Source organism: Nyctibius grandis, chromosome 24 (genome assembly GCF_013368605.1).
Source record: "Nyctibius grandis isolate bNycGra1 chromosome 24, bNycGra1.pri, whole genome shotgun sequence".
Classification (NCBI taxonomy): Eukaryota; Metazoa; Chordata; class Aves; order Nyctibiiformes; family Nyctibiidae; genus Nyctibius; species Nyctibius grandis.
In genome coordinates, this window is record NC_090681.1 from 7,459,062 (window position 1) to 7,580,957 (window position 121,896).

At 47.0% G+C, this 121,896-nt stretch overlaps 3 protein-coding genes and 1 long non-coding RNA gene across 4 annotated transcripts; 2 read left to right on the forward strand and 2 right to left on the reverse strand.

Annotated features, from left to right (window-relative positions):
* Positions 1 to 47,912: 47,912 nt before the first annotated feature.
* On the reverse strand, positions 47,913 to 48,980 carry LOC137673344 (basic proline-rich protein-like). The gene has a single exon (XM_068418092.1). It carries the CDS (start codon positions 48,978 to 48,980, stop codon positions 47,913 to 47,915), a length of 1,068 nt encoding a protein of 355 aa, XP_068274193.1.
* Positions 48,981 to 65,094: 16,114 nt separating this feature from the next.
* Positions 65,095 to 66,231, forward strand: HTR1D (5-hydroxytryptamine receptor 1D). The gene has a single exon (XM_068417981.1). The coding sequence runs from the start codon at positions 65,095 to 65,097 to the stop codon at positions 66,229 to 66,231; it is 1,137 nt and encodes a 378-aa protein (XP_068274082.1).
* A 3,793-nt stretch (positions 66,232 to 70,024) lies between these two features.
* Positions 70,025 to 75,370, reverse strand: LOC137673238 (uncharacterized). Its single transcript, XR_011049705.1, has 2 exons — positions 75,293 to 75,370; positions 70,025 to 71,553 (listed from the first exon to the last, which is right to left on the reverse strand). It is a non-coding gene; the product is annotated as an uncharacterized lncRNA (long non-coding RNA).
* Positions 75,371 to 75,448: 78 nt separating this feature from the next.
* LUZP1 (leucine zipper protein 1) lies at positions 75,449 to 119,819 on the forward strand. Its single transcript, XM_068417937.1, has 4 exons — positions 75,449 to 75,545; positions 106,156 to 109,433; positions 113,113 to 113,277; positions 114,845 to 119,819. The coding sequence occupies exons 2-4, from the start codon at positions 106,275 to 106,277 to the stop codon at positions 114,881 to 114,883; spliced, it is 3,363 nt and encodes a 1,120-aa protein (XP_068274038.1). The 5' UTR covers positions 75,449 to 75,545; positions 106,156 to 106,274; the 3' UTR covers positions 114,884 to 119,819.
* Positions 119,820 to 121,896: the final 2,077 nt, after the last annotated feature.

The window sequence follows — 121,896 nt, forward strand, 5'->3', positions numbered from 1 at the left end:
AGCTCACACAGATGGCAACAAGGGAAACTGTGATGGTGCATCAGAAAAAATGATTGTTAACCAAGAGGACATCAGCCACTGGAGGAGGTGCCCAGAGCTGGCAGAGTCTCTGTCCTTGGAGATTTCCAAAACTTGACTGGGAAAACCCTGCTAGATCTGCTCTAGTTTTGAAGTTAGCCCTGCTTGGAGCAGAAGGTTGTAGGAGGTGACCTCCAGAGATCCCTGCCAGCCTAAGACTTTCTGTGATTCTATTATGAGATCCAAATGCTGCAAGCATGGGGAATCCAGGTGTACAACTGGTCCTTTATTAAATAAAAAAATCATTTGGATATATATGGCATCAGTCTTTCCATTCTGCCATGATGGCAGGTGATGGCAAGAGTGAAAACAAGGCGTAGGAAGGAGCATAGCATAATTCAGTTTGGCAGGGATCAGAAGTCCTGAATTTGAGTAACGTGATTTTTCATGCACTCTTTGTGTTTTTAACCCTCTGGAGGACAGAGTTGAAGCTCTGTGAGATGCAGTTGCACCACTCAAAGATGAGGCTGAAATAGCTATTCACTCAGCCCTATGAACCTCCTTGATAGTTCTGCATAAATATGGGATAAATATGGGCCTTGCGGAGATGTACTCTGTGCAAGACAAAAAAGACTAGCCAAGACACCTACCCACGTGGCATCTAGTGCCCAAATTGGAGTGGATGAGACAGTTTGCAAAGGAGGACCCTTCATCAGTGCTGGCTTTGAATAGTGCAGTCCCTCTGACTTTAAAAGAAATGAGGGTTAGGAGGGACATTTAATATTCTCTCAAGGCAACACAGCCTCTACACTGCAGAAGGGGTATGGGCTGGAAAAGGATGCAATGGAACAAGACAGCACAATAAGGTGTTAACAGATGGGCAGAATGTATGTGCTAACGGGAACAGAAGAGTGAGCAATCCAGCTCATCTGACTGTGCTGCATACCTTACCTCCATTCTTTTCCTGTGGTACAACACGCACCATTTTCCATTATGTGCCCTGTACAGACCCATGTGTCTCAAGGTCTATTTTGATGCCTTTTCAAGGTGGAGTTTTGCTTGTATTTCAGATAGTCCCATTTAGGAGGAAGACGTTTCTCAAATGCACCTAGTATGCTGAAAAGCCAATGGCTAAATGTAGCTCACTAAGGCAGAGGCCATCAAAGTCCAGAATTTCCTGAGAACCCCCCTTGGCTCTCAGGCAGTGCCCCTAGCTGGCCCTCTCTGCAATGATCTTGGATTCCTCCTTTTCCAAGTCTTCCCATTCCCACCTTGGGCAGGCTCCACCCAGAAGAGCCCCTCCACAGTCTGTCCACTGGCAGACACTGAAGGGAAATGCTTCAGAGGAGCATATCAAAGGAGACAGTTGCCCACATTGGCCACTGAACACCTACACTAGGCATGTACCTCCAGCCTGTCACCTCCACTTCTACCTTCACTGAGTCCCTGTGGATGAGCTCCTTGCCCACTCTGCATTTCCTCTACAAACCCCCATCTTTCCCAGCTTTGTTATTAATTTTCGACTTTAACAAGAACTTTAGTGAAGTTCATACAGAGGATATTTACCATAAAATCAAATAGTTGATGTGTCAGGTTCAGCCAAAGGTTAATTTCCCTGAGATGCTCTCTCTGCCAAATGCAGATGTCAGCAGATGGGCAGCAGATGGGACCTGGTACGAGAAGGAGCAAAGAGGGGCCTTTATTCTGGGCTTTCTCCTGAAGTTACTGGAAGATGAAATGGAGCTTCTGGGGATTTCTACATGAATGGGGAGCACAGGAGATGGGATAGCACTGCCTGCTACCTGCTTCCTCTGGGGTTGGGGCTGCTGGCTACAACAGGAGTATCCACCACCAGTGTCGAGAGGGAGATGGATCCTAGCACAGTGTATCAACGTCATTTTCCTCACTGTACTGCAGGAACCACCCTTGTTATCCTGGTCACTGTCTCCTCTGCTGGCAGCCTCAAGTGTTCCCAGAACCTGTACTGGGCAGGATGTGGTGGGACCCAAGGACTCACATCTGCCCTGTCAACACTTTGTAGCAGAGCAGCCCACCTGCCTGCCAGGACAGCTGGGACCTCCCTGACTTTCACTCAACTGCACAGCAAAAGGCTTCAAGGAGGGGAAGGGAAAGCAGGGCCCCCTCCATCCGATCTTGGCCTTTGCTGTCCCTGTTTTTCCCTTCACCTTCTCTCTCCTCTGCCCTACAGAGGAGGCTCATTGTCTGCATCTTAAAAGGGGAGATACATTGGTCCTTATGGGTCCCTTCCAACTTGAGATATTCTATGGTTACACTGCCCTAGTCCCTCATGCAGTTCCTTTTCCTGTGGTCTGTCCCTCATTTCCCCTGAGTGCAATTATCTGTTCTTTCTCCTCAGCCCCCACCACCCTTCCATCACTGATGGCAGAGACAGAGGAGCAGTTTCACCCCTTTTTAACTTCCATCACACAGTTACAACCACACATCTGTGAATCTCTCTGTTATTTCATCCTTTTTGTCCTCCACAAGTTGCTCTTTCTTTGCAAAGTGCCAGTGCTGCCCTGGACACACATGATGCTGCCCAGTCGTGGGCAGAGAGAAAAGAAGAAGAGGGAAATTCCTTTTCAGAATCAGTCTCCCCCAACAGTTCCCCTTGTTGAAGTCAATCTCCAGAGACAGCTGAGCACCAAGCCCACTTAATACAAGTAGACCCAGGAAGGGACCTCACTGCCTGGACCTCAGGACCCATCATTGTCTCCTAAGGTGGCAGGAGGATGAAGGGAAAGAAGAGCAGGGACCACAGACAAAAACCACAGCTCACCACAGTGACTGTACATGCACTAACAGCCATGGGCCACTGCCCTTTCTCCTTGCTAGTCCAATCGGACAGAGGTTCCTGGCCAAGAGGCAGGGGAGGTGGGATTCCTGGGGATTTGTCTTCATCCTTTTCACATACCTGGAAAGCCTTGGTGGTCAGATGTCTCCGAGCTTTCTCTCCTCTTTCTTACCACCACTTCCCTTCTTCCTCCTGCATCCACACTCAGGAGTTTGGTGTCCCTACAGGGACCCCCACTTGCCATGTGGTCTCCCCCCACCTGCCATGGGATGTCTCCCCATGCCACCCATCAGGCTGTTGCCTTGGAGGAGTGGGCAGACTCCAAGGACACCCTGGGTGCATGCGCTGAGGCCTAAACCTCCCTCGACCTGGTATGGGGTCTTTAGCCCCTCCCCATCCCCAACCCCCCAATACCCTATACCACCACTCAGCAGACACCGAGAACCCCACCTCAACCCAGACCCCTGACCTCCATAAGTGCCTCCAAGATCATCGTTCTCCATCATTAGTGATCCTCTGGAAGTGTCTTTGTGTCCCCTTGGGCTGGGTGTTAGGTTGGCTCATGTCTGGAGTGATGCTGTGCCAGGGGTTTCCTCCTATTGTTAATGGGGTGGCAAAGCCCAACACAAAGGCCACAAGGTTATTTAGGAGAAGCAGCACCTTAAGATGGAATGGAGGGTCCTTGAGGCTCTGCACCATCATGTGAGTGAGATGTCCAGTCTTCTGACATATTTAGAGGACTTTCAAAGTTAGGGAGTTCACCAAGGGAGGGTGCTCTTCTGATTATCTTAACCACAGGCATGGGACAGAAAGAACAAGCCACCGTGTGTGGCACCTCCAGAGCCACCCAAACCATATTCCTGACAAATCCATGGCAGTGCTCAGAGAGCCAGAAGGGAGCCTTGACTCATCTAAGATGTCTCCTGGCACCAGCGCTGCAATATGCTCTGGATTTGGCTCCAAATGCCTCTCTGTTTTCTCAGCAGGGAGAACAAGAGATGGGCTCTCTTCACAGCACATCATGAGACTCGCCCACCTGTGAGAAGCATTTTGGACTCCTTGTACTCACGGCACTGTTTTTAGTATTTAATGAATGAGCCTTATAGGCCGTAAGACTGTTTGGCTCCATTTGAGGGCTCTAGTTTTCTTTTTTTTCCTGTCTTTCTTGAAATACTTTTCATCAGTGCAGCTCTAAAAGCTAACTGGGTTCACTGGAACTCCCAAAGCAAGAAAAAACAGGTCCTAAAAGTCTAAAGGAGGACAACGTTCCTTGAGATGTCTCCACTGCCAGGAGAAACAATGCAGGAACACACTCTATGTTGGAAACATTGCTTAGTGTTTCAAATGATTTAAAAATACAAATTTATATCACTGTATTGAAATTAGAGCCTAACAGATTTATGCTTTAGTCTGTTTATATTTTCTTTGGCAAAGCTGGAAGCTTTGAGGTGGCAGAAAGTCACCAAAGAAGTTAATCTAAAATGATTACAAAAATGTGGAATAGTGAAACGGACACTGGGCAGTCCAAAAAATATTCCAGTTGACCTGAAATAAAGTGTTTTCTTTTGAAGTATTTGTAACTAATTAAAAGCCAATGAAGGGCTGAGTTCCTACAAATGCTTAATGGCCCAGGTCGTAAGGAGGGGCTGTGGTCTCCATTTCTTCATGAGAGGATGTCAATTTTTTCCATCTCAGAAAAGACAGGGGCACTGCTTGTCTCCTAGCAGAAGTGATTTATTATATTTATTATTCTCATTTGAAACAGTAGTTTTCCATTTATTTTCCGCTAAGAGAAATTTTCCTGAGCTCCCAGAGCTTGTTGGTCAGCTACTTTTACAATCAGGATGTTCTTGCAGGGCATCCTTCTGTGAGTGCATTTCAGTAAGTACCTTTTGGGGAAGAAGGTAAGAAAACCTGTTGCTTTCTCACGGAAGAGAGGTAGGCTGTCCTTTTGGTACTGGCGTATTCAAGCTGATCTTTGCTGTAAGCCCTCTTCATAAATCAGATGTTTGTCTGGGAGCACTGAAGTTCTGTGCCTATGGATGACATCAGTATGTGGCAGGAGATACAGGTTGCTGTACATATATGCTGTCAAATACAAAATACTCTACATGAGGCACGCAAAGCCTCAGCCATGTACTAAAGCACATGAGGCTTTCCTTCCTGGCCCACCTTAGCAGAGTTTGATGACTGCTTCTCGCATAGGAAGGCAATGTAGCGATAGGATGAGGAGTAACGGTTTTAAACTGAAAGAGGGGAGATTTAGATTAGATATTAGGAAGAAATTCTTTGCTGTGAGGGTGGTGAGACCCTGGCCCAGGTTGCCCAGAGAAGCTGTGGCTGCCCCCTCCCTGGCAGTGTTGAAGGCCAGGTTGGATGGGGCTTGGAGCAACCTGGTCTAGTGGAAGGTGTCCCTGCCTGTGGCAGGGGGTTTAGAACTAGATGATCTTTAAGGTCCCTTCCAACCCAAACCATTCTGTGATTCTATGATTCTGTGATAGGAAGGTATGTTCTCAGGATGGCTGTTTTGGTTGCACCACGGTGAGCCCATCAGATGTGCTCCTCTTCTCCTTCTTGGCAGATTCAGCAGTCCAAAGCAAGTCAAAAGTTTTAATAGCTGGTGTGAGATCATCAGCATAGCTGCGCCAGCTTCCACTGGGCTCTACTCCACTCTCTTCTGCCTCGTGCTTGAGCTGTTGCTTCCAACAGGGCAGTGAGCAAAGGCTTAAATCCCCTCTTCCAGGCTTTACCTACTTGCGTTTCAGACTGTTTATCCTCTCTAAATCTGACCTGCTGGGCTCCCAGAGCACAGGACAGGCTTCGTAGGAAGAGTGGGCTTGCAGGAATGGAGTGAGACGTGTGCCACACGTGGTGGAGATTGCAGTTCTTATTTTTCAATTCAAAATCCAACAGATCGTGTGCCAGAGATGAGATAGAAGGGAAGTCTCATTTGTGGATTCTGTCAAGAACATGACATGAAAAAGGTGCTGCATTTCCATCATTGCAGGGCCTGGGCAAAGTCATATATGACTGGCAGTGGGCATATATGTGGTTAGAGTGGTGCAAACTCAGTTTGAGCACATGGAGCTCTGTCTGGGGATGGAGGAGGAGCTGACGGAAAGCTTATGGGTCAAGATTAAAGGGTGGGCAGGGATGGGAGACATTATAGCGGGCATCTGCTACAGGCCACCTGACCAGGATGGCCAAGCGGATGAGGCCCTCCACAGACAGATAGATGTAGCCTCACGTTCACAGGCCCTGGTCCTCATGGGGGACTTCAACCACCCTGACATCTGTTGGAAGGACAACACAGCTGGGCACAAGCAATCCTGGAATGCATGGATGACAACTTCCTTCTCCAAGTGATAGAGGAGCCAACGAGGAGTGGTGCCATGCTGGACCTTGTTCTCACCAACAAGGAGCAGCTGGTGGGGGACGTGAAGCTCAAGGGTAGCCTTGGCTGCAGCGACCATGAAATGGTGGAGTTCAAGACCCATAGGGCAGCAAGGAGGGTGCGCAGCCAGCTCACCACCCTGGATTTCAGGAGAGCAGACTTTGACCTCTTCGGGGACCTGCTTGGGAAAGTCCCTTGGGATAAAGCCCTGGAGGGAAGAGGGGCCCAAGAAAGCTGGTTAGTATTCAAGGACCACCTCCTCCAGGCTCAGGAGCAATGCATCCTGACAAAGAGAAAGGCAGGCAAAAACGGCAAGAGGCCTGCATGGATGAACAAGGAGCTTCTGGATAAACTCAGGCACAAGAAGGAAGCCTACAGAGGGTGGAAGCAAAGGTGGGTAGCCTGGGAGGAATACAGGGAAACTGTCCGAGAAGCCAGGGACCAGGTTAGGAAAGCTAAAGCCCTGATAGAATTAAACCTGGCCAGGGATGTCAAGGACAACAAGAAATGCTTCTATAGGCATGTCAGTGATAAAAGGAAGACTAGAGAAAATGTGGGCCCTCTCCGGAAGGAAACGGGAGACCTGGTTACCCAGGATATGGAGAAGGCTGAGGTACTCAACGACTTTTTTGCCTCACCAGTCTTCACCAGCAAGAGCAGAAGTTCACCACCCAAGTCGCAGAAGGCAGAGGCAGGGACTGGAAGGACGATGAACCACCCACTGTAGGAGAATCACAGAATCACAGAATCACAGAATCACAGAATGTTAGGGATTGGAAGGGACCTCGAAAGATCATCTAGTCCAATCCCCCTGCCGGAGCAGGATTACCTAGACCATATCACACATGAACGCATCCAGGCGGGTTTTGAAAGTCTCCAGAGAAGGAGACTCCACAACCTCTCTGGGCAGCCTGTTCCAGTGTTCGGTCACCCTCACCGTAAAGAAGTTTTTCCTCATATTTATGTGGAACCTCCTGTGTTCCAGCTTGCACCCATTGCCCCTTGTCCTGTCAAGGGATGTCACTGAGAAGAGCCTGGCTCCATCCTCATGACACTTGCCCTTTACATATTTATAAACATTAATGAGGTCACTCCTCAGTCTCCTCTTCTCTAAGCTAAAGAGACCCAGCTCCCTCAGCCTCTCCTCATAAAGGAGATGTTCCACTCCCTTAATCATCTTTGTGGCTCTGCGCTGGACTCTCTCTAGCAGTTCCCTGTCCTTCTTGAACTGAGGGGCCCAGAACTGGACACAATATTCCAGATGCGGCCTCACCAGGGCAGAGTAGAGGGGGAGGAGAACCTCTCTCGACCTGCTGACCACACCCCTTCTAATACACCCCAGGATGCCATTGGCCTTCTTGGCCACAAGGGCACACTGCTGGCTCATGGTCATCCTGCTGTCCACTAGGACCCCCAGGTCCCTTTCCCCTACGCTGCTCTCCAACAGGTCTGCCCCCAACTTGTATTGGTACATGGGGTTGTTCTTGCCCAGAAGATCAGGTTCGAGACCATCTAAGGAACCTGAAGGTGCACAAGTCCATGGGAACTGATGAGGTGCATCCACCAGTCCTGAGGGAACTGGTAGATGAAGTTGCTAAGCCGCTATCCATCATTTTTGAGAAGTCGTGGCAGTCTGGTGAAGTTGCCACTGACTGGAAAAGGGGAAACGTAACCCCCATCTTCAAGAAAGGGAAAAAGGAAGACCCAGGGAACTACAGGCCAGTCAGTCTCACCTCTGTGCCTGGCAAGATCATGGAGCATAGTTCCCTCTTGGGAACTATACTGAGGCAAACGGAAATCAAGGAGGTGATTGGTGACAGCCAACATGGCTTCACCAAGGGCAAATCATGCCTGACAAATTTGGTGGCCTTCTACAACAGGTTTACAGCACTGGTGGATAGGGAAAGAACAATTGATGTCATCTACCTGGACTTGTGCAAAGCATTTGACACTGTCCCGCACAACATCCTTGTCTCTAAATTGGAGATACATGGACTTGACGGATGGACCACTCGGTGGATAAAGAGTTGGCTGGATGGTGGCACTCAAAGAGTTACGGACAACAGCTCAATATCCAAGTGGACACCAGTGACGAGTGGCGTTCCTCAGGGGTCGGTATTGGGACCGGTCCTGTTTAACATCTTTGTCGGTGACATGGACAGTGGGATTGAGTGTGCCCTCAGCAAGTTTGCCGATGACACCAAGCTGTGCGGTGTGGTCGACACACTGGAGGGAAGGGATGCCATCCAGAGGGACCTTGACAGGCTGGAGAGCTGGGCCTGTGCAAACCACATGAAGTTCAACAAGGCCAAGTGCAAGGTCCTGCATGTGGGTCGGGGCAATCCCAAGCACAAATACAGGTTGGGTGGAGAATGGATTGAGAGCAGCCTGAGGAGAAGGACTTGGGGGTGACGGTTGACGAGAAGCTCAACATGAGCCAGCAGTGCGTGCTTGCAGCCCAGAAGGCCCACCGTATCCTGGGCTGCATCAAAAGAAGCGTGGCCAGCAGGTCAAGGGAGGTAATACTACCCCTTTACTCTGCTCTTGTGAGACTCCAGCTGGAGTACTGCATTCAGCTCTGGAGCCCCCAACATAAGAAGGACACGGAGCTGTTGGAGCGAGTCCAGAGGAGACCACGAAGATGCTCAGAGGGCTGGAGCACCTCTGCTATGGAGACAGGCTGAGAGAGTTGGGGCTGTTTAGCCTGGAGAAGAGAAGGCTCCGGGGAGACCTCATAGCAGCCTTCCAGTACCTGAAGGGGCTACAGGAAAGCTGGAGAGGGACTTTTTACAAGGACAAGTAGTGACAGGATGAGGGGGAAGGGTTTTAAACTGAAAGAGGGGAGATTTAGATGAGGTATTAGGAAGAAATTCTTTGCTGTGAGGGTGGTGAGACCCTGGCCCAGGTTGCCCAGAGAGATTGTGGCTGCCCCCTCCCTGGCAGTGTTTAAGGTCAGGTTGGATGGGACTTGGAGCAACCTGGTCTAGAGGAAAGGTGTCCCTGCCTGTGGCAGGGGGGTTGGAACTAGATGATCTTTAAGGTCCCTTCCAACCCAAACCATTCTATGATTCTATTCTATGAAACCTATAGGTTTGTGTGGTGATTTAGGGCATCTAAATGTTAAGAGCAATTTAGCACTAAATTAGCACTAAAAACACACCCTGGATCCAATGAACTACCATGAGGAAGGAAAAACAGTTTTCAAAGTCTTTTGGACCCTTTGCCCTGGAAGTTTTAGGACCCTCCTTATAGAAAAATTCAAGAGCTCTAGCAAGTGGTACAACCAAGGATCTCAGAGTATTTCATAAATTTCATTGAAGGCCAGTTCATTCAGGATGCTAAGAAGTTATTAGTAGGACCAAGAGAGTTCAGTTTCTGTGGATGGTCTGGAATTATGGCTGCTCCGTACTGTAGGAAATCAGGTCATACATCTAAGTACTTACATGCAGTTACTTTGAATCTTTACTAATTCTGAATCTTTACTGTATCTGAGTTCGACATGTTGGCCTCTTTTGTTCAAAAATAGCAAGGAAGACTAAAAGCCAGGAACTGCAAGTTGTGTGGGGCTTTTCTTCTCCATATTCAAGCTTCCAAGCTCAATTTCCAACTCTGAGCTGTCAACATAATATTGGTGGAAAATTCAAGTTACCTGCACTAGCAACTTTATTTTTCTTCTTCCATTTAAAGCTGGATATACCTCACATAATCCTACACACTGATCCTTTTCTGAAATGTTTTGGGCTCTATATGCCTTGCACAATCCCATTTATTCCAGGTGGTTCTCTATAGCTTGAATGTATTCCACATCAATTTCCAGCAATATAGGAAGGTACTTTTTTTTGGCAGTAAGTTCTCCCAATCTTTTCCTGGAAGAGCTCTGGCATCCCACACCTTGGTGAAGAGCCAGGAAGTTCAGTGAGGAAAAGTTTTGTATCATGCTGAGTGGTGGCTCTGGAGAGGTTTCATTGTCTCTGATCTACTTGAGCCTCCCACAGCTCCTTGCCTCACCAGGTAGTGTTTTCACACACTGGCTACTCTGGCTGAATAGCAGCCAAGAGGTAATGGGCACAAGTTGCAGAAAGGGAAAGCCTGAATGGACAGAACGGAAAATAGACTTTCCTTGGAGTGGCCAAACACAAGTGCAGAAGCCTACAGAAGCTGCAGGGTCTCCATCAATGGGGGTTTTTCAAAATTTGACTGCGTCCTTAGCAACCTGCTCTTTCTTCTAAGCTGGCCCTGCTTGAAGCATTCAACTCCTGGAAGGACAGTGGACCCATGGTGTAGTCTTCTTTCCAGCCCTGCCTCTGTCTCCGTCTCCATTTGTTCCTGACTGGACTCCAGGGATGGACCTCAGACCTTGTTCACCACTTGCCATGTCTGTCACAAAGGACCCAGTTACTGCTATCCAGCTCTGCCCACTGTGTTCAGACCCTGTGAGACTTCAACCAGTCAGTGAGGGGATGGCCTGTGCTGCGGTCACCCTCAGCTCCTGGCACACTGGCCCTCAGAAAGCAGCATCTTCTCCAAAACCTGTAGGCAAGCAGGTAACCATGAACTATGAAACCTGGTGAAGTGCCTATCTCGGATGTTGAAAACAGAAACAGAAAACTCCTGCTGTTGCCAAACTCTGTTAGCTCAAATGGCAGGTGTCCGTGTCAAGAAGACAAACCTCTGCAAATCACCATTTATTCTTTTTTTCTCAGGTTGTTTTTTTCAAATGTGTAGGAAATCATCTTCTAAAAAAACTAAATTGAAAGAATATCTGGATTTAGACACTTAAGTGGGTTTTCTCCAGAGACAGCAGAAAACCCTAGTATTTCAAATGCGAATAAATGAACTTTCTTCCCTCTAGACAGTTCCTGACGTCATGAGCACTCTGGAGATTATCTTTGGGTTCTTGCTTCCCTTGCACCACAGCAGAAAAAAAGCCTTTGTAAGCAAAAAAGCTACTGTACATGCTTTGTTCCAGTCCTTGCAATAACACTTCGTTTGATTCTGGCTCCCCAGGCAGTCAAGAATTTGAAGAGAAGTTTTCGATCATTTTTTGATCTGCGGGTCGTTCAGGTAGCTAAAGCTGCCCATCACTGGGCATGGGTTAACACTGGGTGCTGGATGCTCAGGTAGAGCAAATCAGTTTTTTCCCTGCAGTTAAAATGATTTGCATCAACTTAGAGATGTAGGAAGAAGGGTAATGCTTAAGTAGACTAGAACTATATTAAAAGAAATCAAGGCTTTAGTAGGGCTACTGGAAAAATTGCCTATCAGTTTTCTCAAATGTTTTTAACATGATTTGAACATATGAAACTGTTGCCCACTTCTAATCATTGAAACATAGGGATTCTGCCCATTCATCCAGACACTTTTGTCAAGTGTTATTCACTGGATTGGGGGTGGTATCTAGGATGGTACAGAGGAAATAGGACCCAAAATAAATTTCCAAAGCAGTGACTGCTGGTGGTGGTGTTGGGGTGGATCTTTTGATGGCAGTTTTCAAATCTGGTCTGTCACACTGCTCATCAAAAGAAGTGGTGTTGAAAGGGATCTCCAGGATCAGCCATTCAATCCCAGAGCTCACATGTGATGGTGTCACATCCTCCTTTTCATCAAACCCATTGACCCATCTGTGTTGTTTATTCCTGTCTACCCTGTGGTGAGGCGGTTCTGGGCATTCACTGATCTTGTAGCAGGGCACATTTGATTTCTAGTGTAAAGCTATTTATGAGCTACAAACACATAAGTTTTGAGCTTAAACCCATGAGCTCAAACCCATGAGTTTTAAGCCATCTTTGTCCTTTAAGTAAGGTAGCTCAGCCTTTCTCTGCTTACCCATCTGACGTACCCAAAAGAAGAACCATGATCCAGCTGTTGCTCTCTCCCTTTTTGGGGCACCATTATTGCCAGGGCTGTGATAGCTCTTTTGAAGGACAGGAGGAACTAAGCAGTGGCTGCTGTTTCCTAATTGCTGCACGACGTTCTTCCTGCTGGCACTGCTGCACAGGACATTCGTGGTTTCATCTCGTCTTCGATCTCGCTCATGGTCTGGCCTTCATCTTCCTGTCTCAAAATGTTCTCTTTCATTTCCTGTGGGAGGAAAAGACTAGTCCATTCCTGTATGTAGGAGAATCAGATACAAGTTTATTGAATCCTGTTTGCTTACAGATTGCCAGCAAGATGGATTTTAAGGAGATAGAAGTGCCCAGTGTTTCAGCCAAAAGCCTTGGCTCCATAAAAAAAAGGTAAGAGCCTGTTCTGGCACTTTTGTCAGATGAATTAAAAACCTCCAGTACCTGCTCCTAATGCACTCTCTGTGAGGCTGTCTGTTCATTTTGTACAATATAAGTACTTGTTCTGCTGCCAGACTGAAAGAAGGTAATGCATTATGACTAGCTGATAGTTTGTCTTTAGAACAACTTGAAGAGACTTGCCAAGACTGCCCTGTTATAATCACCTTTCTAGCATTTCCCAGCCTTCAGCCAACACCTCGCTCTTCCCCTTATACAGCACAGCAGGACATGGAAAATCAATTATGCATTTCTCAAAAAACCCACCTTGAGAGGCTGAGCCCTAAGAGCTAACTCTAATCAATGTCTCTGTAATTAACAGACTTCAAGACTAGAAAAAGATGGTGATCATTTATTTTCACTTGGCAGCAAAGTCAGCAAATGTCCTGTTGTCTCAGCTTGATCGTCTCTCTCTTGAGTAGACAGGGTCAAAGGGAAAACCAGTCATGGCTGAGGACCCATAGTTAGCATGGAGTTGTTCACTAGCTTTCAGTGCAAGAGAGTCTCTAGAGAGGAGGTTTCTAACTCAGCTGCCCAGACAGCCTCCTTGTACAGGGACTTTCTCAGAGCCCTGCAGACTGGAAACACATTTAACCATGAATTAATTTCCTCTTTCTTGCCAGACCTGGACCATGATTTGTGACCCAGGGTGGGCAGATGGACATGAGGCCCACAAGGTAAGTACCAACCAGATTCTGCTTATTTTCAGTTTTTCCTACTAGGAGTATCCTTCGGCAGTCCACATGGTGTTATTTGTCTGGGTTTGTCAACTCACAGGTCTGTGCAGCACCCTGCATGTAAGCACATGGCTCTTCACTGGGATCTGCCTCTGACTCCTTCACCAGCAAATGAGATTTCTCCATCACTCCTTTTTGTCTGCCTGGGTTGCTTTCTTGAACATGTCAGGAGTATTTTCTTGCAAGGGGGAGAGTTAGTACCTCCATCTTATCATGAGGGAGGAAAGCAGCAGGTTAAGGATGACAGCTGCTTTGGCGTATGAGAGTTGATGCCTCCCTGCTGGTTGGGATGCACAGAAGCACCCAAATTGGGTGTCCCATGTCTGGCTTCCACACAACCTTAATTCCAGTCCAGGAAGGAGTCAGGGGTTATTTTAGTGCCCAGAGAGGCCTAAACCAGCAAGGAGATGGAAGTGGCGTTAAGGACCACCAGCTAATAAGCTCTTGGGCAAAGGCAAGCATCGTTTATTTGGGGGAATAGTATAAGAAACATGGTACAGAGAGAGTAATCTCATCCCATCATTTCCAAGCTTCTGGAAGTCAGTGCTTTGAGAATACCCTGAACAAGGGATCAAATTCAGCTACAGAATTTATTTACATCTAATGGAAATTTTTTCTCTTGAAATTTAACATAAGTTTTTCAACTAAATTGACAGTGTCCCCTGTTTCTGGTTTTAAGGCCATTACCAAGTAACTTTACTTCAAGGCCTCTAGTCTTTGAATTGTGAGAAGGTAAGTAACTGTTTCCCTGTTGTCTTCTCTGCATTCGTGGTCTTCTACTCATGCTTCCAACCTGATGGCTCTTAGTCTGTTTAGTTCCCGCTCACTGCAAAACTATTCCCTGTTTTTTTGTCCTTCCTTTCACAGACCTTGTACCCATTTGAAATAGGAGAACCAGAACTCCATCCAGCATCAAAGGTGGGTGCACACAAGAGGTGGTGAGACATGTGTCATCACTTGTGTTTTGTTCTCTGTTCTTCTACTAGCAATTCCATAATTTGATTTTGAGCTATAGCTGAGCACAAAGCTCCTTTTTGCAGAAAACTGCCCCCACAAACTACATGTGAGTTGACAATTTCTCTCCATTGCAGGTCTTCAGAATTATCACTTCTGCATCCACGGCCAATTAAATTCAACTGCTGTTTTCGTCACCTGTCACTCGGTGTTGTGATGTGCTCTGGCAGTGCTTCTCAGCATGGCTCCCTGGGAATACCATCAGTTACTCTGCATCACCTGCAAGTTTTCTCACCTTGTCTGTGAGCCCTTCCTTTCTCCCAACATAAAATTTATGGGACCTATGACAAGATGCTGCTGGGGAAGAGGTCCAAGCAGTAGCAGAGTAACTTCTGAATTGTTTTACATGCTTGGGAAAATTATTAAATCTACCCTTTGAAGACAGGAGTAGTGTAATAAGAATGATGTAAGAGGCAAGCCAGGACTTTGGGCCACAAAGCTGGCTGAGCGCGTCAACTGAGTGGAGACTGAATGGGTCTTGGAGGCCTTGTGCTCCTACTCATGACTTGAGTGAGGGATTTATCAAGGGACCCGAGTGACAGATTTATGCCTTGCCATCAAAGTAGGCATGTAAATTAAGCAGTGCAGCTTGTGCCAAGAGTCTTCCCTTTACTTCGGCAAGCTCCTTATGTTGAACATAGAATGGTCAGCCACCATGCAACCATAGTGGCACATGTCCTGACCATTGAATGGTCACCCCAGTGTTGAGGAAGCCAGATCAAAGTTGGAAGGACGCTTATTTTGTCACCCAGAACCATACTGCACTGGGTGTCCCATGCTGCATGTATGCACTGCTTTGTGTTGTAATGCTGACATGCACTTGAGCTCAGCATGCTCTGCCACCTGAAATGCAGCAGGACTGAGCAGCAAGCTGTGGAAGACTGTCACACATGCCCTCAGATCAAATTTAGCTGCTTGATGAAACAAGGAAAACCACAGCAAAAAATGCATTTGAACCCCTCATGTCATCAGGGATTATGGCATTAGCACATGCACTAATTATTGACCATTAATCAGGGACAATAATACTAGGAGTCATATTAATTAACGGTAAAAACAGCATTTCCACACTCTGTCCTCTTCTTCTGACAAGTGACAACAGCTTCAGTGCTAATCAAGACAGTCTCCTAATGTGACTCAGGTATTGGTCAGACAGTGGTCCCCACAGTGACAGGCTCTCCTCTCCCACACCAGCAGTACATCTGGGGCAGCAGAGCTCACTCTCTCCCCATCATCTGCCAATATTTGGTTCAATTGGTTTCTCCTTTTCCTGACAATACCTGTTATTAGTAATGTAGCATTTCAGGAGGAAATAATTAGCAATGCAGTCTTTGTGGGAACATTTGACTGAAGGACAGGCGGAGGCTTAGAAGCACTGGGGTTCGGGATTCAGGATGTTATTCACCTCTCAACCTCCCAGTGAGAAATAGGGACCTCCTCTCCTTGCAGCCTACCTTGACATGGGACTTTGGACATGCTCTTAAACTTACAATGTCAGGAAATGTTCCAGCTGTTCCAGCAGCTGCATCACTCCAGGCACTCCTGAAGGCTACAGTGAAGGTACTGCTTAGTAGAGCTCTGCTATTCCCCCTCCCTCCTGCTGCTTCCCTGCTGAGCACTACTGCTCTTCCAATCCCTAGGGAGCCAGGGCAGGAAGCTGAACTGGCAGAGATGTAAGCCTATCCAAAAGAGTGAACTATTTTCTGCAAGCTGGGCTCCTGCCTTGTCTCATGGCAGGAGCAGACTGATACCTGTGTCGATGTAAAGAGAGAGGCAGCGTCTTTGGTGGTGGCATGAGGATTAGCTGGCCTGTCTGAAGCATCACATCACAACTGTAGTCCAAGGGACAGGACTGCCTCGAAGAGTGCTTCAAGCGTGAGAAATAAGAGCTCCAGAAATGCTGACTGGGTGCCACTGGTTCATTAGGGTGAAAAATGCTGTGTAAGACCAGTTCTGATCGCTAATTTACATGAAAACTCATATAAATCCTCAGTTGAGTTTATTCTCAGTTGAGCACTCGTGTTTTGCATTCCGTGTCCTTTTCCATTTTCTCCTTGTATGGTTTCAATGTTCCTGTTTTGCTGATGTAAATATCCACCAAAAGCACTTTAATGAGTACTTGGCTGCTGAAAATCCAGGATTGCATTTGAAACGCTAGCAAAACGTCTGTCAGTTTATTCCGCAAACTGTAAATGTTTGTTTAATAGATCATGGAATCACGGGATAATATAGGATGGAAGGAGCTGGAAGGGGTCAGCTGTAACAGTTTGCTTGGGACTTTTTCCAGTTGGGAGCTCTTGAGAGGTCAGTTCATCTATGTGGCCACTCACTCAAATGACAGAGGAAGCCTTTCATATATCCAAGCCAAAATCAGTGATTTTTGACCTATAACCTTCAGCCTAAATTTAAAAGTATATATTTAACTGTAACTACTATTATAAAAATGCTCCAGATGAGAAATCTTTCCTTAGAAAATCCACGATGTCGCTTATTGAAGTCGTTTGAGAACTCCTCTGAATATGGTTGTCAAGTCCCAAGAAAGACAAGAACAGGTCCACCAAGGACACCACCAGGCTTCCTAGCGTCCTATTTTCTGAGAGTCAAGTGCAATATATTGACTTAGTGAGGATATGAATAGGAAGATTTGCTTGCAAATAGGAGTAGGAGGATGTCTGTGCTACCAGGAAATATGACTATTTGATGATGGAGGCAGTGGGTGGCTGAACAGGACATCAGTTTTGCAAATAACCTTGGTTTTCCCAGAGCCCTGTGTATCAGATGAACAGTGCTTTGCAAAGGAAGGTAGTACCAATTCCTGCCTTTGGCAGCAGCTTGGATGTCATCTCCAGAATAACCACAACCGAGTTTCACCCAGTTCAAGTGGCAGATCAATCTCCAGCCAGGTCCAAAGAAAACCCATCAGTTAGCTGATAACTGCTCCCTGAGCTGTTCTGGGTAGAAGCACTCAAGAATGCCACAGTCTCCAGAACTGCAGTACTCCCTCCATCCAGTTCTTCTTTTCATATGATCCTCTTTTGCTTCTGCCTTCTTCAGCTGTTTTACTTTACTACACCAAGAAAACACATTTCTGGTCTTACAGAGCTGGCCTAGCAGTTTTACTAACTGGCAGCTCCACAGGACTGCTGAAAACAACTGGACTTTGCTCATTAGTCTGCAACCCTTTGGGCTTCCCTGAAGACAGACAGTGGAGCATATTAATTGTTCTGGGTCTACAGCCATCACTGCATGCAAATGGGCTTCAATCTGTAGATGCCTTAAGCATCTATAACATAAATGCCAACAGCTCAACAACAGCTACAGATAGATAGTACTCCAAGAGGAGATTATTTATGCCCTACCAGTGCCTCCATCTCTGCTCCGTGTTCAGGTACCCTAAACACCTGCCGTAGGCTGAGTGAAGGCTACCTGCTCTGTCTGCCTTTCCACAGCTTTCCTCATCTGGTGAGTTACAGCCCAGGCAATACATACTGCAACCATTTAAAATAACAAAACTACAGGAACATGCCTTGAAAAGCCTTTCCTTTACTGCTTTTCTAGCATCGATTATAGTTTTGTTATTTTCTTTTCTGAGGAAATCACTGACACCAACTCCGTTGTCCACAGAACAGTTCTTAATGTCAAGAAAAGTCCCCAGGTTCCCACTGAGGGGAACTGCAAAGCCAGGCACAGCAGGTTAGTGCTTGTACCTTCACAGTGGTTTTAACACAGATCTGAAAGGGCTCTCCATGTGTTTCCTACATGGTCAATGAAGGGAATGAGAATCAGAATGGGATTACCTTGACTCACTTGTTATTTTTTGAGCTATAAAACACAGGCTACATGCTGAAGCTTTAAAAGAGGCAGCTGTAAACAGAAGCGACAAGGGAACCCAGCAGATAGACAACAGTCTTGCTTTCCACTTACAGGAAGGCAAAACTTGCTGGAATGTACAAATAGTTGCTCCAGGACCAAGTGCTTATAAGTTGCTTGTCATCATACGCTAGAGACACATGATAAATGCTGACACAAAGGGTAAAGGCTGCTTTGAATCAAATAGCGAAACTCCTTTGAAGACCTACTGGCAACACCAGCAGTGGATCACAGCCCTTTCCAACCTGGCAAAGAGGCTTTTGCCCTTTGGTAATGAGTGAAGTGTAAAAGGACTAGCAAGACAACAAAAAAGTTCCATCTGGGCAGCTGTGAAATACATCCTGGTTTAGAGATTTGCAATAGAAATATTGAGCTTGATCTGAATTAATGGGAATATCTGTGTGTGAAAGCACCAGAAGAAAACCAGGGCAAGGGCTAAGCATACTAATAGCCAAGCAATCAAATTGGTTGGCCCTGGGAAAAGCGCCATTGGTATCGAAACGATGCAGGTCATGGATCACACACGCTCCAACAATGGGAGGATGGCAACAAGGTACCACACATCATATGTACCTTTCCTCTTCCTGTTCTGCTGACTGGAAGACAGATGGCTGCTGTAAGACACCAAGAACGAGGAAGCGCAAAGGCAAGGCAGCAACTTTGACTGAGATACATGGAAAGTGGAGTCAGCACAATAACTGTTTACTCTCAAAGGGTGTGAAAGAACTGTCTAAAACTTAGCTCACTGTTGCCCAACAAGGAGAAAGGAGAGACACAATAAGGATGTAATAGTGTCACTTGTCTCTCAGCTCAGGACGAGTGATCCTGTCCAGACCACCTTGAGAGACATGTCTTGATGCCTGTGAGTGTGGTTGTGAGAGTGAGAATATGCAAAGTCAACTTAGGAAAGCTAAACAAAATAAAAATCCCCGTCCTCAAAAAGAACTCAAACTGAGTTCTGTCACATCAGTCTCCAATACAAGAAAAGGGCCACTAAGATGCTCAGAGGGCTGGAGCACCTGTGCTATGGAGACAGGCTGAGAGGGTTGGGGCTGTTCAGCCTGGAGAAGAGAAGGCTCCGGGGAGACCTTCCAGCACCTTCCAGTACCTGAAGGGGCTACAGGAAAGCGGGAGAGGGACTTTTTACAAGGGCATGGAGTGACAGGACGAGGGGGAAGGGTTTTAAACTGAAAGAGGGGAGATTTAGGTTAGATATTAGGAAGAAATTCTTTGCTGTGAGGGTGGTGAGACACTGGCCCAGGTTGCCCAGAGAAGCTGTGGCTGCCCCCTCCCTGGCAGTGTTCAAGGCCAGGTTGGATGGGGCTTGGAGCAGCCTGGTCTAGTGGAAGGTGTCCCTGCCCGTGGCAGGGGGGTTGGAACTAGATGATCTTTAAGGTCCCTTCCACCACAAACCACTCTGTGATTCTATGAAAACCATATCACTCAGCAACAGGAAAATCAGAGCCAGTATAGCCAATGTCCTGCGTGGGAGCACTGTGTTGGTGGCATTGCATGGTAGGGCTGGGAAATAGCAGCAGTTTCTTGGCTACAGTAGAAAGATTATAATCTGAGAGAGCTGGAGATAATCTGGAGTCTGGGGGCTGCCCCTCCAGCCAAGCAGAAGAGATACCCTGCCCCACACTGGTGGCCCTGCAGAAGTTACTTTTGCTGGCTTCCTGAACATCTTCCCTGCACACCAAGAGCTCATTCATGAAATACCTCTTGTGCTGGTCTCTGTTACCGGGTGGGTAAGTCTCTACAGGTACAGGCCTTGTGCTTCTGACATCAGATTTTCTTGGCCCTCATGGATGGCACAGAGCAAATCTTGTGCTCTCTTGTTCTGTATGTAGAGGTGCTCCAAGGCACTCTGTTATGGGCAGTGGCATGAGGTGCACGACAAGGTCTTTCCTTTCCCAGTATAGTCGTTCAAGTTTGTGCTGTTTCCCTTGCATCAGGGCTCGAACTGGACACTTGAAATGGAAAATTAAGCAGCAAATTCTTACAGCTTCTGAAACAGAGATAAATGGTTCCCTTGGAACAGAGCCTCAGCATGACAAGTGATTTTTTTCTGACATTTTGAAACAGAAGCATTTCTTTTGACATTTTCAGAATGATGGCTTTTTTTCCCCATTTTTTGCATTCAAATGATACTTTTAATTAAAAATAAATCTAAGTGGAAGCAAATTGTGTCAACAAAAATGGGCAAATAAGCTCCCTCCCCACCTCCGCCTCTGCATCCTTTCTACCCCCACCGCTCCTGCAGAAGGCAAATACTGTATTTCAGATCAAACAATATTTTCTGTTGGTCTTAAAAGAAACATTTCTGGTTTTCCATGCTGCTGAAGCTAGAATATCTGCGTTCCCCCCTGTGCAGGAGCAGATGTTTCAGAGGAAGGTGCAGGAATCTATTTACAGCAGTGCTGCCCCAGCCCTACCAGATCAAACCACATGGCTTTGGGCTGAACCTTGAAAGTGAGAGGACCTCTAAAGAGGAACATGCAACTTACCCCTGTGGGCTGCACACAGCTGCATCTAGAGATCCCAAGAGGGTTTCAGTGCTTCAGAGCTTCTCTGTTTCTCCAAACTGGTCCTTCTCCCTACAGCCCTGTACATTGAGGTATGTTGCTCTTTAATCCACAGAAGGAGCGTGCACCACACACAACTGTTCGTATTTGCCTGCTGCAAAATTTGGATCTATATTTGTGCACAGATAGGAAAGTTCATCCACTCTATGTATAGAAAAACCTAAATGTGTCGTGCATGTCAGCTGCTTTTTCTGTGTGTGCTCGCATACCCGCTGTGACAAATATAGGCTGCGTCACAGAGTCATCCCTTCTCCTAGACATCCTAGACTCATGCTAATGTCTGGTCCCCACAGCGGCTGCTTCCCACAAGAGAGAAGAGCCAACACAATCATCCCCCAAAACGTGTCTACATCTAACCCTGTGTAACCCTCTATGAGTCACCATCACCTAGACCACATCACACAAAAATTCATTTTTGACTGCGTGGTCAATCCAAGCATCTGATAGAAAATTCAATCCATATAGAAGTCAAGCAGAAATTTTAAGGAGATTTAAACTTTTGAGTAAACCTGGTTTATTTTTCTCAACTCATAATAAATGTTCAGCTTTGTATTCTGGGGTTATTTAGCCCTTTCACTTTAATTACTTGCATTGAACATTGGGTCTATTTTTACACAAAGCTGGTTTTTCTAAGCAAATGTTGAATATTTTCCTGTATAAAATTTCCGCATCAAAAACTTTCCCAGTTTGTCTTCTTATGGCCTTAGGATTTATTGTGCATATTAAATGTAATTAATGAAATATTATGTAAAATATAAAATTTAATCACCCTAATTATAATTTTAAATAATACGCATATTTAATAAATAATATTTTAAAAGCCTAATTTCATAAGCACTCCAGTGGTCATCAAGTTTTAAGTAGCTTTTCCCTTTCAGCCATTCATGCAAATGATCACACTACCTTTTCTGAAATGCTGGTATAGTGCAGTCATGGAATAAGACTGAGGGAAGTCTTTATAGGTTATTTTTAATCTGGATTTGTGGTGCAACCAAGGGAGATGGTGGTTTGCTGCCAAACATGATGCTCCTGGAATGACACCTTAGTTGTATCATGTAGGTGCTTCAGACCTGCAGGGTCTGGCAGATGCAAGCCTATGACTGAGGCCTGAAAGAGAAGAGCAGTCTCTACCAGGAGCCCCCGTGAAAGAAACAGAAGGTATCTTCTCTTTATGGAGAGGTGGAAAATGAATGAATGGGACCAGTGGGAAGCCCCAAAATGTAAGAACATTGGAAACACCCTAATGGTCTATCTAGCCCAGCCCAGCGTGATGTCTCCAACAGCAACAGCAGATGCCTCTGGCAGTGATTGTGTGAGCCTGGCCACGCTCCACCACCCCCTGTATGCCCCTCCAGCAACCACAAGTGTGGGACCACAAAGGGGACATCCCTGCCTCATTCTCCAGCAACTAGTCATGGACCTGTTTCCCACAAATTTGTCCGTCCCTCTCTGAACTGGCTGTGGTCGGCAGCTCCCACAGCCTCCTCGGGCAGCTCACAGCCTGCCACATGAAGAACTTCTTGATTGTCTTACACCCATCTCCAACTAGTTTCCGAGTCCTTTCAGTCTTAGCACAGCAGGATTGGGTGAGCAGCTCCACTTTTGTGAACCTTGATCACACTACCTTCCTCAGCATTTCCCTCTTCAGAGTCCCAGCCTTTTTGGTCTTCCCTTGGAGGGCAACTGCTCCCTTTTCTAGACCATTTTGCCTTTCTCTCTTCCTGCTTGGCATGCAGAGACCTGAACTGCAAGGTGTGGCATTGACATAAGGGTGCAACAAGGCTTTATATGGGGCAGGGTGATGTCCTCTGTCCTATTCTCAATGCCCTTCTTGATGATGCTCCAGATGTCATTTTTTTTTTCACTGCCACTGCACACTGCATTGATGGTGTTAGTGATGTTCCCAGCATCACTTTCCTGAGTCATAACTATCTGTTCCTGGCTCTGCATTGTATAAACATTGTCTAGATTATTTTTCTCTAGATGAATTCCCTTATATTTATCTATGCTTCAGCTCATCTGCCACCTATTTGCCCAAGGTCAGTTTTGTGAGATCTTTCCAGAAGATCTCAGCATCCACCATTAGTGTAGCATTAGACTACTTAAAAGAGCTTAAAACCAATTATTTGCATTTTGTTTTGTGATATTTTGAGTCACATCTCTTAAAATAAAGGTGAGAAAGTTTTAAAGCTCTAATAATATGAAAGGACAAATCAGGCTTCTGAAATTGCTGAGGCAAGTAATCACCATGACTGGTGTTGAGATGCAAATCTCCCACCTGAAGAAGAGCAGGTTTTATTTCAGAATCATTCCTGAGGTAGCAAAGACTGAATGTGGTCCACTGCATTGAGAAAGTCAAACTAAAGAGTGGGCATTTGGACCATCCAGAATTTTACACTACAGGGTCAGAGCAGAGAGAAGGTGTTGCTATCTGGCACAGGCAGTCACACAGCTTGTCACCCATGATGAGAAGGGTAACTCTGCAGGATGTGGGGAGCAGCTATTTCTCCAAACAGTCTCATAATCAAAAGATCAAAAAAAAAAAAAAAAAAAGGCTTCAAGTGCTACAGCTATGTTTTGGAAGATGAGCTCATCACAGAGCACCTTGTTTATCTTCCTGTCGTCCTTGTCTCTAACACATTGCTTTGTTAAAATACTTGCATCAACACTCCCAAGCACATGTAGTTCACAGAGTTCCCAAACAGCTGAGTTGATTTTCTGGGTGTGGACTTGAGACAAGGCTTAGACTTGAAAATATCAGTTTATAACCAAAGAAACCCAGCATACACAAAACTGAGCTGGAGCTTTCTGAGGAAAAAGGATTATCAGTTCGGTCAGACCCAGAAAGAATCAACGTCATCCAAATATCTTAGTTCTATAAAAGATAAATGCTTGGAAAAACCCATCAAGGTTTATAAATAAAGCTCTCACGCCTGTACTGGGGAATCAGCACGCTTGGGTACCTCTCTGAAATGCCTCTACACTAATGCACGCAGCACAGGGATCAAAGAGGCGGAATCAGAAGTGTGTTGGCAGTTACAGAGCTATGATCTCTTGGGATCATGGAGATGTGGTGGGATGGCTCACATGACTGGAGTGCTGCAGTGGACAGATACAGGCTTTATAGGAAGGGTAGGTCAGAAAGGCAAGGAGGGGGTTGCCCTTTATGAGAGAGCAGCAGGAATGCAGGGAGCTCTGCATGGGGATGATTCAGGAGCCAGTTGAGAGCTTATGGGTCAGGTTTAGTGGGCCAACATGGGTGCTATTGTAGTGTATATCTGCTATAGACCTCCTGATCAAGATTAAGTAGATGAGGCCTTCTTCGAACAACCAGAAGAAGCCTCATTGTTCACAGACCATGGTGGTCAGACTTAAGGGTTCCTCTGCAATTGACTTTGCACTCCCATCTTCTGCCTGCACTTAAAGAAGACACCCACAATTCTCCCCATTTGTGATGAATATCTCTGATCCATGGTAGTAGAGCCTGCAGGAGTAAGGCATGGCATTGAAGGAAAAGAGGACAGGGAAGGGATGCATCTCCCAAAGGCTGCACTGAGTGAAGAGCTCAGTAGAAAGAGAGGCTGGGTGTCCAAATGTGAAATGAGCCATTGCACAATTGACCCCAGTGCTGAGCAGGGAACAGAGCCAACAGGCAGCAGGCAGGGATGGACAGAGAGGCCTGAGAAGACGTCGCATGGCAGGGGAGACCCTGTGACACACTGCCACCAGCCTCCTCATCCTCTCAGCCAACCTTGGCAGGTACTGCCCACCTCTCCCTGCTGGCTGGTGGACTGGGAATTGCTCTGGACCTTGTGCAAATACTGCAGCTGGGCCAACGTGGATGTGGCATGGTCTCGTGGCTCCCCCAAAGGAGATACTATCCCAGGAGACAGGCTGGCACCACCGGCTGCAGGAAAGCCTGGTGCAGAGCCTGCTTCAACTCCCAGCTCACTGCTCCTCTCCCTGGAAACCTCAGTCAACCATATCCTGTGGGAGCCAACCTGGGCTTTCATTCCTTGCACATGGATAGACCTACGCACCCCAGAGTCTGCAAACATGATTTCAGAGTGACTGGATCTGCCTAAGCCACAAAGTGCCTGTCTGCTCCTATACTGCTAGACAGATGGGCCTCTCTCACTGGGTGTGAAGCATTCAGTGCCACTAAGGGTAACATACCAGAATCTGACTCTATCTGGTCATCTGGGATGTTCTCTGCCACAGCAGAGCTGTGATAAAGCTGGATCTCATATCAAAGATGTCTTATCTTGCATACAAATATGCTCACAGGCAGATAGGATAAATTAAAGAAGTGAAGCAGCTAGCTATGAGAGCTCCCCCAGCCCCTTCCAGTGAGTGAGTCAGAGCACATGGACTCAAGACTGTATCAGGCATCTTCAGAGAACACAGCAAGAAGTGCAGGCAAATGTGTTCTGCCCAAGACAACTCGCTCTGGTAACTTGGATGCCTGCCACCTGGTTTGTACTGAAAAAAACCTCCAAAACATGAGAAAAACGGGCTGTTTGTTTGATTAGGATTTTCACAGGCTTTAAAGGAGCAGGAGACTTTGATCTCATTAACTATTTCAAGTGCCTTGCAAACTTTTCAGCCCTGTAACACAGCCAATAGGCTGGAACTTGCCTGCTCAGACCATTAGAGGGATATGAATGATTATCTCCAGGTTTCTAAATACCAAATGTTTCCACACTGAGGGGGGGTCAAGTGCTGGAATAGGAGCCCAGTGACGTTGTGGAGGCTCCATTCTTGAAGATATTCAATGTGCAAGGCCCTCAGTAACCTGATTTAATTCCAAAATTAATCCAACCTCAAAGCTGGCCCTGCTTAGTGAAGTCGGTTGGACCAGATGGCCCCCAGAAATCCCTTACAACCTATATTATTCTGTAATTCTGTAATTCATAAACAAATAACAAAGAAAACGATAGTGAATTCAGGTTTGAACTGAAGTCCCAAGGGTTTGCACTGGGAGAAATACAAGGCAGTGATGGACAATGCTTTGTATGTTTTTCTTCCCCCCGGTAGTTCTTGTCAAAAAACATTGCCATCTCTCATTGCTTTTTCACCAGAGCCCTCTCCACGTGGGCCCATCCTCAAACAGCATCCTCAGTTACAGGTATACGCAGCTCCCTCCTCATGAAGTTCAGCATATTTGACAAAACATTGGCTTGCACTTCTCCCACTGACAAAAAGAAAAAAAAAAAGCAGTTAGAACTGCCTTTTAAAAATGAGTTTTTCTGGCGTAGTGAAGAGTGATTAAAATATGACATTTCTGTAAATTGGTCATTGTATAATTAGAAGCTTAAGGTCAATGTATTTTTAATATAACAGATGCAGTCATCTTCATCTTTCCATTTAACTGTAGGAAGAAGACTGCACAACTACAGGGGAAGAAAAAAATGGGTTCTCAAGAATATTCAGTGAATTTGATGTTGCAATAATCCCCCTGCGTTAAAGCAGTAAAAATTCCCCGCCAAGTCACCAACAACTCTTGGGATAAAACAAGGACAGTTCCACATCTACCAGCTGCACATTTCTACTCGCATCTGTGTTTCACAAAGAGGTGAAAATCCCACTTTTCCTCTCAGACATCTTCTGGTGAACTCTAAGGAGCAATTTTAAGTCAGGTGGAGCATGGTTCTCTAAAGCAATGGATCCTGCATGTCGCCAGGTTGTCTCTGGCCATATAAATGCCAAGCATGTCTTCTTTTAGTTCATAATAATCCTACACCCTGACATCTTTTGCAAACAAAGTCTCTCACATTGAGATTTTTGAGTCTACTGCATCCTCTTATGCTTCAGTTTTTCCATATTTAAGGCAGGTAATTGAAATTTCTATTTTAACCTTTGGGCTTGGACTCACTGGTACCTCAGCCAGAGCAGCTTAAAATGGGAATTTCCAGGACATACTGACACCACCGACTAGGTCTGCGTCATCTAACCAGTAACTATACAAGGACCTCAAATGACTTTTACTCTGACAATTCCCTTGTAAAGGTCTAAAGTGAAATGAGCCCACTTGGTACTTGAAGCCCAGATTTCACGGTGCTGACGGCCACGGCAGACTTACCAGCACTGACCCTATAGGACATGGGTTGGTGTTGATGCAGTGAAACCAGTTTCTTTCTGAGCTTCCCTGTCACTCCTGGGCCAGGCAGGACCTGCCACCCTGGGCATCCTTCATAGCCAGGGAGAGAAACATGCACAGTTAGGATGTGATTCACATCTCATACCTCAGCTGTCTGTTTCTGTAGGACTCATTCTCCAGATCCAGTGACCAGATTTCCACTGGTGGCAAAGGAAGCATAGCGTGGGTCTAGACGAGGCAAAGATCCTCCCTTGTAGATATTTAGGCAGGATTAAATGACCTCCCTTCTGTGGGAGGAAATCCCTGCTGAAAGGTGGGTGGGATATTAGCACAGCAGGGCATGTGGTACCAATAGGGTGGGCTTCATGTGACTGCAGAAGGGGCCCTGATAGTGTGCAACACGGGCAGTACTGGTGGGACACAGCCAGGGTCCCCACAGGTGCATACTTTGCTGAGCAGTGGGACTATGGAGATGAAGATCCAGGATGGTGTGCTATCACAGGGGTAGATATCAGGAATGTCCGAAAAAGCTGTGGTGACACAGCCTTTGAAAAACATCAGTGTGTACTATTATTGGTACTTTACATGTTTTCCTCTGGAAAAGAGCTGATGCATATTGCTTGCCTGGTGCGAACCATGGCTGTCTCCAGGGGGAGCAGACTGAGTGGCAGGGCTCCTTCCACCACAAGCTCTTGCCTTGAGCCTTTATTTGTTCACCTCTTGTTGCTGCAGTGAGACCTCCCCTTCTGTACCAAGAACTGCACCTCTTATTTGTCATTACATAATAGCACTAACTAGATCAAGATGTGGCCTTTGGACGCCCCATAGCTATTGATGGACTACAGTATTGATCTTGTCCAACCCCCCTGCTCAAGCAGTGTCAGCTAGTACAAGTTGCCCAGGACTTTGTCAAGTCATGTTTTGAATATCTCCAAGGATGGACCACCCTCATAGTAAAGAAGGTCCCTCTGAGCAGCAGCCATGCTCTACAAGGTGTTGACCAACCCCTGCCCCATCAGTCATCCATGAGCTTGCTGAGAGTGTACTCTGTCCCATCATCTAGGTTGTAAATAAAGAGACTAAACAGTGTTGGTCCCTGTGTCCTTCCATGAGGTCCATCACTAGCAGCTGGCTGCCAGCTGGACATAGTTCAGCTGATCACAACCCTTGGGGTCTCACAATCCAGCCAGTATTCCATCTGCTTTACCACCCACTATCTCACCAATCTGACTGTGAGGCAACAACAGGACACCATAGAAACACAGAATTACAGAATGGTTTGTGTTGGAAGGGACCTTCAAAGATCATCTAGTCCAACCCCCTTCCCACAGGCAGGGCCATCTTCCAGTAGATTAGGTTGCTCCAAGTCCCACCCAACCCGACCTTCCATGGATGAGGCACCCACAACTCCTCTGGGCAACCTATTCTATTGCCTCACTGCCTTCACACTACAGAATTTATTTCTTATACCTAATCTAAATCTACCCTCTTTTAGTTTAAAATGGTTACCCCTTGTCCTGTCACTACAGGCCCTGGTAAAAAGTCTCTTTCCGTCTTTCTTATAAGCCTCCTTTATGTATCAAAAAGTCTCCCTGGAGCTTTCTCTTTGCCAGGCTGAACAATCCCAACTCTCTCAGCCTGTCTTCATAGGAAAGATGTTCCAGCCCTCTGATCATTTTCATGGCCCTCCTCTGGACCTGCTCTAACAGGTTCATGTTAAAGGCCTTGCTAGCGTTAAGGTGTAAAACATCCATGGCTTCCTCCTATGACAACACAGGTAGTCTTGCCACAGAAAACAATCAATCAGGTTAGTTTGGCACAATTTTCCCTTGGTAAATCCCTGCTTGTCTTTCACATGTGTGGACGGGAGGATTGCTCCATTACCTTCACAGGGACTGGCATGAAGTTCCCTGGTTTTCCCTTCTTGAAGATGGGTGCAACACTTGCCTTCAAGAATCTCCTCCAAATGACTTTTCAATGATGGTGGCCTCACAATGACATCAGCCAGCTATCTATCTCAGCACTCTTGGAGACATCCATCCCATCAGACTCCATGGACGTGCACATGTCCAATTGGCTTGGATGCTCCCTAGCTCAAGCTTCCTCTGCTGCGAGACACACTTCACTACCACATGCTGTGAGAAGGGTCAAGGACATGGGAAGCCTGAGGGCAAACGTTTCTAGTGAAAACTGAGGCAAAGAAGGTACAGAGTACCTCAACAGTTTCCATGTCCTTTGTCATCAGGTCCTCTGTCTGATTAAGCGAGGGGTCTCCATGTCTTTAGCCTCTCTTTTGCTGCCAATGTACTTAGAGAAGTCCACCCTGTTATTCTGCACGTGCCTTGCTAGTTCCAGCTCCAGCCATGAGGGCTCTGATGAAGTTTTGCCAGACCAGTGATTTTACAAGTCAATGTTAAAGGTATTGCCCTGGACCATGTTGTGAGGTTGTGTCAGGGTGCCAGGGGATAAAAGAGAAAAGCACTGGAGGATCATGTGAGGTGTAGGGAGCCAAAAATGTTTGGCTTTTCTTTTGGTACCTACTTCCCAGTTTCCAGGAACAGCTTAATCAGACCTTAAGAGACTGCCTAAGTGGAAAACGTGACTGTTTGAGTGACACAGCTCCTGAAAAAAATTGGCATACTGTTGAGGGACTGCATGTTAAGGACACTCTACTGAAACTAATTAGCTACCAATGGCTATACAAAATGTGCAATGGAAAAGCAATAGCTCTCCTCCTTCCCTGGCTCTAGGGATTTACTGACTGCTAATTCCTTTCAAAATCTAACCGAAGCCAGCTAAGACACAGATGGCAAAAAGACAGCCTGCAAAGCCCCCCCAGAGACCTCACTGCAGAAACTGTTTGCCCCAGTAGGAGGTTAAAAATAATGAGAGAATATTTGTGCTTGGCCGAATGGTCCATTTCAAACAGACCCATTCAGTCAGAGCAATACTCCTCTATGCAGATTTTAGACACCTATGTCTTGCCATTCTGAGCTCCTTTTCCAGACACAAATGGCTTTGGCCAGTGGGGTGCAGCATGGTTGTTAGGGTCTGTGGCATCATTCATCAGCCTTGGGGACATCTGCCTGAGGATGAAATGAGCTCTAGGTCCTGGATCCTTCTCAGAATAGGGGAGTAGACGTTGCTAATTGACTGTATTACTCACAGGAGAACTTAACGTGGCTGCAGAGCTACCATCTTCATCTATAACAATGAACCTCTCCTCAGAGTACCCAGATTGTTCCACACTGCCCAGTGCTGACCAATGCAGTCGGTCCCAGTCCCACCATCAGAGCACAAGCTCCTTCTCCTGGGCGTCCCTGCAGTTCCTCAGCACAAAGGCACCTGACCACTCATGGCTATGTGCATGGCCGACATGCTCACTCGTGACTACGTGGCTACAGGCAGACAATTCATAGCCCTGGCTTCTTCCCAGAACTACAGAGCTGGCCAAACCTTTGCTGGCAGCTGAGGAGGAAATGGTGCTTCCACATCACTGAAAGTCCCATAGAACAACATTCAACAAAAATAAGGGGCATCAGCCCTCTTCTTCCAGGTCATGCTGCAAGATACAGCTGTGGGCTATCTGTGCACATGCTTAGAAATGTGTCCATAATTAGAATATTTTTTAAAAATCCCCTCCATCAAAAGCAAAATAAAGGGAAAACACAGGGCCATATGCCCAGCCACAGTGGGACCAACGTTTGGCAGCAGCAACTGTCGCTCCGGAGCCACAGCAGTAGCCTCCAGGAATGACATTACCACGTAGCAGCCGGCCTCTCACTCCACTGGGAAACTGTACTGGGGCTGTCAGGCAACCAGAGCCCTTGCACCCAGAGGTAGGCAGAGCTTTGTTTAGTTCACTGGACAAAGAGACAGTCAAAGCAATCCGGTTGTTTTTATTGTGAGGTGAATGTTGACATAAGGACAACAGGCTACTTACCAAGCTTCTGTGTTATATTTGTATCATACGTTAGATAATATCTGAGTCTGGGCTGCTTTCTATTGTTCATGGATGTTAGTAAGATTTTTTTTCTTTTACTAGCTCCCTTTTTATAACCGTGGAGCTACTTTCATTTTAATATTGTATTTAAATTCTGTGCTTTCAAAATAATTGCTTCAGTATCTGGCGTTGTCATTAAAGTAAGGTATTTTGGACGTTTCCCCTGGGTCTCATACAATTTTTTCCTGAGAACTTTAACAAGCGCCCCCAACCATGCTGAGGCAGTTCACAATGGAGCTTTAGTGCCTAAGGAATTCAGTAATTTACTTCTTTTAAAATTCTAGCAGACAGCTAGAGTAGATAAATGCTTTGCTCGTGAAGTTCAACAGATAAAGACATTGTTCATTTTCACAGCACTGGATTAAAATACCTCAGAAACCTTTAAGCACGGCAAAAAAAAAAGAGCTAAGCATTAAAATAACATTTAAATGTCAAATAAAGAAGCAGATACTGTTTATTTTGCCTTAGGAATAAAGCTGTTTGGCCCACAGCTCCTCAGACAGGGCGGTGATGCCCTATGATGGTAGCAGCTGGCTCTGTACAGCCCTTGAAGAGGAGCAGCCAGGCAGGGCAAAGGGCTGCTCCTTTTTTAGAATCCAAAGACACTGGAGACAAATCTGCTGGAGACAAAGTTGGCCCAAAAAAGCAGATCCAAAACCAGACCAATTCCAAACCCAGAGCTCTCCGTCTGTGCTTCTTAGTTCCCAGCCAGGAGATAAACTGCAATTGGGCAGGCAGAACTAACCTGAGGGTGGGCTCTGCTCAAAAAAGGTGGGACCAGCACAGAGATGGGGCGAGCACCAGCACTGATCTGTGGAGCAGGTATTTTTCCTCTCCGTTCAAGTCACATGCGTGAAGGCAAGGACTGTCTTATATTACATGTCTTAGGGATTAAGCACAAGGGGACCGTGATCCAGAATGAGGTCTCCAGCTGCCCCTCTCAGAGAACTGCAACTGCTGAGCTGAACCTGGCCCAACAGTTCCCCTGATCACTTATATGTGATTACTGCCCAGGAGCAAGGTGAAATCCACAAAGCAAATCAGGGCGGATAGCATGTAGACCATTGCCAGGTAAATGTCTAAGGGTTATTTTCTAATTATTACTTCCTTCTTGTATTGGTTGTGCCTGCCCTAACACTTGCGTGCACAGCAGGTGCCTTACCAACAGCAAAATCTGCTGGAGAAGTGGGTGAGTGGCAATGGCGCTGCGGCTGCCTGGGGGACTCAAATACTCACCCATCACTCCCTCTTTGTGGGAATACTGAGGCTGCAGTCATGCATATTCAATGTCAGTGGGCTTTATGCTATATTCCTAGAAAATGTTGACTTTGAAAACGCTTCACATCTTCTGTGATGCAGGAAAGCTCCTTAGTGGTTATCCGGCAGTCTGTAGACACTTCTGTTCTCACAATGGAAGGATCATGGCTCTTGGCAGGGCTTTCTCTCACAGCAAGTCTCCTTACAAGTTGCACAAAGTAAAGAAAATAAGAGAAGTGCTCCATTTCCCTCTTTTGATTTCTGCTTCTAGCTAGGAACAGGGCTTACAATCAGTCTCCCTTTTAAAACGAGCACTGGCACGTTGCTAGTTACTGCTCTGTGTAGAGCACCACTCTCCCTGCTGAGATTCTAATTCATCGTCCTTGCTGTGGGTGAAGTCACACCCTCTTTGCTTGCTTATCTTCACTTGTTCTGCTCTCTCTTTTTTTAGCTTTTCTCATGAAGCAGGATTCACATCACTTGCTTTAAGCCTCTATGTTGCAGCCATCTGAATGAGTCATCTAAACACCTTGGAAGGTCAGCGAGAAGTAGACTCTCCCAGGAAGTGACTCATCTGATCTAGGTCCTCCTTGGGTTCAAGTAACTGCACCTTCCAGTGAGTTCACTGCTAAAGGGTGCTCTGGACCAGACAAAAACACGAGTTTCATCCACCACTTCCACAGCGCAACTGGGGCACCCTCCAGTGTGCCTCTGTCCCCAGCATCTCCCTTGCAGAAGAGCAGAAAACCCAACAGCCACCTTCCTTTGGAGGTCTGCATTTGAACCACTGCTTTAATGTGCCAGCTGGGAACCATGTCCCAGGGAGGGGATGCCCCCAAGGACCCCGGCCCATCAACCATCCTTTGCATCACAGGAAGGGAGGATTGAGCCAGGATTGCTACCTCGAATGGGCTTCTGCCAATGTTTCTGATCCAGATCTACCAGCAAACACTGGCCACAGGAAAATGCTGTAAGGCAGCAAGGCTCAGTCCAGTGAGGAGGTTCAAGTACAGATGGCCAATATGCTGCTGAGCCTGGAGCATGGGTGGGCGTTTGTGTGGGAAGTTGTCCCTCAGCTTCCTTTACTAGACTCTTATTACATGGCACAAAAAGCCCAGTCACTCCCTTCTCCATTGTTCTCTCCTGCTCATGGTGAGAGGAGCCACAGTCATGGTCTCCTCAGACATCGCCTCTCTGCTGGTCTTTCCATGGGAAGCAGGAGGCTCCTCGTGGAAGTTTCTCTTGGGTGGGGTGAAGCTGTGGCCAGCAAAGCAAATGGTGTGTGCGAAGAACAGAGATGGACCATAGCTCTCACTGAGCTAGAAGCTCTGTGATGCCTGTAGACATGAGCTCTTTCCTGATGTCACAGTAACGCTGTGATTCCACCTATATGTGACACAAACACCACAGTGATTGTTGTTGATGCTTTCACATTATCTGCCATACCAGTCACCTTCTCTGCTTTACGCTTCCCTGCAGAGTCGCCACTAAACATGTGACCCTGCTTCACCCATGCCGTCTCCCAGGACAGGGACAATGAGTGCTGTCACACTGTGTCTCAGCTGGCATTGGGTCTAGAAGCAGACTGGGCTTTTCCTCACCTCCTCTGCTGTCCCAAACTAAACATGCTTCTTTCAGTTCCCAGAAAAGTTCATGGGAAGAGGAGAGTAGAGAGCAGGAGGGCAAGGAAGAGTGCATCAGATTTTGCTTGGACAGAAGTTCCAGTACCTCCTGAGTGCAGGAGTCTCAGAGCTACCCTGGCTCCATTGTGGAGCTTAGCGACAGGTTCCAGTCCCATAGCAAGAACAACTCATCCGAGAAGAAAGGGATCAGAGGAAAGAGTGAGCCCACCCACCAGAGGCACTGGGGCATGCCATCTCATTGGTCTCTGCTTGCTTGTTCTGACTGCAGATGTAATTGCTCAGGTGAAAAATGCCCTGTCTGCTCCCGGTAGCTGTCCTGCGTGTGAGAAGCTGTGTTAAATGTTCAGGAGCAATTTGTCAGTTTGCGTTTTCTTCCAGCTGCTGAACCCTCTCATTAACTTCTGCGTCACTGGAACTAGCTGAACCCCTGACTTCTGTACATAATTACTGTATTTAATACTCTGCATCCAGAATGGTAAGAAAATCATGCTAGTATTATTCAAGCAATTAAAGATGCACTGGCTTATGCTTTGCACACTTTCCTGTGCTCCCTCAAAATTTCCAGCACAGAGGTTTCTTTCTTTAGAATTAAGAACACACCACAAGCCGAGTTTTGTTGCTCTCTACTGGGCAGGTATTCAGTAAAATGCTTTTCTGGTTGTGCACACAGAAAAGAGAGCAATAATCCAGGCAAGCTGAGGAGACAGATGTGATGCCTTCCTGTTATATGACTCATCTGAAGGTACTACCTACCAAAAGCTTCCTTTGGCTGTCCAAATACAGTGGGGAAGTCTGCTTAGTTTTCTATTATCATCTCCAGGTGTGTTGGTCATGCTGTTTTTTGGGCTTTTCCTTATGGGCTTTGTGGTTGGGTGGAAGTTGGAAGAGCTTTGCAGTGAGGAGAGAAAAGATAGCAGTGGGAATATCACACAGGAAATATGGTACGGGGAGATTGGGCACTTGCACAGACCTGTCCAGGCCACACGTCCTTCAAAGCCACAAAGAAATAAGTTTTTATAATTATATGATGCCTTCATTTTAAGAGGCATAAACCTGTCTTACAGACCATTAGCTGGAGGTGTGAGTGCTTCTCTGCAGAAGGGGTGCTGGTTTGCCTCCACCAGCGGAAAAGCTTTTCTAAATCTCAGCTGATAGCAAAACAAAACTCCACTCTGCAAAGCACTGGGAAATACTCTCCTGAGCTTCTTTCTCTTCTTCAGACCTGCCTATGTGCAACTTCCCATGTTAATCTGCTGCCTCTGGAAATGATTTACCAGAAAAGACTGATCTAGTACTGTCTCAGGTCAGACTTACAGATAAATCACTGGAAACAAAAAGTTACTAAGAAAGCAGGTATAAAATGAATCTCCAATCTCTGTTCCACAGTATGTCTCTCAGTGTCTCCATTTCTAGGATGCTTTTCAAGGTGCCTTCCTGGTGAGACCTGGGCTCAGAGACCCAGCCCACCCTGCCAGCCATCAGCTAAACGTGACTCTTGCTAGCAGTTCTGCCTGCAGGACTTTGGATATTTAGAACTGGATGTTTTGGCTAGTCAGACCCTTCCCAGATCCACACAGTTGCCATCCAGCTCTCCTGGGTCACCTCTCAGCACCCACGGTGAAGAGCATGCCCCTTTGTTTGGATCCCAAATGGACTGTGATGGAAAATAGGCAACCCTCATTCAGGTCTAACCTCCAAGGAAGCACACAGGTTCACGCTTTTCTTTTGTTTTGTGGTTTCTCTTGGTGAGATCTGCAGAATCTGAACAAGGTGTGCAAATGAGACTGCTAGTAACTAGCTTTCTGTTCATTTAGACAATCAAGTAATGGACCCATGAGCTTATAATAATGGGTCAGAGAGTTAAGGACCTGTAGGAATTGCTTTGTCAGCATCCTCTTCTCCTGAAATAAATTTTTTATAACTATAGCAGAGATTCTGACACAGTCATGCAGAAACCCCAGCCTGCAACTAGCCATGCCCTTGCCAGAATCCTGCTCTGTTTCAAGGAATCACAGTTCCAGAACAGGCATTTTCCAGGACAAGAAATTGCACAGAGCACTACCCAAGAGGGATGGAGATATATCATTAGAGTGGGGAACTCCAGAGATATTCTCAGCTTCAGCTTCTCTGATATCTATGGATATGTGAACAAGAGAAGAGTCAAGACTGTCTTGCTGTTAGACAAGGACTGTGCTTCTGTGCCAAGTGTGTCAGGTTCACTTTCCTGAGCAGGCAGGGTGCTGTCACTTCAGATGTGTTAAAGAAAATGGAAGCTATGGGGACAGGCAGATTATGCCATCAGCTGTAGAAATCGTCTGTGCTTGCCTAAGAAAATTTTCCTCTGAGGAGCAATTAGCAAGAAAATGCAAACCAGTCTGTTTCGCGTTACATGATCATTAGAACTAGAATAAGAATTAACAAAGCGTGTAAATGATACTACAAATAACTGACAGGTCTCTGCTGCATCAAATGCTGCTGCAGTGAAAGAGGCATCCCCACAATGATAAAGCATATTGCGAGGCTTTTGAGAGACAGGTGATGTTATTCTGTATTTCACTGAATTTCTGATAAGCTAGTTACACATTTGCATTTGCAGTTCTTGATGTTTACCCTAAAAATTTGCTCCTTGAGGTGACTTGTCAACATCTAGAAGAAGAGATCTTCAATGAGCAAAGCAAATATCCTTCTGGAAGAAGAAAAGGGCTACTCATCCAGGCTGGATCCCTGGGGCACCAAACAGATCTCAAGCCGCACAAACCACAGTGCTTAGCAAAAAACTGTAGCTTGAACATCAGAAGCCTCTCATGATTTTGAGCTTCTCTGTGGTCCTTGGAAGAGGGGAAGCTGCCCCAGAAGTGTAGGACAATATGGAATGGGTCTGCTGTTCCTTGACCATCCAAAACAGTGTTAGAGATAGCTAAGGGATGAATCATAGAATAGAATAGTTTTGTTTGGAAAGGACCTTTAAGATCATCGAGTCCAACCATTAACCCAGCACTGCCAAGCCCACCACTAAACGATGTCCCTAAGCACCACATCTACTCATCTTTTAAATACCTCCAGGGATGGTGACTCAACCACTTCCCTGGACAGCCTGTTCCAATGCTTGACAACCCTTTCAGTGAAGAAATTTTTCCTGATATCCAGTCTAAACCTTCCCTGATGCAACTTGAGGTCATTTCCTTTTGTCCTATTGCTTGTCGCTTGGGAGAAGTAACTGATAATCACTGAAAATAGGGTGTTTAGCTGAAAACAATTCCTCCATGAGAGGAAAGATCTCAATTTTTGTATTGAGCATCTGTAGCAGAGCTGGAAAAAAACTGTTCTGCAATTGCTACTTCCTTTTCTTGTCCATAGATCACCCTTTGAAAATATTGAGGGGGAAGGGCAGGGAAGAAATGATGTACTGCTGTGACAGTGCATCTATATTAATAAATAGTTTCTTCTGGGATATAAACATTTTTCTCTTTTAAAAAAGTCCAGAAAAATTACCTGTGACAAACTCGGATGGACTCCAAGGCTGGACAACACAATCTGAAAAGAATGGTAAAAGTGAGAAATGGTTAATTCAAGGCAGAGAGTTAAGAAAAAGAAGAATGCACATCTGAAAGGGCAAAAATTAATCTCTCACCCATTAAAAACCTTCTTTCTAACACATATTCCAGTGATCTCAGCATCATGCCATGCTTCACTGGGAGAAGGAGGTAAGCCAGCAATAACTCCTCTGCCAGAGCAGTTATAGACTGTACTTCCTGTGTGGGATCTGCCAGGCCATGGCAGAGTCCCTCCTCAAAACCACACACCACCCTCCTGGGCACACACTTGGCACAACCTCCACCTGCACTTCCTCCTGCCCCCTTCACCTCAGTCTTCGTGAACAAGGCCACAACAAGCCACTTCCAGCCTGAAGAGTATCCTGCAAGGATCACTTTCCCAGGGCAATTTTTTCTTTTTCTTGCTGGCAGGAGGGTTCAAAGCTGCTTCCTGAAGAACACAATCCACTTGCCTCACAAGTAGTGAAGAGAGCTCCGTCCTTGCTGAGCTGCCACTAACATGTCATGTAAATTACTGAGAGGAACGTCCATGGCAGCACAGCTGTCTCCCTGGGAGGGTGGACGAGAGATCTGAATCATCGGCTGGAAGTACTTGTCTCTCTCCGGTGTCTTAGATAACTTAAGCACTGCAGTCAAGTGCCAGAGCAAATCCAGCTGTAGAAGCTCTTGCTTTTGGTGCAGATGGTCCTTATCCTGTCCCTGATGGTAACCGCGAGAAGCAGTGCAAGAGAAGGTCTCACCACAGCTAGCCGTAAGCATCCAAGAGCTAGTTACCTCAGTCTGAGGTAGTCTTCTGGGCTTGCTTTATTGTCATCAGAAACAAATATATCTGAGGGGGTTACTCGCACATTCAAAAGCAGTCACCTGAGCAAACCTCAGGAGGATGAGGTTGATCTGTCCCTCTGGTAATCAAGAGGATCATATGGAGTTACATGAGATTAGCTCCACCTGCTTTAGGAAGTGTGAGAAACAGATTCTATTAAGAATCATGTAGCTATGTGATAAACCTCTATCAAAATAATGCCTTATATCAAGACATTTGCTCTGCCTGACTTTGGAGTGACAAACCATGAACACTTAATATATTTCATGGGGTTTCCTCCATAAGCAGATAAGAAAAAGAATTTTTACTTCTAATTGTTTTGGGATAGTAGCATGCAAAATATCATTCTGCACACACTCTCAATCCCTAGGCTGCGTCGGAGCCTCACTCCCACAAAACTCTTTCTGATTCACTCTACTGCCAATGGGGTGTGAATATTTCCTATGCAGTGCAAACATGTTCCTACAACAAGCCCATCCTTTGTCATGACAGAGGGTAAAAAAGGGATGATCTGTTCAAGTTAAATGTCAAACTCCAGAGCATCTCACTCTGAAATTATCAGGCTGTGAACTTGGTAGAGAAGTAAATGAAGAGAAGGCATGGCTGTGATTGCTTCCCATAGCTCTAATTCCAGGAAAAAATTAATTCTGGTCATCTGGCAGGTCCAGGTGCCTCAGCACCTTGCACGGTGCAGGCAAGTCAGAGTTAGATGTAACAGGCCTATGCTGAACAGAAGGACCATCCAAACTAGGGCTCTGGAGCTGCTCCCTGCTCTCTGTGGCTGCTCCACAGGTACTTTCCCAGGAGAGCATTATCATTTAAATGGAGATACTTCTTTCCTATAAAGACACTTGTACTCATTTTATGTTGGAGCCTCTTCAATAACTATTTTAAAAATTAATCAGTTAAAAAAAAAAGTCTTTTAATCAGAAAAATTTTGGTTTTGCCTGAAGTGTGATTCCTGATCCATTGTGGGGCCAAGACAATCTTGTCCCTTGTATTGACCAATAATAACTATTTATAAATGCAATTCATGAGGTCTCTTCCAACCCAAATGATTTTATGATTCTGGAGCCAGCAAGTTGAGGAAAGTGTATCTATCTTCCCCTCTTTGGCACTTTTGAGACTGTATTTGGAGTCCTGTGTCCAGTCTTGCCCCTAGTACAAGAAAGACACTTGATATAGTGACAGAAGTCCAGCAGAGGCCACCAAGACGATCAAGGGGCTGAAACATATTACGTACAAGGAGGGGCTCACAGAACTGAGTTTGATCAGCCTGGAGAAGGGAAGACAAAAGTAAGATCTCATTGTTGTCTGCAGGTACCTAACAGAAGGTAGAAGGCACAGCCAGACTCTACTTGGAGGTACACAGTGGAAGGACAAGACGCAACAGACACAAGCTGCAACACTGGGAATTCCAATGAGATATTAGGAATTAAATTCATTGTGGAGATACTCAACCAGTGGAACAGGAGCCCAGAGGAGCTGTGGACTCCATTTGAAGCTCAGCTGGACCAGGCCCTGAGCAACCTAAGCTGTTCAGAGTAGGAGGTGGGTCCAGTGGCCTCCAGAAGTTTCTTTCTGTCAGTACTTCTTTATGAGTCTAGATTCCATCTGATTAGATGGGTTTGGTCTTCTTTTAATTTTCTTTATCCAGGGTAATTTTGAACAGGTTTTAGATCAGCACAGATAGTTTTTTCACTGTTCGGTTCCCCCACAAAAAACCCACAGTGAGACAATGCCAAATACAAGGAAGAGAAGAAGATGAAGCCAAAAGTAACAAAAATTCATTCAAAGTTTTGGACAAAAAAAAAAAGCAGAAACCAAACGATAATAGTCGATCAAAAATTTAGAAACCCAAATGTTCAAAAATTTCCTAAGAGAAGTTTGAAAAAATGTATTTTTTCCAAATGCACAAAGTAGAAATTATTTTGAGATCTTTTTTCCCCAATTTTATTTTCCAGGTATGGTTTCTAATTTGTAATTACCTATAAATTTGCAATTAAGGAGGGATTACTCATTCTTTCTCCTGACTAAAAACACCAAGGCCAGATTCTTCTAGATGAATCATGAACCAGAAGATCACAGATCTTCCCTTCCCAGGCCGATCCTTCTCCTTTTTTTCTACTCCACTTTCTTGCCACTGAAACAATTAAAAGTGTAATTTTGAAACATGCATTAAAGACATCATCACTTGATTTTTCTCCTGCATTACACCTCAGTATCTCTTTTGTTTCCTTCCTCTGTCTATGTACATATAACTGCCTATAACCATCTTGCTGGCTGCTTGTCCATTGTGCTGCTGGAGGAATGCCCTCCCCTGGCATGTGCCAGTGGGACCACTGGGATCACTGGTAGTTTGCCATCGAGGGAACTGCCTCCTCAGGGAGGCAACACTTTCCTCCTCTTTTCCATCTCCTGCTGGCATGGCAAATGACAGTCTATGAATCTACCTCTTTATGAACCTCCATCATCAGAGATTTTCAGATCTTAGTTGGGTGAGGCTTTGAGTAACCTGTTCTATAGCTCTGAGGTTGGCCCAGCTTTGAGCAGAAGCTTGGACTAAGAAGACCTCCAGGGATCCCTTCCAGTTATTCTGTGATTTGACCTGTGTTTCTTTATGCGGGGGCTATTTCAGGGTTGCTGACATTTACGAAAATAACATCAGAGCTGAGATACCACCACCACCACAGAGGACATCTCTGCTGTTTGCCCGTGTGCCTTGTCACAGTCTTGCGTGCTGCATGTCTTTATAATAGAGTAATGGAACATGCATGGACTGCTTTTTCTCACAGCTTTTGTCTTAGCAGAACACGTTGTTAGGGACATAATGGGAGTTGACAGGCACAAGTGGTTTTGTAAATAAAATCGAAGTGTATTGTGCTTCGGTATTCTGTATTTTCTCTTCACACACTTAATTTCATAATAGCCTGTAAGGCAAAGGAAGGATGGCAAACAGCAGACACAAATCTATCACTTTTAATCAAGAATACAAATATTTAGTCAATAGCGTTCACATTAATGAGGACCTGGGGCAGATGGACATTTCCTCCACAGAGAATTTGCCACAACATCAGAGCTGTCAGCCCGAAATCCAAGATTCTTGGCTGTTGTACACAAGGATCAATGTCAAAAGAAATAAAATGTTGAATCAGTCTGTTTGTAGCCCTTTCCTTTCCATGCTGTGACTGATGATTGCTCTGTGTGCACTGAGCCCACACCCAGCCAGTAGTAGATACAGCAATACCAGATTGTGTGTGGACATGTTTCACATGCACTGGGAACTCCTCTGTGCCAGTGCTCAACATCTGTCTCAGAGTGAAACTCCCTGGATGCCCCATGCAATTTCTGTCCCACTGACAGTGGGATGCAGAGGATGTGCTGCTCTGTTCCTGGCTGGGTTTTACCTGAGAGGAAGCAGTAGTCGCAATCACAGCTGATGACAGTTTTAATTTAAAAATATATCAATTCAGTGAATCATGAACGCTTTGTCCTTGATTCCTGGTGGACTGCTGCCTTGACCTTTGGCTCTGAGCACCCAGAAGGCAAGCACCTGAGTCCTGTTCACCTGGAAACAGGAACCTGTATATCTTTGGACTTTTCTGGACACCAAGACCTGACAGTCCATCTTCCCCGCAGCAGCGTGAGGGCTAGAAAACCTGGGGAAGGCTCCCAGGATACATGACTGTGAACAGCCCTGCCATGGGCAACTATCATGCAAAATTAAAATGCTGATGTGCCAGCACCTTTACAGCTGTTAATCATGGTGTCTCCCTGAAGAATGAAAGAAAGTTTATTTCCCAAAACCTATTTTTCCATGATCCTGTTTTGACTGACATTGGACAGACTGAGTCTCTTTACTAGATTAAGGGGTAATGGTTTAAAACTAGAAGAGGGTAGATTTAGACTAGATATAAGGAAGAAATTTTTTTATCATGAGAGTGGTGAAACACTGGCACAAGTTGCCCAGAGAGGTGGTAGATGCCCCATCCCTGGAAACAATCAAGGCCAGGTTGGATGGGGCGCTGAGCAACTTGATCTAGTTGAAGATGTTCCTGCTCATTGCAGGGAGGGTTGGACTAGAGACCGTTAAAGGTCCCTTCCAACCCAAACCATTCTATGATTCTATGATTCTATGACCTGTGACAAGGTGAGCGCCAGAGCTCTTGATTCAAGTTCAAACCATTCAGAATCCTTTCCAATTTTTTAATATCCACTTTTCAAATGTGAACGTGAGAGCATGGAGCCTCAGCCAGATGTGCTTTACAGAGCTTGGTGTGTATCATTTTGTTCATGGGACATCAGCCACAGGACAATCAGAAAAGTTTATAAGTGTCACTAGATGGCCAGGATCAAAACGCACAGTTCTTCGTTTACAGTGTGACATATGTGTTTTCATTTTAGCCAGTACTGAGAGCTTTGAGCTGGGTTGTTTTTGCCACAGAAGAATCAACTGGCAGAGGCAGCTATTGGAAATCACAAGAGAAGGACCCTGTCTGGGAGCTTGCTCATGAATCTGCTCTCACATCATGAATCATTCAAAGCTGTTGCTGTGCCAAGCAGTGCTATTGCTCTTCTTCCCCTGACTGCAGTACTACACCTTATCTCAAAGCTGGTTACAGATAAGGACACTTGCAGCATGCCTCCAAGTCCAGATACCTGCTCCCATCACTCAATGAGTTGATGTGCACCATTCTGTCCTCACCACACTCCTAACTGACACTTCCCAGAGCTGTAATGATTATTCACACCATTGATTGTTTTGCTTTTTCATGACAATTGGAAATTTTCCAGTGAGACAGTGTGATGAGCCACTCTCCTTAGTGTACAGTTGGAATTTCCCTTGCTGTAGCTTGTGTCTGTTGCCTTTTCACTGCGCACATCTGAGAAGAGTCTGGCTGCTTCTCTATAACCCCATTAGTTAGCTGAAGACTGCGGTGAGATGCCCCTTTCCCTTACCTTTCCCAAGATGAACAAGCCCAGGTCCTCCAGCCTCTTCTCAAGCAATGTGCTTCAGTGCCCTGATTGCCTTAGAGCCCTCCAGTGAGTTGTCTCCACCCCTGATGCCAGTACCATATACTCCATCCAGAAAAATGCTTCATTAAACCAGTGGAAGAACAGTGCTGATAGAAACTTCCTCTCCCCTGAGGAAGGAAATTACTGTTTACGTGTAAGAGAATTATTTTTTATGTGTAAATAAGGCCTGTGACCTCATGGAGCTTCAGTGAGTCAGCACAACTTCTTGGAAGTTGGCTGCCTTCCTCAGCCATCTTCTGAACTGATCAGAAAGTTCAAACAGGTTCAAGTAATGCTTTGGGGAAGGCAGCTGCAAAGCACTTCCAGGCTCTGGTACGAGTTACCTTAGCAATTATAAGACAAGTTTTGTATTTTGATACTGTACCAATTTCTGAGCATTTCTTTGCTTGATACCAACAGAGGGAAGCGAGGAGCCTCAGGAGTAGGAAGCATCAATTGGGCTCTAGGCTACAGTCCTTTGCAAGATTGAGCATAAAGCTTTGTAAAGCCAAAATACACCTTCCGTAGAGAAGCGGTGCCTGAAGAACTCTCCATATGCCAGCATCTAACTGTGAGGTTTGGAATGTGACAAAAATGTGTAATTCAGAGGAAAATGACTCATGTAGGAAAAGTAAGTACTGTGTGTTTCCTCCTTTTTTTGGAATATCCAGGTCTTTAATTCAGTCTTCAGTGTTAGAAGTGAGGTGACATCAAACACCAAAGAGCAGAGATAATTCCTGAATCAAAAGGAGGGACCTCACTTGATGCATCTGCCTTCCTCAGCCAAAGTAAATTTCTTTGACAAGAAGCCAGGACATTTTGTTGACTCAGAAGAGAGTTGGTTGGTTAATCACAAGGGCAAACCTCAAGGAAGAACACCGCTGGACACAGAAGAAATAGATGTAAACTAGTAATGGGCAAAATTAGGCTGAAAATTAGGAGGGTCCTATGTATTAGTATTCTGGCCAAAGTTTGATAGTGAGCAAAAGCAGTTTTGAGGTACTTATTGTAGTTCTCAGGATGACATCAGCCCCCGCCGTTCTCTAGTCTGGGCTTGGCAGGGTTTACAGAGGGAAAAAGCATTATCTCTCTTCACAGAAGCAAGTGGATCTGACTGTGATGCATCCGCAGGGAGCCATGGCGCTGATGAGGAAGGAGGTATTTTTACTTGGACACCATCCAGGCTGTAGCCATTTTAATGTCATTTCCCTTCTCCTGAGGAGGATGAATTCAGGTGTTCATTTCCACACTGTTCAGAATTCACTGGAATCGCTCCGTCCGCTGACCCTCCCATCTGCTGGGCGATGCGACTTTGCCAGCTGAGGTAGGTCCGTGACAGTTTCCAGATCTTGGAGAGCTTCAACCAGGGCAGCAAAATAATTCCAGTCTCAGAGTTTTTGTCTCAACTTGTGTGAGTGGTGCTGGTGTTCAGTATAACACAGAAGTCTTTAAGTAAAGCAGAAACAGACTGGTTTGTGCACATGCACAGTGCTGCAGAGCTTGTTATTACCGATTGCCATCCCTCCTGCCAGCTCAAACAAGTAAAAACACTCCTCTAGCATGTCTGAAAAAGTTAAATAATTAATCATCATCTCAGTTCCCTGGGGAGTCACGGTAGTCACAGTAGGGGATGCAACAGCACGCTGATCTAGAGCTAGCCCAGACCAGAGCAGGGCTCAGAACCAAAGAACCTGAGCTCACTCTGAAGACTGGACAGCCAATACTCTCCTACCCTTGGGAAGGAAAGCATCCATTTTGTCTTTGATTGCCTTCCAGCTACACCAAGGAAGGAAACTGTTTCCCATATTGTGAAAAATCTCAAGTTTTCAGCCTTTCTTCTGCAGCAAAACAATAAAAACCTGAGCCCTTTGAAATCAAACACCCAGGAGATGCACTTCGCCATGTTAGAGCAATCAACAGTCTAGCCAATACTGGTGAGGCATTCACTCAAGGTTCTGAACAATGAGGTTTAATTCTCCTTGTAACGTGTCTGTGACCTTTACCCCATCCCAGTGTCCCAGGGACCCAAGGCTCAGCTGCATCACAACCTTGGCTCAGACTGCTGAGGGAATTATTAAGCTGTGAGAAAGAGTGGTGAGAAATTCTTAGTGTCATGCATGATAGGAAACAAAATTAGAGAGGCAGGACTGCTGAGATAGGCTCAATTTGAAAAGGAAGAATGGAATCAGCCATGTGAAAGTCAAATAAGTGTATGCAAGGAAGAAACGCAGTAAGAGCTGTATTTGTGTCCCACAGCCCAAGGAAAAGCCCAGATCTTCTCCAAAGGACCTGCCTCAGACAGCACCAAGTGGTTGCAGATGTACACTGCCCTAGTGAGGCCACACCTGGAGTACTGTGTCCAGTTCTGGGCCCCCCAGTTCAAGAAAGACAAGGAACTACTGGAGAGAGTCCAGCGGAGGGGTACAGAGATGGTCAGAGGACTGGAGCATCTCTCTTAGGAGGAGAGGCTGAGGGAGCTGGGGCTGTTCAGCCTGGAGAAGAGAAGATTGAGGGGGAATCTTATCAATGCTTACAAATACCTTAGGGGCAGGTGTCAAGAGGATGGGGCCAGACTCCTCTCAGTGGTGCCCAGTGACAGGACAAGGGGCAATGGGCACAAACTGAAACATGGGAAGTTCCATCTGAAAATGTGGAAAAACTTCTTTACTTTGAGGGTACCAGAGCCCTGGCACAGGCTGCCCAGGGAGGGTGGGGAGTCTCCTTCTCTGGAGATATTCAAACCCACCTGGACACGACCCTGTGCAACGTGCTCTGGGTGACCCTGCTTGGGCAGGGGTGGGACTGGATGATCTCCAGAGATGCCTTCCAACCCCAACCAGGCTGGGATTCTGGGATTCTGTGATTCCGTACCTGAGCTACACTGATGTACAGCTACAACTGCTCCAACGCAGGAGTCTATAGACTGAGCATCACCACCACACTTCTTGTGACTCTGTCAACCTTGCCAACACACCTATATTTTTTCTTCCTACTGTTAAACCAAAGAGCAGACTTGTTTCAAAGGCTCCGTTATCTGTAGATTGGCCTGTCTTACTGGTGCACTCATACTGTCTCTGGGCATGTGCACAAATTCTCTCTGTGCACCCGCCCTGCCAAAAAAGAAGATAACATATCTCAAAAAAAGAATAGTTGCATTATTTTTCTAAGCAGGACATTGAACACAGGATATTAAATACAACACTGATTTTGACCTTATAAAGCATGAGTGAAATGAGCTATAGCTCTTATTAGGCAAGAAAGTGTCTGGATGATCAAAGTTAGAGGAAGAAGAAAAACGTATTTTTCTTTTTTTCTTTAAATATCTGGAATAAAAAAACCCCCACATATCCAGTTTGCACCCCAAAATTCTCTCTGGTTTTCCCAGTCAGCCTAAGGAAAGCCACCAGACACTTCCTTTTTCTGCATGGAATTAATGTTTCTGAAAAGTATCTAACATCTGTGAAGCCCTGGCATGAGAGAATGATGACTTTACAGCAAATGTTTTTCCTGTGCTATGAGGAATCTGGCCTCTGCCTATGGCACGGGGTGGCTGCAGACCTCAGACCAGCTTGCACTCTCTGCTGCAAAGCTCTGCGAGATTCCCTGAAGTATCTCTTGCCCCGAGGGTGGAATTTATTCCTCAGTTGGAGATATAAAAGAGTCAACCTCTTTCCTTGCACATTGTATCACACCAAACACATTTCCACCCACTAAACAACACCCACGTTGTTTGGCAGGAAAATAAACCGAGAGGCATCTTCTTTAGGCTTTCGAAGAAAATCTACTGTAGCTACACTTGTCTCAGTCTGTGTCTAGGAAATTCTGGAGGCTCAAAAGATTCACTAGTGTCCTCTCCCAGCCTAGAAGTGAAGTGATGCTGCAGGGAATTATTATTTTTTTTGTATAAGATTCATACCATGGTGGTGCAGTTTGAAAAGCCCCCATTTTCCTCTCATTCTTAAGTGAGGCTGGAGCTTTATGACTTACACAATACCCATCATCTTGGGGTTAAAAACATGTTCTTAGTCCAAAATTGCAACAGAGAATAAATGAAATGCTGCTGTTCCTGGGAGCAGCCAGCTATTTGGAGTGTTGAAGTTGGGACAAAACCTCTAAAATATCTGGAGAGCGCATGACATTCCTTCTGAGACTGACCTCAGGGCAGTTGCAGCAGCCTCAGGCTCAGAGTCACAAACCTTTTGAGTGTTACAGAGTTTCAGCCCATCACACTGAGACAAGGCAGTGTAGACGGCAGAGCCTGGCTATCAGCAGTAGTAAGTGCTCAAAAATAATGAGATTATCTGTTTTTTGAAAATAATCCAATATGTAAATCAGCTGCCAGAGGGAAATGGAGACAGCTGGTTGGCAATGGCTAATTTAAAATCTATTTAAGGCCAAATGATACAGCAAAGGGGCTGTGACTTTAGCATTGCTCTTTCAAGACCTTGGCTCTATTTGAATTGCTTTTGTATATGTTTTGTCTAGTGTGAAGAAAGTTACTGCTTCTCTGAAAAAAACCCCAGCTTTTATTTCACATTAGCGACTAAAACCAGCTAAAAAACACTAACTGCATCTCCCAAAAGAGCTGGAATTAACACTCTAGGTCTCTTAGGTTTGGACGCAGGAGGTCTGTGCTGCTAGAGGGGCTACGAGCCCTAAGTCGGAGGGAGGCTGATGCCAGTGTCCCCTGCAGCAGTCTGGTCAAGTGAAGCTCTCAACCCACATCTCCTCTCGGCCACAGGTGGTGCGTCTATCGCCTTTCAGGGCATCGTCATTATCTTGCTGGGTTATTCATCTTCAAATCACCCGAAATAACGCGAGGGTCTATGACACCGCAGCCTGCCAGAGCGATGTTCCTCGGCCCGGGTGACAAGGCCCAGGCTGGCGTAGTGGGGTCCGGTGCGAGGACCACCCCGGAGGAGAGGTGCAAACCCCATCCTTGTCCCCCGCTCCGGGGCAGCGCAGCACCGGCGCCCACCCCCGGAGCCGGGGCTCCCCTCGCAGACGGCGGGGGCGCGTCCCGGGGGGCTGGGGCCTCTGTCGCTGGCGGCGCGGGGGCCCCTCGGTGCCCCGACCCGGCCCGACGGGCAGAGCCCTGGCCCCCGGGGCTGAGTGAGTCGCCACCGCCGCGCCCGGGGAGCGGCCGGGCCCCGCGGCGGAGCGGAGCGGAACGGAACGGAGCGGCGCGGATCTGATCGGAGCGGTGCGGAGCGGAGCGGGACGCGCGGCGGCGGCGCAGGCGAGCCCAGCCGGGGCCGCCGGTATTTAGGGCGGGCGCGGCCGGAGCCGGGCGAGAGCGGGACGGCGGGGACGGCAGGTGAGTGCTGGCCGCGGGGCGACGCCGGGGCGATGCCGAGGTGATGCCCGGGCGGTGGCGGGGCGATGCCGAGGTGATGTCCGGGCGGTGGCGGGGCGATGCCGAGGTGATGTCCGGGCGGTGCCGCGGCGATGCCGAGGTGATGCCCGGGCGATGCCCCGCGCCGACGGGGCGGGCTGCCACCGCCCTTTGGCCCGCCCGGGCGTGGGGAGCCCACGGGGCCCCGGTTGAAGTTGGTTCCCACGGTGGGAGCCCGCTGAGCCGCCCGCGCTGCCGGTGCCGCGGCCCCGCCGGAGGGGAAAAGGGCGTTCGGGGCTTCCCACCGGCCCCCGACACTGCGGCCGCGGCTGGACCGTGTCCCGGCGGCGCCGGGGACAAGCTGGCCGCTGCCCCGGGACCCGCCGCTGGAGGCTGGTGCGGGAGCTGGGGGGGCAGGAGGTGGAGGCCGGGGCCTGCGGCGGCATCGCCCCGGCTCGGTGGGCGATGGGGCGAGCAGAGCTCCCTCGTCGGCCCATCTCCCTCTCGAGCCCCGGCGCCGGACAAGGGCGTTCATGGTGCGAGTTTATCTTGAAGGGAGGCTTTGCTCTCACAGGCTAATTGAGAGTTTTAAATGGCTATTGCAGGTCTCTTCCCCCAGGCATAGGGTGATACTGGGTAAATGAAGTGACCACTTTAAAAGTGTAAATTTCTGTGGATTACCCTGGGGAAAGCTTTGGGTGACAGCTGCTCTGAGGTTTGTCTTGTTATGGTTGTCCCGGCATTATCCCACACCGTCCTGATTTGTGTACCACGGGTGACCCATCTGCCTGGCTTCTTCCTCACTCCTGCTTCAGGTATGATGGTGACCAAATGTCACCTCCATTCAGGTGCGAGCAAAAAGCCGGGAGTCTCCACTGGAATGTTGTACTCCTGGATTACTCACCTTCCCATGCTTATGTACCTGCTTGGATGCAAGCCAGGATTTCCAGGGCAAAGCCCACCGTTTTCTCACTTGCAGCCAATGGATTGCCACCATGTCATGTGTTGCGGCAAATCATGAATGTGAACCTCTTTTGGGATGAGCTTTGGTACTACACCAAAGAGCAGGAGCCAGCCAAGGACAAGGACTGCCAGCGTTGCCCTGCGATCATGAGATGGTCTCCTGATTTTTCCAGGATACTGTGAGCAGCAATGCATGAGACTTGAACAAGGACTTCAAGGAGAGTAATGTTTCCCCAGAAAGACAAAGACAGTCCCTTTCCCAGTTGTGAACCTGATGTAAACCCCAGGGGAAAAACTTCCTTTGCAAAAGTAAGCAGACAACTGACTTCAGAGTGGTGGGAATTACTTTGCCAGTGTTTGTGACTTCCTCATTGTAGGAACTGTTGTCAATGGAGTGTTTAGCAGATTATTCCAGGAAGCAATGGCTGGGATCTGTGAGGTTTCTCAAGACAGATTTGCTTTTGGTTTTTCATGCTCTCCCCAAAGTTAAGGTGGCACCATAACAAAGGATTTAGGCTGTACGTCATGCACGCTTCTCAAATGTTAAAATGAATCAATATCAAACAAATTGTCAGTCTGTTGTTTTTCATGTTGCCTGTAACATTTGCTGGTTTTCCCATTTACCCCCAGATCCTGATGGTCTCAGAGTACCATTCTCACCAGCCATCACTCATCCATTTTTCTGGAAATCACAGATTGTTCTGTCTCCTTTGCAGCTGATGGTCACTCCCTATATCACACTTCCAAGGGGCTGGGAGGAGATAGAAATTGAGCACGTGTAATGCAGGCATGTGTGAGTAAATGGCAGATAACAAGGAAGTAAAAAAAAAATGAAACCTTCTCTGTGGTGCGAACAATGCTGGTTTGCAGCTTTCTCAGAAATCTGGGAAGTGTATTTCTTAAATAGAGACATATCAAAATGCAGGAGGATGTGAGGGGCCTGGCTACTTCCAGTGCCTAACACAGAGTAAGCATGATGGCAGTGCACTGTCCTCACCTAAATGCAGAACGAAACACAATGGCAAAGATAACACTCTTCTGGCACGTCCACAGCAAGGCAATGCAGTCATCTTGGAGCTGTTTGCTTAGCTAGAGCTGTCCTACATACGGTTCTGAGGGGAACCATCCTGATATAAAAAGATAGCATAAAAAATTGAGTGGTCTTTCCTCTGCCTTTTAAGTAAAGATTCCTTTCTGCCCCCTTGGCGATGAGCTCAGAGGTGCATGTAAAGAGAGACACCCTTCAGAGTGCACACAAGTTATGATTCATCCTCCACAATACCCAGAGTTGCAGTGCAGGACTCATCTGAAATGTTCCTTCCGTCTGTCCTGCCAGCTCCCAACCTGCCCGTTACTGACCCTAAATGAGTACAGAGACATTGTGCAGAGGAGAGTTTAGAAATTTTACCATCTCTGAGCTCACTGAAATTGGAGTGGCTCGGGGAGGTTTAGGGGAGGAATCCTGGTTTAAGATTCTAAACCAGGGGAAAAATAAGCAGCATCATGGCCATAAATACTGTAGTCAGAGCAATAACTGTTCAGCTTCTTATTTGCCTAGGTTTCTATACCGGGAGAGCTCTTAACAGGTCATATATGGGAATGCTACTTCATAGTGCCTTACAAATGTTCAGGAATAAAAGGAACAAGCATTGTATGTCGGGGACCTTGTATCTGTATCCTAGAAAGTGAGTCAGAAGGCAGAGGAGTACAACAAAGTTCAGAGTGCAGTGAGAGAGAAGGGTAGAGAATTAGCAGGGAGCAACACTCAGAAAGCCAGGGACATGTGAAAAACCCTGCTGGGGTTGGTGCAGTCGTCTATTGAGACAACATTTTGGTACAGTGCTCCTACCCGGCACAGTCATGGGGAGTTCCTTCCTCCTGTTCATGCTCTGAAATGGTGGAGGCTGGGGGCTCTGGTGCCCCAGTGACACCCAGTGACAGTTGTTATGAGCAACTGTGTAATTCCTCACCAGTCTGTGCTTGAATGCAATAAAAATTATCTTAATTCCTCTGCCCACGTGGAGCACCGCAGTACCACAATGCTGAGTCCTGAGCCAGTTCCAGATCTGACTGTGATGTTCTGCAAAGCTTGCACTGTCTTGGGGTTTTGTTCATTTTGAATTGACTAAGTTTACACTGTATTGCTGTCAAAAAAAATTCTTGTTTTGCACCATTTTACACAGGGTAGATGTGTCTAATCCATTTTGCTTCCCCAGTGCTGCATTGGTTATTGGAAATCACATTCCAGAAAGATTGTTTGACCTGTCCTTAAAGATTTTCTGTGATGGAGATGTCATAGTATCCCCAAGCAATACTTTAAGAGTTTCACTATCCTTACCATCTGCCTAATGGCTCAATCTTCCTTGCTGCAGTTAAATCCCTCTCCTTTCAGTGATATTAGTCACAGCCATGGAGAACAGACTATTCCTTCCTGTTCTGCAGCAGGCTTTCATGCATATAAAGACTGTTGAACATCTCCTTCAGCTGTGTCCTTTCTAGCCTAGACATCCCTGTTCATTCAGTTTATTCCCATACATTCGCTTTTCAGATGATTCTCACTGCTTTCCTCTCATCTCATGTGTTCCATATCTTCTTGGCAACAGTGCCCAAAGCTGAATGCAGGGCTCCCATTTGGCCTTGTCCAAGGTGAACAGAACAAGATCTATTTGAGGTCTTGTTCCTAGTTATGCACCTGCCAAGGTCTTTGCCATTTTGCTGGGGTACAATATCACCGACACTGCTGACAGTGCATGTTGGTCCTACACTATGCAGAGCTTTCACCTAGCTGGTTACTCTCCATCACACAATAGGGCAGCTGCTCATTTCTACCTGAACTAAATACCTTGCACTTGTTCTTAAACCTGAGTTTAACCTTCTTAATCCTGCTCCCTAGTATGCTGGAACCCCTCCAGTGTCATTTCACTGGATGAAGCATGACATCCACTTCATCACTCAAACCATTACTGAAAGTACCAACTACTGGGCCTCCTTGTTCCCATCACAGAATCACAGAGTGGCTGGGGTTGGAAAGGACCTCTGGAGATCATCTAGTCCAATCTTCTGCTAAAGCAGGGTCATCCAGAGCACGTTGCACAGGGTCATGTCCAGGCGGGTTTGAATATCTCCAGAAAAGGAGACTCCCCACCCTCCCTGGGCAGCCTGTCCCAGGGCTCTGGCACCCTCAGTGTAAAGAAGTTTTTCCTCATATTCAGATGGAACTTCCCACGTTTCAGTTTGTGCCCATTGCCCCTTGTACTGTCACTGGGCACCACTGAGAGGAGTCTGGCCCCATCCCCTTGACACCCACCCCTAAGGTATTTGTAAGCATTGATAAGATCCCCCCTCAGTCTGCTCTTCTCCAGGCTGAACAGCCCCAGCTCCCTCAACCTCTCCTCCTAAGAGAGACGCTCCAGTCCTCTGATCATCTTTGTACCCCTCCACTGGACTCTCTCCAGCAGAGGAGAGAGTAGGTTGTACTCTGTGCGTAGGTTAACCTATTGTGTGTAGGTTGAATCCCTGTATGGTCTCTGACACATCTAGCTGCCAGCTTGAGGTCATTCAAGCAACAGTTGTTCCCAGTTTCTTCCTGAATTGCCTCCAGGACAGAGAGTAAGGGGAAGCAGGGTGGGTGAGTGCTTCTTCCAAGAAGTGTAAGAACATGTTTCTGCAAATGTGCATTCTAAATTTATTTCCTAGGTGAGGAAGTACTGCATGACAGGTCAGTGTGCTGCCTTGTGAAGCTACCTCATTCTCTATGTTGGCAATAAGGGGGTATGCTCTGATTAAATGTCTATAGTTAGGCAGATAATTCTACCATCATAGCTTGTATTTTTAAGGCTTGACTGTTTATTTACATACAAGTATTAGCACATCAACTGATGCTTTCCAAAACTCTCTACAGGCAAAGCTGTAGGATACTTTCTGGAAAAAAATGTAATTCTTCTTGATTTCTGGACTGGAGAAAAGGTCAGGCAAGGAAAAATGGGTAAAGCATAAAAGTGAAACTTGGTGCATATGGATGGCCCTGAGAAATCCTAGTGGGTCGCTGTGCTCAGAGATGAAGTCTCATGGGGATGGCTGAGCACTCTGAAACCAAGTTAAATAAAGCATCACTGGGTGATCCACAGAGCACAGTGCAGTGCTAAACTGAGGAAGATGAGTTTGGATGAGACCTGCAAGAACTTTTCCAGCATTTATCGTTATAGATTCCAGCTGATTTTAAAAGTGTCAAGGTTTGAGCACTGAGAACTTCTTTGAATGCACTGGGGTTTTCCAGAGCACTCAGTATGAGCCTAATTCCCATTGCTAAGACTTAAAAATAAAGGAATTAGAACATCATTAAACATTGGGAAAGTCCCCAAGTCTGAAAACAGTCTAGAGGCACTCTGTAGGAAGCTGTAACAGTGATTTCCCATCCTTTTCTAAACAGGCTCCAGTACTTCGGGGCAGGTACTCGTGACATCCCTGACTGATCTCCTGTCCCTGCTCTGGCTCTCCTGCTGTCCACCACTGCTTCCAGACTCCAGGCAAGGCTGATGGGTTCAAGTTGGGCTTTTAAGTGCCGGAGTCACTCCAGGCTTCCTTTGCAGGTACTGGAAAGAAATGGGCACCACCTAAAACAGGCTTCTAGGACAGGAAGGAAAAGTAATGTCCTTAGAGGGAGCCTGAGATGATTAGCCACTCTTTAGATGTCTGATGTGCCAGGTCAGGCCTTCTGCATCAGTTAGACCATCCAGATCAGTGTCAATGTCCCTCTCTTTTCCCAGATCCCATCTTGCAGGCACTTGGACACAGTCTGCTTTACAATCTCACACCCCACTGTATTCATTGACCTTTACAATTCCACTTATTATATGACATCGAATAATAATGGGAGAGGAAACATGAGAAATAAAAAGTTTATTGGAGATTTTGCATTGAGTGTGTTTGTCATTAGAGACTTTACAGCTGAGGGAGTCTTGGTAGCACATAAGTGCTCTAGACCCTGCTCCATCCAAAGAAATTATTGGCAACATACTGTAGAGTATGTTTTTGCAGTGTAGTATTTGCCAGCATCACTGCCCGCTAAATCCCAGCCTTTCTCTTTGAGAAGTAATGTTTAGTTATAAGGTGTAACAGCAGTTGTAACTTGGTAGTTAGCAATGGGTCGGATAGCTAATACATGTTGGCTGTGTATAAAGGCAGGAGAGAAAAAATATCAATACTTTCTTGAAAGCTGAGCAAAAATAGAAGGTGTTATTAGCTAATAATAATATCTATTATTGCTTTTCTATTAAGAGAGGGGAGAGAAGGTGTTAAACATTGCCAATATTTGCTTGCCAGTTATCATAGTTGTTTATTTAAAATGGGAAATGTTCTGTATACAATTTGTCATATAAAGTACTGTTCTCTGTATCAAAGAAACAAAGTAGGCATACCTGATTTACTTCGAAATAGTCACAATAATCCTAGCATTAGAGATTTATTTGTGCTGCATGAACCATGCTGGAGTGAACACGTGCAGCGTCATGCATAGTTCTCCAGAATCATGAACTCTTGTGTACTAGCTCCCCTTACAGTCAATGAGAAGAGATGCTCAGCCCTAAAGGGCTCAGCTGCCTGTCGGCGCTGACCAGCTCTGACTGAGTTTCAGATGTCTAAGTGGACTGTGATGAATCCCACCTTAATTTTGTTATTTTGTGATGCATCACTGAAGTAGGGGGCAAGGAGAAGAATGTCGAAAACAGTGTGCATATTACTGATTTTATAACCAGTGGAAAATGTTATATCCATAGCAAACAGAACTGATACATCAGTATAGACCTAATGTACAAAGCAAAGAGTTTTTTCCTAATAAAAAGCTTAGAAAATGTGTAGTTCATTGTATTACGACTAACACAATACACTGTTATCGATCAACATTTAATCTATAGTTACGGTATTTGAGGTTTGTAATTTCCCCATATTCGTTGGACAACTTATTAAGTGCAGCAGCGTGCTGAATTCAGAAATACTGATGAAGATATCTCAGAGCACAGAAAGGTCAGGAGGGTGCAAATGAGCTATGACTGGAGTATTAGGGCTCTGTTTCTTGAAATACGTTCCAGTGTTAAAAAGCTGTTTGGTGTTGATGTGAAGTACACCTGACATATCAAAAGCATCTTGAGTAATCAGAATAACCAGTCTAGCCAGTAACACAGTGGCCTTGCTACTCCCTAAACCCATGAGAAATTCAGGTGCAAACTCATGCTCTTACTGATTCAGCTCTGAGTCTGAAGAATTTTTAATCATTTATTCTCCTAACACAGGTACCTGCAAAAATCAGGAATCTGGATCCTGTGTAAAATGTCAGGGTGGAATCAGTAAGGGACAACTACTCCCCAGATGCATGGAGGTGTGAGTAAGGCTGGGTGTGTGTCTAGATGTACATGCCTACAGTGGCTAGTGCCTACAGGTGTGTGCACTACCTGCCTGCACATAGGTAGGAGGAATTCACCCTTCACGCTGTGCTGTGAGAGGCACCCACTGAGCAGTGGCCAAGTGAGAGCCTGCACTGGGGGCACGACCCCGTGCAGCCAGCCCAGAGCACACAGCCCTGGCTGGAGGCTGTGGAAGACGGAGAGGAGGGTGTTGGAGCAAGTCCAGAGGAGGCCACGAAGATGATCAGAGGGCTGGAGCACCTCTGCTATGGAGACAGGCTGAGAGACTTGGGGCTATTCAGCCTGGAGAAGAGAAGGCTCCAGGGAGACCTTCTAGCACCTTCTAGCACCTGAAGGGGCTACAGGAAAGCGGGAGAGGGGCTTTTTACAAGGGCATGGAGTGATAGGACGAGGAGGAGCGGTTTTAAACTGAAAGAGGGGAGATTTAGATGAGATATTAGGAAGAAATTCTTTGCTGTGAGGGTGGTGAGACCCTGGCCCAGGTTGCCCGAGAAGCTGTGGCTGCCCCCTCCCTGGCAGTGTTCAAGGCCAGGTTGGATGGGGCTTGGGGCAACCTGGTCTGGTGGAAGGTGTCCCTGCCTGTGGCAGGGGGTTGGAACTAGATGATCTTTAAGGTCCCTTCCAACCCAAACTGTTCTGTGATTCTGTAAGATTGTGAGCAGTATCTGTTTCCTCCTGCCACTGAAAGTGCTTCTGCGCTCTGTAAAGCTAAACTTTGCTCAGTCCTCCCTGGCTGGAGCATGAGACAGTGGAGAAGCTGGAGCCAGAGATGTAGGAAACATCACTCTGCCATGCACATCAGTGGGTGAGAACAGAGGAGCAAAGAAAGAGTTTCCCTTAAGAGCTGCACAGCTTTCCCGTGGCCTCGAGGGTTGCTGCTTTCCTGCAGTGGTCGTGGCTTCTCCCAAAAACCGTGACGTCCTTCCAGCTCGCGATCCTTGCTTGAGCGGAAAACAAATGAGCAGTTGCAGTTGTGCTCATCGCTGTCTCCCTGCGACATGGCAGCCTGTCTCAGGGCAACAGGGACACTTCTGCAGATTCCCCTTGTTTTGCTCTGAGTTTAGCTTGTGCAGCCAAATCTGAAATCATCTCCTCATCATAGGAGGACACTTACTTCTATTCCAGATTACTCTGCTTTCTTTTTAAGGTGCTAACTGTAACTTCAAACGGCACATTAGCTTGTGCATAATGGACAGCAAGTAACCAAGCTCCCACTACAGTTTTTAAACTAATCCTCCCGATAACTTCTCTGCGTTATTTGTGATGGCAATGTGGCAGTCTTTTCAGGATATAATGCAGCCTAATCCTACTTTATTGTGCAAGGTTCATATGTATTTTATTTCCTGTCAGGTTTATTCTATCTTATTTATAGCTTTTGCAAAATGTTATGTATTTCAGGCAGCTCAATCCAATCCTGGTTAGGACTATGGTTACTTTTGCAGCATATCCAGTCCTTTATACTGATGCATGCAAACCGACTCCCATTACATTTTACAGATTTTTACCAATTTTTTACTTTTACACAGACTCTACCTTTTCTGCGGATCTCATTTTTCAGTGCAATACACATGTCATTGCCTGTTGTTCTCCCAGAAGCTGCATCCTGGTTTGATTATGATCCATGGACTGGCAGATTCCTATAGCTTATTCTAAATGTATTTCATGATGTTTGAACAGGGTTCTCGTCTCCAAGTTGGACTCCATAAATACTCTTAACACTGCATGCTTGAGTCAATTGTCCCAAATATGCAAAGACTTTTTCAAAATTTCTCCCTCTTTTGAGTTCTTCTACGAAATGGATCTTTCAAAGGCGTGATTCCTGTTAGGAGTGTCATCTGATGTTTGTCAGCTCACACAGGGAGTAGCTTTATTACTGGTCAAGTCTTCAGCATGATAGAATATACTGGTTTTATTTAGGCAAGATAGTGGATTCTACATTTAAATGAAAAATTAGAATCAGTTACAAAAAGATGGGAGAGTAAATAGATTTTCATCAGTTTGCTGAAATTTAGCTCTATTCTCAGCCATGCTTTCACAATTCCCCTGGTTGTTACACAGCTACAAGGAGAGAAAATGAATTCTCTAATTCCTCTAACTTCACTGTGAACTTAAAGGAAATGTTCAACTTATTAAAAGACATTTCATCTTGTTCTTTTTTTTCCTGTTCTATTCAGTGAAAGAGCACATTCTGTATTTTCATTGCAACATATGTATTTTTGTGTACACTATTTACCTCACTCCAACACAGATCTGCAGGCTGGCACCAAAGCATTGTCTTTGCATTGTCAGAAGCTGTTGTCAGCTGCACCATAAAATTGCTGTCTGCAAGAACACCCTGTTCTCCAGAAATGGTAGCTGTGTTCCAGAAGGGGGGGAAATGTGTCCACAGAGTCCACACGACGGCACTCTGTCGTAAGGAGCTGTCGGTACCATACAGTCTCCTGCTTGCAAGTTTACCTGCCTTGTCACAGTTTTGCTCTTGCTTTCTCCTCCAACTTAACCAGGCTGGAGACCCTCCCCTGCTGCCTTGCCCTTGCTGTGTTTCCTGGAGAGCTGGAAAGCAAAGCATCTTTTCAAAAGAAGTCCCTGGTTTTAAGTAAGCACCCTGAACTGTGACGCAATCCCAGTGGTTGTCACCAGCAGCTAAACCATGTTCTCTTTTCACATTGAGTATGTGCCTCGCTTCACCTTCCAGACCCTGAACTGAGCTTTCTGCTAGGTTAAATAGCACTGCACTGTCTAAAGTTGTCTCTCCATTTAAATACTCTTTCCTGGGATGAAGTTATCTTTCCTTCTTTTTGATGATCGAAAAAGGATCTCTCCAATCTCTCCAGGGTATCAAGACATTATTACACGTCTCCTCACCTCCTGGACTTTCCCAGGAACCACTGAATGTGCGGACACAGGAACTGACCAAAAGGTCCCCCACCCTGTGCAACCTTCAGTACTGTTGGAGGTGTATTAATGAGGGACATGGTGAGCCCAGATCACATCTAGCGTGAAGGAGAGAGGCAGGTGGAGAGGCAGTCTTGGTCTCCGGTGGTCCTGCAGTTAGGAGGTGCCATTCTCTTCCCCACTGGCTACAGAAGAGGCTCTGGTGACGGCGCTGCGTGCTATGGTTGTATCATCACTGTCAAATGTCTTCACTCCAGGGTCACTCTGTGCCTCGGTTTCTCATCATTCTCACTGCATGGTCTAAGTTTGCCTCATCCTCCCTCGACTGCCAAACCTCCACGCCACTCTGGGGACAGTAGTGTGGGTAAACTACTGGGGACAGTAGTGTGGATAAACCAAGGACAGGTTTGGCCTCCTTTGCTCCGTGCTGTTCCTGACTGCTCTTGTAGGAAGCTTTGCCTGCAAGCACACAACACAGCCCTGCAGTTTGCCCCAAGCTATGCATTGTACGTCACCTGAGACATCACCTTCAATTTATTTCAGGCACTCCGAACTGAAAAAATACCCACAGCCCACGGTCAAGGGCACCAGGTGAAGCCCAGGAAGTGATGGGCCAAGGACAGTACTGATGCAGTCAACTCGCCTGAGAGGATTTCCATCATGAGAAGAGTGGGTGAAAAACCTACCATGTCCTGCCTGGTGCGGGGCCAGAGGGATCATGTGGGCCGATGCCTTCAGCACTGTAAACACAACTTCAGGCACCACAGCTAACGGCCTGCAATTAACCAGACTGTACACTGCACATACTGAAGACAATATTACTATCTAGAGGTGATAACACCATCAGGTTCTACTCAGTACTCCTCACCTTCCAGAGACCATGTAAACCTTGTGTAGGCAACACGTCCCACTGGGAGATTGCTCTCAGCTGAACGTGTTGGATGGCCTCTTCCTCCTTCTGGGCTGCCAGTGTTTCAGGATGTGTATGTCTATGCATTTGTGTTCTGTTTTCCTTAATATGCAACTACATGTATGACCTTGACTTAATTTAGTGAGTGCTTGAGATTTAATGTTATTTTTCTTCAATGCGTGTAGTTAAAGCAAACGATTTTTTTTTCTTTTTTTTTTTTCAACAGGAAAATCACTTACCTCTATTCAGGATTTTTTCTCGAGTAAAAGGTAATATTGAAATACTAAATTTTTGGGAAGACATTCATTTTAGCTAGATGGTAACCAAAATTGATTACATCCTTATATACTAATTCTAACTGGAGTCCTACTACTAGTTTATTTTATTATATCAATGGTAGTGGTCACCAACTAGCACAAATTAAGTAAGAGAGTATCTGAAACAGGCATTGCAGGGAAGGACATTCAAAGAAACTTTTAAAAGTAGTCCCTGATTCCTAAACACATATGTAAGCATGTAACTGTGTTTTCAGCAGTCCATTGAATGTAATGGTTATTTATAGTATATGAAGTTATGTCATTAAGCAGATGCATAAGTCATTGCAATACAGGAGCTATATATTTTAAGAAACTTTTATGACCATCCTATCTGACCTTGTGCACATCCCCAAGCAGAGCACTGCCTGCCAGTTTTGTTCATGGAGCCCAAGAGCTTCCAACCAGCTGAAGTGGATCACAATTCTGTTTAGATATTACACTCTGTTTGGTTCTTTTAAAATTTTTCATATGTATTTTACAGTCCCATACATTATACTGCATAATTATACCTTACTGCTTGTAAGGGAAGGATTATTTTGACTAATTATTCTTCATAAGTCTATAGCCCCAGTGATAATTTAGCACATGGGCAATATATTTTCATGTCAGCACAGTGAACATCCAGGGAACAAAAATTCTGTCAGGCCCAAGTGCTCTCATAATCTGTTTTAATCTGAAACAAATGAGTGATATTGACTTGCTGCCTTGCACAATTATTGATACATCTCTGATAGATGTTGCCCTCCCAATCAGAATGGATAAGAGCTGCTCAAAGTGCTGTATGTATTTCTTGGTGAAAGACTCAAAATCAAAAGACTTTGTCTGTATGCACAAGTGCAGGATTTCATTAAAATTAAGAGTATATGCTACTTAAGGTTGTGAGGACCCCCGTAGAAATCCTACTAGATGTGTCTGTCATGGGGTTTAGAAACCTAACCTGGAGTTACTTTTGAAAATGACTGACTCATGATAGCCTTATTTGTGGGGCAGGAAACATACAATGCACTCTTTCTGAGTACATGGTAAATACCTGACTTGGAGCATTTTTGTAAAAAGTTGGTTCTTTTCCTTCAGTGATCACATCACAGGAAAACATAATTTATTTATAAAAATTAATTCAGTAACTCAGTATCTGTTGAGGCATTGTTTGGTTTCAGTAAGACTTTCTCCCAGTGTCAGGCTGTCCTGTTTACTGGTATGTTGAAGATTAATAATTCATTTGAACTCTAGACTAGTTCATTTGACTGCAAATACCATGTTTCACGTCAGATTTTTATTTTCCACAGTGATTGACAGCTGTTGGAAGCAACAGGACTACTAATAGGCTTGTTCATATACAGGTGGGTGGATGATGTGCACTTCATTTTATTTCACATTGCTGGAATTGTTCTAACACTGAACAAGGGCTGATACTTGCAATATATGGGAAAGGCTCAATATCACTTTTCTCAGTAACTGAAATAAAGATTGGACTTGGCTTTAGTTTTTAAAAGTAATACAGTCATTGTCTTTAATATTGCTAATCAGTCTGTCTGGTGTTTTTGGTTTAGATTTTCTCCTGCGTGGGATGTGTGATCAATCCAGTGTTCAGGTAAAGAGATTTCTTAGACTCTAAAAGTGACAGCTCTGAAGTGAGATATTACTGAGTCAGAGAGTTAAAGGGATGGTAAAGGTATGGGGAAAAAAACACAGAGAAGATAAAGGAAGTTTCTCACAGAGACACTAGATTAACTTTAGCATCCCTGTTCACTCAAGAGAATCCGGAGGGTGTTTACAAGTGGAACCTTTATTTCTGGCCAAAGTGAACAGATCTTCACTATCAGACAGCTCAGCTGAGAGTGCGATGCAACTTGAGGTCCAGAGTGCAATGGCATCAGCAGGGGTGTTCAGCCTCTACTTAAAACTCCCTTTGCACCTGAAAACTGCAAGACAGCTGCTGTGATACCAGTTTCCAAAGAGATCTGGGCAACTGCTTACCCATAAGCCTGATGTCTGTACCTAGCCAGTTTGCAGAAATTATAATAAAAAATAGTGTTACTGTACACATAGTAAAAATGGTGTTTTGGGGAACAATCAAAATGGCTTTTGTAAAGGTAAGTTATGCCTCACAAATTTGTTGAAGTCATTAAGAAAAGCTGATGAGTACATGGATTGGGTGAAGTCCAACTGATATAACTACTAGGACTCTCAAGAGACTTTTGACAAGGCCCTTTGCCAGAGACTCTTAAAGAAGGTAAATAAAGAAGGCTCAGACTACCCAGCCTGTTAAGTGATCTGGAAAGTACATGAATAGTGGGATGATGACACCTACTAACAAAAAAAAGCTCTTCAGGGTAATAAGGACAAGGACTGACTGCAGAGTTGCAAAGAACCTTAGTTAAAAAGTGGGAGAAGGAATACTATACATACAGGTGCAAAAAGTGAGCAAACAGGAAAAAATGCTGATGTTACTACTCATGGCTTTGGAATTATATTAATTGGGACTGTTCTGTGGAAATGTCAGTTCAGTGCTATGTAATGATTAAAAAAGCAAAGTAAATCTCAGGAATTATTAGGAAAGAAATTGAGTAGAGAACAGAAAATATCATTATGCTGCAGTATAAATCTATTGTGTATCCACGTCTTCAATACTGTTTGTGGTTCTGGTTCCTCTGTCTCAAAAAGAATGTATAAGAGTTGGGAAAGTGTCAGAAAAAGGCAATAGGGTTGAGCTGAATGTATGGGCCATTGTCAGAGGCAGGTAACTGGATTTGAAGGACTTTAGTCACTATGGCCATTCTTATGTTCAAAAATTCTTATAAGTTGAACCTTTGCTCAGTGTCACAAAAATCGTCATTAGGAAGAGAGGTTAGCCTTCCTGGAAAAAAAAATCAAGAAAGTAATAAAAAAAAACATCAAGAAAATTGAGGACAGACCTGTTGGAGAGCAGCATAGGCGAAAGGGACCTGGGGGTCCTAGTGGACAGAAGGATGACCATGAGCCAGCAATGTGCCCTTGTGGCCAAGGCCAATGGCATCCTGGGGTGTATTAGAAGGGGTGTGGTTAGCAGGTCGAGAGAGGTTCTCCTCCCCCTCTACTCTGCCCTGGTGAGGCCGCATCTGGAATATTGTGTCCAGTTCTGGGCCCCTCAGTTCAAGAAGGACAGGGAACTGCTAGAGAGAGTCCAGCGCAGAGACACGATGATTAAGGGAGCGGAACATCTCCATTATGAGGAGAGGCTGAGGGAGCTGGGTCTCTTTAGCTTGGAGAAGAGGAGACTGAGGGGTGACCTCATTAATGTTTATAAATATGTAAAGGGCAAGTGTCATGAGGATGGAGCCAGGCTCTTCTCAGTGACATCCATTGACAGGGCAAGGGGCAATGGGTGCAAGCTGGAACACAGGAGGTTCCACATAAATATGAGGAAAAACTTCTTTACAGTGAGGGTAACTGAACACTGGAACAGGCTGCCCAGAGAGGTTGTGGAGTCTCCTTCTCTGGAGATATTCAAAACCTGCCTGGATGCATTACTGTGTGACATGATCTAGGTAATCCTGCTCCGGCAGGGGGATTGGACTAGATGATCTTTCGAGGTCCCTTCTGGTCCCTAACATTCTGTGATTCTGTGATTCTGTGTAATAGTCTAGCCTGAAATATGAGACTCTTCTAGGTCCCCTTATTGGAAAAATACACCTCAAAAGAAAAAGCATCTCTAAAAATAAGTTTGATGCACGGAAGATGGATGTTTATTAAAAAATCAAGTACGCAAAACCAAAAAGTGTTATTTCTATGTTAGGATTCAGGAGCTCAAGAGAGGCTGTTTGACACCAAAGTGTTAGTGTTTCACGTAAAATATATGATGCTCTTGCTCCACAGATTCCTAACCAAGTGACTCTCAGTTCTGCGTCAGACTGCATGAAACTGTACCAGTTATGACTGATAGAGGTGTTTCTCCTCAGTGGTTGGGAGGAGGTTGGCCTGGTGATTGTCTTCTTGGAGAAGTTCAGCATCTCTCTTTTTAGCTGTCACAGCATGCTTCAAAGCTGGTTATGACCCATATTCAGGATCTCTTTCAAGAAAGCTTGGGCTGGCATAATGTAAGTGACATTCTGGTACTCGTGGGTGGATCTGAGTGAAAAGTCTCAAGGAAATCCATCTTAGGATGTTTTCTTCAGGTTTGTGAAGATTTCAGGTTACACTAAGTGAATCTAAAGAAAAGTATGGAAAGCCTGTAGATTGTATACTGTGATACCTCAACTTCCACAACTCTTCTATCACCATTCCAGACTAAAACATTCGCTTTCTTTTTCCAGATCCCCTTAACCAGTCTATTCTTCCTCTTTTGAGGGAATCACCACTCCACAAGTCATTACAATCATTCACCATGTGCGTGATCAGGAACATCTCAGTACTTGGAACACGCCGTGAGCTTCAGCACATTGAGTTCTGGTACCCAACATCTGACTTCAGCATTTGAAGACTGAATGTTGAAGGGAAAACCTGAATGGTCTGGAGAAATAAATGAAAACGGAGCTCTGCACTTTTCAAAAAGTGGTCTTGATTTACAAATCTGGCAGAAATGTTTACAGAAGGAATCCAGACAGTATTGTTTTATATCTTGGGTACTCTACTAATAAAGTGTCCCTCATAAATATCAAAAACATGACATTCAGCTATTAGAGAAGAAGGGAAAATACTCTTGAGGATAGCTTTGTCCCAAGCACAGAGGCATCAATTACATGTCCAGATGTTTCTTTTTTGGCCTCTCACTCTTCAGTATTGATTTATGCAGCTTTGTAGAAGATCAGTTCAGAAAGGAGGTGTGAAGACAATAAAGAATGATTTAGTCATCTGCAAGATTAAAATGAAAAACACCTAAATTCCCACCACTTATAGTACTGCTTGTATTGCCATACACCAGAATCATGTCTGGATGATTATGTTAACATTTTGCTTTAACAATGATGTCATTGATGCGATGTGATGGAAAATCTAGCTTAGGATAGTACCTCATCTACTGTGTAAGCTGAAGTTTTCAACAAGTTAATATTTCTTCAGTGTTGGACTCTAGTATGAAAAGTTCTGTTTCATTGAAAAAGTAAGCATCTTTCTTCATCGTCCCAGAAAGATTACACTGGAAAGTGAAAAGTGAAATCAGAGCAGAGGATGACTCAGTATAACCATTCAGCAGAGCTCTCTCTCCAAAGCTCAGCAAATAAATCATTAAATTTCACTGAAACGCCACTGGCATTGGATGAAAGGACACTATTAGGGCTGAAGATTTCACTGTCAGTCCTTCTGTCTGTTATAACTTTGGCAACAATCCTTGCAAACATTTTTGTTGTTATTACAATTTTTCTGACTAGAAAGCTCCACACACCTGCAAATTACCTCATTGGTTCCTTGGCAGTGACTGATCTTTTAGTGTCTGTCCTAGTAATGCCCATCAGTATTGCTTACACTGTCACCCACACGTGGGCCTTTGGCCAAGTGTTGTGTGATATCTGGTTATCATCAGACATCACGTGCTGCACAGCCTCAATCCTACACCTCTGTGTTATTGCACTGGACAGATACTGGGCTATCACAGATGCTTTGGAATATGCCAAACGCCGGACCGCTGGCCGAGCAGCACTCATGATTGCCGTGGTCTGGATGATATCTATCAGTATTTCTGTGCCACCATTTTTCTGGAGGCAAGTGAAAGCTCATGAAGAAATTGCAAAGTGTACTGTGAACACAGATCAAATTTCCTATACAATTTATTCCACTTGTGGAGCTTTCTACATCCCAACTGTGCTCCTCCTGATATTGTATGGTCGAATTTACGTAGCAGCTCGATCCAGGATTCTGAAGCCACCCTCATTATATGGAAAACGTTTTACTACTGCACACCTGATTACCGGCTCTGCTGGGTCTTCCCTCTGCTCCATTAATGCTAGCCTTCATGAAGGGCATTCCCATTCAGGTGGATCCCCAATATTTATCAATCATGTTAAAATAAAACTTGCAGATAGTGTCCTGGAAAGGAAAAGAATTTCTGCTGCAAGAGAAAGGAAAGCCACCAAAACTTTAGGCATTATTCTGGGAGCTTTCATTTTCTGCTGGCTGCCTTTTTTTGTCATGTCGCTCGTCCTACCAATCTGCCAAGATGCTTGTTGGTTTCATCCCATCCTACTGGACTTTTTTACGTGGTTAGGTTACTTAAACTCATTGATCAATCCAGTCATTTATACAGCTTTTAATGAAGAATTTAAACAGGCTTTCCAAAAACTAATACATTTCAAAAAGTGTTCATCTTGAGCCTCTCCTGTTGTGTTACTGACCCTTGTGCAATCTTGCAGCCTACCTGGAAACTTTCTGTGCTTTTATTCCTAAGGTACAGAGTGGTAACTGCCATCTCTGCTGCTACCCTGTGCTGTGCATGTAACCGGGAACTTCTTGCCACTTTGGTACTTTCTGTCTGGAATTCTACATCCCATAACAGAACTTCTCTGTGGTCTCTGCAGTGATCGTTTGTGTACATAAGATCAACACATTGATCTTGATTTGTAACGAGCGAAGGAGTGTGAACCAGAGAGCTGAGTTTGTATGATGAGATGACACATATTACCCAATTCTGCCTTGCCTTTGTAACCTGATGGGAGGAAAATGTGTGCATATTTGCAGGACGTCAGTATTTCTGCTGTATATTATTAACTGTTTATGTAGGCTGAGAAAGGTTCTGCAGAACAGGATCTGATGTCTACATTTTCTATGGCATGTATCCTATCCATTTGAAATTGATAAAACCTGTACCTTTTTCAGAAGTTGTGTGACACAGCCTGACTATAAGCAGCACGGCACAGAAGGCATAGCACGTATGTAAGTTCTGTGGATACTTCACAAATACTGCATTTGAAGCTATGCTTTTGGTGAACTGTAGAAAGAAGACAATTTATTTGAAATAATTTTTACACATTTTATCATGAATAGAATAGCCAGTGCAGAAATACTACAAAATAATTAGCATGAAAACTATTGAAAAGTACCTCAATCTTATATTTCTGTTATTTAATTTTTTGCATGCACAAACTGAAACAGGAAAATATGTTTAGTGCCAGTGTGGAATGACTAGGACCTCAAAAAAGAGCCAGAAGGTTCACTCCTTGGTGACAAGAAATGAGGAGCTGGAGAGGAGAGAATGAAGTGACGCATCAAGGAAAACTTTCTTAGTAATAAAGGTTGTTGGGATGGATGTGACATCACTGCCTCTGGAAGTCTTTAAGAACTGGTCAAACAAACATCTGTCAGAGATCACAATGTCAGGACACTCCTCTGGGGCTGTGGAGGGTGGAGCAGGTCCCCTCTAAACTGAACTTCTCTGTCTCTGGGTTTATTTCCCCCATTTGGCAGGTGGGAAGCTGACACATGGAGGTCTTGGTTGAAGTCTTGGACAGGACTGCACACTGAGTGGTGCGGCCCAAATTTCATTCAACTTTTTAGAGTCTCTGGGCATTTTACAGCAGAAGCATCATGTCCATACCGCATATGAGCAGCATGCACTGCTTTGAAAGAGTTATCCCATCATCCTTCTGACCGCCTTTCCATCTCTCAGCCTGCCCAAATTCATCTCCACCATCCACTACTGTGGCCATCCCAACACACTCCACTGCAGCCCAGGTCCACCAGAGCTCTTCAGCCTTGCCTTTGCATCCAGACCACAACATCCCAAACTGGAGACAAGGATATTGTGGGAGTTAGTGTTGAAAGCCTTGCTAAAGTCAAGGTAAATTACACTCTTCTCTGCTCATGCACAAATCCAGTAAATATATCATACAAGGCAATCAGACTGGTCAGGCATGATTTACACTTTGCAAATCCATGCTCACTGTTCACCTTCTTCTTCACTATGTTCTTGCTCAGATCCAGCCTCCCAAGGCAGTACAACCAAAGGCCACAACTTTATCATTGTTTTTCAGACCGTGTTGCAGAATGGGTTAGAGAAAATCTCTGGGCAGGATGGCACAGAATTAGCCATCAGTAGTAGGTCAGTCTGAGTGGTCTCTGCAGCAGCTTGTAGCTTAGACCACAGACCACACGGAAAAGTGTGTCAGAGAACAACAGAAGGAGGGGAACACATGGTTTATGTCTGCTATGGGAGGAGTTCTAATAAATAATGTTTCCCTGCTGTATCTTTATACCTGTTTCTAAATGGTCCGTAGATTGAGATTCCTTCACTATTGCAAAGTCCCAGAGAAGATGGCTCAAAGGGATTAAAGACCAGTGGGCAAATGGAGGCAGAGTATGTGGAAACACAAGTCTTAGGAAAGTCCTTAAAGAAAAAGGCCTCCTCTTCATCTCGTTCCTTTGGACTGAGGGATATTATCTCTGCTTCCATGCCAATGTTCTGAGCCTGCTTTCTGTGAAGGACCTGGTGTCCTCTGTTTCTTCCCACTGTTCAGATGGGCATCTGGAACCTTTCTACCAACCATCCTTCCCAAAACTCCTGGATCATGAGCTGCTTGGTTTTCCCCAACCCTACAATAGTTCCTAGCTAGAAAATGTTGCCTTCTTTGTACACATACAAATGAAGCTGCGAAGAGGGAAAGGAGAGCAAGACCTTCACAGTACAGTACAGTAGTTAGAACACACCTAAAAAGCAGAAGACACAGGGTCAAGTCTGTTCTCTAATAAGTAGTAGATGGTTTATGCACAATAGAATTACTTCAGCAGGTGAAAGTGTGAACTTTGTCCTTCAGTATCTGGGAGTGACATTGTTTGAAAACAGGCTTCCCAGCAGAGTATTTTGGTCATTAACTCAGGGGGTTGACATTTCCAGGAAAGAGCTGCGTTGGCTTCAGTACCCAAAGCCAAAGAAAGTTCCCAGCTGAAAATCCTGTGCACACAGATCTGGAGGCCAAATGTCTCCACAGAATTTCTCCTGATGGTTCATCTGCCCAATGTGAATCATAAAACCACAGATAATGGTCCTGGAAGGGCCTTTGAGAGGCTGGCTAGTCCATTCCCATTGCTCTATTTGGATCAACTATGCTTTTGTCCTTTTCCTGTCTTGCCTACTCTTGAAGAGAGAATGATATAATAATGAACAGAATGGCAAAATACAGCATAGGAAGATGATCCACTACTATTCTTTGGGCTTTTATAAGACACTGTTTAATTCAAGAGCAAACAAACTAGGCCCTTTCTTTGGTTAGATTATAGGCTAATTAAAAAGGGACATGGCCTAATATTACACCATTCTTAATGCTGGTAAATATTTGATAATAGTGCTTCAGGAACTCATATTGGAAAAAACAGCGACATGGAACTGGCACAGGAAAACACTAGCTAAGGATCATAAATGAAAGACAAATAACACCCCACAGCCTCTGAGTTGAAAGGAGGAGACTATCATGTCAGAGATCAATGTCCATATTTACCATGACATTAATGCTCTGTGGATCACAGTCAAGAGTACACAAATGCATTTCACAGAAGGTACATGGGTGCTGCATGATTTCTAAGTGCCTCTCCAGTGAAGCTCTTGCAATATTGAGCACACAGGTCAGTTAAAACACATTTTTAAAATTTGTATAGAAGTACCTATTGTGGTTGTCCCAGCAGACAGTTATTTCAATGATAATGTGGAATTTATTGAAAACAGAAGAAACGGCTAAATGAAAGTCAAAGCATGCATGTCTACTGCAGCACCCTGCAATTAAATTTCAGTGCAGGTTATTCCTACAACTGGGGAAGAGGACGAGCATCAGCAACGAGGAGTCACCATGACTGAAGGCTGGCAAAGTCACCATGACTGAAAGCTGATCAGCCCTCCCAGGACAAGTCTGAATCTTGCAATGTGAAGGGAAGATGGTCATGGAAAGTGTGTGAGTTGAAGCAATGCTGCTATGCTTACCAAATCAAAGATGGCTCCTTGTGAGTGGGGGAGGGAGGAACAAATGTCATATGTGTAAGACTACTCCCTCTGCAGTAAACCTGGAGAGCCCTTGAAGGAATGTCAGGAGGGATGGCAGTTACGGTTCCCAGGCAATTTCCATTATGACAATCTGGCTCAGTAGCTCTTATCACTCAGAGGTGAGGAATTCCCAACAGCTTCAGCAAAATTCATTTAACTTTTCTGAATTGTTTCAATACAGCCAAGATACTTCTGTTAAAAATGCCAATGACCAGACACATATTCCATACACTTGTTGTCAATAACAGATTTTGCATGTAGCTTGCATCACTGGTGAAATAGAAGGAAGAAATGTAGGTTAGTAGGTAGTGAAGTTAAGAGCCCTCTCAGCCAGATTTCCTCCAAGCTGCCTTGTTCACATACACACCACCTCCAGCTTCTGGTGGCAACAGTCACATTTTCACAGAAGTTGTGTTGCCAGCATTTGTTACTGAAAGGGAGGCCCTTTTCCCTAGCCTGCCAAGGTCCCTCTGAGTAGCAGCCCTGCCCTACAGCATAGCTATAGTCCTCCACAATTTGGTATTGTCTGCAAATTTGCTGAGAGTGCAGGACAGCTCATTGTCCACGCCACTAATAAAGACATTAAACCCTATTGACCTATCAGTGTGCATCCCTGAAGGATGCTTCTAGTAACCAGTTGCCAGTTGGACTTCATATTGTTGATATGACCCCTGCAGCCCAACCGTCCAGCCACTTCACATTCCACTTACCCAGTCCAAATCTCAACAACTTGCCTATAAGTAGACTGTGGGAAACCATGTCAAAGGCCTTGATAAAGTCAATGCTACAATCAATCAATATAACATCCAGTGCCCTCCTGTTGTCCACACAGGCTGTTGTCTCATTGTAGAAGGTTGGTCAGGCACAACTGGCCCTTGGTAAATCCCTGCTGGCTGCTCCCAGTCACTTTCTTGTCCTCATGTGCTTGGAAATAGCTTGCAGGAGGATGTGCTGTCCAGTCTTCCCAGGGACTGAGGTAAGGCTGACCAGCTCATAGTTGTCTGGATCCTCCTTCTTGCCATTCTTGACGACAGGTATGATATTTGTCTTTTTTCAATCATCAGGAACTTTTCCCAGTCACCAGGACCTTTCAAAGATGATAGAAAGCAATCTTGAAATTACATTGGCAAGCATTCGGGGCACCCTCAAATGCATACCTTCTGGTCCCATGTGTAGGCCTAATTCAGCTGACATTTTTAAGACACCTGCTCCAGCAAGGGCTGAAACACCCCCTAAACTCAACTGAGTTTAATGACAATATTTCCACTATCTAGGAAGGAAGACTGAAATGAGACTGGTATGGAAGACTCTGTAATGGCAATGTCTGATGTACTCAGACAAACCCTGCTCTCAGTGTGTGCAAATCCTGTGTATTATTCCCAGCAACTGCCATTCCCCATGCTGGTGTTCTCCAGATATGTCAGGTTCTGGCTCCTTATGAAGCTGGTAAAGACAGATATGAAGATCCTTGATCTGAAGAGGACATGACGTTCTCATTGTAATGCCATAGCATATGCTTTTTGACCAAGAGGAAGATGGCAGCAGTGTGAACTGAATAAGACATCGACCTGCTTGTGATGTTGCTGCTTGCTTCTCAGTGCCTTCGTTACTGTACTTTGATATGGCTGCGGGCTCCTAGGGGAGGTAATGGTGGTATCTTGCTGATCCTAGGAATGGGGAGCAGTTACACACACACAAAGAAACCCCCACCAAACCCAACAAAACCATATAGAGTGCTGACAATGATGTAAGACTAGGAAGCTATGCAGCACTGCTGCCCACACAAGCATGCATCTGTTTCTTTTTGCCTGCTTACTGTGTTTAATAATATTCCTAAACTCTGTGTGGCACCTAGCACAGCCAAGGCTCCAGCTCTGTCAGGAGCTTTTAGAAACTAATTCACTAAATACCAGGATCTTATAATGACTTATATTATAAATACTTAAAGCCTGAATACCTGGAATCAGGTAATAACAGGGGAATCTCCACTTCCATTTAAAAAAATTCTAGTCTTACTTTGCAGAGAGAAGCAAGAAATTTTGATTTGATGGATACCACTGGCTCAGAAAACAGTGGGCTGATTCAACTCCTTAAACTGGCAGAAAAGTATTCACTCTGCGTTAATTTTCTGCCAGTTTAATGAACTGAACAAATGCCAGAACTGGTGCAACAGAAGCAGCACGGCCTCACGAGTAGTTTCAGAAGGAGAGAAGCAGAACTGCATGTATCATCATCAGCAAGCTGTTAGATCAACTTAAGACACCTCATTTAAATTCACCATAGAAACAGAGCAAGTACAGAATAGCAAGAATATCTGAAGAGTCAGTTCAGGGACTTCGTGAACTGGAAGATGACTCAGATAGACATTTTTAATAGCCACTGAGAAATCTGTTCTCTGGGAGCTTGTCTAATCCCTTTTCAACCTCATGCCTCTGGTGTTCGTGGCATCCTGCGGCCGTCCACTTCTCACATTATCAAGCTGTGCGTAAACTGCATGAGCTACTTTTGTTTGTTTAAACCTGCTACACCCATATGGGTCCTCTGCTGTCAGACATAATGACAGCTTCTGTTGCTTCCCCATATTATTCATGATTTTATGGGTGTTTGTAATCTCCCCTCCCCCCATCATCTCTGGTCACATCTGCCCATATTACTTACACCCTGCGCCCTTGGAACTAAACAACCTTGTCTACCAAGTACCATAGAAAAGGAGGCTGCCACTCCACAGTCGTAGACTTGCAGGTAAGAAAGAGGTCGTTGCTTCCCTCCCAGCTTTAACCCACTCTGCTATTCATATCTGCCCACAAGCAGAGCAGTCTTCTCCAGCCCACCCTAAGCAAGTGGACACCATCAGCAGTGTAACCTCTGACATACCTCCTCCTCCACACCACTGTGCCTCTGCCCCCTCTTACCATTCCAGCCCCTGTGTAGTTTTCCCCCCTCCTGGTCCCCTTTACTCTTCAGGATGAGCTGGGCTCCCCTGCTTAGCTCCTGTCTTCCCTGCCAATGGTATACATTTTGTTCAGCACCTCCCCAGTCCAGCCAAGAGCTGGGTCTGCCTCCTCACCTTATTATATCCCCCATGCCACTTGTCCCTCTCTGTCCTTTTGTCTGGTGCTTCCATTGACTGCACTAAGTCCCCATGAATAAAAAAAATTTCTCCTTCCCTTCAGAGCAGAAAGGAACCTGCACATGGGTTTTATCGTGGTGAGGACAGGACTGCACTGGGGGAGAAATGGCCGGCCACTGAACACTCAGGACCTCTCATAGGTGACTGCTGTCCGGGGCACGTTGGCCTAACCAGACTTGAACACCCATGTTTGGATGGAGAGAAACACATCGATTTTCTACGAACTGGAGTACATTTGTATTTCAAGTTTAAAGGTCTTGAAAGATGTTTAAACAGCTCTAGTGCAGTCTAGAGCCACCTTCACCTCATAATCAGAGGTTTTGGCCTCAAAACATCTTGATGCTCTAAACTTCTTAATGTTCTCCATATTGAGAACTTCATATGGAGCTGGATCTTGTTGGATCTTCTCTATTTGGCTGCACCCATCCATATCCAGGAGGGCATTTAGGCCTTTGATACACTTTCAGCTGATTTCACTGTGGAGACCAATACGGACAATGGCAAGTAGATTATGCCTGAGGAAGGCTATAAAAATATGCCAAACATATAACAACACTTTCCCAACATTTCTTCAGGTTCTTCTTTAGTCAGAGAAGGCATTGCTGTGATCCCCTGGCAGTCCCTGACAGAATTTTCTTCCCCTCATTTCTTTCATGCTTTTTTGAAACACTTATGAACCTTTGGTGCCAGTATCATGCTGCAGCAATGAGTTTCACCATAACCTCTCTACAAAAAAATACCCAAGCACAGCCCCATTCCTCTCCCAGAACAGCAAATCCCAGAACATGGAAGGCACTTTAGGCTCTAACTTCCACAACTCCCAGCAAGCTTGGAGCACAGGCTGAAATAAAAAACTACCTTTTTTTTCCCATTTCATCTCCCAGTTATACCCAGCTATGCCATTGCTAGATGGATTTCAAGAGGTGGCATTGTATTAGCAAACCTCCCTCATACCAGTTTGGAAATCAGAAGCAGTATCTGTAAAGCAGAGAAACAAAAAACTGCTGAGTGTGGTTGCACGGCAGAGTGCATGTAACATGTGTCTCCAGTGCTGAATGCTGGTGTGCAGGTGGGGTTTCAGGAAAGCAAATACCTTCCCCAGTTAGAATGACTGTACACAAGACCTCCTCAGTTTCCCTACAAGTAAGGTCTTGTTCATTCTGTATCTCTTGTGCGCATTTTGATTTTAGATGTAAACCTAGAAAATTCACTTTAAAGCGCTGATACTGCATTCAGAACAAGTATATTTCAGTGCGTGCTATGGAAACAGGACCAAAGAGTAACATTTTAACTCAGTATGACAGTATGGACAATATTCTATCAGAGTGTTACAAGCCAAACCACCTAGCACTCAAAGCATCTTCCTTTGGCATTGCCTGAAATAAAACAGCATGGAAATACAACTTTAGCTAATGTACCCACTGGCAAAAGAGGACGATGCATTCTAAGACTGCCACGTCCAGCTGCACAGCCGGGAGGCTGGGAGCGCTCACCAGCTGCTGACTGGGTCCTCTGTTGACTCAGCTGGGTGATTGCACCCCAGTGCTGTACAAAACCATCGAGCCACCGCTCCTCCGTGTCCGTCACTGTACCACCCTCCAGGTCAGCGTCACACGAGCCCTGGGGCTTTGCTTACAGCCGGGTAACGCTTAGCGCAGCTTTTCCCGATTAGTGCTGGAAGGTGTCTTGTCTCCGATTCCACCTGAACATCTTTGTGCTGCACATACCAGAGGTGGAAGCAGCCACAGCTGGGACCCCGCTTGATTCAGCGCCAAGTCCCAAACTTACCAAGAGATAAACACAAAACGGGAGCTGCAACGAAGGCCCTGGAGGACAAACCTCTGTGTGCCGCCTGGCATAGGGCCCTCTGCCCTGCTCTCAGGGAGACTGGTCTCTTGTAAACGCCTCGTGTTACCGGGCAGGGAGGGAGCGCCTGCGAAGGCACGGTCAGTGCCCACCCCACCTCGGGCCCCTCCAGAGCCCTGAGGCGCCGGCGGAGACCGAGCTGCTGGCAGCCCCGGCGAGGACCCACCGAGGGACTCGCTCTGGAGGGCTCTGGTGCACAAACCCACCGTGAAACCCGTCATCAGCGGGCCTCACCTGCACCCTGCGCTCCGTCCCGCGACACCCACCCGCGGCGAGCTGCTCGCCCGCTCCCCGTTCTCGCCGTTTCCCTGCGGGCGCCCTTCAGAAGGCAGCAGCCCCTCGGCGCTAACGCAAGGTGACCCCCCCACGCCCGCCGCCCGCCCCCCCCAAAATGGCCGACGCTCCCTCACCGCCCTCGCCCAGAACCGGGGGAGGGCGCCGAGGAGCTGCACCCGCGTCCGGGCCCGGCAGCCCCCGCCCCGCTCCCCTTGACGTCAAGCACCGCCCGGTACCGTGTCCCTCCCCTCATTGTCAGCTCCCGCATCCGCCGCCTGAGCCCGGAGCCCCCCGCGGGCTGCGGCTGCTCAAACCTGGGCTGTCCCGCCGCTTTAGAGCCCGCCGAGGGCGGGAGAGAGGGAGGCCCGGCTCTCTCCCCCTGCCCAGGTAGGCAGAGGTGGGCGATGAGGGGTAACGGGTGGGCGGGGGGGGGGGTGCCACAGACCGCCGGGGCGGGGAGGAATTTGAGGCATCCGCTTTGTCTCCGAGGACGGCACACCGCCTTCCCTACCCCGCGGCGGGTGTCGCAGGGCCGGGTCGCTCCACGGTGTGGGTCCCCCCCGCCGCCGCCGCCACACCGTGGGGCGACCCGGCCCTGCAACACCCGCGCCGGGGCCTCAGCTCTCCCGCTCGGAAATGGAGCCGCCGTCGGGTTCCTTCCGACGTGACCGGAACAGCCGCTTTTCCTGAGCGGAGAACGGCTCCGGCGGCTCCCGGTCCCCGCCCGGGAAGGGCACGGTCCTTCAGGGGTTCGCTGCGAGTTGCCTTGAGGGAAGGTTTTAAACTCGCTGGGGTTTTGGTGTAGTTGGATCGATGGGCATCGTTGGGTTTTTGAGATTTTTGGAGGTTTCCAGGCATTCAAATCACGGGATTTCTGTGAATAACCATTTTTTTTTCCTTGCTGCAGCCACATACTCCCTTTCCTGTTGGTTGTTTTTTTCTGAATTCCCCCTTCTCTCCCCAGCCCACCCACATTTATCCTATAATTACTAATGTTCTCTCTTTTATATGTGAGCTTTTCCGATGCTCTGCCTTTGGTAATCACTTTAGCCTTCTCTGCTCCCCCGTCGTGAGGGAATTCATTGATGGAGTATCATGAAACATTTCTTTTTCTCTCCATAAAATGTCTTAAAAGTACCACATTTGGCTTTGCCAGGTGTCCCACGTGCTGGTATGCAAAGCAAGTGGAATAGCAGACCTTTGGTGGTTGTCCTGGGTGACCGCGCTTTCATTGCAAATCCGCATTTTTTTTTTCTTCTAATGCTGCATCTGAAGCCTTTAAACCAATTAAACACAAGTTAAAGCGACCATCCCAACAGCGCATTTGAGTTAGGCTCAGTGGGATTAGATTTTAATTGATGCATAAATTCTGTTAAAACCTTCAGCAAAAATCACGCAAAAGAGTGCTAGTCATCGCAGCGTGCGTTGGGGTTGTTTCTTATCGAGTCTCCAGCTGAGAGCCGCCTGGGCGGGCGAGCGCCTCTCCAAGCGATACCACACAGCGATGACAGTGAAAGGGGAAGTATTTTTACAACCCTGGAGTAGTCTCAGGCATTCAGAGTTTAGGGGGAAAAAATGCAGTTACTTACCACATGCCTACAGTCTCTTGGCAGAGATACGCATCTCCTGGCCTGCTGGATAGTGAGGAGGGACAGTGTTCCTCAGTGTTGCTGCTCTCTGCGCGAGTACAAAACGAACTGCTACATGCTCTGGTCAGTTAATGCAGCCCATGGCAGTGTTTCGGCAGGGGCAGCGTGCTCCGTTGCTGTTTTGCATCTGCGGCACTCACAGAAGCATAATTCCTCCATTGTGTCAGCTCCGTGGTGGTAAGGACGGCAGAAAACCTTCGGTGCTGCCTGTCAGGCAGACCCACACCACCCCAGGGCTCTGAGAGCGCGATGGTCGTATGGGGGGCTGGGGTGCAGGACCCCTCCCGGGCTTGGGGCTCCCTCGCTGGGATTGTGCCCTGGCAGCTGGGGCTGGTGGGGGCAGCCAGCCCTCTGTTACCAGGCCAGGCACTGCGGGGAGGAGGAGGACGTGGAGAGCTGGTTGCTGTGTTTCTTTTGGACGTGTGGCTGAAAGTTCCTGCGGGCAGGAGTGAATCCAGGGTAAGGGAGAATTGAGCCATTAAAGAGCAGGCAGGTCCCTGCTAACTAACCCCTATGTCTCTGTTCTGGTCTGAGCAGCCCTTCAGCCTCAGCTTCCCCATAATCCTATAAATGGTAAAGTTTCTTCACTCCAGTACAGGGCAATCTGACCGATTCCTACTTTCTAGGAAGGCAGAATAAGTTAGGGCAATGTGGGCTCTTCACTAGCCCTCTGGCTTTCTTTGTGCTCTGAAATTTTGGCCCAACTGAGAATAAGTTACTGAATTTATTTATTTAACATGAGTTAGGAAGTGTAGACAAAAATAGCTCTTGTTAAAAAAGAGTACTCTCAAATGTGGTTATTACCAGAAATGGTAATGTTTAAAAGCCCAGTATGCCTTACAATCTAGACCGTGTTATTTTGTTTGTTAAAATGGGTTGGTGATTACATCTTTGAGCATGACCTTACCATAGTATTGTACACAGGCACTCTGAGGTTGCGCTCATCCTCTGCAAAATCATTCCTTCCCACTGAGGGCTGCGGTCGGTGAGGAACCAGACGATATGTGCCTCCTTCTTCATGGAACCTTTTCAGAAAGTGTGGCTGGCGTGACTGAGCCAAAATAGGACAATTTTGATACAATTCTTACATGAAAATGAAGCAAATAATCTTTTTTGGAGGCCATTTGGATTGGAAGATTCACGTGATGGTGATGATTAGTATCAGTGAATATGTCTTTAACTAGTGCAATGCAGGTCATAGGAATCCTTAAAATGTATAGGAAGGGAGAGCACTGGTTGTGGTGGATATGGCTTTGTCAGTTACGTCTTCACAAGTCCAAGGCCTATTGTACAGTCTTTTTGCCTTGGGTGATGTTTGGATCTGCACGTGTGAAGTAGAAAGCGTGAGTGTTTTCAAATACGTGGTGACAGCTGATGGGCAGGTGTTGCTTGCCAGCACTTCCTGCAGCCCTGGTGCTGGTGGTCTGCTTCATCCTTCCATACTGTTATTCCCTCTGCTTTAGGCAGGCTGCTTCTTTGGAGGGCTTTGAGTCCTTTCATTTGCTCTCCATAGTCACCAAAGGTGGGATTCATCTCCCCGTCCAAGCTCAGCTGTTTGCCAGGGTAACTGCAGCCACCTGCTGCAGACAACGTGGACAGTCCCATCTCTCTGGATTTGAGGGTTTAGAGCTGGTGACAGAATCAGTTTGGTGGAACCCACAAACCGTTTGCCTTTAATTGGCCAGGTTTAGGAGCCTTCATAACCACCCTGACCCCAAGAAGGCACTGCAGGCATCCCATTCCCGCAGAGTAGATGGGGTTTGGGTCGATTCAGCAGCCTGGAAATCAGAGCTCTTTGTGAAATGATCAAATATGAAGTGTGGCATTGGGTGTCAGCCACCAAAATGTGGCAGTTTAGGCCTTAATCTTTTTGTGTCTCTGGCTTTGTCTTCCTAGGTTTTGGCAGTGATGTTCCCGTGCTGAGGCCCTGATCCCCACAGATAAGGGGTTGTAAGGCACAGTTCAGCCGTGTGTTCTTTAACCCTCACCAGGGTGGAGTAAGATACGCAGGTGCGACAAGCAGCCTTACCTAAGTGCACTGACAGTAAGCACAGGAGCATAAACACAGGCAGTTTCTGTTTCCTTCTGTGTAAAACAGAGCTGAGACTATTTCGGTGCTTTCTTGCAGTGGTTGTGCAGCAAATTGAACGTTTGCGTTCCTGAGCGTTTGAGATTCTCATAGAAACACAATCTTGAAAGGTGAATGTGCTGTTACAGTAAAGGGCTAAAAGGAGAGAGGGTGTTTAGAAAATATTTTTAATGTTATACTTGGCAATCAGCCTGCTCTGTAGCCTTTTGCTGTGAGAGCTGGATAAGCTCTACTGATGGTGGAACCCATTAGGATCCACACCAATAGCCCCAGGAACGAAATGGATCATTTATTCGCTTAGGAGCAAAGTTGCCAAAATACACAGCTATAAAGTGTAAGGAAACATCAGCTGATAAGTTTCTTTCTTTGTGACAGTGCGCAAATGAGAGCTGCTGCTCGCTGCTGCAACCCTGTCAACTTGGAGGAGAGACAGGGATTTCTCACATCCTCTTCAGTCACGGTTTTGGGAAGTGCTGTGTAGGTGCAGGTGGGCACTGTGGCTGGAGGAGGTGGGTTTGCCTTTCCCCTTGTCCCGGCTGCTTTCTCGTCCAGGTGCCCCTTCCAGCCCTACCCCAGCCGACACAAACTCCGTGCAGCCATGTGGAGGGAGCTGATCTGGGTGAAAATTAATCATCAGCCTCCCCCTCAACCTCCTTTAACCCAGCCTAATTCCCAGCCAGGCTGCAGGGATGCTTTTGTCTGGCCAGGACAGGGGAGCGTGGGGCTAGAAGGGGGCAGGCGCATTGCAGGGCCATCTAAAAATGACTCTAAAACATCAGTCTGAGGATCTGGTCCGAAGTCTATGAAGTCACTTGTGCAGTGGTAGCATCCCCTGAGCATATTATGCATTGCTGCCTGTGTGCCTGTGTTTGTATTTCTGCCACCACCTTGCTTTCGTGGTGACTTTGGACATGCTGCCTTTGCAAGGTTCCTGCTCGCACAAAGCGCTGCCCAGGTTTGGGCATCAGCAGTACAGACGCCACGTTTAGATGACTTAAGTGAAAAAATCCCTGTATTTATTAAGTCCCAATGATTTTGGCCCTGTTTGTCAGAGCTTCACTGGATTGGGCAAACCTCAAATATCTTCTTCTCAAAGTAACTTCTGAGCTGTGTCATTCAGGGTCTGATCAGCTGTGTTGAGCTTGGGCCAGCAAAATGCACTGGTCTTCCAGCAAAATGCACTGGTCTCGCGTGTGTAAATACTTTGTGTGAGCTGGAAACTTCTATATTGCTGCTCATTGGCCTGCCACAGCGTAACACCGGCCATCCTGAGCTGCCTCATCCCCTGTGCGGCCCTGGCCCTCGAGGAATCGGTTGTCCACAACCCAACTGTGCTCGGTGCCAGCCCTCGTCCTCCCTTGGTGGCAGGCATGGGTGGGCTGGCCCAGCTCCGTGGGCAGATCCCACTTCTCACGGGTGGGCTTCTGGGTGCTCCAGGATGAAACTGGGGGGGGACTTGCGCTGCCAAGTGCAACCCTCCCCTGCCACCCCCTCACTGTCTGCCCTGGTTTGGGAGGAATGTGTGGTGGTTTTGCCCCTTCCAGTCACGAAGGGGAAAGTGTAGGCTTTGACGATTTTAATCAGTGCTGCGTGGACTAGCCCCTGCATGTAGATGCTTATAGGTCTGAATTTACTTAGCTAATTGGTTTTTAAGTCATAGATTAAGTCATAGTTTGACCTGCCGTACAGCCCAGGCAATAGCAGCAAACCTCACTTAATATCAAATTAACGCATTAACTTAGCTATTTTTGAGGTTTGCGATTTCAAATTGCAAACTTGATGGTTTGGGGGGGCATTGGTGAATATAAATAAGATTTTTTGCCATGAGAACCCATGTTCCTTGGTTGGATTTGTGATCGTTTGGCTCAGAAGCAGCAGGACAGATTTCATTCGGACACCCTGCAAACAACGTGTGCACTGCACACCTCTGAAAAAGCAGAGCAGCAGGAGGAGATGAGAGCTGAGCCTTTCTTAGCCCTGGTAGGAATCGGCTTTGGTGGTTAATATTACAAAACCCCTGAAGCTTGGGGCTCATGTGTCAGGCTGCACGATAGGAGAGAAAAGCATCTGCTTCAGTAGGCAGGTGATGTGAGAGGGCTGCCTGACCTGCGTCACGGCATAGCAGTCCTGCCGGGCTGCCGAGGAGCGTGCTGTCGGGTGGCCCATGGCCTTCGCTGTCGGGTGGCACACGCCTTCGCTGCGGGACAGAGGAGCGTGCTGTTGGGTGGCACACGGCCTTCGCTGTCGGGTGGCACATGCCTTCGCTGCGGGACAGCACCCCTCCCGCTCCGGGAGCCGGTGGGCAACAGGTAGCAGGTTATCCCATCGACTGCTTGTGTCTGCTCCAGGGGTGCAGGAGTGCGCGACAGCTGCATTGGAAGCGCAAGTGCCGCAGTAGGAAAAGGTGGAGTAGGGGCGAAAGAGCGAGCACGTTGTTGTGTGATCAGACCCGTGTCTTTGCTTCTCACATACGCGTTGCAGTGTTCTAATTGACCTCTGAAGCGGTAGCTTCCTCCTAAGCTGAAAATGTGCCTTTCTACATGACTGATTATGATGAACATAAGCTCAAGCCACTCTTTAATCAGCTCAAGCACGTTTCTCTTTACCTTGAATGTTTACTTTTCATGTTTTCCTCTGTTGTCGCAAGCAATCCAGATGCTTGCAGAAAGGTAAAACAGCTCAAGGCTGTGCGGCGGTGGGCTCCTGGCAGCACAGCTCTCTGCTTCCTGGTGTCGTCAGCTCTGCCACACCGTGCTGCATGCAGCACGGCATCCTACAGCTGGGAATGACAGATTTTGCTGCAGTGCTGCACCCTCATTACGTGTTGCAGCAGAATTCGTCAGACTTTGTTTTCACGTTCGTTCTCAAAATTGCTTTTATATAAATTGCTTTTATATGCGTTATCTGGGTTTTAAGCTACAGTGCTGGCTTGTGGCTTCCCCGTTGGGTTGGTTTGAAAATTGCAGGATATGTTTCCAAAGCTGAAAGGAGGCTGCAGAGGCTCCAAGCTTGTGCTGATCATCTGATTCCACTGCAGCACTTTTCAGCTGCTTGTGCCTTTGAGGTGCCTGTGCCTCACGTGGGAGTGCAGTGGGTTACCTTAGAGGGAAAATCTGATGAAACTGCTTTAAGAACTTGTTGTTACATGTGATCTCTTAGTGGAATTTACCAGAATAGAAAGGAGATTCCTGACCTAGGATCTGGAACAGAGCTGAAAAAACATTAACTCCTCAGGTAGTGTGAATCATTTGGAAATATGTTGTTTTTTACTGGAGAACAATAGCTCCTGTGTGCTAATAAATAACTGTTAGTACTGCGTTGTGGTGAGAATTTGAACTTGGGGCAGTCACAAAATCCTAATGAAGCTTCTCACTCCATTGTTTGTATACCATTCTGTATAGCTACTGTTTGGGATTGTTTTTAGTGTTGTTGAGTGTGATTAATGTCTCAGTATAAAGGTATCCTGTGTAATGTGGGTGTTGACGTTTCTAGGTGAGATTTGGCTGTCGTATATTATAAACTGCCTGCATATGCTCTGAAATTCTCTGGATCTTGCCTTCAGGTAGCTTTTTGCATTGGGCAGAGCGTAGCAACAAGCAGCACAGTTTGGAATAGGGCATTTCTTTTTACGTGAAATAAACTGTCACAGAGGTACTGTGAAGGGGAGAGTGAGTATCAGCAGTGCTTTGGGAAAGCCATGAAACTGCGTGTTTGAAGGTGAATGCGGGAGTAATCCTATAACCTGCTGTGGAGGCGGGGGGACCGTTTTCCTGCGGTGATTGGGAGATGGGGGGAGCTTTTTGGGTGTATAGTCTCTGCAGAGTGTAGACAGCAAAAGAGCTCCTGATCGGTGAGTGATAAATAGCTACGTATGTGAGGCTGGCTTTAGGCACAGGCAGAGTAAAACGGCAACTGTGGAGAGCAGAAAAACAGTTGTGCCCTGTTGACTGCCTGGATTGCCGTGCGGCACCTCGATTGCCATGCGGCACCTCGATTGCCATGCAACTCTCCTTGAGCCTGGGTCACCTTCACTGCATCTCTCCTGAGCAGCAGTAGTGGCAAGCCCCATTCTCTAGCTTTCTTTCCCTGATTGTCTTAGAACAGAAACACGCTCCCAAGCCCTTGCTCACAGATCATCTCTGCTCACTCTTTCCTCTGCTGCCTACATTTTGAGCTGATTTGCAGAGCAGGGCTCTTCCCCTCCCACCCCCCTTCTTTTTTGCTTCCTTTCTTCTTTTTTTAGTGATCTCTGCTCTGTGTGCCTCCAGTGACTGTAGGGACTGCTGGAGCACATGGCTGGGAGTGCTCAGCACCATCCTTGCCTCGGAGCCTGGCCATGCTGTATGTGAGCTGCTGGAGCACACAGAGCACCTCTCCTCTGCAAAAGCAGGTCTGGTGGCAACAAGCTGGAGAGGGTCAGCAAAGCATCAGCAGCATGGCAGTGACTGTGTGTGGGGCTGCACGAGTAATAGCACAGCAGGCAGGTCCAGGGAGAAGGTTGTTCTCTTCTGCTCACTGGTGAGGTGCTGTCTGAAGTGCAGTGAGAGTCAGGTGGATCTTTCACTAGACCAGGTTGCTCAAAGCCCTGTCCAACCTGACCTTGAACACTTCCAATGATGGGGCATCCACAACTTCTCTAGGAAACCTGTGCCAGTATCTCACCACCCTCATCGTAAAAAATTTCTTATGTCCAGTAAACCTACCCTCTTTCAGTTTGAAACTGTTGCCCCTTGTCCTGTCACTACAAGCCGTGGTAAGAAGTCTCTCTCTCTTTCTTGTAAACCCCTTTTATATATTGAAAGGCCACAACAAGGTCTCCTGAGAGCCTTCTCTTCTCCAGGCTGAACAATCTCAACTCTCTCAGCCTTTCCTCACAGGAGAGGTGTTCCAGCCCTTGGATCATTTCTGTGGCCTCCTCTGAACCCACTCTAGTCTTTTTGGGGGCCCCAGAGCTGGACGCAGCACTGCAGGGGGGGTCTCACGAGAGTGGAGCAGAGGGGCAGAAGCCCCTGCCTCGACCTGCTGGCCACGCTGCTGGGGATGCAGCCCAGGGTACGGTTAGCTTTCTGGGCTGCAAGCACACATTGCGGGCTCACATCCAGTTTTTCATCCACCAGTATCCCCAAGTCCTTCTCCTCAGGGCTGCTCTCAATCCCCTCGTCCCCCAGACTGATGCTGGGGATTGCCCCGACCCACGTGCAGGAAGTTGCAACATGGTAAATTCTGACTGGACCTAAAGGAAAATAATTTTCACTGCGACATTGGTCTGACATGGGAACGGGGCCCCAGGGGTTGTGGCATCTCCAACGCTGGAGTTTTTCACAATTTGATGCAGTCATGAGCAACCTGCTCCAGCTTTTGACGCTAACCCTGCTTGGAGTGAGAGCTGGGCTAGGTTCTGTGACACTTGCAGTTAACTTCATCCCCTTACTGGCAACCAAGATGAGACAGAAAATGTGGATTTCCCACTCCCTCCCTCCTCTGTAGAAAGGAACAGCCTGGTAGGGGAAGCGGTGTGGTCCCATCTCGGTACAGCCAAGCCAGTCCTTCCTTCCTGTGAAACATCCTTCCTTCCTTCCTTCAGTCCAGGGAGTACAAGGGGGAAAAGGACACATAAATAACAACGTGAGGGAGTGAGGTGAGCCAGCCATGCCCTGGAAGAGTGCTGGAGGGAGACCTGCTGCTGCCATTTGTGGCTTATGCTCAATTTTTCACTCTCCACTTCTTAAATGTTCTGTAATAAAAGCATATGCTCTCTTGGCTCTGATCTTCATTTAGGATGGGACTCAGATAAATTAATGCTTGGCATTAAGCCTGCAGATTTCCTCATTAGCATCTTGTGTAATGCTTGCAGGATTACATGGGCTTCAAAAGCAATAGAATTTGTCTGTCTTCTGTCCAGAGTACCTGTTGTCCATTAGATACCAGTGGACCTAAAAGCAAATGCAGGCTGCCCAGTAGAATGCCTCTTTCTTGTTATAGGGTGTTTCAAGATTGTTTTTCTAGCAGCATGAAACTGAGAATTTGGAACAAAGTTTTCTCATGATAGTCATGAGTTGGCTGGCATCTTTAGCCCTTTTGTCCCTACGGACAAGAGGCTGGTAGGAGCTGGATAAACTTTGAAGTTGGTGATGTGTTCAGCCCTGACTGTGGGAGAAATACTGCTCAGCACCTTCCTGCTGGAAATCCTGTCCCACACTTCTGACCTGAACAGCTTCTTAGCTGTGTACTGAAGGAGGCAGCTGGATGCTCAGGATGATCTTCTCCCTGGGAAATTATGGCTGTTCTTCTGCTGTGTCAGTGCCCACTCTGGTCAAAGGAGCCACTTTATGCCAGCGAATGGGGAATAACTCTGGCCCGTTTTGGGAAGAGGGAGCAGAAGCCAGGTATCCCTCTGCTATCTCTTTCTGCATTAAGGAGAATCTCAACAGTGGCTGCTGAATCCCCTGGCCAGTCACCAGACCTTGAACCTCTAGCTCGTGGAGAGCGTGGAGTCTTCCCTCACAGCTCTTAGCCCAGAGCAGGGTCTGTGGCACAGTGCACGTGGCTGGTCTCTGCCTGCCAGTGCAGTGGGACGCGTTGGTCTCTGCCTGCTAGTGAAGTGAGATGTGCTCACCCTTTTGGACCATTTGCCCAGCTTCTGGCGCAATGCTGTGTGTCGCGTGTGTGAAATGCCCCTTGTCCTTTCAAGATGCTTAGCCTGCAGGTGAAAATATTCTGTCCATAAATTCATCAAGAGTTTTGAGTGGGCTGTTTTCAGTGGCACAACTGCACAGTGTCGTAACACCATCCTGGCAGCCTGTCTCAGAGCTTCCCCATTGTCCATGGAGTATTAATTTTGAGGTTAATGTGTTTAAGTCCCCACAGCTACAAGCGTGCTCTCACAAAGGCAGCGTATTCCTTAAAAGATCCAGGCTATGATCTGTCTGTAAAAGTTATTTTATTTACTTTTTTGTTACCTGAGGGTGTTTTCAGAAATAAATTGAACACAAAAGACTCCTCTTAGAGTCCTCCAATCCACCCAGCTGTCTTCATTGAATAAATCACATTTAAGAGAGTGACATAAGCTCCTGAATACCTCCTTTCATTTGACTTCACACTTGCCAGTGAACAAAAAAGTTGTATTCTGAAGCTTGCAGGGAAAAAACCATGCCTGTTCTAATAAGGGAGTCCAAGATCACAATTAATATTTGTGGCACATCCAGGGGACAGAGATCCCGACAGTTTGTGTTGGGAGGCTGTGAAGGATTTGGAGATTACTCGCAGTGCATTAGCCAGCCAGCCTTCATTTACCTTCACGAGTCATTGTGGAACGCTGTACCCGAGGTCCACCTAGTTCAGGTGGCTTCGGGGAGAAATCACGCGGGCTTTGGCTGCGTTGTCTGTGAGTCAGTGCGTGCGGTGGGTGGGGTATCGGCCGCTCCTGCCCCGCTCACGGTGCATCGTGCCTCGTCTTGCCTGCCTGCTGTCCTGCCGGCTCCTGGCCCGCGCAGGGCTCGCTGGGCTCGGCTCTGCTCCCTGCAGAGCACCCTGAGCTGGCGATGGAGTCTCGGTTTACTAATAGCACCCAAGGTCTTGCTTTAGAGCAGAGCGTGGGTTTCATGGATGGCAAAAGGAGCAGATAGAGTCTTCTCCCTGCGCCAAAAGGTTCGCTTCGAGCCCGCAACGATGCTGCTGGTGCAGGGGAGTCCCGCAGGCGGGCTGCGTGGTGTAACGCAAGCCCACCAGCCTTCATGCCAGAGGCATTTCACATGGCTGACCGCGCTGCGTGGTGTAACGCAAGCCCACCAGCCTTCATGCCAGAGGCATTTCACATGGCTGACCGCTTCCTCCTGCCCCCGCTCTTCCCCAGCCAGCTGAGCGGAGGGATGCTGCTGGTCTCTCCCCTCTCTAACAAATACTTGTCCGAAAGCTGCAGAGTCGCACAGTGTTTCTGGTGCCGCTGGGCTCCACGCACGTGAGCTGCTGCAGTCCTGCCGCTGCCAGCAAGCACGCACGCAGCGCGCTGCAGGCTCCCGGAAAGCCACAGCCCTGCCACTAGAACTTTACAGTTCAAGTCTCAACCCTGGTTTTTGCTCTGGGAGCAACAGCAGAGACATCTGTAACCTGATTCATCTTCCTTGCCTTCCTCAGGGGCCCTTCCTCAAGTCTGAATTGCTACTAATTGCACCCTCCGTTCAGCCCTGTGCATTTTGGCTGCGAGCGCAGGGCAGGGCAGGCTGCCGAGCCCGCCTGCAGAAGCACTGCTGTCCGTACATCCCCGTGTAGTGTCCTAAAATGGTGCCAGTGATTTTCATCTTCTGCATCTGCACTAAGCAGGGCAAGCGTTGAATTTGCACTGGGGAGGCTGTGTCGGATGTCAGCGAGGCCAGGGCAAGCTTCTCGCAGATGAGCCGAGGGAAACAGCAGTGTACACTGGAGAGGGATCCTCCCAGCAAGAGCGACTTCCCAGAGGCTTGGGGTAAAACTTTTACTGATTTGGGGGATTTTGATGATCATGTTTCTTTCTAGTGGCAGGGCTGTTCAGTTCCGTGGGTGGATAGCAATGCTAATAGTTTATAAAGTGGACCTGCAAGAGAGCAGTTAAAACTGGGCTTCTGCTTGAATATTGAATTTTCTCAGAGTAATTAGTGCTAGATGTCTGCTGAGGGTTATTGAGTTAGGGGGCTAGTAGTAAAGATTAAGGAAAAATTAAAGTTTAGGCATTTATTTAAATCTGAATGATCATTTTTAATTCAGGTCACATTTTATTTCCTTGTGCTGCCATACCGTTAGTCTGAGGGTCTTGCGTGGTGCCTGCCGAGCCTGCTCAGAGCAAGTTCCTGCGTGCACAGAGCGGAAGGAAGTGCAGGGCAAGGTGTGCAGAGAGGACAGGGCACCTTTCCTGAAATGTAGCTGAAAGTTGGCCGTTTGCTGTTCCCAAAAGATTTTGAGTGGTACTAGTACTAAGGAGCGCTAAAGGACAATCCTGAGCCATGGATCACTGTCATCCGTACTGCTTTATGTTTGTACAGTTCATGGCATGGCTTGGCCTGGACCTTCCCCGACATCTCCTGGGGATGGCACAGGGGTTAGCAAGGACTGTCCTGTTTGGAAGCAAAGCCGGTTTAATAGGGCAGGGGGGCTCATTCCATACTAGTTGGCCTTGGGGCAGAGAATGGACCTAAGCAAGGCTCACCCTTAAGTGCTCTCTCTGGTCAGCAGGATGACAGTGCAGCCTCCAAGGGGCCATTCATCCACCCAGCTGTAGGCAGCAAACTGGGATCAGGTGAACAATTATCCGACAGTGCTGCCCACTTTCTATTTTTTTAATCTATGGAGGGTGTCTGGACTCTTTTATATCTAATGTACAGCTTTAGAAGGCTAAATTTTGGGACACAGGTACTGCCCAAGGAGATGGACCATTCAGGCAGAGAGCTGAGCCAGGTTCTTTCCTCAAACCATACAAAGGTAGGGCTGGGTAGGAGCTTGAGGTCAGGCAGCCAGATTTCCCGGTGCAGGAGAGCTGGGAGGGATGCCAAAGGGCTCCCCTGCTCACCTTTGGTGTTCAGCAGCCACTTGGCTACCCGTAATGCTGTGGCACTGCAGCTGAGCCGGGCACTGGGTGCTTGAGGTTGTGCTCCCTGCAGCGGGCGGCTGAGCCCTGCATACAGGTGGGCTGTGAGAGGGACGTGGGAGTGAGCCAGCGAGGAGCAGCACGGGCGGCTTGTGAGGAGAGCCGTGCCTCTGAGCCTTGCATGGCACTGCGGTTGCATCTTCAGTGCAGCACAGAGCTGCCTGCTGTCTCTGACCAATTCCTGGGTAACATGGTGATGCCTCGGTGATCCCCTCCTGTGGCCGTGTACTCCAGAGCGTGGCCCTGTAGCTGAGCCCTGAAGACAGTATCATGTCTCAGGCCCCAAAGTCCTCAGAAAAACAGAAAAATTACTTCACCTGCTGTGTGTAGAGTTCTTCTCTTAATGTGTCCAGAGTATGACTTGCCTTTTTCACAAAAGGTGACCTTGTAGGTAGGTGGAAGCCTGCTCTTACCTCTGTATTTGCTTTCTGCAGTTTCTCTGTTTAGGTGGTTCACTTGCCTGTGGTGCAGGACCTGGCCTGGGGTGAGTTTCAGTTTGGGTTCTGAAGTATTTTTCCTGTATGTCAGGATTATTCTCTGTTCTGGGCTCACCGTTGCTCTCAGCTTGGTGGCATCTCTGCGTTGTCTCAGTCTCCTTTCCACTTCATTACCTGTGCCGCTAATGGGACTGCTCAATAGACTCAATGGAGGGGTTGTGCTAGGAAAACATAAGAGAGGAAAGATCACTGGTTGTCATATTTTTTCCCCCAACAACCATTGCTGGCAATGTTCAGAGGCAGATTTTGGGCTACACAGACCTTTGTCTGACCTCCCATAGGAGTTCTTACCATCTCTCTTTTTTATTACTGAAAAGGCTTCTCATTTTCACACTGAAGCAGGGGACAGTTTCAGAGAGTCCTCGGCTTTCTGACTCATTATGGTTTCATCTAAAGGTGCGTTTCCCTGCTCTGCTTATGGGAATCCGCATGGGAGACAGTGTCGGAAGCCTTAATACAGTCAAGATACCTTACGTCTACTCCTTCTTCAGCTATTCAATGTGACTCTTACCCCATTTAACAAGGGTTAAAGTAGTTAGTCACCAGCACAGCTATGAATGTGAACATCCCAGTTCTTTCTCCATTGCACAAAATTGTTCTTCATACTTCAGACTCTGCCTTTAGCTTGGTTTTAGAGATGAGAACCTCCCTAACCTGGGATCAGTCTCCTTTATCAGAGTTTAGGCTAGTTAGCAAGATTATATGTTGCTCTTCACGATGAGCAGAGTCTTGTTCATTGAGGCTGGCACAAAACTACCTACTTAAAAAAAAAAAACGAAGATGCAAATTACCTTGTTAAATAATCTGTTGACAGCTCTGTCTTGGGTTGTGACATGAGGCGAGAACATTCCCTCTGTGAAATTACGTGTTGCTGCCTCCTTGCAGGGCCTCCACCTCTGGGCAAGTGTGGAGTCAAAGCCCTTCTGAAACAGCAGACGCTGAACAACACGGAAGCGAGCACGGAGCTCCCCGTGTCCAGCCCCAGACTGCACATTCGAGTTGTCTAGCCGTGCACAGTCCTCTTGGGATTTAAAACACCAGAGACAGGAGCAGGTCACCTGTGTCACCTTGTGTGTCAGCTTCAGGATCAGAGGATTTACCAGCAGACCTGGATGCTGGGTTTGCTTTGGCTTCACCTCGTAGCTCTGACCTCCAGGAGGGTGCTGAAGGCCAACGCGTGGATGAGATGAACCCGTTCTTTACCCTTACTGTTAAGCTGCACGGTTGTGCAATGTGGGATCCAAGGTTTTTACATCTGGTCGAAGTCATAAAGCAAAGCACAACTGATGCTTTGCCTGGCCTGCCAGAGAGAGCAGAGACCTGTGAATGAAGAGCCACTATCGGTGGTTTCCATCTCAGCCATGATCCTTGTTTCATCCAGCTCCTGATGCAAATCTAGCAGGACTTCTTTTGTGATTATAAGCTGGGCTTGACTTTCCTACCCAAGGTCATTACGTTTGTCCTGGATCAGACCACAAGTGTATCCAGCCCAGTATTTTTGCAGTGGTGAAGAACGGGGCCCTAGGGAAGAGAGCAGAAACAGGGAAAACCTGTCCTAAGTAGTTCCTGTGTACTCTTCCAGCCTGCGGCCCGCTGTGACACAGGCACTTACAGAGCTGTATGTGGCTTCTGTGGATTTACTAACCCTCAAAAGATATCTGTGGTGTTACTTTATCTATTTGCCCCAAACCCATGAAAACTGTTAGCCTCCACAGTGTCCTGTGGCAGAGTCCAACAGCTTACTTGCGTGTCATGAGGAGCAGCATCTCTCCTTGTTTGTTGTGACTGCAGAGACAGTGAACGTTTGATCATATCCCTCTTCTCCAAACTATTCAAAATTTTATAGATCTTTCATATTCCTCCTGAGTCATTTCATTTTCCATGTTAAATAATTCTCAGTTGCCAGTGATTTCCTCTACAGAAATCATACTTTTGACCATCTTTGTTGCATATCTTTTCTAGCTGGCAGCAGAAGCTGAGATGGGACAAGAATTGCAAACAGCTTTGGAGATGCTGGCACACCGTGGGTTGACACAGTGGCAAATTAATGTTTTCATTTTTGTGCTGTACTTATTTCCTAGTAACTCATAGTATTAGACTTGATTTTTGACCACTGTGGAACAATGAGCTGGTATTTTCCTGAACAGTTGCAGTAAGCTGAAAGCTTGTTATTTTACATGTAAAGTTAGGATGTTTTTTTCCATGTCTGTAACTTAATGGTGATCTACACTGAATGTCATCTCTCATTTCCCTGTTGAGACTTGGAAGGTCCTTCTGTAGATCTTCAGAGTTAGCCTTTGCCTCTATGACCCTGAGTTCAGAGTGTCTTCAGCTGCTTTTACTAACATGGTGGGAGAATGATGTGTGGTGGCAGTGAGGGGCAGGTCCTGCATTGCCAGTGTCACCTGGGGGCACTAGCTTCTCGGGGAAGGTGCGAGTTCAAAGTTGAACTGCAGATCCACGAAGCTTTCTGGAGGTAGACCCATTTCTGCTGAAGTGCTTATGTAGGTGGGAGCTAATAAGAGCTCTGTCACCTTTTTCCTTAAGAAATGCTTATGGCAGCTGTAGGCAGTCAGGAGTCTCACTAATGGAGAAATGGTGCTTTCCTCTGCCTCTTCCTTCCTTGCTCCTGTGCCTGCTCACTTTCACCCTTGTTCGTGCCTTGTACTTCTTTGTGCTGGGACAAACATTTATCTGTCCACTATTTCTTAACTTAATGAGGTTAGTTTTAGCCCAGATAAGTCCTGCATGAATGCTTGGGATAAGAGTGTGTGAGTGTGCGTAGCAGAGGGGAGTGTGCAGCTGAGAGTGAGAAGGCATCAGATCCAACTCAGCCAGCACTCACTGCTCCAGCAGCCACAGTGTTAGGACAACTTGGGACATCCCTGAGCCAGCAGCAACAGATCCAGTACTTGTTTAAATGGCTGAAGCAGAGCAAAGTGCAGGAATCCAAATTGCAACAGAAGTAAGGAAACTTGTGTTTTCATCAGAGCATGGGCCTCAGGAAAGACAACTTGTAAACCTTGTGAAAAATGGGCAGGAGAAGAAAGAGGACCTTGAAGAAATATTATCAAAGGACACCTCCTTGGGTGGACTAGCGCAAAAAACCTGGAATGTGACAGCTTCCTTCTGGAGCGTTATCATATGGTTTGAGGGCCAGAGAGCCATTGCTGTAGCAACAGGTTTTTCAAATGCTGCTTTATTTCAGTGAGATGTCCAAAACAACATTGAGAATAGGCCATGGGACTAGGTATGGAGCGATGCATCAAAAGACCTGTCAGGGCTGCTGGGGAATCACAGACTCCCAGCCTGGCTGGACAGAATCCAGCCCAACCCCCTGCCAAAGCAGGGTCACCCAGAGCACGTCGCACAGAGTTGTGTCCAGGCGGGTTTTGAATATCTCCAGAGAAGGAGACTCCCCACCCTCCCTGGGCAGCCTGTGCCAGTGCTCTGGCACCCTCAGTGTAAAGAAGTTTTTCCTCATATTCAGATGGAACTTCCCCTGTTTCAGTTTGTGCATGTTGCCCCTGTCCTGTCACTGAGCACCACTGAGAAGAGTCTGGCCCCATCCTCTTGACACCCACCCCTAAGGTATTTGTAAGGATTTGATAAGATCCCCCCTCAGTCTGCTCTTCTCCAGGCTGAACAGCCCCAGCTTCTTCAGCCTCTCCTCGTCAGAGAGATGCTCCAGTCCTCTGACAATCTCTGTACCCCTCCGCTGAACTTTCTCTGGTAGTTCCTTGTCTTTCTTGAACTGGGGGGTCCAGAACTGGACACAGTTACTCCAGGTGTGGCCTCACCAGGACAGTGTTGAGGTGGAGGAGAACCTCCCTCGACCTGCTGGCCGCACTCTTCCTAATGCAAGCCCAGTAGCAGTGGGTTGGGGTTCAGTGTGATGCCCTACAGCTTTTTTTGGGTGAATCAAACATGCCACTGTGTACTTCTGAGTTGCTCCCTGGCAGCAGCAGGCAGCCTGGGACCCTGCACTTCAGGGTGGTTAGCAGAGCTGCTGCTTTCTTCTGAAATACAAAAGCCCTGCCAGTCTTAGAGAAAAAAATTGGGGCATGCATTAGAGAGCTAGGAGCACACACTGTCACGCTGAACGCTGGGGATAGCTGCGACTGCATGGCGGGGGACAAGAGGTGCATTCCGTTGTTCTCCAGTTGCACCGTTGAGCAGCACAGTGGGACGTTAGGTGGTTGTTTCCTGCTTAGTCTCCCCACGTGGCTTTGCCCTGCAGCCACTTTGCTGGGCTGGTGCAGGTGTGCAGTATAGCTGTGGTGTAGATGTGCAGACGCTGGTGCAGATGTGAAGTGTAGCTTCTTTTGGGCCTGGACACTTCCTTTTTCCAAAACTCTGCTCTGTCCCAGCTTTTAGGATCTGCTGGGAGTTTGATGAATTGCATTTGTGTGCCAGGGCTGGGCAGGCACCGACACACAGCCTGGTTGCCTGCCTGTCCTTTCATTTCTGTCCAAGGCAGAAGACAGATGGTTCATTAGCTGCAGTAGTTCAGGGCAGTCAGTAGCTATGGCAACTCCCCAAGCTGTTCTTGTGGCCGCTGTAAGGGAGCTAAAAAGCTTTAGTTTTAGCACTGACAAACTTCATGGATTGCGTTCTTCCAGGAAGAAAGTCACAAGAGTAACCAGTTTTCTGTGCTACTGGGTCCACGAGCTCATTTTTTTGTGAGGGCTTTTGGAGCAATCCCCATATTCTGCAGGGTTTGTAGGGATCTGTGTGGAAATGTCTGAATGGCTGATCCAGGCTTTTGGCCAGGAAAGCTCACAGCAATCAAAGGAGTGTTCCTGCAAAGGAGCTGGCTCGGATGTCCTTCCGCCACTCTGCTAGGAGAGCAGAGTATACCCTGTATCAGGCAGGGTGCAGAAAAACATACTATACCCTATAATTTTTATGCCAACAGGGATATATCAGTGCCCGTGTGGCTCTCGGGTATAATGCTAGGAAGAACATGAAGGTTAAAGCTGTCTACGCCTAATGAGCAAAATGATTCAGGGATGGTTATGAGTACTTGAAGCTGATCTTATTAGGTGTGTCGGACCAGGGATGCCTTTCCCAGCTCTGTAGATGTTGCTGGATGATGAATTGCGTGGGTTTATGCTTTTGGGTACTTAGCCCATTTGTAGTGTGGAACTTGTCAGATGTGCAGTGTTAGTCCTGTCTGACCTGGATGGGCGTTTGGACAGGACAATACAAGAGATGGAGAAGATAAGAGTTCTACTGGATGAGAGCAAAGGTTTACCTACCCTGTATGCCATCTCCAGCAATGGCTAGAAATGGACTCCTGGGAAGGAGGACGGGGACAGCAGAAGCGTGCAATGATGCAGGCCAGAGGATTCTCCCAACCTCCAAGTTCTGGCTCAGAGACATGCTGAGCTAGGAGTGGGTCCCTGTCCCTGTATGTATGACCTTGAGGGATTTTTCTTCCATGAGTTTGTCTAGTTGCTGCTTTATGAACCCACGAGTGCTTTTAGCTTCCACAACATCCTGCAGCAAGCAGTTCCCCAGCGTAACACCACGTACAAGCAGAAGCAGAGTGCTGAACAGATTGAGCCCAACCAGAGACGAGCAGAAGGCAACAGGATGGGAAGAGGGAGTGAAAACACCAGGAGGAACTGGAGCCAATATTACTTTCCCAGCCTTCAGCACAAGCATGACAGAAGAGGGTGAAGGGAATAGAGCTGTGCTTGAAGGGTAAGATTTGTGGTGGCCAGATGAAGAGGTTAGAAGAGCAAGTCTAGGAAGCAAGGTTGTTAAAGTGACAATGTGGAAGATGATAGGTCTGAGAAGAGCTTTTACCGTATGCTAAATATCTGGGGAAAATGGAAGTTTGAGAAGCGGAGAGAGGTAGACTGAAGTGACGTGGGAGAGGTGGAAAGGAACAGAGGAGAGGGCACTGTAGGTCAGACCAAGGTGCCCGTCTCTTCAGCATCCTAGCTGCACCAGCAGCCAAAAGCAGATGTTGGGGAGGAGCATGAGAATATCTAATATAGAGTATGATTTCCCCCCCTGCCCACTTCCAGGGACTTCCTGAGTCATAGGACTTTATGTTCTTTGCATTCGATAATCTTTGAAATTTTCTTCCGTGAATTTTTTTAATAATTTTCTGGATCTTTATAAACTTTTGGCATTTGCTCTGAACCTCCCCGGAGTCATTCCAGCTGATGCCCGTCAGTTTGCATTTTATGGATGGCAGCAAACATCAACTTCCTCTACTCCTCTCCTGATTTTTATGGCTCTGTGTTAGTACCTCCTCCCCCCATCAGCTGTCTCTGTTTCAGGCTGGAGGGGCTGATCCTGAGCAGTCTCCTTACGTGCAGCCTTTCTGAGATGGACGAGTCAGAAGCCCACAGCACTTGAGACTTAGCAAGAGTTTTCCCTCCGGGTTTACATTGCTCCTCTAATACTCTGGTTTTTGTACTGCTGTTAACATTGAACCAATGTCTTCATAAACACTGCAGTATCCCTGAGGAGTCCAAGGTTCTTTTCCTCGAAAGGGGAAGTGCTGGAGAATTACAGATTAAAACCAATGACAGCTGGGTACCAAGTAGACAACAGTAACAGACAAAACGCTGGCCTCATATGGCAGGAGAGTTGGGAAACTTCAGTTAGTTTGAGGCTCTCCTAAAGTTTGGATCCTGTGGCTTTCAGCCAGCCTTCAGCTCCAGGTGGCACCTTAATGCTAGAACATGTTATGGGGGTGAAGAGAAATGATGGTGACGACCGTGGTCCCTGAAGCCCTTGCAATGCTGAGCCTGATGGAGGTGGGAGGGAGGGATGGAGGGGTGAAGGAGGTGGAAGACCTCCATGTCCAGTAAATATAACAAAGGCACCACTGAGCTGCGGCTGCTTTTCCCATGCCATCCGCAGGATGCTGCCAAGTTTGTGACTCGCTGGAGAGACGCCTGCATAGTGTTTGTGAAATCAAATGTGACAGTAAATCTGTTTCTGAGGACAGTACAAGTAGCAGCATGGGACACTGAGCCAGAGAAGAAAAACATTCATTCCTCAGTTTTGATTCCAGTGCAGGATGGGGCATTTTTCTTGAAACAGCGTGAAGAAGGCCGGAAGGTAATTTGAGGTCTATGATGTGGTGAGGTCCTCAGCTGTCCCACCAATGCTTCTGCTTGCCTACAATACATAAAAATGTGTTGCTGAATTCAGATAGAAGACAAATGTAGAGCTTGTCAAAATAGGTAACTTGTCTGCTGCATGCACAAGGCATTTTTTGACACCTGGCAGGTAGGAGCAGCATGCTGGAGGGCTTTGAAAGTATCAAACCATTTCTGATCAAGAGCTCCAGAGTACAGGTAACATCTTCCTTGCCATGGGGTTTCCAGGGCAAGGATGCCACCAGCTGCCAGGGCTCTGTTTGGTGCTTGTGCAGGTTAACACATTGTGTATTGCTGGAAGGAAGATGCTGCACCTAGTAACCGAACGCTCAGACCTGGTCTCAGTGAGCCTTTACCTGTGAGCCTTTCCAGTGTGAGGCAGGCAGTGCTTTCGAAGGGGAGCCAGAGAAGAGCGGTAGCAGCTTTGTAGAGAAAAGCAAAATATCTGCTGTGTACAGTAAAGCAACAGCAACTGTGTCTGCTCAAATCCCAGTGTCGCTCAAAGCATCTGCTGTGAGGAACTGGGAGCGGCGTTATGCTCTGCTTCTTTCACATTGACCCTGCAAGCTCCGTCTAGAGAAATTCCTTCTGTAATGCCGGGAGCAGAGCAGCACTGAGGAGATCGGTGGGTGATCGGAGTGTTGGCGTAGGGTCGGTGTGACTCGGTGACGTGCCAGATTCTCTCCTGCATCTGCAGAGCCTGCTGCAGTCTCTCACACTTGCTGTAGATGCTATTTGGTGTCTTTGTTTCAGTCTCCTTGAATGTTGTGGTCGCTGTGGTTATTTTTGGCTGCTCTCTCATTATTTCACATGTCTCTAGTCTAGCATTGTATTAGTCAATATTCAAACCACTTCCAGATTGTTTAGCTTGTTCTGACTTTGAGAATTTCCTCTCCCACTAGATGCAGACATTTCTGAGACAGTTCATCCCTCAAAATGCAGACATCCCTAAAAGTCACTTGGCATTTTGCCTTTGTGTTCGGTGGGGCCAGGGTGCCCCTTTTCCCACCCTGTGTAAGTAAACACATTGTCTGCCTCTCTTCAGCTGCCCCAGGAGGGTGTTAGGCGCCTGCCGGTGGCATGGGGGGTTGATGACACATAGTGGACACTGGCTCTTATTTAGTCTGAATATCTTGTTTTATACCTTTTTTTTTTTTCTGGAGTAATTTTCTCCTGTTCCCACGACTGTGGATCATTGTGTGGGGTCAAGAACCAGGTGCTGGAAGGAGCTCATAAAAGGCAAAATCAAATTAAGAAAAACTTTCCTTCCTTCTCTCTTTAACTGACTGAAGGTTCTGGCCACAGTATCTTCATCTGCTGCAATTTGTGACGCCCATGTCCTTTTTCTATATAAATGGCAGAGAAATTTTGCTTTACAAATGAAGAATGACATGCTGGACTCCTCCCAGCCCATTCCACCCTGGGGCAGGGAAGAAAAATCCCGCTGGTGCTCTCACCAGGTTGAGCTGTGATACAAGCGTGAATCGTCAGCAGCATTACTGCATTTGAGCTTGACATGTTCGCACTCCCTCGCATACGTATGCAACACCAGAAACCCTTCAATTAAATCTGCAGATGTGTATTCACACAGGGCAGAATACAAAAAACACACCTAACCTATACTTCAGGTGGAAGAGTATGTGTTAGAACCAGAGCGTCGTCTAATCAACTCCCCCCTGACCTGCTTGGCCATCCAGGACTGCTAAGAGGAACCCCCTTTCTACCCCAGGTTTTGCTGATGTACGTCTCCAGAGCTGTCCTTACGCCTGAAGTGACTGTCGGCCTCCTAATGCCATTTGAATACACAGTCTGGAGGCCTGCGTCGCCTAAGGCTCCCTTTCCCCAGGTGTGTGCAAACACTCCCAGCATTGTGCTCAGTGCAAAAAATACAATTCCCACGGGTATTCTGAGTAATAATTTAGCAGAAAACAGAACAGGGAGGATCTAAGCTCACCCCAGCATTTGGGGAGGTGGAGGGAGCAGTACAAGGTATAAGCCCCATCCACTCTGCTTCTCCCCTGAAACTAGACCACCTGTCAGCTGAGGAATGCAAAACTCAGCCTATGTGGATCTGACACCGTGGAGGACCCCAAGGACTCCAACTACAATGGGGCAAATTGCTATTCTTCTCTCTGATCATAGCTGCGTTTGAATCTGTTGATTTTCTGTTGCCTGTGATGAGTGCAGCTCTCCAGGGTCTACTGGAAACCCCTACAGCTTCAAGAGCAAAAGAAGAAATGAATAAAAAGTGGCTGTAGGCCAAGGCATTAATAATTCTCATGCATCTTTAGGACTGGGTAAGGCTGAAACTTAACATGTGTGATGTGACGTTACCCTTTTGATGATGGGCATTGTGGAAGACCAGCAGTGTCATCACTGAGGGCCTGGGCTTCCCCAGCCACAGCGAGGGATGTTGCATTATCAGTATAAAAGTGCAAGCAAAAAGATAAAAACCCCAAAGATTACGTGCAAAATGTGCTCGTGAGAGATAGCAGAGTCTTCTAGCACTCGACAGACACGCATGGCAGCTGGCAGCATTTTTATCTTGGCAGAGCAGAGAGCACAGTAGGAGTGGGTGCCAACAGTTATTCCCACATGGGCGTGTTGGGGACATCCTGAAACCCAGAGCAGTGGGTGCTTGTTGGGACTCTTACCAACAATAAAATCAGAGCAACGAACACGACATGTAGGGTAAGATGCTTCTGTGCTTCTGGAGAGGAACGACGTCACAGTCCTAAGCACTTCTGGCAGAGATTATCTGTGTAGGTCTCAAGTAGTAGTCATTTTCTGAAATAAAAGATGGTTATCTCAAATTCATAAAGTGTTTCAGTTAGCACAAGTGTTTCTAGCTAGGGGTTTTTTGACTCCACGCACAGCTGTGAACTGACTGTGTGTGTTTTGTGCAGACAAGATAATATAGTCCCCGTGGAAGGTTATATCCGTGGATGCTGCTAAAGAATCATATAACTGCAGATAATGATGAGCAAAACTGTGTGTGCAGAAAAAAGTAAATTTAAGAACATGAAGGGTAATTTGGAGTATGAAAGTACTCTAGTAAACTGAATTCTCACAGCTACATCCACATTTAACAGGATGCCGTGGCCAAAACCACGAAGAGCCCTGAAAGACAATCTGTACTAAACCACGGGGGGAGGATGCAATTGATAACGATAAATATAAATAAAGTTAGGAGACACACGCATTTGTTGAGGAAGACCAGAAAACCCAATGACAAATCCATGGGGAAAAGTAGAATCAGAATGAGTCATTTAAATAGTGAATCCTGGTAAGTTCACTGCAGTGTTTGTTAGTAAGTTACTACTTTGAATAGGTTAAGTTGTGTGCCACGTTTCTCTTGTGAAATTGGGTTTTGGCTTAATGTGCTATAATAAAGAATGTTTTAGATCAGACAAAATATGTTCTCTCTGTAGGTATTTGGCGGCCACACATTTTGCCTTGACACTAGCTTTGAATAACAGATAGTTTGAGATTCCCCAGGCTTCCTATGTGTCTCATCGGAAGGGCATTTTTTTCAGCAGCTCAAATCCAAATGGATGCTCTTGGTTTAGTGCAGGATCGCCCTTGGTTGCTCAAGTGATATCAGTGATTTTGTAGAGTTTCAAAGGATAAAAAAGCACTTATGACTGCATTTCTGAGCTTTCCCAAAACTTTCCTCAGCTTTTCCCGAACTATCAGCCTGTGTTTTTGATGCATGGGCCCTGGAGAGAGAGGGGCATCATTCCCAGGGGAGATGACTGCCATCCAGATGTCTGTGCCTGAGCCCATGTCTAGGTTCCCTTCATCATCAGTGGGCAGAGTACGATCCCTCGAAGGGTGATTCCTCTCCTCCTGAGGAAAGTCCTGTTTCCCTGGGAAGGTCAGATGAAGACACTTGAGCATCTTTTTCTCTTTGAATCTAGAAAACTCAAGAGCAATTTGCAGGTATCTCTCTTGCTCTGTGTCACTACTTAAGCAAGGTGAGATGTGTCAAGACTTGGGTGTGTAAATACACAGTCCAGTACTGCATACAAAATAAGGTCATTTCTACTGTTATACTTCTACTCAGTATTTCCTGCTGATGCAGCCAAGAGGCTCTGCCTCTGAGCTACAACAGTACATCAGCTGCTTCTGTCAATAAGATTTCTGCTGTGACCATTTAAGTCTTTTCAGTGCTTGCAGGATACAGCCCTTCAGAGTCTTTGATCTCCCTTTATCAGTGACTCAGATGGCTCTGTTTAACTGAACTGTCCTTATTATATTTGCCACTGCCACATTTTTTTTTGCTATTTGTGAAAATTATCACCTCTTTTTTTCCTGTTTTTTGCTAAAAATGTAAAATAGAGCTAGGATGAGAACTGCTCACTTTCCAAAAGAGAGAGAGAAATCTGAAGTCCATACATCCATGTCAGATTATTCAGTACCTTTACAAGCTGAGCAAGTTATTGCCTTATCAGATTTATTTAACAAGTCCTGTTTAAACATCCCCCAACAACATTAATTAGTATTAATAATAGTCCCAGTGTTTGAATCCTGCACCATTCCTTCTGTTATTTTTATATCAGTGACAGATTGGAGAAGAACAGCCATGAACAGCCAGAGTAATTTAGGTTAGAAGTACCCTGGAGGTCTCTGGTCCAAGCCCTCACTCAAAGCGTGACCAGCTTAAAGCAGCCACTACATCTACGACAATATTTTATATTGGCTGATTCTCCTCAGTCTTATAAATGTGCACTTTATTTGTAATACTAATTTGTTTAGGTTCTGTTTCCAAGCACTGGGATTAGTTCTGGTTATGCCAAGAAGTTAAAGGGCCTTCTGCTAGACTTCTGGTGGATACTTTTTCTCAACATATTTATTTGTAGAAGATGTTGCTTTACATCTCCTTCTTCTCCTTATTAAGCTAATTAGATCGAGCCTCTTTCATCTCTTGCAGTAAATCATGTCAGCTGGGGAAGTATTGGGGAGTTCCAGGGCCGCCTCTCTGGGACCCCGTGCAAGTGTTTGACCAATCTCACAGTGAGGGGGGAAAAAAAGTCCCAATATCTACTTGGAATTTTTCTTCTTCCAGCTTATATCTTCTGTTTTTTTCACTGTGTGACTCAGAGGAGAGCCTGATTCTGTCTTCTCTACACCCTCCAGGTCGGTAGCTGCAGGTTGCAAAAGGTCTTTGCCTTCTCTTCTTCAGGCTGTGTAAACCCAGTTCCTTCAGTGTCTCCTTGTGTGTCCAGTGTTCCAGCCCATGGCCATCTTGGTGGCCTCTGATGGACTCAGCCCAGTACATCTGTGTCTTTCTTGTACTGGGCAGTCCCAGACTAGACACTGCGCTCTAAATGTGGCCTCACAAGAGACAGAGAGGAAGGATCAGTTCTGGGGCCGGTGCTGTTCAATATCTTTAGAGATGATCTAGACGTAGGGATTGAGTGCACCCTCAGCAAATTTGCAGATGACACCAAGCTGGGTGGGAGTGTCGATCTGCTGGAGGGTAGGAAGGCCCTACAGAGGGATCTGGACAGGTTAGATAGATGGGCCGAGACCAACGGCATGAGGTTCAACAAGAACAAGTGCCGGGTCTTACACTTCGGCCACAACGACCCCGTGCAGCGCTACAGGCTGTGGGAAGAGTGGTTAGAAAGCGGCCCAGCAGAAAGAGACCTGAGGATGCTGATCGACAGCCAGCTAAACACGAGCCAGCAGTGTGCCCAGGTGGCCAAGAAGGCCAATGGCATCCTGGCCTCTATTAGGAATAGTGTAGCCAGCCGGTCTAGGGAAGTGATCGTCCCTCTGTACTCGGCACTGGTGAGGCCGCACCTTGAATCCTGTGTCCAGTTCTGGGCCCCGCACTTCAAGAAAGATGTTGAGGTGTTGGAGCGAGTCCAGAGGAGGGCGACCAAGCTGGTGAAGGGTCTGGAGGGTCTGACCTACGAGGAATGGCTGAGGGAGCTGGAGTTGTTTAGCCTGGAGAAGAGGGGAGACCTTATTGCAGTGTACAACTACCTGAAGGGAGGTTGTAGTGAAGTGGGAGTTGGCCTCTTCTCCCGGGAACTAGCGACAGGACAAGAGGACACAGCCTCAAGCTTTGCCAGGGGAGGTTCAGGTTGGCCATTAGGAAGCATTTCTTCTCAGAAAGGGTCATTAGGCATTGGAAGGGTCTGCCCAGGGCGGTGGTAGAGTCACCATCTCTGGAGGTGTTTAAGAAAAGACTGGACATGGCACTTAGTGCCATGGTCTAGTTGACATGGTGGTGTCAGGGCAATGGTTGGACTCGATGATCCCAGAGGGCTCTTCCAACCTGATTGATTCTGCAATTCTGTGATCACCTCCCTCGACCTGCTGGCTGCACACTTGCTGACACAGCCCAGTCTGTGGTTGGTCGTCTTAGCCAGAAGGACACAACTTTTCATCTGCCAGGACTCCCCAGATCCTTTTCTGTGAAGCTGCTTTCTGGCCATCATCCCTAGCCTGGCCTGGTGCCACAGGAGCAGGACTCAGACTTCTTCTTGCTGAGGCTGCCGTCCACCCCTTTCTCCAGCCTGTCAAGGTTCCTCTGAATAGCAGCCCTGCCCTCCAGCATATCAGCCATGCTTCCCCCCACCTCCCAGTCTGGTATCATCCATGAAGTTGCTGAGAGTGTGCTGCATCCCATCATCTCTGTCATTAATAAAGACATTAAACATCATCAGCCCCTGAGAGACACCACTAGTAATTCACTCATGCAATTAATTGCTGAGTTCAATTTTCTGCTTCTTTTGAAGATTTGCATGTCTCCTCCTAAATCAGGTTCTCCTCTGAGTAGCCTCTGACATCCACAGAGGAGATCAGTGACTCAGTCCCAACATCCCTCTCCTGCTCTTTATGACCCATGTGCTGTGACAATGTAGGCAGAGGGTCTAAATCCTGACTCATGGCCCACACCAATCTCTTCACCCAGCATTATCCTGTGCAGACACAAAGGCATGTTATTAGCCATGGTCCAGACTGTGTAGGAACCAACTTTAGGAGCGTGGTTTGGTGGAGTAACAAGATGGGTGATTCACCAGCAACACTGGGTCCCTTCCCAGGGATCTGTGCCCATAACCGCCTTCCTTCCTGGTGGAGACTGCATTGGACTACCCCAGGTCAAGTCCTGGGGTGATTGTTTCTTGTGTCTGCAGAAGCCTGTTGTCTTCAGGGCAAGGTCACCTCTCTGCAGTGAGGTGCATCTGAGCTTGAGCATCTACTGGCCTCCATGGTGGGGCTTCCCCAGGGCACTGTGTGAGGTGGGGGTGGTCCTACTCCATCCAGATGGCAGCTGATGCTGCAGGAATATTTGGGATATAGAAGAAGAGGAGGAAAGGGAAGAGTGGCCCCTCTGCCCACCTGCCGGTGGAGGTAACTCTCCATTTCCCACCTCTTCCCATGGAGGGGGTTGTGGGACTGGTCCCACTGGCAGAGCTTGCTGAGCCTCCAGTCTCTCTGTGGTGAGGAGCCTGTCGCTTGGGAGCCAGAGCTGCCCCACTCCTGGCTGGCGGATGCTCACAGGCCACACACAGTCCTCTCCCCTGGGCTTTGCAGAAACAACCTGCAGCAGCAGTGGCCTGAAGGCCAGCACTGCACCCCAGCCCCGCACCCCAGCACTGCACCCCAACCCTGCTGCGCCTCTGCCCGCCTCACGCTCTGCTGGCTGCGTCCTGGGGACAAGGCCGCTCTCGCTTCCCACCCGGCGGCCGACGCCTGGTTAACCATTAACTCATGCTCTGAGGCCTGCTGGGGACAGGGCTCTGTTTTCAGGGCACCGCGAAGCTGCTTTGGTCTTTCCTGCGACACTCCGGTGACGTTTCTCGACGGGACCCTGCCAGGGTCTGCGCAGCCTCTCCTCTCCGCAGAGAGCCGCGCAGCAGGGCCGTGGCCTGCGTGGCCTTTACGGTCTGTGGGCAGCGTGCGGGAGAGCGGCCCCGGAGCGGGATGTGGTCATGGTGCGGACGGAGGGCACAGGCCCATGGCCAAGGCCCGGGGCGCTGAGGTTCCTCTCAGGGTGCTCTTTGCGGTGCTCCTTTCAGCTGCCTGAGGTGCATGAGACCAAGCCAACAGGTTGGTGACCCCCCTCCCCGAGTGCGAGGGGTCCCTCAGGAGAGGGGTCCCAGCGTGCCTGGTGCGCACCACGAGTGCCCGGTGTGGGTGGCGGGTGCCTGCGGGCAGCCCGGGCCCCCCTGCCCGGGGGGAAGTGAATCACCTTCGGTCAAAGCCTTTGTGTTGGGGCGCTGCAGTCTCCCTTACCCTCCCCACATCCTGCTCTTTGCTGCTTGGCGCTGTGAAATAGGAAACTCCTGAGTGTTTCCTCTGCAGGGAGCTCCACAAAAATGCTGGAGGCCAAGTCCTGCTTCAAGGCAGATAGCCTTAGGTCGAAGAGCTGCACTCACCCACCTCTGCTCACATTTGCAGTAGTCCTTGCACATGTTGGGGATGCACTTCAGGCCCAGGAGAGGACGATGCCAATGTTGAGTGCCAAAGAGGGACTTCATCAAAAGAAGCGTGGCCAGCAGGTCGAGGGAGGGGATTCTGCCCCTTTACTGCTGCGTCCAGCTCTGGGGCCCCAACATAAGAAGGACATGGAGCTGTTGGAGTGAGTCTAGAGGAGGCCACAAAGATGCTCAGAGGGCTGGAGCACCCCTGCTATGGAGACAGGCTGAGAGAGCTGGGGCTGTTCAGCCTGGAGAAGAGAAGGCTCCAGGGAGACCTTCTAGCAGCTTTCCAGTACCTGAAGGGACTACAGGAAAGCTGGAGAGGGACCTTTTACAAGGGCATGGAGTGACAGGACGAGGGGGAATGGTTTTAAACTGAAAGAGGGGAGATTGAGATGAGATATGAGGAAGAAATTCTTTGCTGTGAGGGTGGTGAGACCCTGGCCCAGGTTGCCCAGAGCAGCTGTGGCTGCCCCCTCCCTGGCAGTGTTCAAGGCCAGCTTGGATGGGGCTTGGAGCAACCTGGTCTAGTGGAAGGTGTCCCTGCCCATGGCAGGGGGGTTGGAACTAGATGATCTTTAAGGTCCCTTCCAACCCAAACCATTCGGTGATTCTGATTATATGATTCAGATCATCCCAGCAGCCATTCTGGCCTGCTCAGGTCCCCTTCCCTGCTAGTCCCTGACAAGCACAGAGGGACTGTTTAAAAAAAGCCCTGACTCCTCTGAGCTGAGCTGGGAAGAGCTGTACATTTAGTGTGTCAGAGCGTGCCCATGTGTTATAATCACTGCTCATTGTCAGCAGCAGCAAGGAGGAGAGGTGTGAGCATTCACAACTGCTCATCTCCTGGGTGGGCGAGTGGGTGGCTGCCGAGGGCAACGACAGCTTTTGAAACAGGAGGGAGAAACTTGAAACTCCACTGGCATGGTGTCCTCGGGATGTGACTACAACCCAGGTGAAGATCTCTGCCAAGCAGCCTGGGCTGCAGGAGAAATACTGGCAGCAATGCGCAGTGCCGACTGGCAGCAGCTCCCACCCCTTCCGGCCACGAGCCAGGTTGAGGGGGGCTCGCCTCCTCCTCAGGGGCCACCAAACAGCTGGGGGTTGCATTTTCTAGTTTCCACATCTTGTTTATGGTTCCTGAATCTCTAAGGCATCTTCAGGAGACTGGTACAGTGCTGAAAAGAGAGGTGTTTGCTGCGTTGGGCTGTCTGTGTACAGGGACCCGAGTCCTGCACGTGCATGAACCTCTGCAGCCCAAGAGCTCACACGTGGGCAGCTTGTACTGGCTGTTGAGCCCTGGGGCGAGGGTCTGCCAGCTGTGCACACCCCTCCTGTGCAGGCCTGCAGAGGAGGGCACTACCTGCCCTCAGCTATTGGGAACAGACTGTTTTTGGAAACCCCGTATAACCAAAGTAAATGGACTGTGGCTTTTCTTCGCAGTTTCATTTCTCCTAATTTAGCACTTAGAAATGTGTTTAATTAAAAAGTTGTTTAGATAAACATATATAGTCTAACTTATACAGTGAGAATATTTATTTTCTGAGGTCTTATATTGATTTTAAGTGTTTTTTCTTTCAGGGTGAGCTTGCCTCTGTTCAAAGAAACAGTAACGTACCAGGAATACCCAAGGTGTTAAAGACCTCACCACTCACCCAGACTAAGCAAAGCTTTCACCTAAAAGGAATTAAAAAATAAACATGGCAGAATTTACAGGTTACAAGGAAACCTCAAATAGGCACCTACGATTCAAATTGCAGAGTCTTAGTCGCCGCCTTGATGAACTAGAGGAAGCAACTAAAAATCTGCAGAAAGCAGAGGATGAGCTGCTTGACCTCCAGGACAAAGTTATCCAGGCAGAAGGCAGCAATTCCAGCATGCTGGCTGATGTTGAAGCCCTGCGGAAAAGAGTGCTGAAGATCGAAGGCAAGGATGAAGAAATTAGGAAGGCTGAAGAGCTTTGCCGGTTAATGAAAGAAAAACTTGAAGAGGAAGAGAGCCTCACCCGAGAGCTAAAGTCAGAAATCGAACACCTTCAGAGAAGAATGGCAGAGCTGGAGAAGCTGGAGGAGGCCTTCAGCAGGAGCAAGAATGACTGTACACAGCTGTGTCTTAGCCTCAATGAAGAAAAGAACTTGACCAAAAAGATATCTACAGAATTAGAAATACTTAGAGTGAAAGTGAAAGAACTGGAAGCATCTGAGGACAGGCTGGATAAAACTGAGCAGAGCTTAACGGGCGAGTTAGAAAAACTGAAATCCTTAGCGCTGAGCTTTATCACTGAAAGGAAACATTTTAATGAAAGAGAAAAGCAGAATGAAAAAATAATCCAGGAGCTAACACAGAAACTAGAACAAAACAATAAACTAAATAGGGCAGATCAAACTAGAAATGCATCCAACTTGCTAGAAAGGTCATCAAATAATCTCCTGGACAGAAATGATTTGAGAATTGAAGATGACTTGACTTCTGCGTTGCCCTCTAAGGAGACCAGGAGGAAGGGAAGTGTGGATTACTTAAAACATGTAGAAAATGAAACCAGGAATAAATCAGAAAACCAAAAGAATAAAAATCAGGAAGACAACAAAGTGAAAGATCTCACCCAAGAAATTGAGAAACTTAAAACTCAGATGAAACGTTTTGAATCTTTAGAAGAAGAACTTAAAAAAATCAGAGCCAAAAACAATGACCTGCAAGACAGTTACTTGAGTGAGCAGAATAAAAACAAACTCTTAACGGGTCAGCTAGAAGAAATAAAAATGCAAATAAAGAAACAGAAAGATCTGGAGAATGGAGAGGTTGAAAATGAAGATACAGGCTTTTCTAGCAGGGGAAAACATGACAGACCTAAATACAGAGGTGTCACAGCTGATTTGACAGCTGCCAAGCACAAGCCAAGGGAGCTCTCACCACAGCAGCGCCGGGAAAGAGCAAGGAACAGAGATTTCTCTGTCAGTAACGACAGCTACAGCCACGGTGGTAAGCAGGTGCCCAGTCCGAGCTTAATGAACAGAAAAGCAGGAAAAGCATCTGGTGCATCTACCCTTTCAGACTCTGCTGTGACAGATACCAAAAGACTGGAAGAGAAATCTTTAGTTTCCACTTTATCTTCTGGTCAGAAGGAAGGCTGCGTCATGCAGAATGAGGGGAAGAGATCAAAAGAGCAGCCGTCTGTCCTCAGCCGATATCCTCCTGCTGCACAGGAGCAGAAATCTTGGAAAGCACCTTCCAAACCTGTTGGTGACACAGGCCTGAGATCCAAGGCTGAAAAGCCATCTCAGGTGCTCCGTGGCAACTGCCAAACTGGTGCTGATGCACGGGATGAAAAGTCAAGCAAAGGAGAATCAGTGGCTTCTTTGGCCGAGAAGCTGAAAACAAGTCAGGCGGAAGCCAGTGACTGCTCAGGGGACGCGCTGCTCGGCCGGGGTAATCACGCCTCTTCCAATGGCACAGCTTCGGCGTACAGGTACCACCTCTCCTCCCACGTGTCGGTGTCGGACTCCACTGGCTCTAAAGCAGAAGCAGTGAACGCTTTTGCTGCATCACACCGACAGCCCTCAGAGGGGAGGGCTAAAAGAGCAATAATCTCCCAGGAAAAAGAACTGGTAGACACATCACTTGAAAGTGCGAAGCCTTCAACACTAACAAAGCGTTCCCATCGCTCCAGGAGTCAGGAAGACATTCTGCAGATTCTCACAGGTCTTGATAAAGAAGACACAGAGCAGTCTTCAACTTCAGCAACAGATCGTGTAAATGCTGGCTTAAAAACAGACTCCAAAACCATCCAGAGTAATCAGGAAAAACTTAATTCAGATGAAGAATCGGGAAGAAGCAAAAAACCAACCACTCAGTCAGATTTTGAGACAAGGAAGAAAGTCAGTTCCAAGCAGTTCTCCAATTCCAGGGGAGTTTTCAGAGCATCACTTTTTGAAAATGACAAAAACACTGTAAATGATGAAGACTCCACCAAATGTATAAAACCATCAGAGGCCAGCACTGGAGGGTTTAAATCCAGAAGGTCGTTCAGCCCGAGAGAAGCTCTGAGATCGAAAGCTGTCATTAAACCTGCAATTGTTGAAAAGGATATGAAGGCAGTCATGGGAGGGACTGTTTCTGAGGCAGAGTCAGAAAAACAGAAGTCTGTTATTAAAATGGTAACAAATAAGATGACAAGCAGCATCACAATCTTCCCTTCTGAGCCAACAGTGCCAAGGACCAGTGCAGATACAGCAGCAAAGGAAAGGCATGTTACCACCAGCAACATCAGAGTTGCTCCAAATGAGCCTTCACCAATAACAAACAATCTCTCCACACCCTTTGAGATATCTATCAATAAAAGTGCTCTGAAGTTATCTGAGACAGACAGAATTGGAGAGGCAGCGCCGAGAAGTAAAGCAGAAACAGTGGTCTCCAGAAGCAGCATTATGATAAAGACTTCTGAACTCACGGAGAGGAACAGTGAGCCACCTTCAGAGACAATCAGCTGGAAGAGCCATGGCTCTTCAGATGCAACTTCATCTGAAACAAAACATGTCACTGTGAGAAGTTCCTGGAGAACAAGACAAGGCTTACATTCCCTGGATGACTCTCAAACCAAAGTGGAGAAAAGTGCAGCTTCCAGTACTGCAAACACGGGTAGGTCCTCAATGGACCTCTCAGAAATGGAAGGGAACAGCACAAGAACAAGCTCCTTGGAGCAGACCTCAGCAAGGACCAGTGCCACGGCTAATTCCTGGAGTGCCCCTGAACTGGGGTCCCGAAGGACCAAAAGTAACTTAAGTGCATCTGAACTGCTAACACGCAGGAGCTATGCAAGTGATCCTACAGCGGCTTCTGCTTCACACCGGACCACGCTACCTGTAAGTATCCTATGTTAAACACTCTTGGTTTTCAGTTATGAGGTTTTCCAAGTTGCCTGTTAGTTGTAGGGTGCCTGATTTGAAATTCTTACAGCTTAGTTCCTGAAGTGCTGCCCTCTCTCCACTCCTGCTGGCTTCAGTGGAGCATCTCATATGTGAAGTACCCAATTTAAACTTCTTGAAATGAGATCCATCTGCTTGGGTCTTGTAATGCCGTATGAATAACTATATATTAGCATTTGGTCTTGCCACGATCAGAGAAGACATAGTCACAGCTTATGTAGGACGTGGTATGCTTTTCAGAGTGGCTTTGCATGGCACTGTCAACTTGGAGTAGGAATGAAAAAATTATGGAAATGAGCAGATTTTAGTAGGGTTGTGCCTCAGGCAGAGCTGGTAGCTCTAAGGGCAGCTGTAGAGATATAGCTCCTTTTGGTAAGAGCTGCATGGCTTCCCCATGTGAAACAGAGCCCAGAGGTGGACTGTGGTCTGGAATTGCTTCCCGGGCATCTCCTAAACAGATGAGTGGTGGCTGGTTACCCAGCGCTGCTCCCTCCGTGATCTGTGTCAATATGCCACCTGAAAAGAAGCAAGAGCCATGGGGATGGCTGTGCTCTTCTCCTGTTCCTTTGACTGGTACCGGTGAGGACAGTCCCTCAAAGCAGGGCTGACACATGCAGATCGCTGGCCTGATGAGCTGTACTTGCCATCGGAGCTGCAGGCTCCAGCATGTTTCAAATGAGCTCACTGATACTGTGCCCCTCTAGTCCCTTAAACCACATGCGTGTTCCTGCTCCTCTGCCCTTTACTTAGAGCTGCTCTCAGCAGGTGCTGCCATTACCAGTCTCCAGGAGGAGCCCAGCTGAGTAATCTGACAGGGCTAGTGGCAGAGGGGACAGATTCATAACAAAATGACTCTGGCATTGACAATGATGAGGTGATGAAGATGTGAAAGGAGTTTTACATTTGCAAAACTTCTCTTCCACTTCTCTGGCGATGAGAAGCACAGAAGAATTTGCACCCTTGTGTTGCTTTGCAGAGAGTCTGTTGCCTGGTGTTACGAAGTGCAGGTTGCCCTTCCAGCTACATTTGGACACTAGGAATACATCAGGGACCTAAGGCATGATGTCTGCCGTTCATCAGCACCAGTGAGCAACCTAACTTGCTTGTATTGAAGGGGACGCCTAGGAATGGCATCACCCAGAGCCTGTGCTTGAAGCAGGTGATGGAAATCATGGGGACAAGGGTGTGTGCAACCCCACTTCTGCCCCACCTGTAGGGTGGGAGATTCCAAGCCAAGATCAGCTCCCTGGCCAGGGTCACAGGCGGCAGTCTGTACTTCTCTGTCATGAATCCAGGCAGAACTGACATGACTGAGGTTGTCCTTTCACATAGTGGCAGCTTATGTGCTTGGGAAACGGGAGATCCATCCCTAGGCTTTCCTTCATCCCAGGAGTTTGAATTCACAGCACCCACAACCTCGAGTGTCACAGCTGACGAGGTCTCCACTTGCAGCTGGGCTCACGCATGCTCAGCCATGGAGCCCTAAAGAGTGAGCACTCACATATTTCTTTCCCATCTTTCCCCCAGCAGCCCACCCAGGGCTGAGTGTAGCTCTGCAGTACGTTCTGCGGATGTTCTCAAGGTCACTGTCAGATCAAATTTGCTAGCGATGTGGTGTGCCTACAGCAGCAGCTGAGGTGTACCTGACAGAGCATCCTGACTTCTGCGTGGTCATCCTGGGCCTCCCTGATGAATTAACTGGCTTCCAGGCTTGCCCCTGTCTGCAGTGACAAGCAGTCAGGAGAGCGACCGCATGGTTAGTTCACCCGGGGCTGCTGAGTGTTGAGTTAGGTATCTGCATCATACTTGGAAATAAAATCACCCTGACACCACACAGTCACAAATCTGAATTCTGGTTCATAAATTAAGTATATTTTTAGCTTGTAAACGAGGAGCCTGAAGTTACTCTGAAAGACGGCAGATACACAGATATACCAAATTTCATGTATTTGGGCAGCTCAAATTATCGCATATGCCTTTGGAAAAAAAACCCCAAAGAATCTGCCTTTGAAGTGTATCGTCAGGCTTATGATAAATGTCATATCAGAAGCAGTCAGTTTCTGATGGGATTTGTGTTTCAGTTAAAGATGTAGCTATTTTTGTGGCAGAAGGCTTGGGACTGATCTGTGCTAACTTTGCACATTCAGCTTTCCTGTGAAGGCGTCACTGTCACCTCTTCAGCTCCACTATCCAAACTCCGAGATTGCCTTAAAAATCCTTTTGAGAAGCACATGGTCTGTGCTGGTTTTACCAAAGTACATCTTCCTCTCCTCCATGAAACACTCACTATATCTGACCATTTGCTGCAGCACAGTGGGAGGCTAAAGCAAGTGGGAGGCTCTGCCCCTGACTTTTAGCCTGGCCCTCAGGACAGACCCAAACTGAACACCTGGAAATAATTCTTGCGAGGAGATGCCAAGGCACAAGGTGTAATTTCAGCCATCTGTTTTTGTACCGCTGATGCAAGCAGATGTCCCTAATGAAGCTACGGGAGGTATTGGCAGCTCTTAGCAATACCAGCAGCTCTTGGGAGCAGGAGGTGCTGGTGGATGGGTCCTGCAGCCTGAGGACCAGCTCCCTCTAGTGCCTGCAGCCACCTTTTCTCAGGCTCCCATAAAAGACCTGAGGAGATGGCAAGACCTCAAGCAGTCAGTCTGTTGGGCTTTGTGTTTCAGCTAATGCAGTCGGTATTTCTCTGGTGTGATGTTTGACTGCTGAAAATTTGCAATGCCTGAGTTAGTCCAAAGGCACTGGCAGGCAGCGAGCAGACAGGCAGGCAGCAATGCAAGATGAACGCACTTAATTCGTTTTGCTCATGGCTGTGACGTTAATATGACTGGAGCTGAGCTGTGTGCCGCACAAATTAGGTAAAACCCTAAAGGCAGGCTTTTCTTCACGTGAAGCTATGTGTACCTTCTTATGGTGGGCAGGTCTAGTGGAGAAGTCTCCCTGACAGCATCCACGGATGTGCTGCCTCTCACCCTTCTCTCCTCTGCTTTAGGGACTCATAGTGGTGAGTCATCACCACTTCACCCTTGCTGACTCCACCTAAGCTTCTGCTTAAGCAGCCAGCCATGCCACATCACTGCATTTTCATCTTTCCTTGGACCTCAGTAACTTTGTCCAAAGGTTCCATTCTGTTCTGTGCAAATCCTGGGGGTTGCAGTCTGTTCAGAGCAGCTTCACAGGCAATTCCTCATTGCCAAGAAAATGGGAGATTCAGGTTGCTTGCCACCCCTGACCCATAGTAGTTAAAACTCAGAGTTAATACTTTTAAGAAACTGCTTCAGACACTAAACCGTGGGATTTTCTGCGGACAGTCCCTCATGGACACAAGCACTCTGGGCCCAGCGAGCCACGCAGGCTGAGCACAGATCTGTGCACGGGTCGCTCAGCTGACCAGAAGACTCTGCACCAATAACTTGGGTTAAAATTACTGGGTGGTTTTAAAAAAAAAAATCTTTATGAAATAGCACATAAGTGAGGACATGCTAGAGCTGGCCTGATGGCCTGAGACCCTCCTTGCCAAAGGGACTCAAACCAGCACTTCGCAGTGTAAACCCAGGACCAAAAAACCCAGCACTATTCCAGACCCGCTTTATTTTCCTTCACACAGGATGAAAGCAAAGATTTTGTGCCCAGTTCCAGAAGAAAACAATACGGCTCTTCTGAGTACCTCTCACAGTTTGACACACCAGGGAAAAGGCCAGCCACAAAGATGGAGCTGCAGGACCCCGAATCCAACCCCCACGTGCCACTGGGTCTCCAAGTGGAGGAGCAGGTATGTGAGTGCAAGGACCATCCAGAAAAGAGAGTTACAAGGCAAGAAGCCAATATCTGAACTGATCTCCCACTAACATAACTTAGAAGAGGTGTCCAAAAAGAATGTAAACTTTTTAGGAGAAATCCAGTCGTAAATCAGCACTCCCCAGAGGTGAAGTGTCTACTGTATTGCCTCGGTAAATTGTTCTGCTGATCACCTGTACCAGTAAAAAAAGTACTACCTTATTTTTCCTGTTCTAAACTTGTTTCAGCTAGCTTTATGGCTAAAAACATTCTCCAGGGAATAAGAGGCACTGCATCTAGTCATCCCCTGGCACACACTGGACAACCAGGGGTGGGAAAACATTGGAGAGACAAAATCAGAGCCCTTGATTTTCCTGCTTCAGCTGGCTGCTCTAGTACTAGGGTGCTTGTCTGCTGCTCCATACCTGCTGCTCTGCCTCCTAAAACACATTTTCTGGGCACACAAAGATGTGGAAAATGGTCCACATTATAGTGACCATGACTTATGGCCTGAAATATGAAAACCCATATATTCCAACCTCTTCACAGGGGATCTTCCTTCAGAGGAGGTAGGGGTCCAGGCAGCCTTAAATTCCTAGGTGCACAGCCATGCTTACATCTGTACAGAAGACTTTCTTTTTTCTCTTCCCTCTTTGCCTGTGCAGCTGCCCAGAGCAAAGTGCATCTTTCCATTTATGGATCACCCACAGCAGGAAATATGTTAAGACCTCAAACCTGTTGTCAGTGTGTCTTACTGGATGTGAGAGCAGCAGGACTGCAGTGAGGCAGCTGAGAGCCCTACATAGTCATACCTCTTGGTGAAGTTGTACAAAATTAAGAGCCCAGAGGGACATGGTCCCAGCTGAGCTTTGCAGACTGGCATTGAGAGATGTTTGCAGTAGAGAGTAGTGAACTGACACTGTCCTTGCTAGCTGAGGAAAGGGACACCACAGTGATGCTCTGTGTGGTCACTGAGAGGCATTACCCACGGTGATATTCATCTGGCCAGATGCAGACTCCAGTACCTGAGGCTGTGCTGGGCTTCCTTTGCATAGACTGGGTCAACAGCGAATAAAACTTGCATAAAGTGAAGTCCCTGTAACATAAACACCATCGTTTGGCTCTTCTGTCTTGCCCAGACTTCCACCAACTCTAACAGGAGCCTGAACACCTTGCACAGGGAGATGTGCTCTGATATTAGATCAGCTCCATCTCCTCTGTCCTGTCAGGTGTTGTGCAGCTCTCACTTGCCAGATCCACATGCTGGGTGTGGAAGTGGGTGTGAGGTATGCTGAAAAAAAAAGATAATACGTCCTGCCTGTGTGGGCAGGGCCGGGTCATTCTGCTTCAGGCTTGCTCCACAGTAAACGCTGACAGAGCCTGTATCTTCCAAACTGATCCTGCCACTGCCCTCCCCTGTCCCACCATCGGGCTAGGATCCTGATGGACTTTGGGATGGCTGCCTAAGGGCAATCACGCTATGCTTCCCCAGAGCAAAAATGCTGCCAGAGGCAGCTGTGGGTCCTGGCCGGTCTGTGATGCTGTGGGGTTGTCTCTTACAGGGTGCTTCCCGTGCCTGCCGGACAACATCTCGGAGATGAGGTATATTCCCTTCCACTCAATGAACATGCTGCACAGTGGAGCAAGAGGCAGGATAGTACCAAGCTCACGGGCATCACACCTGTTTGTAACCTCTGCAGAGGCTTCAGCTAGCCTGAAACCAGTTTTCTAATGCGATTTGCAAGGTACCGGAGCTTTACCAGTGAATTCTTTTTCTTCATTGCTGAAGAGGCAGCTGCAGAGACTTTGCTCAGGGGACTCCCTCTTCTCATCTCTGTACCTGCAAGCTCCATAGGATGATAGGTCTGTCTCCATATGGAAACCTTGACTGCATAGCTACTCTGAACGATGGTACTCCCTGGACAAGAGAGGACTTCTTGTTAATCATCACTTGCATTTAGACAAGACCCCAGAAGTATCCCTGTGACTGTGGTTCACCAGCCCATGACAGCTGTCCTACATGGCTCCACAACTGAAAGCTTTCAGTTCCTAGTGAGAGTTTGCATTCTCCTAATATACACCCTTGTTGGCTTGAGTTGTGGTCACCTCAGAACCTGTGTTCCCAGCACCCTCTGTCTCTAGGCAGGAGGAAACTATTCCCCACTGATTGCTTTACACACTAAGAGGGAAGTAGAGCAGAAAATGTTGTTCAGAAGCAGTTTCTTCCCTATTGCTGTCAGTCTCTGCAACAAGCTTTGCATGACCTACTTATCACCAGCTGAGATCACGCACCAAGAAGTCATTCTCTGAGCCAAACCAACAGCAGTTCATGCAGCAGTGAAACTTCCTCCTGACGTGGACTGAAGTGCTTTTTTACCTCAAGCTTTATGTCCATCACGCTCTGCAGGCGACAACTCTGCTGCTTGTTCTCAGCAGCTGAGCTCTAAGGGAAAAAGAAACAAGTGCTTATCCTAGCAGACAAGCAGAATGTCCTTGTTCCTTCCAAAAACAGGGTGTAGACAGCAGGATTGGACCCTAAGCTGAGCTCCAGCATGGCTACCTAGGCAGCCTCGGTCTGTGCCCCTCGTCAGGACCACCCTATCTGCCGTGTCTGGAACCCAGGTATGGTCAGAGATGGCTTCAAATACAGAGGTACGTTACCCTGTCAGTGCCCACTGGCCACCTAGTGCAGATGGCCTCAGTGTTGGGGGAGACACCACTCCTGCAGCTCCAAGAGGTGCTCAGGTGTTGGAGCAGCACCTGCCCTGAGCATGGTGATTGCATCTGGCTCACAGAGGTTGGAGCTCCACCAGTCCTTCCTTTCCATCCCAGCACCCAGCTGCAGGGCTGGCCCACAGTCCTGTACACAACCACCACTGACCTCCCCCAGTGCTGTCATCTGCCTGTCGGAAACGGACCCCGCTCTGAGGAGGGACAAGGATGATGCTGCAGAAGGGAAAAGGTCCCTCATCTGTTTTGGAGGTGCTGTGGGAACAGCTGCGACCCAGCAGCTCCCACGTCTGAGTTGTACCCCGTACTCCTTCCCACATCTCACCACAAGCAGCTACTACAGCAGCGCGCGCGTGAATATCCGTACCTGCACATCTGTATGCCGTGTCTCCTCCCTGCCCCTTGGAATTATATGCCTCAGTTCTGAGAGGCAAATGAATCAAAGAAACAGAGCTGGTTGGAAAATATCTATGAAAACATTTATATGAAAAGGAAAGTGTTTCAATGACATGATTAATTTTTTTTTTTAAATAAAGATTGTTCAGAGGAAGGGACAAATTATTTTTGAAAAAAAAGTGTTTCCTTTTGCAATTTTTAGATGGTTTCCCAAATTTATATTTTTAACCCTTGATTTTATTCTTTTATATTTCATGACACGTATAAGCATCAAGTTGCGTAACAAGACAAAAAGATAACACTTCGAAATTAGTACTAAGTGGCATCTCTAATAATCTTAAATTGTATTAAAATAAATTATATCAACTGCTATCTCCTACCATTTCATGATATGGCAGTGCTAGTAGGGAATGGGATAAATATATCATTATGTATAATGGGAGAAAATTTTTAAACTCAAAATCCAAATGAAAAGTGAAAGAAACTGAAATTCTGAAGTTAAATTCAGATTTCTGAAATGCCTCCCCCTGCCCCATGTTTATCAGGAAGTATTGAAAATTAGTGGATATTTTGCAATCTGAAACCAAAATGTGTTTGTGGTTTTTTTTTAATGAGCCTGTGAAATTGCAATATCCACCCTGAGCACCCTGCTTTGCTCAGAGGTTAACTGTGAGGCAGGATCACCACCACCGCACAAAAAAAAGACATGACTGAGATCAATTGCTCGAACGACATCAGCTTCCCCTGCCTCGCCGTGCAGCCTGACAGGCTTTCCACGCTGATAGCGGATTTGCAGCCTGGCCAGAAGTGCCCCATCTCAGCAGCACTCTCACAGTCTCCGGATGCTACGGTCTGACTCTTTGCCCCTTATCTGCATGTTAAAGAAAAGAGTTCCCTTCAAAACTAAATCTGCTGCCTCAGGTCCTCTTCCACCCGTTGCATGGGAGATGCTGCTGCAGAAACCCCTCCAAGCCAGTGCAGCTGCTCTGCAGGGAGCGCCCCAAATGCCTCCTGCAGTACCTGCTCGCTGAACCTGGGAGTTCGCATCTTGGAGCTGTCTTGGCACGTACCTGCCTCGTCAGGCATCACAGTAATTATTTACCTCCTTTTACATTCCAAACCTGCTGCTAAGCAGCTCTCCAGCTGTACGATATACACCCAGTCACAGTCAGCATGGAAGAACTGCTGCTGACGACCTGCTTGGCGTTGCAGTTCAGTCTCACAGAGAAGCAGCCTATGTACGAGGGCTTCCCCCATCCCCAGCCCCGTGTCACTGCTCCTGGGACTTGCGGCTTAGTTTTACAGCCAGCACATACGCATTGACCAGGACAAGGATCGCTTTGAGCAGTGACTGTATGGTTTTCCTCCCAGTGATGAGCCCCATCCTGCTGCAGGACAGTGGTCCACATCCCACAGGACACCTGGGTGCCCATACACATCCACCAGCCCCCTCCTCCTCATGTTCTCGGCGTGGATCCAGCTTAGCGTGGTGCTTCCAAAGCTCCTTCCAAGGGAACCAGTTTCAGTCCCAGCCAGGAAAGCTCTGCATCCCTATGACACGACGTGCTGGGTTAACACAGGCTTCCCTGTACCTACCCACAAAACTCTGGCCTACCCATCGGCTTTTCAACCCCACAGCGCACCCCAATAACGCAACTCCATGTGTGAAGTACAAGGGAAAAACCAGAAGCTGTTGGTTTTCCCCTTCTGTCAGCCAGGACCAGGCTTTTCCATAGCCACAGGCATCTGGAGGGCTTCACTCTGCTGCTCGGCCAGCTCACAGCACAAGCCCCAGCTCCTGACACAGCAATGCAGCTCTTCTAGCACTGTCTGCTCTCCTCAGGTGCTTCTCCCAGGTGATCTCTCTCCTTTCTCCAGCTGCCTCAGTCGTTTGTTCAATATTTTACAGCACATACCTTGAACTCTTGCTCTAGACTCGGTGTCACTTCTTGTAAATAATGAACACGGATGTCACTCAGTAACTGTACACTGGGTTGTTTTTACCACAACCGAGATTAAACCTGAGAAAGAAAACCCTCCTTAAAATTGAAAGGGGCCATGCCCTCTAATCATGAGTGCAATAGGAGCTGATTGTATTATTAAACTTATAGCAATGACTTCAGGAAACACAATGTGTTTTACTCAAATTGCACACTTTTTTTGAACAGCTGTAAAATAGAGTATATGTGTAAATATTGCCATCACTGAAGAAGTATTTGTAATTTTAGCATATAAATATAACAGGCTTTTCAGTGGGCTTGATGGTGCCGCGAGGCTGCGCATCAAGCACTCGGGTAATTCCAAAGTTGTAAATGTCTTTGCTGTACAGAGGAAGTGTGTCAGTGCTCTCTTCTCCCGAGGAAATGGAGACGCTGGTGCCTTTTGGAGAGCCAGCGGCTTGCCCCGGAATGGCTGGCACCGGCCTGAGAGGCCAGCAGCTTGCTGCTTCACGGAGCAGCATCCTTCGTGTCCAGAAACACCACTGCAGCATGCAGAGCAACGCCTCTCCAGCTGCTGGGGTAGCATGGAGGGGTGACAGCTCCGCAGTGCAACCACCAGCGCCGTGCGTCATCAGACTGCAGCGCAGTGGACACAGACAAGGGGAGACGCACAGTCCTGCCGACAGTACCTCCAGGAAAGGAACAGGGCAGGAAGCACAGGGCAGGGTGGCGCACCTTGGTGCTTCAAGAGACACTTGGCACGAGCAATTTCCTAGCTACAGCTGGAAGCAATAGTCACATCGGTGTCATCTCTAATATAGTAGACCTCATCTTTGCCACCTTTGCACATCATTGGAGTGGCCAAAGCGCTGCTCCAAGGCCGGCCTCCAGCGGACTGCTCTGTATGTGATGAAACATGAAGCCATTGTTTGCAGATGCCCCTGATGGTCAGTAACCTACGGACCCAAAGGATCATCTTCCATAGGCTGCCTAGCATGCAGTGCAGGCTCCTGCCTTGGAGAAGCAGCACTCCAGGTTGCATGGAATGTATTTTTAAGAGAATAAATCTATTTTTTTGTATTTGCAGACATATATTTGAGCTGGGGCAGCTTAGAAGACAAATAACACAAGAAATCTTTTCATAATCACAGACTCATCCCAGTTAAGCAGATTTTCCAGGGTTACAGTATTGCCTATTTCCCTAAAGCAAACTTTGTGTCCAATAGAGCTATCAGCACGGTTTCACCCTCTCAGAACTCTCCCTGTCTCAGCGTGCTCAGTAGAGGGAAGCCAGCTCTTTCCTCCCCAGGCTGCCCATGCAGTGGATACAGATGGTGCTCACCTCCTCCCAGTTACACAGTGCTCTTAGTCTGCATGCCAAATGTAAACACACACTTTATCTGCATGTCTCTCCTGACTCGAACACTGTCAGCTCTACAGTATATAACCAATAAAAACTCTTCTCTTTTTACATGTTTGTGATGTAGCATTTATAACTCCGGCTGAATCCCTGTGCAGTGCCCATTACTCAGAGGTACCAACGCAGTGTCCATTACTCAGAGGTACTGATGCCCCTTGAAGTGCTGAGGCAGCTTTGGTCTGCAGCACTGTGCGTTAGTGCTCAGTCTGACTACATTGTTCTTAGGTTTTTTACCTGTATTCAGGCAGATCCCATCCATCCATTCCTAGGATGCATTTAAGGTGTGGACAGTGCATGCACACATGGTAAATCACATTGAACACAGCTACTCTGCACTTAGTCTGGATGACCTGGCCTTGGCTCTGCTGAGGGCAGGTTGGAGGAAGGATGTTCTTACAGAGAAAAATGAGCCACCACTTCAGTAGATTGCCTTCATTCAGCCCGTACAGATTGTAACAGAACCAAGATCTGTTGGCCATCTCCTGGAAGAAGCTGGAGGGTACAGAGGTCAGTACAAGTGGCAAAGTCTCCTTCACAGTTCCTGACTTACTGCAATATGCAGGTGCAGTTAGCAGGACGAGCCCCTGTGACTACAACCACGTCATTTGGAGAGAAGTACATTGATTTGTAAGGGCCCCTCGGCACCACACTTTACATTAAACTTTATATTTTCTTTATATCTGGTTTATTCTATTTGACTGCAAAACCGGATGCATTTCCAGAAGCTCTATTAAATGGGTTAATAGTATTGACGGACATTTTAGGAGCCAGCCGTAGCTGTCACTTCAGCTGCTACTCCCTGGGTAGAGCTCATTAGCTAGAGGTGAAGTCCTACAAACATTTCCTCTGTTAAATATTTGTCTAAGAAAACTGACTTTTGGCTTGGCTGAGACCCCTTTCTATCCCAGTTCACACAGGCAGCCATTAAACATCATTAAAGAGGTGGTTCTTCACCTGTTAACCATTACAGTAGCTACAACACAAACACTCCTGTGTCTGGCTTGCTAAGGACAGCAGAGATCTGTAAGCACATAAGTGAAGAGTTACTGTCCACAGCTTCCACAGCTGCCGTAAGTCTCTCCCCTGCCAACACCTGAAGCACGTACCGCAGGGTGGTTCTTTTCCTTGTTTTGGATTCAAGGCCAGGCTCACCACTCCGAAGTGAGGACATTACAGTTCATGTACTGGACTAATGGCCCACCCACCATAGCATTGCTGCTTAGCCATCAAACTTCACTCTTTTTCTGAAGCCTTTTCTTACTCTGTTCTTTTTGAGCAGTCACATCTACTTGCTTTGGTGGGTTTAAGGAGTCCTCATGTCGCCTACGAACAAGCGTACTCTCTTACTACTCCATCTGCGAACTTTTCTGCTTTCATTGTACCTGTGAGAAAGTTGCTGCTGTAAATCAGCTTTATTGGTGAGATTTTGAGTCAGATCGTGTGTGTTGCCCTTGCCGAGATCAAGCACTGCTTCTCCTCCCGTGTGCTCCTGATCAGCGCCGCTCACAGAGGTCTAAGTAGTGTCTTAATGTTTTAGCTCTGGCATCCCATCCAAAGCAGTAGGTCCCCAAGCTGCAGAGGCAGCTGACAGCTCCCCTGAACTGTTCCCTGACCCTGCACACTGACCTGCTCACCACCATCGCCACCACTCCCAGCAGAACAGTCCTAATGCTCCCTACCCTGGTAGCCAGGTGGGGAACGCCCGCCCGACTCCAGAGCCAGTCTCACTGATCTCTGGATGCCTTTAGCGTGCAGCATCACTTCTCACTGGTACAGGGCACACTGCCCGCCTGTTACCCAGCTACTCATGTTCCCACCAAGAGCCTGCCTTCCATCAGCTTCCCAGTGTGCTTGTCCTTGTTAATTTCTTTATTAACAGCTTTTTAATCCAAGGCATCTGAAACCCCGACTGACTTCCTTGCTTCTGGCATCTGCACCGATGGACGTATGCAACTGTTTTCAAGTTCTCAGCATTCAGCTTGGAAGTGGAATTCTGTGTAGCTGTCATCAGGTTATGGAAACAAGGCTGAAGGATACATAGACCCTTCAGTCCCCAAAGACGACATCTCTGTTACACACCATCCAAGCACATAGATGGCATAAAGTCCGGCACAGCAGCCACAGCTAT

Bases quoted from the DNA above. Each gene is read 5' to 3' on its own strand.
- LOC137673344 (XM_068418092.1), bottom strand. From the start codon at position 48,980: ATGAACGCCCTTGTCCGGCGCCGGGGCTCGAGAGGGAGATGGGCCGAC.
- HTR1D (XM_068417981.1), top strand. From the start codon at position 65,095: ATGACTCAGTATAACCATTCAGCAGAGCTCTCTCTCCAAAGCTCAGCA.
- LUZP1 (XM_068417937.1), top strand. From the start codon at position 106,275: ATGGCAGAATTTACAGGTTACAAGGAAACCTCAAATAGGCACCTACGA. The intron at 109,434-113,112 runs GTAAGTATCCTA...TCCTTCACACAG, and splicing joins CACACCGGACCACGCTACCT to GATGAAAGCAAAGATTTTGT. The intron at 113,278-114,844 runs GTATGTGAGTGC...TGTCTCTTACAG, and splicing joins GTCTCCAAGTGGAGGAGCAG to GGTGCTTCCCGTGCCTGCCG.